Source organism: Zootoca vivipara, chromosome 4 (genome assembly GCF_963506605.1).
Source record: "Zootoca vivipara chromosome 4, rZooViv1.1, whole genome shotgun sequence".
NCBI lineage: Eukaryota > Metazoa > Chordata > Lepidosauria > Squamata > Lacertidae > Zootoca > Zootoca vivipara.
The window spans coordinates 91631635-91775284 of record NC_083279.1 but is presented as its reverse complement, the minus strand read 5'-3'; the positions used below and the strand labels follow the sequence as shown (position 1 = coordinate 91775284).

At 45.2% G+C, this 143650-nt stretch overlaps 4 protein-coding genes across 7 annotated transcripts; 1 reads left to right on the top strand and 3 right to left on the bottom strand.

The window, feature by feature from the left end:
* Window positions 1–3674: 3674 nt before the first annotated feature.
* Window positions 3675–5245, bottom strand: FAM181B (family with sequence similarity 181 member B). The gene has a single exon (XM_035115392.2). It carries the CDS (start codon window positions 4896–4898, stop codon window positions 3726–3728), a length of 1173 nt encoding a protein of 390 aa, XP_034971283.1. The 5' UTR covers window positions 4899–5245; the 3' UTR covers window positions 3675–3725.
* Window positions 5246–39160: 33915 nt separating this feature from the next.
* PRCP (prolylcarboxypeptidase) lies at window positions 39161–70965 on the bottom strand. Its single transcript, XM_035116077.2, has 9 exons — window positions 70692–70965; window positions 52271–52411; window positions 50130–50231; window positions 49276–49457; window positions 48373–48530; window positions 46993–47165; window positions 43583–43747; window positions 40177–40364; window positions 39161–39511 (listed from the first exon to the last, which is right to left on the bottom strand). The coding sequence occupies exons 1-9, from the start codon at window positions 70848–70850 to the stop codon at window positions 39301–39303; spliced, it is 1479 nt and encodes a 492-aa protein (XP_034971968.1). The 5' UTR covers window positions 70851–70965; the 3' UTR covers window positions 39161–39300.
* Window positions 70966–71368: 403 nt separating this feature from the next.
* Window positions 71369–88572, top strand: DDIAS (DNA damage induced apoptosis suppressor). 2 transcript variants are annotated; one of them, XM_035116528.2, is made up of 5 exons: window positions 71369–71417; window positions 78801–78926; window positions 80620–80781; window positions 82477–82594; window positions 85287–88572. In XM_035116528.2, the coding sequence occupies exons 2-5, from the start codon at window positions 78817–78819 to the stop codon at window positions 87771–87773; spliced, it is 2877 nt and encodes a 958-aa protein (XP_034972419.2). In that variant the 5' UTR covers window positions 71369–71417; window positions 78801–78816; the 3' UTR covers window positions 87774–88572. The 2 variants fall into 2 exon arrangements, with proteins under 2 accessions (XP_034972419.2, XP_034972421.2); XM_035116530.2 differs by lacking the exon at window positions 71369–71417 and adding an exon at window positions 73117–73403.
* Window positions 88573–90281: 1709 nt separating this feature from the next.
* RAB30 (RAB30, member RAS oncogene family) lies at window positions 90282–129824 on the bottom strand. Of its 3 annotated transcripts, XM_060273908.1 has the most exons (6): window positions 129615–129824; window positions 127962–127984; window positions 100154–100254; window positions 97951–98034; window positions 95467–95650; window positions 90282–93401 (listed from the first exon to the last, which is right to left on the bottom strand). In XM_060273908.1, exons 3-6 carry the CDS (start codon window positions 100244–100246, stop codon window positions 93151–93153), a joined length of 612 nt encoding a protein of 203 aa, XP_060129891.1. In that variant the 5' UTR covers window positions 100247–100254; window positions 127962–127984; window positions 129615–129824; the 3' UTR covers window positions 90282–93150. The 3 variants fall into 3 exon arrangements, with proteins under 3 accessions (XP_060129891.1, XP_034971223.1, XP_034971224.1); XM_035115332.2 differs by lacking the exon at window positions 127962–127984 and having other exon boundaries at window positions 129615–129822; XM_035115333.2 differs by lacking the exons at window positions 127962–127984; window positions 129615–129824 and adding an exon at window positions 106254–111117.
* Window positions 129825–143650: the final 13826 nt, after the last annotated feature.

Below are 143650 nucleotides of genomic sequence, written 5' to 3'. Positions count from 1 at the left end.
CAGACATGAACCGTTTTCTTACAGGCTAGAGGAGGAAAGCTTATCGTGCACATTCCACCTGCATGAAAAACGGCCTGGTGCACACACCTTACAACAGCAATAACAACCAATCTACACTTCAAAGGACAGAATAAGGTAGTAAAATCCTGGAATGTACCACTTCAGCTGGCCCTGGGGGGGGGGTGAGTGGGAGGCGGGAACCTTCGCTTTTTAAAACACACCATTGTGGGGGAAAGGAGAACAGCACCCAAATGAAATAAAAACCAGCACATCAGGGTAAGGAAGAATCTAAACCTCGCTCTTAGGTATTGGTCTGCTCTACGCAGAGAGTGCTTATTGTGGTTTTGTTTCACATGGGAAACTTTCAAAAGTACTTAAGACTTTTCACACACCTGCAGCCAGGCACTCTGAATTGGTCCAGTCCAGAATTCTACAGCTTTGTTCTAGGTCAGGCATCCTCAAACTTCAGCCCTCCAGATGTTTTGGACTACAATTCCCATCTTCCCCGATCAATGGTCTTGTTAGCGAGGGATCATGGGAGTTGTAGTCCAAAACATCTGGAGGGCCGCAGTTTGGGGGTGCCTGTTCTAGGTCCTGTGCAGCCTGAATCTAAGGTGTAAAAGATAAGAGATGAGAGGGGCTTCGGTTTTGTGGGAAGAGTTTACAATTCTTTCCCCTGCGTCATTCCCCCAAAACCTAAAATCAACTCACACAGACCCAGTTAGTGTTGGCCCCATGGAAAAGGAAATCCAGGAGCAGTTAGGTTAAACCAGGGATGGGTAATGGTCCGTCTCCATGCGTTGCTGAACTACAGTTCCCAACAGCCCCTGCCAGAACAGCCAAGAGTCATGGGACTTGTAGCTCAGTAACATGTAGAATTAACCCCCCCCCCCAGCTTGAAAGGAAAATCAAATATCTCAGGAGATTCAGAAACAGGTCTCCCACATGCTTACTTTCCCATCCAATCACTCATACCTACATTAGTCGCAACCGTAAACAGGAAAGAAGCAACTTTCGTAACCTGGTCGCCTGAAGGGAATCCTCAACTGACCACAGGCGACCAGAGGAGTGGCATTTTATAGCCCTCCTTCACACGGCAAATGGGTTTCCCCGTGAGTACGCCATGTTGTCTCCCAATGAACCAGTTGAGTGTGGAGAGACATGCATCTGTAAACACACCGGGCCATCATAGCTGCCAAGTCTCCCGTTTTCCCCGGGAAATCCCCGTTTTTCCTAGCTGAAAAAACAGATTTTTTTTCCGGTTTATTCTGGCGCGGCGGCCACTTTGGAACTGGGCAAAGCAGCATCAAAAGTCACTTCTGAGCATGCTCCGCCCAGTTCCAAAATGGCGGCAGCGCTACTTCCGGTCTGCTATTTCCGGCCGGTCCCTTATTTCTCTGACAGCAACTTGGCAGGTATGCGGGCCATGCACCAGGGATCTGCAGCTGGTCAAAGCTTCCAGCAAAGCGTCCTCCACACGTCTACAGACCTGCATCTCCCCTTACCATTTATAGCACCCATCCAGGGAAGACACTACAAATGTGTGTGCCACATGGAAGTGCTGGCCAGGCCCTACAGTGGGCTTCCAAACTGCACTGGAAATATGCAGCAAAAGTGGCGCATCACTTCGACACAGGTGCGCACCTTTCTCATGCAGACCCATGTGGCAGGTGTGCCTGTGTGAAGCAACCTGGGTTTCCCCACCACCACCCTCGCTCCAAATATTCAGAGGAAGTAAGTAGAAATCAAGTCAGCTCAGGAGGGGAGGTATTCTGCATATTCCTGAATAGCACCGGGAGCCTAAGAATGTTGTAAATCAGGTGTGCTGGACACCAGAGGCTGCTTTATACAGAGTCAGACCATTGGTCCGTCTAGCTCCATATTGTCTACACTGACTGGCAGCATTTGAGACAGGGGTCTCTCCCTGTGGTGCCTGGAGATGCTGCGGATTGAACCTGGGACATTGTGCATGCAAAGCAGGTGTTCTGCCACTGAGCTCCGGCACCACCCCAATCCTACATAGGTTTATGCAGAAGTAAGTCCCAGAGTTCATCAAGGCTTACTCCCAGGTAAGCGAGCAGAGAACCACAGCTTTAAACTCTTGAGCAGGTTTTCAAGTGAGTTGCAGGTTCTGTTTTAGCCTTTGGCCAGCAGGCCTTCCTCTCTGCTTGCAGGGAGCTTTTAAAACATGCAGGACGCTGGGAATCAGGATTTCACACGAGCTAAAACCAAGAGGCATAAACAGGGGAAGCAAGAACCATTGGCATTTTCATTTCAGAATCTCACCCCATAAAACAACCCAAAACCCTTTTTTATGTGCAGGATGACCAAAGACAATCAGGAGATAGTTAAGAACTGATCCCATTTGGCAACAAGCAGGATATGTATGTTAACACACCAAACAACCTCTAACATTATTCAATGCTGGCATGCACCTGCCTCTATCGACAACCCACGAACCAGATGCGCTTGTGTCAAAAAATAACCACCGTATGAGAAGGAGAGCCCTGTTGGATCAGACCAAGGCCCTATCATCCAGTCCAGCAACCTGCTCTCAGAGTGGCCAACCAGATGCCCAAAAGGAAGGCACTCTACCCCATTTGTGATCCCCAAAACTACCGTATATACAGCAGCACCCTGCCTCCAAGAGGCAGCAAACAGCCACCAGGGCTAAACAGTGCTAAGCAGTTTGGCTCAGCGGCATTTGGAAGTGTGAGAGGCCGTTTAGAGTTATGGCAAGACGGGCTTCTGTGCTCAATGAACATCCATGGTTTCTAGGGTGAAGATCAGGACACAAAAGTTTTTGAGCCTTTTTTTTGGGGGGGGGGCAAAGTTGTTGAACTTTTCCGCCCATACACTAGCGTATTCTGACTATGTCTGGGGAGTTCCAGACATATGGCAACCCTAATGGCGTCCCGCCCAAAGGATCCTGGGAACTGTAGTTTCAAATCCTTGCTAGGATCCCTCGCCAGAAGTCCGCTCTCACAGGGGCTCCTTGGACAAAGAAATTGGTTGCTATGCCAATTTAACGAGAGCCAAACTTAACATTGCTAAAAGGCATGTCAGGGATTTGTTTTATTTAATCATAGGGGCACGGGGGAGGTTCATTGGACCCACAACATGCAAGGCGGTGTGGGGGGGGAGAGAGTTTAACCCTTCCCATCCTGTTTTTCTGATTTAAAAAATCCTGCCCACCCCAATTAGCCTTAGGGGGGATTTTTTTTCCTCCCCCACTCCAAGTCTTATAGCATAGAATCATATCATGGTAATGTTGGAAGGGACCCCCAAGGGGCATCTAGCCCAACCCCGTGCAATGCAGGAACCACAGTGAAAGAATCCCTGGCAGTGATGGTTTTCATCACAATAGTGGAAGGGAAAGGAAGGGTTAAAGATATATGGTGTTCCAAAATGCCAGCTGCACTTAGTTGTGGTATCTGGGTAGCATCTACAAAATGTTGGACTGGATGGGCTCCCCTGGCCTGATCCTGCTACAGCGCTCTCCTGATGTCCTTTACTGCTAGGGTGTAGATCTGCCCAGGGGCTATTAAGAAGTTATCCAGAGCCATTCCTGCCCCTAATAGACGCCTCTTATTCGAGGCATTTTCTATGGGATCCATTAAACTCCCCCCCCCCAAAAAAAGCGCCAGTGCCTCCGAAATTTTGGGGATCTGCCAATCCCCACAACCTTCCAACCCCCTTCTCTTTCACAGCTCAACCTCCCTCCTCTAAAGGCTGGAATAAGCAGGCACCCCCCTGCTATACCCCGGGGCGAAATCGTAGGGCATGGCCGGTGGCGCAGGAGGGAGCGCGCACTCAGGGAAGAAGGGAGCAAAGGCCGCGGCCGAGACGTGCGCCCCGGCCGCGGCACCGCTGCTCTCGGGCGCCGCTGCCGGGTCCGAAGGGGCGGCGTAGAGGGCGGCGAGAGGCCGCAGGGGGGCGTCGGAGAAGAGCAAGTGGGGCAGCGGGTGCAGGGGCTCGTAGAGAGGCGCCTCCAAGCCCAGATCCGGCGGCTGCAGGCGGCTGCTAGGGAAGACCGGCTGCTCCGGCTCGGCGGGAGGGAGCAGGGCGCCGTAGTCGGGGACGGCCAGCAGGTCGAAGAGCTCCTCCGACGGGACGGGGCCCGCTGTGTCTTTCGGGACGGAGCTAGCCGCGGCCGGCTCGGTGAAGAAGGAAAGGGGCAGGTTGCGGTTCCGGAGAGGCACTTTCTTCCCGCCGATGGAGGCAGAGGGACCCGGGACGCCTTCCTTCTCTCCCGACGGCGCGCCGCCGCCCGCAGCAGCCCCGACGGCGCGATCGAAGCCCGATGGGCGCACGGAGCCGAAGAGCGCCGCCAGGCTCTTGCTCTGCAGCGCGCTGGCTTCGCGCTTCTGGGGCGCTTTGCAGTGCGCCACGGCGCCGCCGGGGGGCGAGGCGGACGCCGACGCCGCTCCATGCGCCGTCCCAGCCGGAGTCCTCTTGTTAGCAGGATGTGGCTGCTGCTGGGAGCTCAAATTATTACTGTTGTTATTGTTGTTGTTGTTATTATTAGACGCCTCCTGGCTCCCAGGCGTTGCAGCAGCCGTCTGGGCTCCCCCTATCATGCCGGTGCAGCGCTTGATCTGCTTCTGCAAATATTTCCGGTGGTTGACTTTGCGCTTGGATTTCACCGGCTTGTCCAAGGCTAGTTTGATGTTGCTGCAAGCCGAGTCGATGAAGCTCAAGAGGTCGCGGGTGGCTTCTTTGAAATCCCCGGGGTCGCCCCCTCCTGCTACTCCTGCTCCTCCGCCTCCTAGCAAGAGGGTCCCCCCGTCCTCGTAGCTCTTTTCCAGGTCGACGAAATCCCCCAGCCCCGCGGCGCCGGGAAAGCAAAACGGGATGAAATGGTGGTGCGGGTGAACCGCCGCCGCTTGCACCGCCATCGCCGTCGAGTGCTTAGCTCCTTAAAGAGGGCAAAAAACTTTTTCTTCCCAAAATAAAAAAACGCAGGAGTTGAAAAGCAAACACTGCTTGTCCGGCAGCCCCTCGTGGCTACTTTCTGTACCCGGGAGGAGGAAACGGCCGTCGAGACCAGCAGCCGGCGCAGCGCGGTGGCATTTTCTCGCTCCCTCTCGGTCCTCTCCCGAGCCTTTTTGTCCAGCCGCAACCGCGCGCAAAGCAGCCTCCTTGGCTCGATCTCGTTGCCTGGGTCACCGATGCAAACTGGGAAGAGGCTGGACATCAGCTCTTGGCCTCGCTCCGACGGCTCTCCGACGGCATCCTCCCTCCTCCCCGCCCCATCGCGCTTTTACATTTGGCTCCCAGAGGAGGAGGAGGAGGAAGAGGCTGGTGATGCGTCGTGGGGAGGAGGGACCACCACCCTTTTCAGATGGGGGGTTTAACCCTTTATTGGGCCTGCCTTTGAAATAAATAAACCCTCGTTTCGCAAGAAGAACCAGGCTGCTTAATCAGGCTGGTTGGACGTCTAAGTTCAGCAGAATTCCGACTGTTGGAAACCGCAGGACGGGAGAGGCAAATTGTGCTGAAATGCTGCTGGCTGGTTTGCCACAGGCTGCATCTGTCCTGTTGACCACTTTGAGAACACGATGCCAGACTACATGGGCCATGATTGGCCTGATCCCAGCAGTTTGGTCTTAGCATCCTGCTCTCACCGTGTGCAGCCAGATAAAACCCAATGTGAAGCAGAACTAGCAGGAACCGAGTGCAAATTTCTCCCCGCTTGTGATTCCCAGCAACTGCAATTCCAAGATGGTGGTGGAGGTAGAACACAGTCTTCATGGCTTGTAGCCATTGATTGCCTTCTCCTTCTTGGACCTGGGATGGCTCAGTTGGTGGGCAAAAGATCCCACTCTGGGCGACTCCCAACAGAATATTAAAAACACGATAAAACATCCAACTTTAAAACCTTCCCTAAACAGGACTGCCTTCAGATGTCTTCTAAAAGTAACCTCGCTTCTCGCAGGGAGGGAACCGCCAGAAGGCCCTAGACCAGGGGTCCCCAGAGTTACCCAGCTTTGGGCCGGAGGACAGGGGAGTGCGCACCCGTGCGCATGCGCACACACACTTACTGGCGCGGTGGCACGCTTCCAGGTCGAAAAAATCGCAGAAAACAGTTTGTGTGCATGCGTATGCCCCCCGACCCGGAAGTGCACCGGAAATGACCTCTTCTGGGTCGGGAGAGGCCCATACGCATGCGCACAAACGATTTTCGGCGCTTTTTTCCGATTTGGAAGTGCGCCGCCGCGCTGTGCGCCGTAAGAGCAGACGGCGGCAGGGGTCGTCGCGGGCCGGATTGGGAGGCCAATTGGGCCGCATCTGGCCCGCGGGCCGTAATCTGGGGACACCTGCCCTAGACGCTGGACCTCAGTGTCCGGGATGAATGATAGGGGTGGGTGGAGATGCTCCTTGAGGTATACTGGGCCGAGGCCATTTAGGGCTTTAAAGGTCAGCACCAACACTTTGAATTGTGCTCAGAAACATATTGGGAGCCAATGTAAGTCTCTCAGGACCCGTGTTACATGGTCTCGGCATCCGCACCAGTCTAGCTGCTGCATTCTGGATTAGTTGTAGTTCCAGTTGTAGTTTCTAGGTGACCTTCAAAGATAGCCCCACATAGAGCACATTGCAGTAGTCCAAGCGAGAGATAACCAGAGCATGCACCACTCTGGTGAGACAGTCTGCAGGCAGGTAGAGCCTCAACCTGTGTACCAGATGGAGCTGGTAGACAGCTGCCCTGGACACAGAATTAACCTGTGCCTTCAACAACAGCTGTGAGTCCAAAATAACTCCCAGGCTGCACACCTGGTTCTTCAAGGGCACAGTTGTCCTATTCCGGACTAGGGAGTCCTCCACACCTGCCCACCCACTGTCCCCCCAAAACAGTGCCTTCATAATTCTATGATTCTATGAAGCCATCCAAGTTGGTAGCCATTGCTAATGGATCCCAAATGGATCTTCTTAGTTATGGATCTTCTCAATGTTGTGAGCCCTCATCTCAGCACCCATACCAACCTAAATCCCTTGGTGGTGAGAGCATGGGCGTCGTCAGGATTTATGTTAGGGGTCAGAACCAAGCTATCTGTGACATGATCGGTCCGTAAATTAAGTATTTTATTTATTAACTTGGCTACACCCATGGGTGGGAGCGAATTGCATAAGTCCGCTAGGCGCTGTATGAGGCAGTACTTCTTTAGTCCTGAATCATACAACATTCAGCTTTATTGGGTGGTCTGGAATTTTATCAACTTTCTCTATACCATATATAATTTTCTAAGACTCCATCATGTCTTTTCTTACTTGACTTTTCCAGCATGTGGGCAGAGCAACGAATCTGACCTTGAACAATAGGCTACATTCCAGCCACACAAAAGTCAAAGGTTTGCACATGCAAACCCCTCCATCCGCCATCCTGGAAAGCAAAAGACATTACCAGATTTCAAGGGTGCTTTCCAGCCAGGCAGAAGAAGCACGCAAGGAATACGAGGAGCAGGGCAGGTAAGGGTTGTGGTCGCCTGGGGAGACACCCGAGGGCCAGACAGATAGGATCAAAGTGCTTCATTCAGCCCCAAGTCTGAAAACCCACAAGCCTGTGTTACATTGTACACCATTGCTTTGCAGTACGTGCAGGAAAAGGGGTCTGTAAATAATTTTCTCTCCATAGGATGTTTTGGGCTTCAAACTCCCAGGAGAGCATTGTTCAGAAAGGTGCTCTATATAAACTTTGCAACACCAGCACTTTTGTTGTTGTTGTTTAGTCGTGTCCGACTCTTCGTGACCCCATGGACCATAGAACGCCAGGCACTCCTGTCTTGCACTGCCTCCCACAGTTTGGTCAAACTCATGTTCGAAGCTTCGAGAACACTGTCTAACCATCTTGTCCTCTGTCGTCCCCTTCTCCTAGTGCCCTCAATCTTTCCCAACATCAGGGTCTTTTCCAAGGATTCTTCTCTTCTCATGAGGTGGCCAAAGTATGGGAGCCTCAGCTTCACGATCTGTCCTTCCAGTGAGCACTCAGGGCTGATTTCCTTAAGAATGGATAGGTTTGATCTTCTTGCAGTCCATGGGACTCTCAAGAGTCTCCTCCAGCACCATAATTCAAAAGCATCAATTCTTCGGCAATCAGCCTTCTTTATGGTCCAGCTCTCACTTCCATACATCACTACTGGGAAAACCATAGCTTTAACTTTACCAGCACTACTACAACCTAAATAAATGCATTAATTAGTTTTATTATTATTATTATTATTATTAATTATCCACCCTTCATCCTAAGGTCCCAGGGTGGGTTGCAATGATCGAAACACATCTTTTAAAACGGTTTATTCAAACCATCACAGAAATATGGTGGGTCCTTATATACCGCTTCATATTTCAACGGCAACCTCTAATAACAATTTTATTATCATTTAATAATATACCAATAATTTCAAAACCTCTCCCATGGTGTGTCGCATTATATCATTATATGGTTGCATATTAATAATCTGTATTATTAATTTTGTAAAACAAAACAAAACAAAACAAACCCTCTCCCTCTGAAAAAAAAGCGCTTCGCTGTGGACTGGATCATCCATATCTTTTTTGCTATCGGTGAACCACCCTGGCTTTCTGGTTTGCTGTGGTTATCAGGGTGGAAGGAAAGGGACCTTGCCATGCAGCAAGGAAAAGGCAAATAGATTGGAGTTTGGGCTTTTTTAGAAAATAATAATGAAAGTGACGTGGGTTTTCTCCCCCTCCCCCCCTCCAGCGATGGGAAAATGAGAGAGGCCAAACAGGTGTTCCAAACACACATTCTCATTTCCTGCTTGCGTCTTAATCTGCTCGTCAATCCGGCAAGTCGACTCCTGGCGCATTCTTCCAGCAGTGGGAATTTCTGCCCTTCCCTGACAAGTATTATGGGGAGGCTTTGACATACAGCCTTGCAGGACCTAAATAGGCCGGTCTATTCTTCGCCTTCCCTGAAAGAGAGCTTTGTGCCAAAGCTTCATTAAACTGCACCACACAGGCCTCCAGAAACCCTCCGAGGGGAGGAGGGAGGGGGGGGCTCTCAATAATGAACAGTTGATTTAACTGGAAAAGCTGCGAGAGCTGTTAAATTAAAAGGAAATAAACTGTGCTTTGCGCTCGGTGACCTAAAAGGGGAGGGAGGGTCTGTGCGGGCTTTGCAAAAACCGGACAGGAAGTCTGGACTTTGCAAGAACTTGCCATGCTCGCAACCCAGCTTGCGGGAGGCCCCTTCGAAGAAGCTGGCAAAACACAATGCTTTGGAGAGTCTGTGGTGTTGTGGTGTCTCACATCGCAGACCAGGCAAATGGGCAGTGCGGTGCAGCAGTTAAAGGCTGTTGGGGAGTGGTGAGATCCAGTGTTCAAATCTCCAGTTGGAGGGGAACGACAGTCAAAGAAGCAGCGTTTTTTAAAAAGGTACTGCTGTCGGATTTAAAGTTGGACTGAAGGACCAAGGGTCATCTAGTCCAACCCTCTGCAATGTAGGAATCGCAGCTAAAGAATCCCTAACAGAGGACCATCCAACTTCTGCTTAAGAACCTCCCGTCCAGATGTGCAGAACGATATGAAAAAAACGGGGGTGGGGGGAGAACAGCGGGAGGGAAAGTAATAGTCTTCCAAGTTGGGCAAAACATCATTGCCCCAGCCCTAATTTTGTGCTTTGCAAAGTGTGGTGCACATTAACAGAGCTATAGAATCACAGAAGTGTTGAGTCGGAAGGGACACCAGGAGTCCAAACCCCTAATACAACCATCATCCATCTATTAATACCAATCTCAGGTGCATTTATGTAGGCAAAACCACAGAAAGAAAGAAAAAAGCTAAATAAAAAGTTTTAGTGTGTAATCACTAGCAGAAGGTGGTGCGTTTAAGATCCCCCACCCCTGCCCCTTTACATATACGTAACTGTGCACATGATCCATGGGCAACTTGGAGATTTTCTGAAATAATTAATAATAATTATATGCACTTTTATATGCCTGTTGTCTTTGTCCATGGAGTTTTCTTGGATCACGTTTAGTCAAAATTCTCCACTATGACCTGTCCATCTTGGGTGGCCCTGCACGGCATAGCTCATAGCTTCTCTGAGTTATTGAAGCCCCTTCGCCATGACAAGGCATTGATCCATGAAGGGGACGACAGAGGACGAGATGGTTGGACACTGTTCTCGAAGCCATGAACATGAGTTTGACCAAACTGCGGGAGGCAGTGGAAGACAGGAGTGCCTGGCGTGCTATAGTCCATAGGGTCACGAAGAGTCGGACACGACTAAACGACTAAACAACAACAACAACAATTATATGCACACTTCATTACAATATTACATTTTGTACTTAGGCTCTTTCCCATCATCTGAGGAAATGCTTTGATAAATGTATCTGCATATGTCCTTGATTGATATAATACTGTTTTATTTTATTATTTATACCCCGCCCAACTGGCTGGGGTTCCCCAGCCATTCTATATATGAAATAAACTCTTTGTTGTTGTTGTTGTTTAGTCGTTTAGTCGTGTCCGACTCTTCGTGACCCCATGGACCATAGCACGCCAGGCACTCCTGTCTTGCACTGCCTCCCGCAATTTGGTCAAACTCATGTTCGTAGCTTCGAGAACACTGTCCAACCATCTTGTCCTCTGTCGTCCCCTTCTCCTAGTGCCCTCAATCTTTCCCAACATCAGGGTCTTTTCCAAGGATTCTTCTCTTCTCATGAGGTGGAAATAAACTCTACGCTCCATAAAAAATAAAATATTTTAGCTTTGCCTTTAGTGAATTTAAGTTGCTAAGTCCATTTGTCTGACATGGCTGTTTGAAGCAGCTTGCCAAACAAAAAAGATCAATGTCAAAAGTCCTGCAGTTTTCCAGTCTTTATTTAATTACCCAGCAAGCAGCTGTCAGCACAAAAGGTTAAAGTTCCTTAGATATTGCATTGTTATTTTGTTCCTCCAGAATTATTGAAAGAGAGTCCTGGTGCAGCATATACGGTACAGTTTGATGCTTGGCTTTTCTGCAAATACCATGTTCTAAAACTGTGATACAGCAGGGCATGACCACCACATAGGTATATATGTACCTTAAAGGTAAAGGTAAAGGGCCCCCTGACCATCAGGTCCAGTCGTGTCCGACTCTGGGGTTGCGGCGCTCATCTCGCTCTATAGGCCGAGGGAGCCGGCGTTTGTCCGCAGACAGCTTCCGGGTCATGTGGCCAGCATGACAAAGCTGCTTATGGCGAACCAGAGCAGTGCACGGAAATGCCGTTTACCTTCCCGCCGGAGTGGTCCCTATTTATCTACTTGCACTTTGATGTGCTTTCGAACTGCTAGGTGGGCAGGAGCTGGGACCGAGCAACGGGAGCTCACCCCGTTGCAGGGATTCAAACTGCCGACTTCTGATCAGCAAGCCCTAGACTCTGTGGTGTAACCCACAGCGCCACCTGGGTCCCCTGCAGATTGCAATTTCTCCAACTCTGAAAGGAGCATGGATGGGTCTGAGAGTGGGGTGAGGAGTGAAAGGTGTTAAGAGATGTAAGAAGGCATTGATTTCCATTCTAACCTGCATTCATCACACGCAGAGCTGTTTCTGTTCTGCTGTGGTGCTGCTTCCAAAAACCTACATTATTTATCTGACTGTCCACTGCAGAGGAACTTTACAGACTTAATTAAGTTATTGTTATGTCATTCTACACGATACAAAATATGTTATTCAATACAAAGTAAACACAATGCGGATTGTGGGTTGGGAGGGGATAGAATATCATCCATTACATCTAACAAACTGATGTGGAAACGGAGAAAACTTAAATTTAAAGACTGGAAAAACGAGGAACTGGAATTGACCGATTTGCTCATCCCAAGCTCCCCATCAGCAGCCAAGCACTTTTGTTGAGTGAAACTGTCAAGCCACATGTGATTTGTGATAAAGAAACTCTGGATGAGCTTTCAGACAGTTCTCTCTCCCCCCCCCCCAACCAGTTTCTGCAAGAGCTGGCCTATGGACTGCAGAAGTCTTGTGAATCAGAAAAGCTAGAGATCGCCATTAGGGGTTTTGGTGGAAAACCATTAGTGAGACTGAAACAGAGAGCTCCAAACTTTTCTTCCCTCCTTTCTTTCCCCTCCCTGAACTGAGAGCAAGAAAAATGCTCATAAAATGACCCTTTGTGCATGGGAAGAATTTGTGAGTTAGGTGTGTGTGTGTGTTTGTGTGTACGTTTTATACTGTTGCTATGTTCCTTTTTGTTTGTCTGTGTTTTGTGGTTGGAGGGCAGCCTTTATTATTGGCTATTTGGGTCTGCAGATAATTAGATCACGGCTATCATTTTCACTATTCTCCCCCCCCCCACCCCCAACAACCGTCCCAGTCGGGCTTTATTTGCATCAGAATGTGCCCTGCCTCCTTTCCTGACCCATTTTGCTCCTAAAGAGCTGCAATGCGAACAGGAAATAATACAGTGAAGGGGATCCTATATAATGCATATGGCTTCCACTTTCCAAACAGGGGGTGGTGGATCACATGTGATAGTCACATGTTCCTCCACCCCCTGCTTGAAAGTTCTTCCAAGGTGGTGGAGGAGGGGGCAATATCTGCAACTTCCCCTTCTCACAATAAAATAGGAAGCAGGAATACAAGTCTTGTATACCTGAAGGAGCGTCTCCACCCCCATCATTCAGCCCGGACACTGAGATCCAGCACCGAGGGCCTTCTGGCGGTTCCCTCCTTGCGAGAGGTGAGGTTGCAGGGAACCAGACAGAGGGCCTTCTCGGTAATGGCACCCGCCCTGTGGAACGCCCTACCAGCAGATGTCAAGACAATAAGCAATTATTTTACTTTTAGAAGACAACTGAAGGCGGCCCTGTTTAGGGAAGTTTTTAATGTTTGATGTTGTACTATTTTTAATATCGGTTGGAAGCCATCCAGAGTGGCTGGGGAAACCCAGCCAGATGGGCGGGGTATAAATAAATTATTATTATTATTATTATTATTATTATTATTATTATTATTATATAAGCAAGTGCAGGAAAATGGGAGGTTGCGACTGCTCATGTGCTCTTCACTGGTTTGCAGAAGTTCTCCAGCCACCGTCTGCAGAAGTTGGTTCACTCTAGGAATATTAGCAATACAAGGTCTTTGCTATATTCTGAAGCAGGCAATATGTCAGGGACTCCCAAAAAAACATGTTGGCAGTCCAGCATGAGGGAGTCCAATATCAAATTAGATTTATTTATTTTTTAAGAGACCCCAACTCTATGAAAGACAGTTCATGGATATTCCAGAATGGCCGAACCACCCGACTGTGCCAAGACATTTTGCTGCCTCAAGGTGGAGCAGCAAATTCTTGTCCTCTGAATCAAGGTACAGTGTTGCCTTGGTTCTCAAACTTAATCTGTTCTGGAAGTCCGTTCCAAAACCAAGGCGCACTTTCCCATAGAAAGTAATGCAAAATGGATTAATCCGTTCCAGACTTATAAAAACAACCCCTAAAACAGCAATTTAACATGAATTTTACTATCTAACGAGACCATTGATCCATAAAATGAAAGCAATAAACAATGTACTGCAGACACACAATCAATCAGTAGCTGAACTGGGTTCCACGCAGTCACAAAAACAAAACAAAAAAAGAGCCACACAAACACAAAATGAATAGCAAAAAAAAAAACAGACAGACCTCAGCGTAACACTCAAAACGGAATGTGGCACTCAAAACGGAGCACGTTCAGCTTTCGAAAAATAGTTCGCAAACCGGAACACTTACGGTACTTCCGGGTTTGCAGTGTTTGAGTTCCAAGTTGTTTGAGTACCAAGGTGTTTGAGTACCAAGGTGTTTGAGGACCAAGGTGCCACTGTACATGTTACTGGTCAAAATATTTTGCAAATCCAAGTGCAATACTTTGAAGTTGTGGTCCTGTGCCCATTGACAGAGGATCGTATCATCCAACATGTTTTTCTAAACAAAATTTCTAAACAAAATGCCAAAATATGGAGGAGAGCGCAAAATATCATCTGAAGCTCAACATCAAAAAAACCAAGATCATGGCCACTGGTCCCATCACCTCCTGGCAAATAGAAGGGGAAGAAATGGAGGCAGCGAGAGATTTTACTTTCCTGGGCTCCTTGATCACTGCAGACGGTGACAGCAGTCATGAAATTAAAAGACACCTGCTTCTTGGGAGAAAAGCAATGACAAACCTAGACAGCATCTTAAAAAGCAGAGACATCACCTTGCCGACAAAGGTCCGTATAGTTAAAGCTATGGTTTTCCCAGTAGTGATGTATGGAAGTGAGAGCTGGACCATAAAGAAGGCTGATTGCCGAAGAATTGATGCTTTTGAATTATGGTGCTGGAGGAGACTCTTGAGAGTCCCATGGACTGCAAGAAGATCAAACCTATCCATTCTGAAGGAAATCAGCCCTGAGTGCTCACTGGAAGGACAGATCGTGAAGCTGAGGCTCCAATACTTTGGCCACCTCATGAGAAGAGAAGAATCCTTGGAAAAGACCCTGATGTTGGGAAAGATTGAGGGCGCTAGGAGAAGGGGGTGACAGAGGATGAGATGGTTGGACAGTGTTCTCGAAGCTACCAACATGAGTTTGACCAAACTGCGGGAGGCAGTGGAAGACAGGAGTGCCTGGCGTGGTATGGTCTATGGGGTCACAAAGAGTCGGACACGACTAAACGACTAAGCAACAACAACACCATGCCATTGATGGTCTCCACAGCTGGATACAGCAATGCTTCTGAATCCCAGTTGCTGGAAACCACAGGAGGATAGAGTGCTCTTATGCTTGAATCCTGCTTGTGGGTTTCCCACAGGCATCTGGTTGGCCACTGTGAAAACGGGATGCTGGATTATACGGGGCATGGGCCTGATCCAGCAGACCCGTCTTACGTTCCTGCACTTAAATTCAAAACTGGTCTACGAGAAGGAAGGTTGGATGACCCACCCTGCCCCTCCTTGCATTGAAAGAACGCATAAGGTGACCGAGGGATGGATCAGAAATTCAATTCAGTTTGTGTTTCAAGATAAACCTGCAGTGAGGCAGGATGGCACTACCAGTTTTATGCCACACCGGCTACGAGGGCACGCTCTCAGCCAATGCCCTCTCAGCCTGCAAGGCATACCCCCAGGAGAGGCCACTGATTGGCCAATTTGGGATGCAGCAGCTGGTGGGAAATTGAGCCAGCTACCCAAGCGGCCTGGGGAAATTGCCCTATGACGGAAAAGTTTGTTTTTGCTGGGCAGGTCGGGTCAACAAGTGTTTTCTTTTTCTTTTTTCCTGCCAGCAAATGATTAACAAATGGCAGCTTATGACTGGCTGGAGTTCCGAGAGGGGGAGTTGAAAAGGAGAGGTTTTGGGGAGACAGTTTTGGAGGTTGGGAGATAGGGAGTGAGAGGAGAGAGAGTTAGTTCTGGGTAGAAACATCCACTTTGCAAATATATCACAAGCTAGAGAAAGGAGTCTCTGAGCTTAGTGTGAAGGACAGTGTGTAGTGTCCTGTAAGAGTAATAGGCCAGGAATTAACTAGGAGGCTGAGGCTTAGCCAGGAGAGGTAGAAGCTGTGAGGATACGGTCTACTTAGGTCTCATTCCAGCCAGGAGGGGAGAGATTCTTCTACAAAAAGAGAAGACTCTGAAACCAGGTAAGAAGGGTGTGGAGTGAGGAAATTATAAAATTATTGAAAATATCAATTAAAAAGAGAGCAGAGATGTATTTATTAGGTATCCTAAATAACAGAATACCGAACGAAAAAATAAGTATTTTTATGTACGCCTCAACAGCTGCAAGGATCTTAATAGCGAGCAATTGGAAAAGCACAAACATCCCATCCAAAGGAGAGTGGGTCAACAAATTATGTGAATATTTAAAATTGGCTAAATTGACAGATATAATACATCAAAAACCCAAAAATAAAATTAGGAAACAATGGGAGTGCCTAAATGAGTATTTAGGGAAACAAGACCTGGGAGCAAAAATCCGTCTGTGTTTAGAATGACCTTGTTGGAAAATGGGAAATAGAATTGATCTGACTGTATATTGATGAGCTACAGCAACAATGATATTTATGAAAAGACAGGACTATATATGTTATATAACAACTGTATGAAGAAGCGGTGGAAGTCATGACTTACCTTAGGGGACATAGATAATGTCCTCATTTTATTTCTTCCTTTTCCTTTCTTTCTTCTTTCTTCTTTTGCTTTTCTTTTCTTTCTTAATTTCCATGATTGTTTAATTATTGAGTTACAATGATTCTGTATTTCTTCTTTTTTCTTTTATGTAACAGTGTTTTGTATAGATTGTTTAAATATATTATTTGTTTTCTTTATAATGTTTTTAACTTGAATATACCAATAAAGGATTTTAAAAAATTTTTAAAAAAGAAGGGTGTGGAGATCCCTTGGGTCTGTTACTTGGAGTACCTCAGGAGTAGGGTTGTCTAAGGGGTGTGTAACTGACAGGAAGTACCACCTTGTTTAAGAACCAAAGTATTAAGTGGCAACAACGGAGAAAGAACTGAAGTGAAATAACATTATAATCTGAAGCATCCTATGTTTTACCCACTTTGTGTCATAAACTTCCTTTGTTTAATAAAATATTTCTTGCTTATTTGATCAAATCCTGCCTGAGACTCCAAATCATTAATTTTCCCTCACACAAGTCTCCCACTAGATAATCTGAGGGTAATTTATAGAAATTCGTGTCATTGGTGTTCTGTGAGGTTGGGGCACTGTATTCAGGTGAAGGCAGGCCGAACGGTGCCAGGGGGGAAAGTGCTGTTGCGCTGTCACACCCTAATGGCCATGTGCACTCCGTTCTCACTGCCCGGGAATGGCGGCTGAGCGCAAGGTGTCACTACAGGCACCCACTCAGAAAGGGGTAAGCGTCGACTGCACCCGCACTTTCCAAGTCAATACACAAACCGAAACACATCCATCTTTCAAAATTTGTACATCTCTGAATTTTGTACTGCAGTTCTTCAGCCCCCCCCCCAAAAAAAAGCTCAGTGCGGGGGAGGTGTCTTTTGAAATACACATATTGCTGAAAAACAATGTACAAAAAATTATTATACAGTGGTACCTCTACTTACGAATTTAATGTGTTCCGAACGCACATTTGTAAGTCGAAAGAATTTGTAAGTCGAATCCCATAGGAATGCATTGGGAGAAAAGCATTGGGAGAAAAGCAACCCTATCTAAAAATTCGTAAGTAGAAGCAACCCTATCTAAAAATTCGTAAGTAGAAAAAATCCTATCTAAACCACATCCAAGATGGCAGATGGAACTCCATTCGTAAGTAGAAACATTCGTAAGCAGAGTTATTCGAAAGTAGAGGTACCACAGTGGTACCTCAGTTTACGAACAGTCCTGTTTACAAACTACAGTGGTGCCTCGCAAGACGAAATCAATTTGTTCTGTGAGTCGCTTCACCTTGCGATAATTTTCTCTTGCGAAGCGCGGTTTGCCGCAGCAAAAAAACCGCTTTCATCTTGCAAGTTTTTTGTTGCGTGAGGCATTCGTCTTGCGGGGTACCACTGTATTCGGTTTACGAACTCCACAAAACCGGAAGTAGTGTTTGTGAACTTTACCCAGGTCTACGAACGGTGGAAGGGCACTGGCGGTGGGAGGCCTCATTATGGAAAGCATGCCTCAGTTTAAGAACGGACTTCAGGAACGGATCAAGTTCATAAACCGAGGTACCACTGTATTAGGAAGCAACGCTCTTCAAAAATGTGTATATGAAGCAAGATTGCATACGACTGTGTGTATGGTATGAGAAATTCACACTCAAATGCTGATGAATTTTCACTATAACTCCCCCCGCCCCAAACAAATCACAGAATGACGTGGATATGTGAAGTACTGAGTTTAAGATTGGGGAAATCAGAGAAAATGATAAAAACGGAAGCAGACTCCATACTCAAGTGACGTTGAAGCAGTGCAAGCCCTGCCAACATGGTAATGGTCAGAATTCTGACAGGCCCAAGCTCCCCCTCCCCACGCGTATACATTGATATAGGTACCAAGAACCTGTCTCATGTGCATCAAAACACGCGGATGACAGTGGGTATGATCACCAGGCATATGGCCCAGTTCTCAATGAGACAACAAACCTATGTCTGGACTGTACCATTTCAGAGTGCAGGGGGAGGGGGCACTTATCCATGCAAGTTGGGAGTGAAATCTTTATGGCAGCATTTGAGATATGCAGTGCTTTAGAACTGTGGGCACGTCTAGGATTTTGGCAGGCATTCAATAGGACATGTCTCCAAAATTCTCAAATGCCAAGGTCAGCTGCCCTATACAGCCTAAAGTTAAATACTATTAGATGTTGTCTATCAGGCGCTGTCAACTGTTGGGGGAAAAAATCCTCACCAGGTGCAAATGCAGATTATCAAAAATGCTCAGTGAATGCTTGCAAATACTTGACTATTCGGAGAATATCTGATAAGCATTTGGCGTCAAAATTTACAGAGGGGGATCTTAGGGAAGCAACGCTCCTTTTAGGTGCAGAGATCACTGTGCCGTTACTGAGGTTTTGTGCTTAATTTAATTCAAAACCTTAAGATTTCCTGTGCCCTTAAAATTCGCTGCCAGACCCTCCGCGGTGAAACTCCCTGATGTTGCTGAATCCATGCTAAAATAGAAACAGTGCCAACTTCATCCATTGACTCTCTACAACTCATTCCAGCTCCTTCCCCATGCAAGAGACACTGTTGAATAATCCTCGCCTCTCCACTGTGTGGTCTTATTTTGGGTTCTGTCATGCAGACAGTAGCAAGGTCAGACAGGTCATCAGAATGCTAATAAGAAATCTGATTGATGATCATGTGCCAAAGAAGTGAATGGGATATTTAATTTGACGACTCTGTGCCAAAGAAATGAATAGGATATTTAATTAATGTCTCCTGCTCTTTGGGAAAGCGAGTTCCCCTTAATTCCTGTTCTTTCCCCGCTGCTCTGTTTTTTACCCACCCACCCACCCAAAAAACCCCACCCATCCCAAAGTTTTCCAAACAACACAGAGAGAACTTCAAAGACAGACATGGCTGGTTAAAAAAAAAAAAACTTTAGGTTGGTTTGTTGGTTCTCTCTTTGTTTAGAAGAGCAGTCAGGCCCACATCCAAAGCCAAAAAATAAAAGGACATCTTGTTCAATGAGAACTGGGATAGTTTTAAAAAAAATCCTCTCCACAGTGGGGCAATTAACTACTTAAGTTCTGGATTTATAGAGGATGCATGCAGCAAAAAGCTTACTGTTCCCCCCTCTGAAGTGAGGTGCTTTAGCAGCCAGTGCCTTTGGAAGGCAGAGAACGAAAGGCGGGAATCGGGAGCAATTGAATTTACATATTTTCCACTTTCGTGGGGGAGAGGAGGAGCTTGGACTTTCACTATCCATTCAAAGTGGCTCGCCAGAGAGCAGTTGGCAACTAAAGATTTTAGACGACGTGGTGCCTTCCAGACGTTGCGGGACTACAACTCCCATCATCCCAGCATCGTGGCCAAGATGGGACTTGTAGTCCCAGCAACAGCTGGAGGGCACCATATTGACTTTCTGTGTGCCACTTCATAAATGGGGCTCCCTGATAAATAAATATTATGTTTGGGTATTTATTACATTTTTCTTCCAGGAACTCAAGGTGTCTTGCACAGTTTGTTAAGTATAGTGATTTAATTTACTGAATTTGGGGGTGCTTAAATGCATTGCTGTGTATTTAATTCTGGGATGTTCCCCAGTAACTCTTGTGTGATTGGTTAACTTTGGCCACATGGGAAGTATCTTATTACATTCTCCATTTTGTTTTGTGCGCAAGTGACTTGACTGTAATGGCTGCATCTCCATGAACACTGAAGAAGCGATCATGTTAGATAACTCTCCCTCTCTCTCTCTCTCTAAACATAATAGAGGAGAGGATTGCTAATGTTCCTGTGTCAACGTATGTGACAGAAAGAAGTACAGAAGTTGATGTTCTTCTAAAGAAGCATGAAGGAGAAGTCTACTGGAAGGAGAAAGTGGAAACTTCTCAGAAGCAGCTGCATGGCCTTGCTCATGTGCAAAAGGCTGAATGCAAATCATAGCTGCCAAGTCTCCCGTATTCCCCGGGAAACCCCCGTTTTCCAGCCATTTCCCGCTGGTAGCCCAGATTTTTTAAAAAACCGTAAATCCCCCAGATTTTTACCGGCCCGGGGAGGCTCCTTCTGCGCATGTCTGGAGTCTCTGGACATGCGCAGAAGCAATTTCTGGCACTGCGGCCATTCTGGAAATGGGCAGAGCATGTGTAGAAGCGACTTCCGGTGCCACTCTGCCCAGTTCCAAAATGGCCGCAGCGCGACTTCCGGTGTCGCGCCGCGCCAATCCTGGATATTTCAATCTGGGAGTTGGCACCTATGATGCAAATACGGGAAAGAGTGAAAGGCACAGTTTGCTTGAACGTTTAAGGAAGAGGCTGTAATCTTCAACTAAGAAAAAAAACAAGCCCATGCTTGGATAAGGAATGTGAATGCAAATACTTTGCATATATACTTCTTTAGCTTTCAAATATTTTAATAAGTGTTTGGACATTGTTTTAACTTCAAGGAAAGTATTGCACATGTTTTGACTTCCTAACTGCAGTTTTGCTACTCGGCCAACATGGTTCTTCCACCTCCTCATTCAATCCCCACAAGCACCATGTGAGGTAGGTTAGGCTCAGAGGTAGTGAATGGCCCAAGATCACACCCCGTGAGCTTCATGGCCAAGTAGGGATTCGAACCCTGGTCTCCCCCGGGTCCGAGCCCAACACTCTAACCACTGCAGCACACAGGCTCTCCTGTGGTCTCTTTTAAGAAACAAAAGCATATTGATGGGGTTCTTTCATTGCAGAAGGAGGCTCTTTTCGGCTTGTCAGCTTGTATTTTGTTGATTGGGCTGTGCGCTCAATCACTATTTGTTGAATGTCTCTTTCTTTTTCTTTTAAAAGAACCTGATTTGGTCGCCACTGTCGTCAATAACTGTGGTCTCTTCCCCCCCCCCCAAGCTCCCACCATACTGAAGGCACGGGAGACCTTTGGAAGGGTTAATAAACAAACAACTTTAAACAAATGCATTGACCAAAAAAAGGGAGGGGAGGGGGAGAACGAGGAACGAAAGTATGGGAACCGAGAAAGAGCGAAGGAGAAAATCTCACATCAAACATAGAGCGCTTAAAGGAAACGGGGAGGGGGGGGGAGACGACTGAGAAAAGACCAGCTAGTTAATGCAGGACAGCTAATAAAGGGGGGCAGAACGTTAACAACACATTTGCATGTCTATTGGGCACTTGGGAAATGCTGATAAAACTGGCTTTATTTTTCAGCAGAATTCAGGAAATCTCACCCACAGCATCTGTGCCTAGACACAAAAGGGAACATCGGTGTTGTTGCAGCGTTTCAGCTCTGAGACCATCGCACGAGTAACAGTGTCAGAATCATGTGTGCGTGTAGTTCTGTGCAGCTCTTATCTCTCGATCCTGCCAACAGTGAAAATGGGGGCATGGCGGTTGCTCCTATTCCCTTTCCTGGAAGGCTGGAGGGCCAAAACACATTGCCAACGAATTATTTCTAAGCCACAGAGCTGGGAACGCGCCTGAAGCTTCGCTCTCCCACACTTCCCCTCGTCCGAAATGGCCACCTTTATTTTGGTAAATACTTCCAATGGCTGAAACGGCCACCTTAATTTTAATAATCGATGGATATCTATATAAAGATAACTACAAAGCAAAGCAGGGAATCAGAGAATTGTAGAGTTGGAAGGGACTCCCAGGGTCACCTTGTCCAACTCTCTGCCATGTAGGAATCACAGCTATAGAACCCCCCCGGACACATAACCATCCAACATCTGCTTAAAGACCTCCAAGGAAGGAGAGTCCACCACCTTCTGAGGGAGTCCGTTCCACTGTTGAACAGCTCTTACCATCAGAAAGTTTTCCCTGATGTTTACGGTAGTTGGAATCTCCTTTCCTGTACTGTAACTTGAATCCATTCATTCGGGTCCTGCCCTCCAGAGCAGGAGAAAACAAGCTTGCTCCACCTTCCACGTGGTAGCCCTTCAGATATTTGAAGGTGGCTTTCATAACTGGGAAAAAATCAGGGAGTACATGACAGGACAATGCCCCATGGTAAAGTCTTGGGTTTATTTCTGATCCTTCGTATCGAGCCACAATGAATTAAGATATATGACGACAACGGAAAATGGTGATTTATAATATTATTTTAGGATATTTTATTTTGTAATATGGATAGCATATGAGTTTTACCTCATCGGGTAACTATTGGAGATGTATAATTAATTGTATAGAACTGGGAATGCAGTATGAGAGAACAATATCTAAAGAAATCTGAGGGAGAAATAAGTGGAAGTCTTTGGTGGAAGGAATATAGTTATAGGACTGGGATTACTGATTAATTAATAAGATATTGATATTGGATTTCTTATGAATGATGGTATGAATGTATATTCTCTATGCTTTTCTTTTTTTTCCTTTCTTTTTTCTATCCTCTTTTTTTTCTTTTCTTCTTTTTTCCTTTTTGTATTGTTTATGCATTTTTTGAAAATAATTGTGGTTTTGCTTAGAATTACTTACAGAAGACTATTTATATGATCAGCTTATTTTTTATTATTTTGTTATATGATTTTGTATATTATTATTTGAATGTTAGTGTTTGTTTGGTATGCTTGTGTTTTCTTAAGTGTGTGACGAATGTATTTTAATCCAAATTTAAATAAAGTTTATTTTAAAATCGAAGAAGAAGAAGAAGAAGAAGAAGAAGAAGAAGAAGAAGAAGAAGAAGAAGAAGAAGAAGAAGAAGAAGAAGAAGGTGGCTTTCATATCACCTCTCAAATCTTCTCCAGGCAAAACATACCCAATTCCCTCAGCCTTGTTTTCTAGACCCTTGGTCATCTTGAAGGACCATGACAGAGCGGTTATTATTCAAGAATTCTGTACAATATAATGATTTCCTGTCCAATAATTTAAGTATAAGTCTTTCCATCTTTGTGCTTATGAAAGCCTTGCTATTATATAGTCTTGTATTAGAAACTCAATAATCTCATTGTTTATTGTTTGTTCAAACAGACACCTCCAGGATGCCACACTGAAGCTTTGTTCATATCATACATCTGTCTTACAAAGCACAATTCAATTACAGTATTATTTTATAATGTAGCAAACAGTCTGTGCCATTTACCATATACCTAAAGGAGCGTCTCCACCCCCATTGTTCTGCCCGGACACTGAGGTCCAGTACCGAGGGCCTTCTGACGGTTCCCTTGTTGCGAGAAGCCAAGTTGCAGGGAACCAGGCAGAGGGCCTTCTTGGTGGTGGCGCCTGTCCCGTGGAACGCCCTCCCATCAGATGTCAAAGAGAAAAACAGCTACCAGATTTTTAGAAGACATCTGAAGGCAGCCCTGTTTAGGGAGGCTTTTAATGTTTAATTGTTTTATTTCATTTTTCTGTTGTAAGCCGCCCAGAATGGCTGGGGAAACCCAGCCAGATGGGCAGGGTACAAATAATAAATTATTATTATTATTATTATTATTATTATTATTATTATTATTATTATTATTATTATTCCTGCAGTTATTTCACCTATGTATGTATCTAAGCATTTTAACTGTTGCTGTAACTTCTACTTGAGAACAAAGAGGGAAGACAGTTAGACATTCAGTCCCCAGATAAAAAGGAAGGAGTACAAGCTAGGCTCACAGGACCAGATAAGAAGGGAGAAGGGAGTTTGGCAGTTTGGATTTCTGGAATGTATGTGCTTTTTGTAGTTAAGTTTCGAATTCCTATGTAAGCTATAAGTTTCGTTTTCCTGGAAATCATGTGTTTTCGGGGAAATCAGGTGTTGCCTGTTTGTGACTGTATAAAAGGATTGTGCATCCATCAGTGGGTGTGCAGATTGCGAGCTAATTGCACTGCACCTTTGCTTGGCATATGCTAAACAAATAAACCATGTTGTATCCTGCCTGGCGTTTTGCCTCTTTGTGTTGGCTCCATTGCTCCCCATTCCCAGGTGGGACTTTAGGTCCTACATTTCTGGGGGCTCGTCCAGGATCCTACAGGACATTTGGACCCTCACAAAGGCAGGTCCGACCTCCCTGGTCCGGTTGGGGGTCGCGGAGCCGCTGCTTGACGTTTCAGCGCACACCAGCCGCTTTTGGCTGGGAAACCGAAAGCAAGTCGCCGCGATCACAGCCGCACCGCGGACGAGCGGAATGACAAGGAACGGAGCCGGCTCAAGGAAGGAGACTGTCTCGGACCCGTGGGACGGGTGAGTAGAGGAAGCCCACAACAGAGTCAGGGCAGGAAAACCTGATCAGTTTTCCGGGAGTGGTCTAATAGGCACGCAGTAGATGTGGTTGCCCTCCTCTGCCCCATTCCGTTTTGTCAGCATCATTCTATAGTTTTCTTTTTTTTAAAAAAAAGACTTGGTCCCACTGAGGTGGTATACCTACCTATTTGGACTATATCACTTGATGCGACAGTCCAGGGGTGGCCAACTTCCAAGAGACAGCGATCTACTCACAGAGTTAAAAATTGGCAGTGATCTTTTTGGGGTTCAGGTCAAAGTTGTTGAGCTTTTTTTTTTAAGAAGGAAAGCCCTGTTTTGGGGGGTTCACATAAAAGTTGTTGAGCTTCTTTAGGGAAGAAAGCGATGTTGAGCTTTTTGTTTTAGGAAGGAAAGCCCTGTTTTTTGTGGTCCAGGTCATTTTAGGGGTGCAGGGCAAAGATGTTGAGCTTTTTTTAGGGCAGCCAAAGTTTTTTAGCTTCTTTGGGGGGAGCCACTAATCTACCGGTGATCTACCACAGATGTCCAGTGATCTACCGGTAGATCACGATCTACCTGTTGGACATGCCTGTCAATTGTATAATCAATGGCTGCTAGCCATGTCTATGTTCTACCTTCCCTGCTGGAGTCATTATGTCTCTAAATGCCAGTTGCTGGAAGCCACAGTGTTCTTGCACGTGGGCTTCCCAAGGGCATCTGTCTGGCCACTATGAGAAGAGGATGCTAGACGAGATGAGCCTTTGGTCTGATCCAGTAGGGATCTTGTGTTCTTCCGGTGACTGTGGGTTCACCTGATGGAATGTGCCTCCATACACAGGGCCGGATTTAGGTTTGATGCGGCCCTAAGCAACTGAAGGTAATGGGGCCCTTTACATGTCCAGCTGCCCTTTGTCAACAACAAACTGTCGCTGTTTATTGTGTTGAATATATGCTATATGGTCATTTATGGACCTAATAGGTATCTCAAGCCATTTGCCATGCAACCACTCCATGCAGAATGTAGGCACCCTATATACAGAAATGAGCAAACCAGTGATATTTTAGGGAGCAGCCTAGCAGGCGGGGCCCATTACCTACATCATAGGAGCCTACACAACACAAAACACTGTTGCTGTATGTAGGCTTTATTGTATTTTTTAAAATCTTATATTTTGGAAATGTATGTCCGAGTTTTTTATTCCTTTAATTTTTTTTGTGGCCCCCCCAACAGAGTGGGGCCCTAAGCTATAGCTTGTTTAGCTTATACGTAAATCCAGCACTCTCCATACAAAAGAATCTCCCATGCATATAAGAAGAAAGCATCTCAGGGAAAAGGCTAAGCCAGAAAGCCTTTCCTTTTGACATGCTTATTCTCTACATGCAGGGAATGCATTTATTTTTGCAAGAAACAACCCTAACCGCTCTGGTGTAGAAGGGTCCAGAATCAGGGTTTCGATTATCTCAGCGAGATCCAGGCCAAAATCTTGGGTTATGATGATGAAAATTTGTTTTTTTACTAAGTAAGCAGCCATATTTAATTGAACTTGATTATGGTTTGCATGACATGACATTATTCTGATTGGATGGTTTTGCTGAGTGTCTGGAAATGATAATTACCCAAATAAAATTAAATCTGTATTTCTGCTAACAGCATTTTAAATGTATCCTCACAATGGATTTGATGATACTGCAGAATAGGATTCATTACAGGATATGGTCTTTATTTATCTCTTTACCCTACCCAACCCCTCCCCCCCAGTTGTCTTTAAGTTTGGCACAAATGCGCCATAAAATGAAAACTAACTCCTTAAAAAAATCTCTTTAATATCTAGCAGTTAGGCACCAATTTGATTTTGGATTATCTTATTATCTGCAAGATGATCAAACTGAGAAAAATACTGTCTGTGGATGGCTTGTGGGGAAGGCCAAGTTGTGCTGTCATGATTGCACAATGAGTGCTCTAAGATACAAAATTGTGGGGTGTACAGTGTATCTAAATACGTGCCTACTCAGGAACAAGTACTACTGCATTCAGTGCGGCTTAGTCCCTAGTAGGGCTGGGTGGGGTGAGAAATTAAATTCTGTCCACATTGAAAGGTAAACCTACGCGAGCTATAGTTTACAAAACAATGTGCAAACCTAAAACACAGCCTTTCTTAGAAATTTTCACATTTCCAAATACAGTAGTACCTCGGGTTACTAACTCGATCCGTTCCGGGTCGCAGTTCGTAACCCGAAAAGGTCGCAAACCGAGCGCCGCTTCTGCGCAAAGCGCGAGACGCGTGTGCACCGAAAACACTTCCGGGGTTGCAGAGTTCGTAACCCGAACTGTTTGCAACCCGAGCGGTTCATAAACCGAGGTACGACTGTATTGCAATGTAGTTCTTCAACCAAGTAACGTGCTCAAAAATGCACATTCTAGGATAAAGCATGCAGAGAAACGCATATGTTTGTAAAATTAACATACAAAATTCATTACAGGGAGATTGCTTCCCCCCCCCCCAAAAAAAAACCCAACCTGTATATATTGGGCAAAATCACATACCAAAATTACAAGAAATTTGCACTAAGAATTTCAGTGAGGATAACAACCACCACAACCACAATCACAACCACAATCACAACAACAACTTGATGTGGGAATGTAGAGAACTGAGCATGAGATAGGAAAAATGAGAAACTGCCCATTCGTACTCCCAGGTAAGTGTGTGCATGCAGTCTGCTTACTTAGAAGTAAGCCCAACCGAAATCAGCAGGACTTGCTTTTGACTAAACATGCTTTTTGGATCAGGTGACTGTCAGCAGCAGGATTTAAGCCTTGCCCCTATTTTGAAGAAGGCAAGGGAAAATTAAAGCAGAACAAGAGGCAGGCATGGCAACGGAGAGCTTTTTCTTTCTTCCAAGCCAATTTGCCAGCTTTCTGCTGTGATCACTGCAAAAAGGAGAAGCGGAGATAGGGGCTGGAAGGATACACAACAAAAGCGCCGGTTTCTGGGGAAACGTGGCTCTAGAAGATAACTCGGGCCACAGTTAAAGCACTGGTTGTGGAGTGCGGGGAGCAGTAGGAGAAGTGTCAAAACATTTAGATGACTGGGACATTTATCCTGGTGATGGGGGAGAGGAGCCCAGAAGCATTTGCCAAGTCCCAGTTGCTCCATTGCTGCCGATCTGGCTGGGAGCTGAAGGCAAAGGGAAAAGATAAGCTCCCAGTTATCCTTTCATTTCTTTTGTGCTGGGGGGGGGGAGAGAGAGAGAGAGACACCAGATGCAGCATTGTTAATATTTGTTTTAATCCTGCCTTTCCCCAGGGGCGCCAATAGGCTTTTTGGGGCCCAGTGAATAGCGCCCTCCAACCCACTGGCAAAAGAGGATGCATAAAATTTGCATGTGCTTCTTGTCACATGCAAATCTGTGTCCTCTTTTGCAAGCAGAGAGCCCCCCAAAATAAAGCGATAGTCCCTTATCACACTTGATATAATGCCTGGCAGACAGTCAACAGGCGAAGCGTTTCCTGTAATGGTATTTCTGTAAGAATAAAGGCTTGACCTGCTGGATTTCTGCTTGCAACCCAGCTGCTAATGGCACAAGAGCCCTGGCTTTTCTCTAATGCCAACCCTAAAAGCAAAGTCTAAACTGCAGTCCGAGTCTGCAGCAAAGAGACTGACTTCTGAGCGGACATGTATACCAGCGTTTCTCAACCACTGTTCCGTGGCACACTAGTGTGCCGCGAGACGCTGGCTGGTGTGCCGCGACATGCGGCGACGAGAAGGGCGATTTGCATTGTCACGTGCCTGGCGGCCGCCAATAAGCAACACTTACCCACCAGAAAGCAATATTTGGCAAGTGAGAACAGTCATAATTATAATATAGGGCGGCACAGAGTTAAATTTTTTAACTTTTTTAATGGTGGTGTGCCTCGTGATTTTTTTCACGGAACAAGTGTGCCGTGGCCCAAAAAAGGTTGAGAAACACTGATGTATACTATTATACCATAACTTTACAGAGTGAGTTTTTAATTAATGCTAGGTCTTTAGCTCTTGCACAGTTGGTGGCATATCCAAAGTTTTCATATTTTGCATTTGCCATTTGGGAGTGGGGATTCTTCAATACTTGTCATGTGCAGTAGCATTTGCAGAAAATAACTACAAGGAAGTACCAGATCTCAGCAGGGCCCACCACAAGAAAGAAGTGTCCTGGTAGTTGGGGAAAGAGAGGTAAAACTACAGAAATTCCAAGGATTAGAAAATGGCACAAAAGCAGAAAAAGTGCAAGGAAGGAGGGGACATCAGAGAAAGAAACAGAGAAGAGATTGGCTTGTTTTGTTTTTGTTTTTAAAAAGACCATCTCATCCAAGAGGGACTTGGTTTCACCTTTCTATTTCAAGTGACCCGGTTACATTGCCATGACGGCTTATTCCCATGCTGTGTGTGGTAAGTGTAAAAAAAAAAAAAAGCAGAAAAGGTTTACATTTCTTGCTGGTTATTAATTTAAAATGATTCTGGGGTGCCAGGAAACTCTTTGCTCCCACCTCATCTCAACTCCACAGGTGGGTATTGAGGAGATCGCTGAGATGATACATGGACAAGACCAGGGCCAATGAGAAGAGGGGGCCTATTTTGGCCTTCAGCTCAAAAGGGGCCATCAGATTTAGACACTGGCTCATTTTTTTGCAGGGGAGGGGAGAGATTTCATTAGTTTCACAACTTCTTTCCTGCATGCACCAGGCCAAAATGTGACACCCCTCTGCAAATCTAAGCCAAGTGACCTGAGACTTTTTGGAATGCTAAGAGACCAGTCTGGAGCACATGGGCGGGGGCAGGATGGACAGTCAACCCCCACTAAGAACAAGAAGCTTGCCCCCCCATTTGCTGGACTCCCCTCATTAATGTTTACTGTTATTTTTCTTTCAGAGATCTTCACATGTGAGAAGCAACTCACCCACCTAGAAATGTACTTTGCCCCTTCTGCGCCCCTGCCTATAATCCCCCCACTGCTGAGCACCTGTTCCTCCATAGTCAGCCCCCCACCCTGCAAGCAAGCAAGCAAGCAAGCAAGCAAACAAACAAACATTGATGCAGCTCACACAAAAAAGCCCTATTGGAGAAAATGTTAGAAAAACCTCTATTTTCCCATCACGCCCTTATTAAACCCTAATTCAAGACTCCCACTGAATCCGGACCACTGGTGATCCTTTAGCTCAGTTGCCTGAGTCGAGTTTCTTTTCTCTGCAGTATAAACGCCCTGCTGTTTGTTGATAGTATTAATAATATGAGCAGCAGGAGTCCGTAGACGTTTGGGGCCTAGGCTTTGGGAATTGTTCTCAGATGACATCGGGCCGCCTCTGTAAATTACTCCGCGACCTGGGATTTCGGCAGGTTACCACTATAACTCAAGGGCCTGCGGTTATTGCGTTTCCCTCCTGCTGCCTTCCCGCTTATTGGCCTCTTCTCGACATGAAGAGGTGGCAGGTCCTGTCACTTTGGGAAGAGACCTTGGAAACAGTGTCTCACAAAGGTCTTGTGCCATTGTTGCTACAAAAGCCTCAAGCATGGAGCTCAGGAAATTAAAGGGAGGGCATGAGACCGAGAGCTGCCGCTTCTCGTGAAAATGGTTTTGCCCGACTCAAAGGCGAAGGAGTCCAGTCATGCCCGTTCATTTTTGGAAGAGGTGTGTCTGCATTAGAACGCAAGAGAAGCCATCTAGGCCAGTATCCCATTCTCACGGCGGCCGACCAGGTGCCTGTGGGAAGCAAGAAAGCAGGATTCAAGCACAAGGGGGCTTTCCCCTTCTGTGGCTTCCAGCAATTGATGAGCACCCGAACCCAAAGGGTGCTCATCAATGGCTCCTTCTCATCCTGGAGAGTAGTGACTAGTGGGGTGCCACAGGGTACTGTCTTGGGCGCAGTATTATTCAACATCTTTATCATTGACTTGGATGATGGGCTTGTGGGCATCCTGAGCAAGTTTGCAGACGACACCAAATTGGGAGGGGTGGCTAATACCCCAGAGGACAGGATCACACTTCAAAATGGCCTTAACAGATTAGACAACTGGGCCAAAGCAAACAAGATGAATTTTAACAGGGAGAAATGTAAAGTACTACACTTGGGCAAAAAAAAAAATTGAAAGGCACAAATACAGGATGGGTGACACCTGGCTTGAGAGCAGTACATGTGAAAAGGATCTAGGAGTCTTGGTAGACCACAAACTTGACATGAGTCAACAGTGTGATGCAGCAGCTAAAAAAGCCAATGCAATTCTGGGCTGCATCAATAGGAGTATAACATCTAGATCTAGGGAAGTAATAGTACCACTGTATTCTGCTCTGGTCAGACCTCACCTGGAGTACTGTGTCCAGTTCTGGGCACCACAGTTCAAGAAGGATACTGACAAGCTGGAACGTGTCCAGAAGAGGGCAACCAAAATGGTCAAAGGAGGTCATATGGGCAGATGTCATATGGAGGAAGGAGAAGGATTGTTTTCTGCTGCTCCAGAGAAGCGGGCACGGAGCAATGGATTCAAACTTCAAGAAAGAAGATTCCACCTAAACATTAGGAAGAACTTCCTGACAGTAAGAGCTGTTTGGCAGTGGAATTTGCTACCAAGGAGTGTGGTGGAGTCTCCTTCTTTGGAGGTCTTTAAGCAGAGGCTTGACAGCCATATGTCAAGAATGCTTTGATGGTGTTTTCTGCTTGGCAGGGGGTTGGACTGGATGGCCCTCGTGGTCTCTTCCAACTCTATGATTCTATTCTATGAAAGGCCTGGAAGTGATTCCTTATGAGGAACTGCTTAGGGAGCTGGGTATGTTTAGCCTGGAGAAGAGAAGGTTAAGGGGTGATATGATAGCCATGTTCAAATATATGAAAGGATGTCATATGGAGGAGGGAGAAAGATTGTTTTCTGCTGCTCCAGAGAAGTGGACACGGAGCAATGGATTCAAACTACAAGAAAGAAGATTCCACCTAAACATTAGGAAGAACTTCCTGACAGTAAGAGCTGTTTGGCAGTGGAATTTGCTACCAAGGAGTGTGGTGGAGTCTCCTTCTTTGGAGGTCTTTAAGCGGAGGCTTGACAGCCATCTGTCAAGAATGCTTTGATGGTGTTTCCTGCTTGGCAGGGGGTTGGACTGGATGGCCCTTGTGGTCTCTTCCAACTCTGATTCTCTGATTCTATTAATTGGCATTCAGAAGCATTGCTGCCTGCAACTGTGGTGGCAGAACAAAGCTATTATGGCTAGTAGCCCTCGATAGCTGCAGAGCTGGGAATTCTGGGTATCTTCAGAATTGGACCATTGTGCTGGCCCAAGAACTTTTGCTGCCTGAGGTGACATAGCATGTTGCTTACCTGACCTCACCACTGCGCCGGACAGGGAGAAGCATACTTTCTGGAACCCCTTCCCCGCCTGACAACATGGCTTTGCAGTGGCTCCTCCCTTCAGGAAAAGCTGGAGCAAAGCCTTGCCACACTGCCAGGGTGGGGAATCTCCCTGCCCCCTGCCCAGCAGCAAAGTTGGGGGGTGGAAGACCTCCCCTCATGCCAACTTGGTGGAAGGGGAGGCGTTCCGCAGAGCTTTGCTGCCAGTTCCTCTCTGCCCCAGAGGCTGGGGAGACCAGTGGCAAAGTTGGGCAGCAGAACGCAGGCGATGCCCCTTAGAGAGTGCCACCTAAGGCAGCCACCTCATTCTGCCTCATGGGCAGGCCGGCTCCACCTGGCTGTAATGCATCCTTGCATTGTGAATATTCATCTTACTTTCTTGGGTGGCAGATTGAGAGATGTGTGTGAATGCAGAAGAGTCCTGTCAGGACATTTGGCCGAGGGAATGGCCCTCATTCCAGAAAAGGTTGCCCAACGACTGGGCTGCAGCTATTGGCTAAAATGTTCCAGGCTTGTGTTCCAGTCTTGCCGCAGACAGGAAATCACTGGGAGTCCTTGAGACAAGGCCGTCTCCTACCACTTAAGAGCCCTCTCTCTGCAATAGGGAGTAAATTCTGAATACTCTGCTCAAACTGCCATGTACCCGCAATTGCAGAGCTGCAGGGAGGAAGAGTCTAGGATATCTAGAATGAGAACTGCAGCCCCTGCTTCCCATGGACAGGGGCCAGCCAACCAATATGGCACCATCCATCTGTAGATGAAGACTCACTTTCCTTTCCCTTTCCTGTTTGATTTTCCTTTTGTGTCATGCCTGAGAATCTGAACATGCAGGCAGGGATTTCTCCTTTAATAAATGTGGCTGCTGGTTGTGGAGGAAGAATATAAAGTTTACTGCGTGTAATGCTTTAAGAGAAAATATGATAAAAATGATGTATAGATGGTACCTTACACCGGTAAAATTAGCAAAGATCTATCATAAGAATGATAACAAATGTTGGAAATAGTTACAGGTAGGTAGCCGTGTTGGTCTGAGTCGAAGCAAAATAAAAAAAAAATCCTTCAGTAGCACCTTAAAGACCAACTAAGTTTTTATTTTGGTATGAGCTTTCGTGTGCATGCACACTTCTTCAGATACACTTGAAACAGAAGAGTCAGACCCTTACGTATATACAGAAGGTGTGGGGGGATGGGGGGATGGGCTCATGGGAGTGGTAAACCTGTAGATGGCTGTTAACGACTGCTGATGACTGCAATTGGTCCTGCGGGGGGGGGGAGCAAGGGCTGAGGCACTAAAGAAAGCTTGATCATGCATGAGATAAGAATCCAATGTCTTTGTTCATCCCAGGTTGCTCCATGGTTTTAAGCTTGGTAATGAGTTCCAATTCAGCAAATGTTGGAAATGTAAGAGTGTAGAAGGAACCTTTTACCATATGTGGTGGACTTGCCCCCAAGTTAAGAGCTTCTGGGAAAAGATTTATAATGAAATGAGTGTTGACAAACACCTTTATCAAGAAACCAGAAGCTTTTTTACTTGGGATAGTTAGACAGGAACTACCAAAAAAAAGATTCGTTTTTTCTGTATGCCACAACAGCAGCAAGGATTTTATTAGCTAAGAATTAGAAGAGTGAAGATCTACCTACCATACAGTGGATGAATGGCAGATGAAGATGATTGAATTTATGGAACTGGCCGAACTGACCGGGAGACTCCGTGACCAGAGGGAAGAGTCAGTAGAAGAAGATTGGAATAAATTTAAAGTTTATTTAAGAAATAATTGTAATATTGGAAAGGTTTAAGATAAGATTTGGAAGTACAGGGAGGTTGTAGAGGAGGGTTTGTAGAGGTATTGTAGTATATTAAGATTTAGATATAAGGGTAAGATAAGAATTTGATGTTGTTAAAGAATTAATATGAGGTGAATTTTTGTTAGTTAAGGTAAAAATAAGATTGAAATATGATATAGAAATTACTAAGGATGATATACAATGAAAAGCAGAAAGGAGGGACTTGAGGAAGTCAACAATGTTAGGATACATGAATGATAAATATGGTTGTTGTTCTTTTTGTATTTTGTGTTTTATGTGATTTTTTGTATTTTATATGTTTTTTCCCCTCAGTTTTATAAAATCAATAAATATATTTGAACAAAAATAAAATAAATGTGGCTGCTGTTGGCATCCGTCTGCCTCGAGAGACAATGGAGTGTGCCTCTGGGGGTGACATCAAACCAAAATGACCTCCCCAGGACACAAGCTTGGGCACAAGCCTCACTGAGGGGGGTCCAACAGAAAGCAGAGCAAGACATTTGGCACCAGCTTGGCTGCAGTTGTTGCTGGAAGGAGGCGTACAAGACAAAATCTAACCATTTTAGGGACATCACTCTGGATTTGTGTAGGGTTTACTCCCTGGCCTTTTCTTCTCTAGAAGATATCCCACAAGGCAACAGAGGTTTGGGACCAGTGTTTTCCTTCTAGATGGGCTACCTTCCCAGGTTCACAAGCCCCATCTGCCCCTCACTTCTCTCTACAGCAGGTGCAGAAACTGCCTTGACCAATGAACCCACCCTTGGTCGCGTCTGCCCAATACACCGGAGCCTGTCTTCACATGCAGGGAAGTTCCTAACTCACAGAGGGTTTGAGACCCATTGGCTGCCCTCACCACACTGACAACGGAGAAACACTGGCCTGCGAGCGCTCCAGTTGGAGAACAGCCTTTACCAAAGGTGTCATGGACTTTGAAGACGCTCGAACACAGGATGCAAGGGAGAAACGTGCTAAGAGGAAGGCACGCTTGGCAAATCCACACCGTGATCAACTCCCACCCGGAAACCAATGTCCCCACTGTGGAAGGACGTGTGGATCCAGAATTGGCCTCCACAGTCACTTACGGACCCATTGTTAAAACCGTGTTTATGGAAGACAATCTTACTTGGATATGAGTGATCGCCAAAGAATGATGATGGCATAAATCGGTGGATCCTGAAGTGGGTGGTACTGCCCCCTGGGGGTGGGTGGGATTACCTTGGGGTGCTTAGAGGGAAATGCAGCAAGCAGGGGACACTGGGGGCACAAATGGCTTTGAAAAACTGGTACCACTGGATCAAGTTCAGCAGTTTTGTCGCATTAATTCAGCTAAATGGTTTTAACTGGATTTTGAGTAAACATGCAACTAATTGTTCCCACTTTGGATGTTATTGTGTTATTATCTCCCTTAGTGGGTCTTGCAGACAACTACTCCGAATACTGCTTTTGGCAGGGGGCACAGCAGATGAATTTATGGAACTATGGGGAAAATGGCCCTAAAACATCTGGGCTTTGATATATGCAGGTATGTACAGCACTCAGAATATTTTAGGTAATTTGCTGCTGCCATACATGACACGTTCTTGAAGACAAACCCTCTTGCCCATTCAGTATTATGCATTGAATTGGCTGGTAAGGATGTTTCTACGACGAAAGAAAATTCAGCAATGCTTAGTTTGTTTTCGGTCGTTAGTTTGCTAATGTTGCTAATATTGCTTTGTGGGTTATGAGAGCTGTAATGCTTTGTGAATTTTGCAATATGACTTTTCTCGTATTTGTGCTGTTTAGCCTATTTTTAAAGTTGTTTTGTTACTGGTGTTTTGAAGATGGCTGTTTTACTGATGATTTGTTAATGTTATGTTGTGGTGTTCTACTATGTTATTATTTATGGTATGTAAGCTGCCTTGTGACTCGCGTGAGTGAAAAGCGGAAATATAATAATGATGAATTTTATCTAGTTCCAAAACATTTTGGGCAGCTGCAGGCAAAACAAATCCTCATCTTGCTCCAAGTTCCACTATTTAGCTTTTGTGAGGTTTTTTTTAATGCTTTTAACAGTGCTCCTTAGCTACTTTCAGCAGCTTTGGTGGTTGTGTTTTTCTTTCTTTTTCTTTTAAAAAAAGAGAGGCATTAGAAAAAGTATTTTAAAAAGCTGCCAGCTACTCATAACCTCTCCAGACTAAGCATTTGCTCCTGTATAGAAAGAGCGACCGCCTCCCAATAGCATTGTCCAGCACATTAGAGAAAAGGATTAAGCCGATACATTCAGCTATTCTAACAGATTTCCTTTACGCCTTCAATACCCCACTCTCACATTCACTTAGATAATCACATTAGTTTTGTCGTTAAGAAAGGAGGGCACATCAACTCCCCTTCTATGGCAAATACCTAAACTGCTTACCCACCACCCAAAGGGGTTGCATAGATTAGGGAAACAAGACAAACGGAAGGGATTTGCCATCCTGCAGCTCAATGTTTCAGGACAGCCCTTTATTTTTTTTTCACAGCCAGGAGATGGAACTAAAATATTTTTCCCCCTTTGCAAATGGAAACTGGGGGCTGCTGGGGTGGCAGAGAGGAAGCAACAGAAACCAGAGGGAGACGGTTATGCAGAAGATGGGATGGCATCTGAAAAACAATGGCACCCTCTTCAGTTAACACCTCGAATAACAAGTTTCTAGGGGGTCACATTTCTGGATCTGCACAAACTAGCGCTGTTGGCAAGAGCTTCCTCCATTCATTCATTTATTTACAATACCCTTCTAATGATAAAATAAATGGGAAGAGCCTGGTGTATCAGGCCCATCTTGTCCAGGTCTCGCAGCAGCCACCCAAACTTGGTTCGATCCCTTCTGCAGCTGCCAAGATGGAAAAAGCTCACCACTGGAAACATAATTTCACATTACCTCTGGGAGGATGGTGCAGTGAAGTCTGGAATTTGGTGTAACCAGAGACTCACTCAATGAAGGAGGCTTGGCAGAAAAGTGATAATATCCAACAAATATGAATTATGTGTTGGCCCTTTTTTATTTATCCTATGCAACCAGAATGTATGCATAGGATAAATGCATGTTTATCTCAAACCTACTGTTTATCTCAAACCTAAGCTGCTGTACCTCCTTCTGTTGTGTGGGCCAATATATTTTCTTTTCTCATTGTACCTAGATTCCCTATATCCTTTTTAATGTTTTGTGCATATGCATGTGTTTAGAACCCTCTCTGTGTATAGGTAACAACTTCTCTTTATTATTTATTCCATAATTATTTTTTCCTTATTTTTTTATTGTTACTTGCTACACTGAAAACCAATACAAAAATTGATGGTTTTTTATTTTAAGGAATAAGTAGTAGATTTGCCCCCCCCCATGCCACCACATTCAGGTCTCCACTGAAGAATGTTGCAGGTGTGCTTGTCCATAGTGGGAGCATCAGAATGGGCGTTATGCTTCTAATAACAAATCTACCCATGGCAAATTGGTGAGAATGGTGAATGGAACGCAATTCAAAGAAAAACATCAGTGTTGCAAGCACTCTAGACCCCAGAATATCCATTAATTTAAAACATCTGCCAGTTTAAGATCAGGGATAAGGCTTTGTCATATTGGCTCAAGCCGGCAGGTTCACATTAGCATACAAAAAGCCTCTCTCATACGGTACCTACTCTTTTAAACAGTTTGGCATTGTTTCTTTTGGTCTAAATGGCATATACCGGTAAAGAAATAGGAGAGTAGTTGTGTTAGTCTTCAAAGTGCCACAGACTGGGTTTTTCACCCCTGATACCATGGACTAACTGCAATTATTTTGGTTACAGGTATGTAGCCGTGTTGGTCTGGGTCGAAGTAAAATGAAAAAATTCCTTCAGTAGCACCTTAAAGACCAACTAAGTTTTTATTTTGGTATGAGCTTTCGTGTGCATGCACACTTCTTCAGATACAGTGAAATAGGAGTCCCCAGGCACTTATGTAGAGAAGGGGTGGGGAGGGGGTGGGGAGCTCAAAACCATGGAGGGACCTGGTTTGAACAGAGATATCGGATTCTTATCTCATTATACATGATAAGCGATCTTCAGCCATCTCAACCCTTGCTTTTTCATGCAAAACCATTTGCAGTCATCAACAGCTATCAGTCAGTCAATCACCCACTTCCACCACCATTCTGAGTGATCCCCCCTCCCCTCCCCATCCCCACCCCTTCTCTACTTAAGTGCCTGGGGACTCCTATTTCACTGTATCTGAAGAAGTGTGCATGCACACGAAAGCTCATACCAAAATAAAAACTTAGTTGGTCTTTAAGGTGCTACTGAAGGAATTTTTTCATGCAATTATTTTAAAAGGGCATAAGCTTTCATAGGCCAGCACCTACTTCCTCATATGGATAGATAGATGGGTGGATAGACAGTCGACTCAACTTCTTACCTATCCAATTACAGGGTCATTAAGCTCAGGAACACAAGATCTTAACTTCAAAACAACCTCAAGATGGCATATGACTCCCGTTAGACTAAAATAAGTAACCATGATTGTTTTTAGTTTTGTTTGTTGTAAAATTTGCTATGATTTAAAACTCAGTAACACACACACACGCACACCCAAACAAGCTTTAGCCTATAAAAACTGATACCATAATAAAAACAGTCATTCACATCCCACAGACTCTTTCCTGTTGTTTTTCATGGTGACTAAGACACACACTCACGCTCAACTGCAACAGAACAGTTATTGTCCCCGTAAAATATGTTGAAGGTTTTATTTTTGTTTAATATTATGGACGCTCTTAGCTTATCTGGCCTTTTTTTTTTCTTAACAGCTTTGCAATCTGTTGGGCCCAACTGAGGCCTTGCAGTTCATGCTCCAATGAAAAGGTGAAGCCAGTCTAAGCCACCCTGTTTAAGGCAGGGTATAAATTCTTAGCAAACAAACACACAAACAAAATTACTGGCAAATAGGAACAAAGCCCCAAAGAATCATGGCAATTGATTGTAACTGAGTCTATCAGGTGAGCCATTCAATATGCCTGGCACTATCTGCTGGGGGAATTTGGGGCGGGGGGAGGACCTTGAGCCCAACAGCGCCCCCCGAAAAAATTTACACCTATGTCATAAACTGTGTAGCTTAACACAAGTGCATTGCTGCATCAGGCCAAGGATCCATCTAGTTCAGCATCCTGTTTTCTAACCACGGCCAGTGAGCTGCTGTCATGCCCTGCTTGTGGGCTTCATGGAAGCAACAACCTTCTGCCATTCTTGTGATTCCCAGCAACAGGAATTCAGATAGAAATTCCATGATCAAGAAGTTTGAGCCACAATGCCTTATAGCCACTGATTTGTCATCTGTGAATTTACACAATACAGCTTTAAACCCAGTGGATATTATAAGTTACTTAAGTGCCAGCTTCCCCCACATGAGGGATGCTTGTGGAGCAAAGAAAGGAAAGCCTTTTCCCCCAACCCCCCCACAAAGATACCCTACACTCCCAAATTCGGGTTCCAATGCTCAACCAGGAGCAGTGGGAAATTCCTCTAAGCAGCTTTCTTCCATAAGACATGGTGGAGTGGGCAGGGCCCTAAACGCCGGCAATGCCATTTGAACTGTGGCAAAATTGTGAAGTGCCAGAAGAACATCAAGGAAGAGCCACTAGTCTGGAGCCACACACTGCAAGGTTTAGGTTTGCCACCTCAAAAGATCCTTTGTACAGCCAGATATCTGCTATACAAATAAGATGCTTTGGTTAGGAGAGAAAGAGGAAAGTAGGCATGAAACAACGAGGGGGAAAACACTTGTGTGAAGTCAGCCATCAAGCCAGCAGGTCCTCCCTCGGCGTTGACAGGAGAAAGTGGAAACCACAAAAACCAGCTCTTTCAGTTACTTCGAACCATTACGACGATAGTTCTGCAACCAGAGTCTCATGTAGTGAACTTCCAAAAGACGGGCTTGCAGCACGGATTCCGGATCATAAGGGCTGTTGGAGCGCAGGTCCAAGTGATGAGCACCTTCTGGGATCACTATGGCAACTAGAGTGTCTGTGATATTCCGTGTTACTCCGCCCCCAGACCAGGGGTCGAGCCCACCATTGCTGGAAGGGAAAAAGGGGAGGGGGAGAAATGAACACCTGCATGTTAGGAACATCCCAATTAACAAAAGGTTTGCATCCCATCCCAGCAATCTCTGCAGGTCAATGGAAAGGCTCGTTTTGTATTATCACCCTGGAAACTGGATCAGAGTGTCAACTGTAAAGCAATTGTCAGGGGCCCTGAAGGTCATGTGTGTGACTCTCTTTTGTGGAAAGTAATCTTGGCTGAAAAGTGGACCATGAATGTAAGATTCCAGCAAAAATTCAAGCTGACTCCTGCTATTTACTTCTGTGCATGCACGTCTAAGACACCTGTTCCCACAAAAGTCATTCCTACGTTTAGCAAGCTATGCAAAGTGAGTGCAAGGCTGACCACATAAATCTCTTACTCATGCAATTCCAATATGCAATTATGTTATCATCCCCTCTGCTGGCGTGGCATCAGTTTTCCATCATTTGCTGACTATTCAAGTACTACTACCTTGCATAAAATGGAAAATGTAGACAAGAGAAGCAACACTCTCTGTTGACGGACAGAGAGTCACAATACAGTCACAGGAGGAATTCTATGCTGCTCCAGAACAGCACCAAATGCCATCAGCTAGTGACAAAACTCACATTCCAGCCATGTCCAACACTTATGATTGACAGACGAACCAACACCTCACCTGAAGATGATATTGCTGTGAGCACTGATGTTCTTCCCCCCATAGAGAGTGGGGATCCAGTCAGGACGAGGTCTCACCCCCCAGGTTTTGAAGCAGTCATCCGAGTAGGTTTTCAAGTCCCACTTTTCGGGCTCAAACATGTCGTTGACGCCATCTGAACACATGGGCATCACCATTTCAGTGCAAGCCTAGAGCAGAAGGGTGAAGAGAAAAACAATTAGTTTAGAGAAGTAGACCACCTTTTTAAGGGGTGGGGGGACCAACTTATGATCCTCTGTAAAGCAACAGGCAGGTACATCAAGATTGCTGTATAAATAAGGCAGCACTTCTAAAACAATCGAGTTTTCTACGGTACAAGTTCACCATAGCATGAGGACAATATAAAAGTGTGACTGTTCAGCTTTTATTGCTTCATTGTTCTAAACTCCTGAGGCTCAGAGTATATCTGGAACGGGCACTCTCACCCACCCCTGCCCCCAGGGTGGTATTTTAAACTTTTTTCTTCCAAGTTGCCCAACTTCACTGTTGTCTTCCCTGGACATCACAAGGCTACAGAAGGTCCAGTTCAACCAGTTTGACCTCAACGTCTAGACATTCTGTTGCAACTTGGCGGCTTTTCACTAAGCCTCAGTTGTGTATAACTAAAACAACTTCCATATTGTGTCTCTTGTTTTACCCCTGCTTCCTCCAGTAGCTCAGATGGCACACTCTTCAGAGCAGGGACCTGCCTGGCCTCCTGTGCTCTGTTAAGCACTAGGCAGACTGAGAGCATCACATCATGGTTGAAAAACCCCTTTCCACCCAAAAGCTGCATTTCTCCATGGAGAATCTTCTGGGAAATGCATGCCAGAGATGGGTGGGGGCAAAGCAAAAATGTGCTTAGTCCCCCCCCAGACCTGCCGCCTGCCCCTGAAGTAAGAGCCCCTTCTTTATCCTAATTGCCACGCTTGGGTAGGGAAGGCCACAGGCTAGGACCAAAGGCTGTGCTAGTTTCCCAACCATGTTCTGTACTTTATTGGCACTGTAAATATATCCACCACCCAAAAAGCTACCAGATTAGGATTTGTTTTTCACTAGACTACTTGGGCTGGCAGAGGAGGGGTGGAAAACATTGCCCCTCCCATTTCTACGCTAGATATAGAGAAAAGATGGATTGCACCTTCTCTCCTTCATCAATTCTGTCACTCATCTGCATGTAACTCCTTATTGTTCATGACGGCACAAGGCTGTAAAATTACCACCATGCAATCAAGTTTTACTGGTCATAGCTGCGTTTTTAAAAGCTGTGCATACATTGTTGGCTTTATTCGGTCTAGTTAAATTTTGTTATATTATATTATTATTTATATTATTTAGGGACATAGGAAGAAGCTACCTTATACCACATCAAGGACATAGTACAATATGCAGTCATGGTCTCTATGTATAATAATAATATAATAATAATTTATTATTTGTACCCCACCCCACCCATCCAGCTGAGTCTCCCCAGCCACACTGGGCGGCTTCCAATCGAATACTAAAACAAAACAGCATTAAATATTAAAAACTTCCCTAAATAGGGCTGCCTTCAGATGTCTTTTAAAAATGGGATAGCTGCTTATTTCCTTGACATCTGTTGGAAGGGCGTTCCACAGGGCAGGTGCCACTACTGAGAAGGCCCTCTGTCTGGTTCCCTGTAACCTCGCTTCTCGCAATGAGGGAACCGCCAGAAGGCCCTCGGCGCTGGATCTCAGTTTCTGGGCTGAATGATGGAGGTGGAGACGCTCCTTCAGGTATACATGTATGTATGAAACGCAATCAGCAAAAAGACCCAGAAATATGAAAATATACTTTTAATGTACTAAAAAAAAACCTATGGAAAAGGACAATGAACAATATTATTTTTGTGGAACAACTGGTTATAGATCCATTTTGACCATTAGGTCTTTTTCAAAAATGTCCCAATCAGTCCTGAGCCTTAGGAAAGGTTTTTTTAAACAATCTTGTTTGGGGATTGTGTCCAAATAATTCCTCTCGTGCATGTCCAGCTGATAAGAATTTTTTAGATGAGAAATTTTCATTAAGGTAGTGCTCCTTATTCAAAAGTACTACAACTCCACCATCATCATCAGGTTTTAAAGCAATAGCATTACCCAATTGTTCAACTGCTAATCTTTCAAAGTGCAATAACAAAACCCTTTTCAGAAGTCTCTTAACTCTATCTTTTTTATATAAAAAAGTGTGACTATTAGAACGTTGAGTAACTGGAATATATTGTAATTTAATTTTAAGACTAGCCATCCCCACTTTTGAGTCTTAATGGAAGTGTCTTTTAATTTCCTAAGGCAGAACAATGCATAAATATCAATCATGGTGTGTGAAAAATTTGTGTTTAGGAGTGGGCACAAATGGCAAACCTTTATTCAGAACAGAGTTCTCATCAATGTTCAGTTCAAAAGATATTTTGCCTACTAGACCAGTCTCCTTCAGGAATACTGGGGAGTATGTTGAACCACCTCAACTGTCTTAATTTGGGGCGATGACTCAAAAAGCATTCTCGATCTGTTATATTCCTCCCCATTTGAGGTCTCCCAGTAACTATTGCTACTCTAAGGATCTGAATGGAAACTACATGGTTCTTTTAAAAGGAACTCAACCAAAGGTTTACTTTCTCATTTCTGTAATCCTGTAATCATGTTGATATTTCTTAATTTTAACAGCTTTTAAATCCTTTAAGAAACATCCAAAATGTTTTGCATTTCCTCTAACCATTGTGCTTTATCTTGTGATATACTATCGAATTCCAGCTTGGTTTCAGAATCCTGAGTAGTTTTCATCCGTCTTCCTTTTCCACATTTGAACATTCAGTTAGGAAGAACATTAAATCCGTAGAACGTATGTTCAGACTAGGTGCCCATTTGTATAGAAGCACAATGGTTAATTGAACTCTCAAATGTGAAAATGGAGACGATAGCTAAGGATACTCGGGACAGTGAAACCGAGCTGGAATTTAATCACATATGACAAGATAAAGCAGAATGGTTAGAGGAAATGCAAAAAGAATTGATGTTTACTTAAAAGATATTACAATTTAGACATTTAAATGGGATGAATTATATCACAAATGAGTAGAAAAACCTTCCCCAATGACTCAGGATTAAATGGAACCTATTGTAAAAGGACTTAAACGTTGAGATGGATCTATAACTGGGTCTTTATTGTGTTTCATACCAGGTTAGACCAGTTGTGCCTGTAACCTTATCTCACAGTCTTTCCTATTACCTGTGACCTCCTGATCCTTTTTATTTTTTATTGTAGCTGTCGGAAATCAAACATAGGACATTCTGCATTCACATATGGGTCTCCAGTAAAGAGCCCCACTTTGTGCCACAGTTTCACAGAGCAAATGATGCTGCATACATACCTGATAATACCAGCCCTTAATCCCAAGGCTTTTTGTGGCAGTCTGAGTTAAATTAAGGCATGAAGCACGTCCTGTGTAGTTATAGTAGACGTCTACTGCCTGCAAGATGTTTTGCAGCAGCAATTTGTCTGGTAGTTTGGGATTCCTCAAGTAGCTACAAACTGCCTAAAGACAGAAAAGAAGAAGAGCTTTTTAAAGAGAGAGAGAGAGCACAAATAAATCAGCAATAGACTAAACCTGCAGACAGGAGATGCTGCGTTTTCTGTAGACTCAGTTTGTCGGCTCTGGTTAGTGACAGCAGATAAGCAACCTCTAAACTTTGAATCTTGGCATAGCCAAAACATTTGTTATTCTACCAATAAACAAAATCATCACCACAGATCTGCAGCAAGAGGATTTCCTTCATTATCCTTTAATAAAAACAGGGGTGAGGAACCTGTGGTCCTCAAAATGTTGCTGGACTTCATTTCCCATTATCCCTTGGGCCAGGGCTGATGGGAGTTGAAAGTCCAGCAACATCTGGAGTGTCACAGGTTAGCCACCCTTGCTTTAAAGAACTTTTGAGAGTTTAAGCTTACTAACCCCCAAATGATTTTCACAGAGGGAAATCATCTACTGTTGAAGGCAGTACCTTACTGAATACAGGTTACTGGGAATTCTAAATGGGGAGAGAACAGTTATGCTCAGATCCTGCTTGCAAGCTTCCCATAGGTGTGTGGTTAGCCACTTTGAGGGCAGGGTCCCAGACCAGATCAAGCAGCCTCTTATGTTCTTAGGTGCAGCTCCTGCTGAGCTGTTTGGTCTCTCCAAGAAGATTCATTTGCGGTTCGAGGACCTGCCCCCCGCGATAAATAAAGACACAGTGACACATGGTATTAGAGTTAATGGGTAGAATAAGGACACAACTTTATTGGTTAAAGCAAGTGAGAGGTATTGGCTTAGGCATTGGACTCGCTTGCAAGCGTGACTCCACCCCGCTCGGCGGGGGGGTCATATCAGGTTAACACCCCAAGGGAGGAGCCTGTTGATGCAAATACAACTGAAAGCTCCCCCTAGTGCCACTGGGGGTCGTGCCATGGCCCTAGCCACCAGCAGGGCGTAGGACGGGATCCACGACCGCCGGATCCCTTAAGGGGATACCCCTATAAGAGGAGGGTTGGATGGTGGCCACAACCAGTCCTCGAACACACCAGACAACTCCATATTCCAATGCCTACCGCCAAATACCGAAGAAGTTGTGACGAATTGCTACGAGGTAGGCGAAAAAACCAAGAGGCCGGTGCCAATTAGCCAATTGGATAAAAAACTCCTACTAGGCCCCTTGGGCAACCAAGGCGACCAACCATAGCAAGGTCAAAGCGAACACCCTAAGGGGAAACCTAAAGGGGGGTGGGCGGGAGATCCGATGAGGTGCAGGAGCGAAAAGGGGCGATCTGGAGTCTGCCGCGCTCTTTTAAAAACCGGTAGCCCCGCCCTCAGCTGGCCCTATTGGCCAGCCCTGAGCGCGGCAGGTAAAGGTGGAGCAGGGAGCCGGACACGCCACGCCCTCCTGCTCGCAGCGTAGAGCGGGTCCCACCCGCAAATTCCCCCCTCTCTGAAGAGGAGGGATCTTTAGTTTAAGATGGCTCCTTTGCAGTGCAATTGTGGATGCTACTGCAAACAGGCTGAGGATGAGGTAACAATCTGTTTTACATTACTTTGAGACATTGATGATCTGGTGCCTTAGTAAGGTGCGGGTGGGGGAGGGGGAGGGGAGAGTTCCAACAGCTTCGGTATTCAGTTCTTGGCAGGAGCTGGTTCACTGAGCGAAGAGTGAAGGGGGGTGGGGAGTTAATCACTTATTAAGACGCCTTGTAGCCTTTTCCAGCCTACTGAGCAGCTTCTCGGCTGGAAGACCAAGGATTCCTGAAAACTCCTTTACTAGCACAGATGTGCCATACGGAAGTTAAAGAGCAGCTTTAAGAGGCGGCAACCTTTTATGAAGGGCAGCGGTGAAAGGGGGTAGGATTGGGGGAAAGAGGGAAAGCCTGCACTTCCCCAGGGGACCATGGGCCCCATTACAGAGGAGGATTAAGCAGATATATTCAACTGTTCGAATGGATTCTTTCCCATAAGCTCTCAATACACCTCTAAATCTCACTCAGGATAATCACATTAGTTTTGTCACTGAAGTCCACCGTTTGAAAAGAAAGGAAGGGAGGAAACTGGAACAGCTTATGCCACCCAGAGAGGCTGCATACATTTTTCTCTTTTAAAAAAATGTTTTGCAACAAAAGAGAAGGAAATCTCTTGGTTTTAGGTGTTGGGGAACTGAAGTGCCTTGTCAAAAGGCTCTCAAGGAAAGCCACCCCCTCCCTAAATGGTTTCTAGCCATTAAAAAAAACCCTCTAAAGCAAGCAGTAATGAACAAAACAAATTTGGTTTCAAAGTTTTACCAAACCTGGATTTCCACGTACTGGTATCTTCCCTCACCTCTCTCTCCTCCCCCCCCCCCCACAAAAGGCCGTTAAACAGTCCCAAAGTCCTAGACTGGTCTTGAAGAATCTCTGGGCTGTGAGCAATGCAGCATCTTCCCACCAATCTGTGTCCTCCCTGGACTTTTAGGTACAGTACCTGAAGAGTCACCTCTTCCCATAAAAATGTGTTCATGCACTTGGATCTTTAGGGGAGGTTATTGTGTCACTGCTCCACTGGAGGTAGACTTGGCAGGTACAAAGGGCAGGGCCTTCTCGGTAGTGGTACCTAAACTATGACTGTAGGTCCTTCTGGAAGCCTTTTGCCTCTATGTGCCATATCCTAGCATAGGAAACACAGCTCACTTAAGAATACACGTCCCCTACAATAAAGCTACTACTTTCAACTACTAGCTTGTAGCTCACTCCTTTTGGTCTTCTGCGGTGTGTGTGTGTGTTTGGGCAGGGCTGCTCCCCTCTCCCTGCTTAGGTTACATCACATCTTGGCACTAGAAATTCTGCTAATCCCCTTAATTAAAAAGTATGCATCTCCTCTATCTTCAGGCATCAATTAAAAGCAATTGTTTAGAAACAACTCACAATGCTGAAAGGCACAATTTATGTCTGTGGCTGTGGTGCCTAATGTGCTGGCTGCTTTTGTACACTGATGTTTTTAACTGAAATTATTTGCTACCTTGGGAGCACCACTGTGGAGCCAAGAGGCAGAATAAAAATTTAATTTAATGTTCAGTTATTATTGAACTACAACCTCCTCAAAGGAAAATCATCTGGAGGTTGTGCGATTGACCAAATTATGCTTAGAATTCTCTTATTATGGAATCCTTGGGCATCCTGTGTCATTGCTATTTATTCATGTTCAACCTCCTAGAGTCTTTAAAAAGTGTTGACTAAAAGAGGGGATGGGGAATAAATGAAAAGATGCCTTTGTTCAGTTACCTTAATAGGCCAGGCAGGGAGAGGTTGCAAGAAGTCAGCCTTATATGGGTAGTCAACCATTGCCAAATTAACCCAAGTCTCACTTAGCCATCCTTTGAAAACAGCAGCATCTACCACAGTTTTCAGCGGGCTGCACAGGCGAAATGTAGACGAAAGCCAATGCAAGCCTTCCTCTAGAAAGGAGAAAATACAGAGATTCAAGTTAACACATATTAAGCTGCCTTATGCCAAGTCAGACCATTGCTCTCTCTAGTTCAGTTTTTTCTCCTCTCTGGGCAGTGCCTCTTCTTGGGGTCTTTTCCAAGTCCTCCTATCCAGGAGTCTAAAAAAAAAAAAAAACTGGAGATGTTGACAACTGAACTTCTATACTGAGTGGGAAATCTTTTTTTCGCTCAAGGGGCAAATTTCCTCACTGCCAACTTCCTGGGCGCTGCACTAATATTGGTGGGTACGGCCAGAGACAAAAAGTGGGCAGGGGAACAAATGCAACTCTTTTTCCAGGAGGTTACATTCAAGCCATGCAAAAGTCACACAACACAACCCTCTTCAGGGAAGCAAGAGGCATTACCCAGGTTCAAGGGTACATTTCACCCAGACAGAAGAGCTGAAGGAGGGCATTGAGTAGGGGCTAGTGAGGTGAGCTCTGAGTGCTAGATAGAGCAGCCTCTGAACACCTAGATATGTCAGTACAAAGAGTGCAGAAAGGAGGCTCTTAACATCTCAGGAGAGCCTTGAGAGAGATCCTATGGCCACTTCCAACAGGGATTACACAGGCAAAAAATATGTGTGTGAAATGTATTTGGGCAGCATCATGAGCATCTACTACTGGATACTGCCTGTGCCCCAATAGGCTACGGATGACAACTCCCACCACCCCCAGCATTTGTGCTTCTTAAAGCCAAGCTGGGGAGAAAGTACCTGGTCATTATAATGTGTGAGGTATGTGCGAAGGAAGGGAATAAAGGAAAGTGCAATCTCTGGAGAGTGAATGAAGTGGTAGCCTGGATGTTGTTTATTAAATCTGTATACCACCCCACACCCATAGGTCTCAGGGTGGTTCCCAACCTGAAGTTGCAATATTAAAAAAAACCACAAAATACATAAAACATAAAACAGTACTAATTTCTCCAAACTAATAAAAAACACACTTAATGATTAAAATCCCTTAAAACCATTAATCTTACAACCAGGAGGCTGGTCCATCCCCTCATTCCACCACCAAAGCGCTGTCTCCAAAGGGATGACCCCCTTTGTTGTTGCCCCACCGGGGCAGCCCCACCCCCAAGGCAGGCAGGCTTTATAGAACTGCTAGGAGCACATCACAGCAGAGATCGGAGGCCTAGAGAAGCCTCTAGGCGAGTCTTTTTATGAGCTGCCTACCTGTGGAAGCAAGACGGTCAATGGCTGCCCAGGAGTTCCTGATACTTTCTGAGCAACAGTTCCCACTCTTTTTGAAATCTTCGGTTACGATACGATAAAAGTTGCCACAGGGAACCAGGTTATCGAACTGCCAGATGGGGGCTGAAGCTGCAAGAGCTCTGTGAGCCAAGGAAAAAAAAGAGAGAAGATCAATGAATATGGAGATCTAACTGAGCACTTGTGGCAACAAGAGCTTTTGCCACGGATACAAACCTAGCAGTGAGCCAACTGGAATCATCCCCCAAAGCCATTAGTCCTGGCCTGTTTTTCCGTAAGCTTTCCCCCTCCAATTAATAGCCTTCCTCGCAGAGCTGTTGCTTTGCAGTTCTTTAGCATGGGGGTTGCAACCCAAGACTTGCTTGTGCCAATCTTAAAAGTGAGGAATTGACAGTGACAACAGCACTGTTTTTAAAATAGGAGAAAGGGTAGTGAAGAAAGGTCACGAGACAAAATTAAAATGTGTCTTAAGTTGCAGGATAGAGTTAAAAATAAAGATATTAGATAAATGTGTGGTGAATTTCCAGGTGGGAAAAAGGCGGGAGGTTGCAGCTTTTGTTAATTCAGTTTTGCCCTGCCTTCTCAAAAGCAGCCACGGTGCCTTATAAGTGATGAGGAGTCCAGCGGCGAAGCATACACACACACACACACACACACACACACACACACACCCTTACCTATGAGATGAACACATCTACAGACACACACACACACAAATCTGCTCTCTCTCTCTGTGTGCGCGCTGTGTGTGTGTGTATTTGAATATTGGATATTTAAATCCAATTAGTGATAGCTGGTTCTCTGAAATATGCAGAATTTCCTATCAGACAAGATCATTTTCTGATACTCTTTTGGTACTGCACTCACCCAATTACTATATGAGGATATTTCATTCGAAACCATGCAGCAAGCATCCCTCCGTAAGATCCCCCTATGGCAATGACAGGAGTGTCCTGGGTCCCAGGGATAGTATGCTTCAGGTGTTGAATGAGCACTGCAAAATCAGCCAGAGCTTGCTCTGAAGACAGGTAATTCAGATGCTTGGCATCCTGAAACAAGATTCCATTACATTTGCATTTACGTAACAACAGAAAATTGACTCTTAGTCTTTGCTACCCCAATGGGAGGTGAAAATGCTATTCATTTCTCACATGGCTCAATGGAAAGAGCACCGGAAACAATGATGTGGGAGTTCAGCAAAAAGGTACAGAAGAATCCACACACTTGACCACTCGCTGCACAGCAGCTCACATGGTTTCTACTGCAAAGGAACAGGACTGTGTCTGGGATGTTCCCAACCACTTTGGGCAGCACAAGCTCCACCTATATAACCATGTGATACAACTGCACCCTGAAATCGTGTGTTGTGGGAGGGATTATGCCATAGTTGGGTAAAGCTATGACAGTGGGTGAAACCCTGTCTACTTTTACCAAAGGAACCCTTGTAAATGCCACATGGCAAGACTGTGTCACCTCCAATGTAGCAGGACTATGAGGGAAGACACCGAGTTTTAGCTGTATTTAAATGGCTACCCTTGCTGAAACAACTCATCCCTATACCTCAAATTTCCATTTTGCAATTGCTCCATAGCTTTCTATTTGCATATAAATTGCTTATGTTTTTTCTATTACTGCACCCGTATCTCCCATTCTAGTTGTCCTCTAAAATTCTAAAGTCTCTGTTGAACCAATGACTAACCTGAATGCAAGGGGCTACTTACACTGAATGATTTGTTTCCAAAGGGCAGAGACTCTCCATAGTATCGGTGTTCTGCAAATACCAATATGGCATCAAGCTCTTCCGCTATGTTCCACATAAGACCCTGGAAGGAAGTAAAGAGAAAAACCAAGGACATTCAATGTTGTCGATTTACAAACTGCCAACCACTAAACCATTTAACTATAACTTTAAGTTAGAGAACATCCTATGCATATATAATTAATATAAAGCAAAAGAGTTGTAAGGTTGTATATTCTGAAATTTATCACTCCAATTCATCTACTATATATTTTGTAAAGTTGTTTGTTCACTATGCATTTGGAAATCTCTTAAGATATGATACCCAAATTTTATCCATTTGGGTATCATATCTGTCAGGGATTATTGCGACTACAGTACTCTTGAGTAACGACCTTCCACATACTTGTCTTTCAAAAGTCTTTATTAGTGCACATTATTTACAGTGTAGTGAGCTGTCGGTTTCATGTCTTCTCATTCCGTATCAGAATCAGGCACTGCCCCTTTACGCGATTCAGACCAGCATAAAAGCCTCGGGACAGCGAATCTCCTCCCCTTTCTCCTCCTCCTCAATTCCAGAGTCGGGGGGAAGGGTCTATGTTCTGCCTGCGTCCTCTCCTCTCTTTCCCTCTCCCTCTCTTCCTGCCTGTGGAGCAGGAGCTCCTGGATGTTGCCAGAGGTCTGCCACTTCCTTTCCGTCTCCTGACTTTCCTCATCCGTCCCTTCGCTTTCCTGACTGCTTGGAGATGGGCTGCTTCTGATGAGAGGGGGCTGTTCTCTATAAGCCCTTCCCCTTACAATATCTTAAGAGATTTCCAAATGCATAGTGAACAAACAACTTTCAAATACATTTTGTGGATACACTTAGATGCCTTTTTGAATCAACATGAAAACTGAGTCTTTGAAAAACTGTCCTGAATTTAAGCACTGGGTTTTTTTTGGGGGGGGGCATGTTCTTAGAATTCATGAGAAATACCAGGTAGTAGGTTGTTAGTCTCAAATAAAGTTCATATTAATGATTACTTTTCTGTAATATGTTAATTTGTAGGACACGGGTGGTGCTGTGAGTTAAACCACTGAGCCCAGGGCTTGCCGATCAGAAGGTCGGTGGTTCGAATCCCCGCGACGGGGTGAGCTCCTGTTGCTCGGTCCCAGCTCCTGCCAACCTAGCAGTTCAAAAGCACCTCAAAGTGCAAGTAGATAAATACTTACAGCGGGAAGGTAAACAGTGTTTCTGTGTGCTGCTCTGGTTCGCCAGAAGCGGCTTTGTCATGCTGGCCACATGACCTGGAAGCTGTACGCCGGCTCCCTTGGCCAATAATGCGAGATGAGCGCCACAACCCCAGAGTCGGTCACGACTGGACCTAATGGTCAGGGGTCCCTTTACCTTTACCTTAATATGTTAATTTAGGGAGCAAAGAAAACTCAAGAGCAATCAGGACAAGCAAGTTTGGATCTGGTGGATTTCTGGCTCAATTAGTTAACTCCCAGCACACCAAGACTATGCCGGCAAAAGTACCACATCCCAGCTCAGCTGGAAATATACCAGCCTAGCTCCCTTGTCCCAGATCAGCCAGTGTTAGCTCTGCCTGAGCTAAGAACAGTGGATATTATGTTGGCATAAGCCCTGAAAAAAAATGGACATTCCAGGGGGGTGAGCAGAACTGGGCAGGGTGCCTTTAATTGGAAACTAACTCTATTCAGATCAGTCACATGACCTGGCAACCAGTGTGAGCATATGCTTGCAAAAAGGGTGATATAAGCAAAATTTACCCTGGCATATTTCAAGCAACTTGGTCAGCTTCCTATAGTTAGGATTGTTCTGTTAGACATATTCTGTTCCACCATTCTGAAACTGATGGAGCAGTATTCTTCTTCCAGTTTTTTGCTTTATACGTTTTTGCAGCAGCAAGATTTGTCACCACTTCCAAGTCATCTAGAACAAAGTTCTTTAAATGATACAAATGTGATATTTTTGGCTCCTGGGATTATCCAGTCATTTCCATTATTACACTCCAATCCCAAAATATATGTAGGAAATCAGAACGCCAATGGTCTTCTAAGAGCTGTACAGATAATAAATGGCAAGAGAGTTCCTACCTAGAGTCCCAGAATCTCCCTTACCGTATTATTGGCAAACCAGGTGATATCGCCTTCATTGCCAGTATAGAAGAGCATCGACCCAATATTTCTCTTCCAGTGCTGGTCTGCAATGAGGTAGCGTTGCTTGAATGTGCCATCTTCGGAAAAACCAAAGTGGTCAATCTGCAGCAACAGACAGAAGGGAGCTCATGATATGGAAAGCAGGTAAAACTCATCAATAGGGAATTTCCTAATTTTAGACCATTCTATCTGCAACTCTTCGAGTAATGAGATTCACAAGCAATTTATTTATTACATTTCATATCCCACCTTTCCCCCACAAGGAGCTCAAGGTGGCATACATAGCTCTCATTCTCATTTTATCCCAAAAATAACCCTGTGAGGTAGGTTAGGCAGAGTGTGACTGGCCCCTAGGTTACCCAGTGAACTTCATGGCTGAGTTTGGATTTGAATCCTGGCCTCCCTGGTCCTAGTCTGACACTGTAACCACTACACCAACTGGCTCATGTGCTATTCAGACATGCAGAACCTATCACAGTAGAAACAGACTCAAGTAAACATACTCAGCAAAGAAGACTGGGATGGGAGAAAGACAGTAGGTGGAGCTGTTGCATAAACTAAAACCTTCTTCCAGTTAAAGCAAAAGACCCGATCTGAAGCTTTGTGCATTTGGACTACTCAGGTGGGAGCCCATCTATGTTTCAAGAAAGGCTACGAACAGTAACAGTGCTGAAGAAGTGGCTCACCTTTGAGCATCCTACTGTTTTTAGTTCTAGGCTATGTTCACATGAGCAAAACTAAACTGTACTAGATACTCAGAGAAGTTATTCAATACAGTAAGCCGGCCCCTTAACGCAGTGGTTACACCTAAAGCCAAAATCCTGTATAGTTAAAACACATTGGGTTCAATGGCAGTCTTTTTTCGTGGATGCCCACCCCCTTTCCGCCTATTTATTTATTTGCCAGGCATGTAAAGCTGAATACACACAAGTTAACTGTGTGTAATTGCGGGCTTACTGTGCAGAATAGCAGTGGTGCTGCAATGGCAGGACTTCTGAGGCAGGAGTCCAGAGCCCTGCTCAACAGAGTGGCCACAGTTTTCTCCCTGTCAACAAACACGTTCATTGTGTGAATGGAATCTATTTGCACTATAGAATCATAGAATTGTAGGGCTGGAAGGGACCCCAAGGGTCATCTAGTCCAACCCCTGCAATGCAGTAATCTCAGCTAAAGCATCCATGATAGATGGCCATCCAACCTCTGCTTACCGTATAAACCTCCAAGGAAGGAGAGGCCTTCACAATATGATATCTGCAGGCTGTCTTCCCCTGCAGATTGCGGTGATAGGTTGGGTATGCTGGAGATAAGACAGTCTTTAAGGAATCCCAACACTCCATTTTGTTCATCTATTAATTTCATTCCCTTGGTGGCCATGTTATCCCCCTGTGGAGCAAAGCTAATGTTGGAACTTTCATCCCTTGCTTTTTTCAAAAGCCAGAGCAAAATAGGATATTACTCTCACACTCTGCAATTTAAGTGCTGGTGCTGGATCCGAGCATAAAGGAATATCACTCTATGGATAAAATGTAACTATTGTACTGTAGTAAAGTTTTCTGACCATGGAGAAAGGCTTTAAGAATTCACACTAGTCCCAAATAAGACATGGTAGTAGAGCGCAACAGGGCACATCCTGTCTATATTAGTGTCCTTGTAAAAAGATTCAGGGAAGTCACAGGATATCCTCCTGCAGCTTACAAGCCCGTCAACAAGCCAAGCCTTCTTAAATCTCAGTTTTAAACGAAGTATTACAGTATTTTTTTAAAATATGTAATCAAAGTTTTGCAACATCAAGAAGGGCAGGAGTAGGTACAGTGGCAAGGCTAAACATAGCAATCCTAGGCATATTAATTCAGAAGTCCCACTGTGTTTACTAGGTCTACTCCCTAGGAAGCACGTTTAGAGTTGATTCAGCATTTTTACACTGCTGAATCAAATGTCTGTCAGCTCATCTTAATTCTCAAAGCACTGATCGAACCCTAGCTCCCAGGAACCTAGAGGGGGTCAGGGCACCCACAAACCCCTAACAATACTTTGGGGGAAAACATACGTGAGCGAGAGTTACAGGGCAAGTCGGTCAAGACGTACTATTACAAAGGTCCAAAGGTCCTAATACACAAGACTCGTCAAATGTGGATCTACCAAGAAAGCTTGTTCACTGTCTTTCACTCATTGGTCCTAAGCTAAGTTACCTACATAAAATGCAATACATATAGATGCAACTTTATCTGTTAATGAAAGGCCTACAGATGAAATTGTGAAAACACATACAAAAAAGGAAGCCAGCCTGGAAGCAGTTTCACAAAGCATCTTTAGTTCCTGGCCCAGATACTTAAGAAAGATCAACACCTTTGTCACTGTAGTCACATTAAAGTAAAAAAGCAGGAAGTTTCAAAAAGCAGAAGTGGGGGGCAGGAAGGAAGGATGGAAGAGACAAAGATGACGACTAATTGAATGGAGGACTTATTCCATTCTGGTGGTTGTTCCAAAAGTTTTTATTCGGAATCTTATTTTGTACAGGCATTCCCCTCGCCCCAGGAGAACTTCTGCTTTATTGGTGATGTACTGGGCATCACGAGGAGGAACATGAAACTCATGCAGAGGATTATCCAAGCTACTACTCCAAATCTTAGCTCACACACCCAGGTGAGGACAGTGGTTTACTTAAAGAACTGCAGGAACTCCCCAGCCCAGGCATGCAATGAAGAGGGTGCTCAACACATGGGCCAGACTTGCTTCCTATCCCTGAAGGAAGGGAAAAGATCAGTGTTCAGGTATCTACATAAACTACAAACACATACAACCACCCCTCTCTACTATAGAAGAACCACCTACAGACAGGAAAGCCCCTACCTCCCCTAAATAAGATAAGGAACAACTTACTACCCCTCCCTAGCAGTGCAATAAAGAAGGAACTTGGAGTCAGTCCACCCTTGTTTCAGTGACTAAGGAATGCAGAATAACCACGTGGCAGAACCAACCTTCATAGTTAAAGCTGACAGAGAAAGGAGTCAGCAAGAGGCTTCAAAGCACAATGTAAAAAGAATCTATAATGTTGTGGGGAATCAGTGTTTCCAAAGATTTAATTGTTAATTGTTTTAATTCAAGGTATGCATGTATTATGTCATGCCCCTCAGCAGTTGTTTTGTGACTGGCACCCACAGCAATATACCAAAATGCCAAGTGTGCCCACTGGCCATAAAAAATGTTGCCAGGCCCTGATGCAAAGTCAATCACCATGTTTTATTGCGATAAACGGAGATGCTTCATGATGGCACCACATATTCTCAGCTGTCTGAGAGATGCCATTTCAACTGCGTCTCTGACACCCAGTGCTGGATGAAGATATGGCAACAGCTCCCTACAATCCATAATTTGAAAGGTGGAAGCAAGCCTTGAGACTGTGTGCCCTCCATCCTCCAAAGGGATTTTCTACTCCAATCCTGGCTTAAACCATATTTGTCATATTTTAGGACAAAACCTGGTTTGCCAACCCATCAATTTCAGATTTATGTGAAGTCACAGCTACTGGGGTAAGGGGGGGGGGGGAAATCTGGTCCGAAGGATAGGTAGCATGGGGTGAGGAATATAGATTCTTCAGGGCCCTTCCCATTTTGTAAACCATGATTTGTCAAGCCTCTGCCTCAATCAGCCCCCTCAGGATTAGATGACCCTCAGGGTCCCTTCCAACTCTACAATTCTATGATTCAATCTTCTGATAATCCTTGTCTAAAACTGGTAAGCCTTTGGTAAGCCTCTTCACCTTTGGAAATCTTGCTCTACTTCTGCTTTTCAAAAGATTATCTTCAATTTATGTTTTTTTTAAAGGAGATATTGCATCATGCTGTTTATATTGCATTCAAAATGCAAAATGACTCTTGCTTCCCTCTGCATCTTCCTAATCATAACTTCCCTTTAATACACACTGCACGCTTAACATTTGCTTGAAACTTATTCCCAGAATATATATAACCTTAAAACTGGCCATAAAATGTGAGCACTTTTATAGAGATAGCTGAGTAATTAGATTTTATGGCTTGATTTATTTTCATCAGCAAGCGTGTGCTCCAGACACTCAACACAAGAATTGAATGTATCCGGTAGCAAGGGATGAGAAAACCTTTGCCCCAAATCCTGGACAGCTACCGCCACTCAGAGTATGTTACTCAGCTCATTTAAGGGAGTGAATCTGTGTGCATGACTAAAGTGATCATGCCAGAAACTGTGGAACAGAAGCAGACTTTGGTCATTAAGACTCTGGCTCATGGTTTAAGCAGGCTTGGATGCTATAAGCCAGGCATAGGCAAACTCATCCCTCCACAATTCCCATCACCCCTGACCACTGGTCCTGTTAGCTAAGGATCATGGGAGTTGTAGTCCCAAAACATCTGGAGGGCTGAGTTTGCCTATGCCTGCTATAAGCTTCAAGGGCAGAAAATTCCATGTCTGTGACCCCTTGCTGAATGATGAACAAAAGGCTTGGCAAGGCTTCAGCTGAACTGAGATCTTGTGCCAGGTGAAGAAGATGCAAGACTCGTTAACAGCTGAGTGACCTTCACGAAACTCTTTGTGCCCTGATAAGGCTTGAGAATATGTCACTTCCCCAAAATAATTAAGCAAAACTGAAACAGCTTTCTTTTTCTTTTATAGGAGTCTGCCACTGATGTCACTTCCCTACATAATTTAATTTTAGTGAGAAAAGGTGATGCGAGAGAAAAGAGTGAATTAGAAGACAGGAAAATTACTTTTGCTAGTTTTATGGTATAATTTTGCTGCTTTGTCAGTCCCAATGCTTTGATGAAGTCATGCAGAGCTCTTGGCACACAATCCACTGATAAAGATACCCAGATGGCAGTGGGAAGAGGGAAGTCCAATAGGAACTTCTTCGACCCTACAGGACAATAATAAAGACTCCTATTGTCAAAGAAATCCCCCAGTGATTTGTTCACAATACATGACTATTTTTAAACAACTCTTATGATATACCAACTCTTTCCATCCTAAAATTTTGATTAACGAAGGATGTTTTTCAATGAGAGTTTGATACTGTTTTCCGTTTGCTTGGGATCACTTGTATTTTAATTACAAGTGCAGACATCCCTACACATCCGTACCCTTGCCTGGTTTTTTCTACTACAGTGGAACCTCGGTTGTCAAACGTAATCCGTTCCAGAAGACCGTTTGACTTCCAAAATGTTCAACGACCAAAGCGCAATTGCCGATAGACAAATTCCTTTTTAAAAATGGAGAAATGTGCCTTGGAAGCTGTTTGGCTTCCGAGGTGTGTTCAAAAATGGAAGCATTCACTTCCGGGTTGTCAGCATTTGGGTTCCGAATTGTTTGGCTTCTGAAGTGTTCCAACAACTGAGGTTCCACTGTATATGGTCCAATATTTCATGAAGCACATCACTTGATACTTCAAAGGTCAATTATTGCACAGTCCTGGTACATATTGCTTGTAGCACTGGCATCAAGATCTTGACTTTAAAGGCTATTATAACCTAAGACCAGATACAAAGACCTATATTAGGTTGCTGTAAACATGTTCACCCCTTCATGGATCAATGCCTTGTCGTGGCGAAGGGGCTTGAATAACTCAGAGAAGCTATGAGCTATGCCATGCAGGGCCACCCAAGATGGACAGGTCATAGTGGAGAGTTTTGACTAAACGTGATCCACCTGGAGAAGGAACTGGCAAGCCACTCCAGTATCCCTGCCAAGAAAACTCCATGGACAAAGACAACAGGCATATAAAAGTTATGACGCTGGAAGATGAGCCCCTCAGGTCGGAAGGCGTCCAACATGCTACTGAGGAAGAGCGGAGGACAAGTACAAGTAGATTCAGAGCTGATGAAGCGGCTGGGCCAAAGCCGAAAGGACGCTCAGTTGCGGATATGCCTGGAAGCGAAAGGAAAGTCCGATGCTGTAAAGAAAAATATTGCATAGGAACCTGGAATGTAAGAACCATGAGTGGAGGTAAGCTGGATGTGGTCAAAAATGAGATGACAAGAATAAATATCGACATCCTGGGCATCAGTGAACTAAAATGGAAGGGAATGGGCGAATTCAGTTCGGGTGACTATCATATCTACTACTGTGGGCAAGAATCCCGTAGTAGAAATGGAGTGGCCCTCATAGTCAACAAAAGAGTGGCAAAAGCTGTAATGGGATGCAATCTCAAAAATGACAGAATGATCTCGATACGAATCCAAGGCAGACCTTTTAACATCACAGTAATCCAAGTTTATGCACCAACTACCGGAGCTGAAGAAAGTGAAATTGACCAATTCCATGAAGACCTACAACACCTTCTAGAAATGACACCAAAGAAGGATGTTCTTCTCATTACAGGGGATTGGAATGCTAAAGTAGGGAATCAAGAGATAAAAGGAACAACTGGCAAGTTTGGCCTTGGAGTTCAAAATGAAGCAGGGCAAAGGCTAATAGAGTTCTGTCAAGAGAACAAGCTGGTCATCACAAACACTCTCTTCCAACAACACAAGAGACGACTCTACACATGGATATCACCAAATGGGCAGCATCGAAATCAGATTGATTATATTCTCTGCAGCCAAAGATGGAGAAGCTCTATACAGTCAGCAAAAACAAGACCTGGAGCTGACTGTAACTCAGATCATCAGCTTCTTATAGCAAAATTCCAGCTTAAACTGAAGAAAGTAGGAAAAACCACTGGGCCAGTAAGATACAATCTGAATCAAATCCCTTATGAATACACAGTGGAAGTGAGGAACAGGTTTAAGGATTTAGATTTGGTGGACAGAGTGCCTGAAGAACTATGGATGGAGGCTCGTAACATTATACAGGAGGCAGCAACGAAAACCATCCCAAGGAAAAGGAAATGCAAGAAAGCAAAATGGCTGTCCAACGAGGCCTTACAAATAGCGGAGGAGAGGAGGCAAGCAAAATGCAAGGGAGATAGGGAAAGATACAGGAAACTGAATGCAGATTTCCAAAAAACAGCAAGGAGAGACAAGAGGGTCTTCTTAAATGAGCAATGCAAAGAAATAGAGGAAAACAATAGAATGGGGAAAACCAGAGATCTGTTCAAGAAAATTGGAGACATGAAAGGAACATTTCGTACAAAGATTACCATAATCAAGGACAAAAGTGGTAAGGACCTAACAGAAGCAGAAGACATCAAGAAGAGGTGGCAAGAATACACAGAGGAATTATACCAGAAAGATATGGAGGTCTCGTACACCCCAGATAGTGTGGTTGCTGACCTTGAGCCAGACATCTTGGAGAGTGAAGTCAAATGGGCCTTAGAAAGCACTGCTAATAACAAGGCCAGTGGAAGTGATGATATTCCAGCTGAACTATTTAAAATTTTAAAAGATGATACTGTTAAGGTGCTACACCCAATATGCCAGCAAGTTTGGAAAACTCAGCAATGGCCAGAGGATTGGAGAAGATCAGTCTACATCCCAATTCCAAAGAAGGGCAGTGCCAAAGAATGCTCCAACTACCGCACAATTGCGCTCATTTCACACGCTAGCAAGGTTATGCTTAAAATTCTACAAGGCAGGCTTAAGCAGTATGTGGACCGAGAACTCCCAGAAGTGCAAGCTGGATTTCGAAAAGGCAGAGGAACCAGAGACCAAATAGCAAACATGCGCTGGATTATGGAGAAAGCTAGAGAGTTCCAGAAAAACGTCTACTTCTGCTTCATTGACTATGCAAAAGCCTTTGACTGTGTCGACCACAGCAAACTATGGCAAGTTCTTAAAGAAATGGGAGTGCCTGATCACCTCATCTGTCTCCTGAGAAATCTCTATGTGGGACAAGAAGCTACAGTCAGAACTGGATATGGAACAACTGAGTGGTTCAAAATTGGGAAAGGAGTACGACAAGGTTGTATATTGTCTCCCTGCTTATTTAACTTATATGCAGAATTCATCATGCGAAAGGCTGGACTAGATGAATCCCAAGCCGGAATTAAGATTGCCGGAAGAAATATAAACAACCTCAGATATGCAGATGACACAACCTTGATGGCAGAAAGCGAGGAGGAATTAAAGAACCTTTTAATGAGGGTGAAAGAGGAGAGCGCAAAATATGGTCTGAAGCTCAACATCAAAAAAACCAAGATCATGGCCACTGGTCCCATCACCTCCTGGCAAATAGAAGGGGAAGAAATGGAGGCAGTGAGAGATTTCACCTTCTTGGGCTCCTTGATCACTGCAGATGGTGACAGCAGTCACGAAATTAAAAGACGCCTGCTTCTTGGGAGAAAAGCAATGACAAACCTAGACAGCATCTTAAAAAGCAGAGACATCACCTTGCCGACAAAGGTCCGTATAGTTAAAGCTATGGTTTTCCCAGTAGTGATGTATGGAAGTGAGAGCTGGACCATAAAGAAGGCTGATCGCCGAAGAATTGATGCTTTTGAATTATGGTGCTGGAGGAGACTCTTGAGAGTCCCATGGACTGCAAGAAGATCAAACCTATCCATTCTTCAGGAAATCAGCCCTGAGTGCTCCCTGGAAGGACAGATCGTGAAGCTGAGGCTCCAATACTTTGGCCACCTCATGAGAAGAGAAGAATCCTTGGAAAAGACCCTGATGTTGGGAAAGATTGAGGGCACTAGGAGAAGGGGACGACAGAGGACGAGATGGTTGGACAGTGTTCTCGAAGCTACGAACATGAATCTGACCAAACTGCGGGAGGCAGTGCAAGACAGGAGTGCCTGGCGTGCTATGGTCCATGGGGTCACGAAGAGTCGGACACGACTAAACGACTAAACAACACAAAACATGTTCAAGCCTGCCTGAGTCTATAGAGGCACTCATTTCATCCAAAGTGGGAGGCCCCCCCCCCCAAACCTAACGCAAGCATAATTTTTCATAGAAAAATACAGGGGTGCATTCAAAGATAAACAATAGGCCAGGAGCTTGCTAGTAAATACATACTGTTGTTCTGAACAAGAAGTCCAAGTAGATATTCTCACAGAGGAACACAATGTACACTTCCATACCAATCACACCGATGTTCTACAAACAACAAGCTTTCACTTTATTCAGGTTACAGCTTCTTTACACAGCAGTGTCAAAAGATGCGACCCCACGTCATTAATTTCTTCAGAGACGATATGTTTGCCTTCCTCTCCTCAAAATGGGTGCCTGAACTCCTACACCGCTTCCTGTGACAGACTGGTACACACAATCCGCGTTCAAAAATCCCATTGTTCTAGGCGTATTTTGCAACAGGGAATTTCACTAATGTGAGCTGTTTCTGAGCTCTGCTCACGCTAATGAAATTCCGTCACAAAATGTGCCTGGGACAATGGGAGTTTCAAACACTGGCTAAATTTTGCTTTTGTGCAGTTTGGTTTCAACATTTGATAATGTACATTCAAAAAGTTTACTATCCTTTAATGTTGTTTTTAGCTCTGCCATCCAAGGAAGCTATTATCTAGTAGGATATATCTACAAGGGCAGCTCTTCTAGAGTCAGATTCATAGGGCAGTTCCAACCAAACTGAAAATGGGTGTCTTCGGGAGTTCCATGCTTGGGTGTGGTGGAATGCCATCATACCATACAAAACTACCAGTCACACCTTTCCATTCTAATGAGTTTTAGGGCTCCACACATTTAAGCAACCATGATACTTGTTAAGAAGGTATTGCTTAGTCAATGTGATATGACAGCCTTCTCTTGGAATGTCAGGTGCTAAATAAGGATAGGATAATAAGGATAGATAATCCTACATTATATAAGCCAGACAGAAACAATCCTAATTTGGTATATGGATATGAAAGCTGACTGAAGTGATTCCAGTAAGGAATTCAGCTCATGTTGAATTAGAGCCCTAATCATGTCTACTTTGACCCTAATTCAACATGAGATGAACTCCTTACTGGAATCACTTCAGTCAGCTTTCATATCCATATACCAAATTAGGATTGTTTCTGTCTGGCTTATATAATGTAGGATTATCTATCCTTATTATCCTATCCTTATTTAGCACCTGACATTCCAAGAGAAGGCTGTCATATCACATTGACTAAGCAATACCTTCTTAACAATGCACCCCTGTATTGGCACCAATGGGTGGCAGGATTTCCTCCCCATTCCAGCTTCAGAGGAGGGCCTCCCTCGGAACTACAGTAGAGGAAAGAACAGTAAAGCTCTCCCTCCATTGCTGCTCTTACCATATTAATTATCCTAAAATGCTACTTGCTGTTTTGGCCCTTTACTTACTAAAATAGTATATCTGAAGAAGTGTGCATGCACACGAAAGCTCATACCAAAATTAAAACTTAGTTGGTCTTTAAGGTGCTACTGAAGGATTTTTTTTATTTTACTAAAATAGTATTGCTTAAGAGTGGAATGAGCCCAGGTGAGAGCTGGGAGGGCACACCTTCCTCTGTAGATGAAAGTTAAGATACAATGATGAGGGAGGATCTTGTAGTTTCTTTATCTGTTCCTTCTTTCTTTTGTTTCTTTTCTATATTTCCTGTAGATTAGTTTGTTTCTTTTATTGTATTGTGAAAACTTCAATAAACTTTTTTTCCCAAAAAATTAAAAAGAATAAAAATAAAATACCACTGGTTAACTTGCCCATATTGTGACTTCTTCACTATTGGGGGGGGGGGCATTCCACAAGTTATAAAATAACCAGCATGGGCTTGCTTCCAAGCATACATTCAGCAGGAAGTTCCAGTCAACCTTTGCTCTTTTAAGAGATGCACTTAAAGGACATGTGTTTTCAAAGCACTAGCTTGTCAGTCACATTAGTGACACACTTATGTGTTGAGTGCCCAGAAACATGCTTTTGCCCTACAGAGTTTACAGTCGAGTTTACCTCGATTGTCAAACTTAATCCATTCTGGGAGTCCGTTCGACTGCCGAAACAGTTCGAAAACCAAGGCATGACTTCCAATTGGCTGCAGGAGCTTCTTGTACTCAATCAGAAGCTGCCGGCTTTGCGGCTTCGGGAGCCAAAACGTCCAAGTACCAAAGCATTCGATAACCAAGGTACGACTGTATTTCACAATCTTGATCCCTCAAAAGTTTGCATGGCTCCTCAAAAGTTAACAGATTCTAGCCCTTGTGGCTTTTGGAAAAGCAATTATGACCGAACCTCAACTAGAAAGCAACGTAGAGTGATTGCCCAAGACTTGTAATCTTACACAGTATAGCTTGCTTGAAGCTACAGTTATTTTAAATGAAGGCTTGCATTCTTTGCCCTGTGAGGCACTTATACTAAGATTATGAAGGCTATGTAGGTAAAACCCAGGGGTAAGAAGACAGCTCCTTTCTCCACAGGTCTATCCTAGGCAAGCCAAAATGGGACACCATGAAATGCTTGAAAGAAAAGCAATCGAAGAGGACTCACAGGGCAGTTACAAATTCACAAGTCAGCTGAGTAGATCAAGCCACAGGGAAATACCAGGGAAAATATGTTTTTGCAAGGGGGGGTGTCAACCTCCCACTAGAAATATATTGTTATCATCTTGCTTGCCAGTGATGCTGAGGATCATTAGAAGTAATGAAAATTTGGTTATAATAAAAAAAAATTATGATCCTGCAATTGTCTGCTGATGCACCAGCTTCATGGGTTCTTAACTAGGGAATACATTATCTTCAGCTGCAGGATTCTACTTGTCTACTCAGATGGGAGGGAAATGAAAAGAGCACAGTTTGCTCTATCTCACCACTAGCAGAAGTGCAGCTGATGGATATGCAGGAAAGGCACCTGGATCTGAGAACGCCCTAACGCAATTGAACTTTCTTTGATAGTGCTTCATCAACCAATAGACAAATTTATTTATCTGGGCCTCTAGCTTAGATAATTAAATGGTTTGCTACGTAGTCATGTGTAATTTTGGATGTTTACTGTATTGCTTTATTGATGCTGTTGTTGTTGTTTAGTCGTTTAGTCGTGTCTGACTCTTCGTGACCCCATGGACCATAGCACGCCAGGCACTCCTGTCTTGCACTGCCTCCCGCAGTTTGGTCAAACTCATGTTTGTAGCTTCGAGAACACTGTCCAACCATCTTGTCCTCTGTCGTCCCCTTCTCCTAGTGCCCTCAATCTTTCCCAACATCAGGGTCTTTTCCAAGGATTCTTCTCTTCTCATGAGGTGGCCAAAGTATTGGAGCCTCAGCTTCACGATCTGTCCTTCCAGGGAGCACTCAGGGCTGATTTCCTTCAGAATGGATAGGTTTGATCTTCTAGCAGTCCATGGGACTCTCAAGAGTCTCCTCCAGCACCATAATTCAAAAGCATCAATTCTTCGGCGATCAGCCTTCTTTATGGTCCAGCTCTCACTTCCATACATCACTACTGGGAAAACCATAGCTTTAACTATATGGACCTTTGTCGGCAATATACGGACCTTTGTCGGCAATATCTTTGTTTGACAATGTCTTTGTCAAACTCCATGGACAAAGACAACAGGCATATTGATGCTGTAACCACCTTCAAAGTGCTTTGGAATGGAAAAGGAAAGAGAACACCATTCTAATAAAAATAAGATATTGGACATGGAAGAATGGGGAGTTTGAACGCATGTCCATCCATGTAGCTCATTGGGTATGCTTGTGTATGTCACTTACTCAGCTGCAAGAATAAAGTTGGGGTGATCTTATGTTAACCAATTGTTTAGAGCACACTTCCTCAACTTCGGCCTTCCAGATGTTTTGAGACTACAATTCCCATCATCCCTGTGACCACTGGCCCTGCTAGCTAGGGAGCATGGGAGTTGTAGGCCAAAAAACATCTGGAGGGCCGAGGTTGAAGAAGCCTGGTTTAGAGGGAGAAAAGTGAGGTGCAAGTATCATAGTACAGTTGACAACTAGCAAGAACTCAGAAACGTCTGACAAAGAGAAAGATGATGGGAAAGCTGTGACCTTCCAGATGTTTCGGACTACAACGCCCATCAGTCCCAGTCAGCATGGCCAATGGTCAAGGATCACCTACATCTGAGGAGCCACAGGTTTTCCTCCACTGGGTATAAGGGATCCTGCCATGCCAAGCTTTTTGTGTGAGCATTGGGGGGGGGGGTTGATGAAGTGGGGGAGTGCACATATCTAAGCCTTTGTTACTGCATTAAGCACTGCAGTAAAGGAAAAAGCTGGAAATTATGAAAAGGAAACTCTTCATTTACAGACATCCTTAAAGAGTCATGTCTGCAGTCTGACCTATAGATTAAGTGCATAAAAATAAAGTTTCACTGAGAAAACACAAGAAACTACTTCCACTATTTCCGAGGACTATTGTTCAAAGGCCTATTGTTTCACTCACAGTTTCTTTTACCCCTCACTGCATCCTCACTATGTAAACATCTGCCAAAAAGGACTCAAATGAGCAATGCTGGCTAGCAACCTCTAAGAGACAATCACTTATTTTAAGAACAAGATAGAGAGAATCGGACACCTCTTTCAACTGGTGTATGATGGAGGCATTGACTCTGAAAAGTAAGAGGAGAGTTGTGAAATACAATACAGAAATTTTAAAAAGTAATACTCCAGGATCTACTCCATTCAGACCTAGCCATTTATGCATGCCCTAGAACAGTATTCTTCAAGCTTGGCTAAGGTAGCAGGGGATTTTGGGAGTTGTGGTCCAATAACATCCAAGGACTCAAGGATTAAGAGCAGTACCTTAGAAACTTTTGCAGCCAAACATTGCAAGGGAAAGCTGGCAACACTCTAATGCGGCAGCATGCTTGCCATTACTGTACTGTACTATTCTTCTTTTGAAAAATCCACAATGAAATTTCAAGGTTCTTCATGGTTCATGGGTGTGGTTTTTAAGACATTGCACTGAACAGTTGAGTCTACAACATTCTGATGAATGTGATCTGCGCCATGTTTTAACTGCCTGGGAGAATGGAAGACTGCATTTGCACCTGTGCATAATTACTTTCATGTATGAAACCAGGAAAAACACTAATTACACATCTATCAAAACAAATTGATAGCAAGCGAAACTGCATGTGCTTCCCTCCCTTCTGCAGGCAGTCCAAGACACCTATTAAATCAATAAGCAGTTTGGCTTGCAACATCTTTCCTTCCGCCCTAGAGTTATTTTTACTGAGCCACCCAGGGACAAGGCATTACTACACCTACAGAAACGCAAAGATCCATGCTTCTACTTGAAAGGCTTTCTTAGTTTGTTGGGCTATATTACAAGAAGGGTTAGGGTTTTATTATGTTTTTATATCTGTTGGAAGCCACCCAGAGTGGCTGGGGCACCCAGTCAAATCGGCAGAGTACAAATAATAAATTTATTATTATAAGGCTAATTCCACATGATCCAAACAGTTGTCCCTTCTACGTAAAACCTGTAACTTGCTTTTAGCCTTATTAAAATAGTAAAGCTTTCTCCTAAGCAACCGGACACAAAGGAGGGCATGTTACTGGACCTCTAGGGGAGAAAATGTTGGCCAAGTGCAAATTGTCAGGCAAGGATAATCTGAACTGTTAAAATGCAAAATCCATCCCCCACCCCCACCCCAGAACACCCCTTAAAAAACAAAGGAAAAAATGTTTGCAGGTCGCAATCTACTAATAAATAGCAGCTCTAAAAGGTAGACCAACCCAGGATCACTGTCTGCTTCAGATGTTGTTAATGGAAGAGCCACACCAACTTCCTGCACTTTTGAAGTAAGGAGCAACTGTCTCAAGACAGCAAACTCGTCTATCCCACCCACTGCACACAAGCTGGTCACATTCTCTTAGTGCATAACAGGCAGCCACCATAAGTTCCAGCTACAATGCAAGCCCTTCTCGGAGCTATGAGGAAGAGGAATTGCACACAAATGGATTTTGGAGTTAGGAGTCTACACATACCTTCAGTGTTCATTTGCAAGGCCAATATAGTTATGTCATAATACAATCAGAGGTTCCCAATACTGTATATGCATACACCATCTGAGTGTGTCTGTTCCAAGCCTACATGTGCAGCCTTATTTATTTATTTGTTACATTTCTATACCACCTTTTCTGCCAAGGAGCTCAAAGTGGTGTACATGGTTCCCCTCCTCTCCATTTAATATTCACAACAACCCTGTGAGGTAGGTTAGGCTGAGAGATGGTGACTAGCCCAAGATCACTGGTCTCCCAGGTCAAAGTCCAACACTCTAAGCATTATGCCACACTGGCTCTCAACCTTGGCATATCTATATGTGATTTACACATTAACTCTCTTCAGTCAGGTGATCATCTGGTATTCTGCCATGCAACTGCCTCCCCTGTGGCACAGCTACAATAGCTTGGGCCTTTGTGCTGCTTCATTCTAAGACAAAAGTACAAGTTGTAACTCAAGCTTTGTCCTGACCCTCTGATCAGTTTGATCACTCCAATCTCAGCACCTCAGACTAGTTAACCTCAGACTTCCATACTGACAAGAAACACACCTTAATTATCAGTCATGGGAAGAAGAGAAGGAGTTTGGATTTGATATCCCACTTTATCACTACCCGAAGGAGTCTCAAAGCGGCTAACATTTTCCTTTCCCTTCCTCCCCCACAACAACCACTCTGTTAAGTGAGTGGAGCTAAGAGACTTCAAAGAAGTGTGACTAGCCCAAGGTCACCCAGCAGCTGCATGTGGAGGAGCGGAGACGCGAACCCGGTTCCCCAGATTACGAGTCTGCCGCTCTTAACCACTACACCACACTGGGAGAGGTCACTACACTGATTTCCTCGAGGCAAGCAGAATGCATTTAAATACCAAGTTTCAAGTTATGTGCTGTCCTCATGACTTCTCCAAATCACGTCCTCATTTTCCAGTGGCATGTGATTTTCATGAATATAAACATGAAACAGATTCTCCATGATCTCCCGACATAAATTATTGAGTTTTAGCCAGGGGAAGGGAACCTCTGCCCCACAGGCCAAATGTGGCCCACCAGCCCTCCTCATTCAGCTCATGAGAACATTTTCCCCAAGCCACACCCACCTGCCCAAGACCAGACACATGGGGAAGAGAGAAAAAGTGACACCCCCCCAAAAAAAAACAATGTTGAAGTGATGCACAGGGAGCTCAATCTTTCTGGGGCAGCATCTCATCCCATTCTACAGGAAATTTTTGACAAATGAGCAGGTTAACCCACCTGTCATTCCCTTCAACTTCATTTTTTCCATGAACTTACTAGTTTTGTTTTACAAAATGCATCTGAAAGTGACTTACAAAAAATAGCATGCACATTAAAACCACGACCACAGAACTAAAAGAGAGTACAAGCTAAAAACACATTCCTATTTCTAAAAAGGCACTTCTCACCCACAGATAATTAAATACCAAAGACCTGGCAGAAAAGAACAGCTTTTACCTGGCACCCAAAGTTCACTTAATAGTCACAGCCAATAGCCAGGTTTTATGTTCAAAAGTACTTCACATACATTATAATCTCATCAATCTTTACAAGGCTACTATTGATGAAGCTCATGAAATTTTAGTGGTTTTGGCACTGAATTTTTAATCTCCCCCTCCTATGAATCAACTAACAGTTTACAGCACAATTCTCTGGGACTTTCTTCTATGTAAGCATGCAACATGTTCAACTGGGCTTACTCTCAGGCAAGTGTATATAAGAGCTAAACCAGAGGGTATTAGTTAATAGGAAAAGCCCAAGAAACCTGCAAACTAATATTGACAGGATAGATTAAAATTAGACGAACTTATACCAAAAAGTTTTAAAAGGCACAATGGTTCTGTCTCTAAACACCAGTTGCTGGGAAAATCAAGGAGAGTGAGTGCTATTGTGCTTACAATACGCCATGTGTATCAAGCTGAACACAGTGAAAACAGAATGCCGGATCAGGTAAGCCTGTGGTGTGATCCAGCAGAGCTCCTTCTTATATACTTACAAAGACAACTGACTAAGTAGAAGGGAGAGACCAGAGTTTGTACAAGAGCAGAAGGGCATAAGGTTCCATTAGCAGAGGGTGGCAATTGTGTCAAGGAAGATTAGCTGGGCTAACTGAAGACACCTCCTAGCTTAAATAGAAACACCATACAGTAGTTAGTTGAAACCCAGTTGCTGGCTTTTGCTTTCGTGCCCTAGTTGTCTAGTCACTGCTGAAAAACAGAATAACAATGAGTTCATCTAAGTTTAATGTACGAAAGGAGCAGCCTGGGGCTACATAGCTGTGAAAAAGCACACACTGTCATTCAAACAGGGACCAAGCACCACTGGGAGATTACACCACCTGCTTTCCTGGAAGAACATTATGGACAAGGGTGAAGCCGACGTGGATCCATTGGCCACCCAAAGAAAACCAGCTGCAAGAAGCTTGTTTCACTCCCTGCCAGAAATGACATTTATTAAGCACCTTCCAACTGAAACACTAATGTGAAGAAGTATGTATGCATTTTTCCTCCTCCCTCCAAATCTCTTTTTCCTCTTACACATCTCTCTTTTTTTAGGACTGTGAGCTTGAGAGTCACTCTGGGAGTCTTCTTACCGGTAAAAAGGCAAGTACTTTTTAAGTATGTAAGAATACTTAAGTTGACACTGGGCCCCTCCAGTCACACTCATCCTGACCTCCTTGCACAAAAATTGTTGCAGAGGTTAGATTATATCCCATTTTTACTGAGTCTTCCATATTTGCTGAGCATATATTCCAATTTGTTTATGGGGCAGTTAGACAATACTGAGTATTCAACCCACCTCCATCCTGATTTATGTTTTTCCATGGCTCACTTATTTGCCCCACACTTTTCAATGCCTGTCACTTTTCAAACTGATTTTTTTTAAAAGGCTTATTTTTAAATGTGGCTCCGTTACACTAGGGCAGGCATCCCCAAACTGTGGCCCTCCAGATGTTTTGGCCTACAACTCCCATGATACCTAGCTAACAGGACCAGTGGTCAGGGCTGATGGGAATTGTGGTCCAAAACATCTGGAGGACCGAAGTTTGGGGATGCCTGCACTAGGGAGACAGGGAACACCGACCCACCTGAACTGCAGTTATATTGTAAATTCCTATTAATACTAATAAATTATCAATAATAAATTTAATAGTTTAATAATAAATTTAATACTATTGATTTATTGATTAAAATAAAAATATTGAAATTTATTAATTTATTCAGAAACTATTGTCATTGATTTAATAATATTGATTCATTTATTACGAATGGCAAACTATCAATGTTATTAATTATTATTAATGAATATCAATAAGAAAATTATTACAGTACTAGTATTATTGTTGCTTTTAAATATATGCATGTAAACTTTTGTCCTGATTTCCTGTCACTGTCCAAATTGGGGGGAAACTTTTTATTCTTTTGAAACGTGGCTCCGTTGCACTGCGGGATAGGGATCTTTGCCCCACCTGAAGCGAGAATACCTTTGCCAATGACTACTTTTAGATATATGCCTATCAGCTTCTTATTCCCCGCCTTACCTTCTGGGTGACATAGCAGGTGCGGTAAGTGCGGGAGTCATAGCGGAGGCCGGAGTCGGGGCGGGACGCCGTGTGGAGAGAAGTTGGTCCGGAGACGACGACGACGACGCCCCCCGAGAAGAGGCACACAGCCACAAACAACAACAGTGGAAGCCTCATGATAAGACTACCTCAGCCGCAAACGCACACCTCCCTTTTTATAGCTGAGCATCGTGAGGGCGGGGCCGGGGAAAGGGAGGGAGCCGGGCGCGAGGGTGCTCCTGGCTCCACCCATAGCCGGGAGGGGAACCAAAACCAAATCCGTTGAGCGGTGAGGGAGGGAGGGGCGGGAGGCCGGTCCCAGCTCGCTCTAAACCCCGCCCTTCCCCAAGGCGATTGGCTGGCGGAGGGGCCCCCCCTCATTGAAGGGCGGGAGGTCGGCTGCCGAGGCTTTCCGCGATTGGCTAGCTCGAGCGCGCAGGCCTGACCGTTGGAAGCAGAGAAAGCGCGTCGATTGGTCGGTGGGAGCGGTCGGGAAGGGAGGCCGGGCGGGGCTTGAGCGGAGATTGGCTGCCTTCGGCCGAGGCGGGAAAAACAGACCTTCTTGGCATTGCCGGCGGTGGCTCGGGTCTGGCGCTGGGCTCTCTCCCCCCCCCTCTGATTGGTGCGCGACTCTGGTGTCGTCACTTCCTCTGGAGCGTGAGTAGGATGTGTGGTAGGGGGCGTGAGGGAGCTTGGAAGTCTGTGGTGAGTGCGGCGCTTCCTCTTCGTTTCTCGTCCCATATTTCTAACCAATGTATCTTTTCCCCCTCTTTGTAATCTTTCTTGGTCCCGTCCCCCCCGGCTCCTTAGTACTCCGTTCGAAATTTTTGGTGAAACACGGGTGGGTCTCGTGGGTCTCCCTCCCCCCCCAACACCCACCCCCGAAAAATATTATTAAATTTCTATGCCGCCCTTAATCTGAGGTTCACAGGGCGGTTTACAATATAAAAACCTAGACATATATACCGTAATAACAGACAAAAACAGTTTAAAAATCCATACAGTAGTTTGCTTAATCCAGTTTCCCAAAATTGGGTCTCTTCCTGTTTGGGGACTACACTTCCCATCATCCCCGACCTCTGATCCTGCTAGCTAGGGATGGTGGGAGTTGTAGTCCAAAAAAACAGCTGGAGACCCAAGTTTGGGAAACCCTGGTTTAATCAGCCAAATGCCTGAGAGAAGAGGAATGTTTCCTCCTAAATATACGAAGCCGCCAGGTGAACCTCTCTGGGGAGAGCATTTCCCAAATAGGGAGCCACTGCAGAAAAGACCCTGTTCTCATGATGCCTCCCTCCGGACCTCAGGTGGAGGAGGCATGCAAAGAAGGGCCCCACAGGATGATTTTAGGCTCCAGGTCAGTTCATATGGAGAGAGGCGATCCTTGAGGTACAGTATTGTGGTCCTGAGCTGTTTAAGGCTTTAGAGATCAAAACCAGTGCCAGTGGTTGGACTGCTACTGCCATTATTACTATAGTACTATTAATTCAATTTATATACCACCCTTTATCAAAAGACCCCAGGGTGGTATACAACATTATTTTTTTTTGCAGAACATCAATGATAAAAACATAAAAAGCATAGACAGATAATAAAATAGTCATCATAATAACAGTCCTCTCCCCTACACTTTCACAAGCCATAGATTATTTAATAGCTATAGGCATGGGTAAAGAGGAATGCTTTTGCCTGGTACCTAAAGACATTTAATGAAGGCGCTGGGCAAGTGTCTGTGGAGAGCATTCCACAATGGGGGAGCCACCACTCTTGTTGCCACCCACCCTTGTCACTAGGCAGCTCCCAACCCCCCGCTTTACCATTTTATTCTATTTATTTCTTTTTAAAAGTTTTTATTTCATTTTGCAACATGAAGGAAAGGAGGACTGTTGCAAAAATCTTGACTGCCATTGCATTATTCACCCATAAGAGCTTTCAGATTATTGTGAATGAAGAGGAAAATACATTATCACACCACACAAATGGCATACAAAGAAAGAGTATATACTCTACTCAAGGAGAACTCTCCAATGGTCCACCAAGAGGCTGGGAATGGCAGGAGTCCTTGTTTGCTCTTCCTGGCTCATGTAAGATACAAATGGTCACCGTACCATGTAAAAAAAGAAAAGGGGCTTTGCTCTTCCTTTAGCCATATGGTTTCATTTTGTTTCTTTAATGTATTTGTATTCTGTCATTCTCCCATGATGGCATTCATTATTATTATTTTTCAAAATATGTAAAATGTAAAGTAACAAAACCAGTAGCTAAATACAGTAAGCCTGCAATATATGTGAGGTTACATTCCAGGCATCATGGCCGTTGGGATTTTTTCCTGGGTGCCTGCCCTTTTTTCACCCCTAAAAATTTTTTTTAATTGTCAAGCAGGCAAAGCAGAATGTACACAAGTTAAATGTGTGTAGGCTGTGGGCTTACTGTGCATCAAAACAATTTTACAATCACCGGTACTTGCTTGCTATTTAAAAGGGCAAAGATTAAGTTGTACTAGTTAAAAACGTATAAAGCACAGAACTTTCCCCTTTCTTTAATGTGTTGTCCTCCAGGCACCCTTTTCCAGATTGACTCCTCTGGCAAAAGACATTCTAATGTGCACATTCTGCTATGGATCCCCTGGCTCATTGCAAAGGATTCTGTGACATGTTTTAAGGCATGCCTTAAAGTCCTTCCAACCAAACCCAGGTACAAAATAATGGCTTGGCATTGAGCTAGTTTCCTCCCTCATGGGTTTTATACACTAGGAAATTTGCAGTACAGTATAACTACAATTGGCACCTGCATTACTACAGACCAAGGATTCCAATAGCTTAAGGCAGATCCTCCAAGTGTCTGTATTTTCCAGGGACAGTTCCAGATTTACAGAAACCATCCCAGTTTCTGATTTGATCCCAGAATGTCCCTCTATTCCTTAGAATGTCCCTATTTTTAATCAGAGAAGTGTTGGCGGGTACGGTAGGACATCTCGATTTTTGTCAGAGAAATGTTGGAGGGTATGATAAAGTGGGGATGGCAACATTTTTGTTGCTGCTGCTGTGAAATAACTGCAAATTTGAAACCATTGTACCTCAGCTGAAAATCATGTAGCAATCCACCAGTGCATCCAAATCTGCCTGTTGGACCTCACTACATGCTCACTATTCCCTCTGCCTGTTGGACTTCACTACATGCTCATTAAAGCATACACAACACCATCTTGTGGTTGTACACTGCAGGGGAAGTGTACAAGCTTTCTTTCAGGGAACCTCTGACAAACTAAGGTTTATTGGAATGTATACAACAATCAACATATTACTGTATTTTTATTTTGAAATGGATTTTGTAGCTTAGGGGCCAAAATGTCTGTTTAGTATGAATGCTTTTTTATCCCACACTGACTTGATGGTTGTTGCAAAGCTTATTTTTATATTTATATCGCACCTTCCTTCCAAGGAGCTCAGAATGACTGGCATACATCATCTCTTCCCCCTTCCCATAAGTTGAGGGATAGCAACTTGTCAAAAAATGCCCAGAGAGCTTTATGACTGAATAAGGATTCCAAGTTGTGCACTATTCTGTCCACTCCACCATAAAAAAGGTAAAGGGACCCCTGACCATTAGGTCCAGTCGTGACCGACTCTGGGGTTGCACGCTCATCTCGCATTATTGGCCGAGGGAGCCGGCGTATAGCTTCCAGGTCATGTGGCCAGCATGACAAAGCTGCTTCTGGCAAACCAGAGCAGCACATGGAAACGCCGTTTACCTTCCCGCTGTAGCGGTTCCTATTTATCTACTTGCATTTTGACATGCTTTTGAACCTCTAGGTTGGCAGGAGCTGGGACCAAGCAACGGGAGCTCACCCCGTCACAGGGATTCGAACCGCCGACCTTCTGATCAGCAAGCCCTAGGCTCAGTGGTTTAACTACAGCGCCACCTGGGTCCCCCCACTCCACCATACTGTCTCTTTAAAACACATAGTATTGAGTGGTTTATAAAAACGTAGAAGCCATGTCAGGAAAAAAAGAAAAGTGTAATTTCTTACCTAACATTTTGCTTCTCTGCTGTTCTTGTGTGCACTTCCCTCATAACATCTCCCAATCCACATATTTCTTACAAGTCACCCTACCAGTTTATTGAGTGTTAATTAATCCAGAATTACTCAAACACAGCTGGTTGTGCAGTCACAAGCAATAAGGTGTATTAATACCCTGAGGTAAATTAGGCAGAAATATGATTGCTCCAGAAGTACTAGATTTAAGTTGCTGCACCTGCAAGCTACATCTTAGCAGCTGCTTGTGCCCATGACTCTCATTAGCTTTATTCTTGCAACATTAAAATCAAGTTTAATTTTGCTCTTTACCCGAGCTAAAGTGGTATTAGTCCTTTGTTAATCTTTGCTGCTGTGCAGTCCAGGGTTTAAGTGCTTGAGTTGCAATCCTCATTTTTATTGTGTTTCCTCTAGTATTGATATGTTGCCTTTCATAACAAACCAGGTGCTAGAATGCTAGTACTGTATAATCCCCAGGGCGCCAGTTAGAAATAGGGTTGGGGGGAAAAAGAAAAAGCTTCCAGCCAGCCTGCCGAGACAAATAATTTAGCCATATATATTAGTTCGGTCTATCTGCAAATCCTTGATAATTGTTTTATATAATTTTGTATACTTAGGTGGTTTATTATTATTATTAAGCAGTCTGTACATTTTTCTAAATAAAATAAATGAATACATTTAAGGAGAATAAGGCTACTAGCCACGATGGCAGCACAATATATCTTTGAAGACCAGTTTCTGGGGAACAGAAGTGGGAAGAATGTTGCGCTGATGTCCTGCTTGTGGACCAGTTTCACCACTGTGAGAACAGGATGCTGGGCTTGATGGAAATTTGGCCTGGTAAGAACATAAAAAGAACCTCCTGAATCAGCCTAAAGGCCCATGCAGTGCAGTATCCAGATTTCTAAACGCAACGGCACTCTTTACCTCTGTGGTTTCCAGCAACTGGTATTCAGAAGCTTACAGTCTCTGACAGTGAAGGGAGAACACTGCCATTGATCCACTTGCAGGGTTCTTCTCATGTCCATATGTTGTTATTTTTATTATTTTATTATTTATTCAACCTATACACCACCCTATAACCGGAGGTCTCAGGGCGGTTCACAACAAGACCACAACATATAAAATCAAACCAAAAGCAGTAACCCAATAACAAAAGCCACATTCTTAAAGGGTGTTGGATGTCAATAAGCTCAACCAAAGCCTGGTTAAAAAGGAATGTTTTTGCCCTGTGTCTAAAGGTATATAATGAAGGTGCCAGGTGAACTTCCTTAGGGAGAGCATTCCATAGACAGGGAGCCACTACAGAGAAGGCCCGTTCTCATGTTACCACCCTCCGGACCTCTCGAGGAGGACCGGGTAGGTTCATATGGGAAGAGGTGGTCCTTGAGGTATTGTGGTCCTGAGCCGTTTAAGACTTTATAGGTCAAAGCCAGCACTTTGAATTGGGCTAGGAAACTAATTGGTAGCCAATACAGTTGGACCAGGATCGGTATAATATGCTCAAACAGTCTCGCTCCGGTGAGTAACCTGGCCGCTGAATTCTGCAAAAGCTGGAGTTCTATACGTACTTCCGTGGAATGTTTTGAGGAGGAAATCCTTGTGATGTAAGTCTGCTTCAAAACTAGAGGGCTGAAATCTGTCTACAGCTCCAGCAGCTGAAAACTTCATACTTCACCAAGATTTGTTTTGGGAACATGTAAATGCAGAAACCAACATGACAAAACCAAGGAAGATTCTTGTACCATTGTAAGAACTAACACTTTTATCATAGCATTAAATCTCTGGTCCTAAACCTCCTCCTCCTCCTCTGATCCTAAACCTGCCTTTTGGGATATCTTCAGAAGAAAAAGCCAAGGAGTAAACTCTACACAAATCCAGAGTGGAGTCCCTAAGATGGATGGCATCTTGTACGTCTCCTTCCAGCAATTCCTGCAGCCAAGCTGATGCCAAATGTATTGCTCTACTTTCCTTTGGACCATATCAGCAAGGCCAAGAGGGGGGGGTCTTGTCTGGGCAGCTGTGACGACCCGTGTCCCACTCTCTCCTACTATCACTGCGACACAGGAATCCAGAGGGGAAAACACCCACCCTCTGCTCCTGCCGCCTCAAAGATAAACCCCTTTTACTGATGGGTTTCTTAGTAAGGAGAGCCTTCCAGCTTGCGTGACCTGGTACCTTAAGAAACTCTAGGCTGTCCCACGGAATAACCCCTTTGCCTCCAGTAAAGGGTCTCCCTCAGTTGGATTCCCCCACTGTAGAAGTTTGCCCTAGGCACTCTGGCAACTTCTTGGCACCTCAGGTTACCCTTCTAAGCCTCCTCCGTGTAACTTCAGGACACAAACCACCACCTCCCTGCCTGAGGTGAGTTTGGCCCTCTCTTGAGTCACCACGGCTGTGAGTCCTGGTACCTCGCTGGAAAAATACAGACGGACCTCTTGTTGGCAAAAACAGAGATGAAGTTTTATTGTGTTAAAAACATAAGTGATTCTTTAACGTGTCATTTATTAATTAGCTTTGTTCCAGTTGTACAAAATAAACTCAGTCAAACATTTAACTTTAAGTTTTCCTAGCCTCTTAACTGTCTTCATACAAGCCACCACATAACATCACACCACACCTTCCTCCCTCTCCCTCCTAACTCACCAAACCGACACTCCCTCCTTTCAAACCGGGCACAGTCCCGCCCCCATCAGAGTTCTATGTCAGTCAGGCTGGAGGTGGGTTAACTCTTTGCCAGCCGGGCAGGAATAAACATTTTAAAAGTGCTTCAATTTGTCACAGCAGCCCAGGACCTGCATACACACTGGCCAGGCTTGTGCCTGGAGAGGTCACTTCAGTGCTGCTAACACAACGGTTTGACTTCACCCCCAGAAGCACATTCCATTGTCCCTCGATACAGAAGGATGCCAACAATGTCCATCAGGATGCATGAAGTAGTGACTTAAGACTTTTAAAAAAAACAGGAAAAAGGAAAAGAAGGCAGGGAATACAAAATATATAGAAGCAAGAGTGAGGAAGAGAGATGAGATTAACAAAACAGAGTGGGGAAAACTTTCCTGGTAAATGTAAATGTACAGCACAATTGCTGAAAATTTAGGTTACCCTGAAGAGCAATGAAAGTAGTCAGAAAGTAGATATTAAGGCTAACTGTTACATCTTCCTTAGGTTATTGCTGTACAGAGGCCCTTTCTAACCAAAACTGCTTTTCTTTTGCATTTCTGCACTGCAGGTGCTGATCTTGCATTCTACTCTAGCAAATGAGTCACTACTAAGGCATTAGCCAGTCCTGTAGACGAGTAAATCCATGTTATTGGTGAATGAGCTGCCACAGTTCACTAGAGAGCTTCGATGGCTCTAGTGTAGCCAGTCCCATCCATGTTTGCTGTCAGTGTTGATCAGCCGGCCATTGATGTCAGCAAGCTCTTGTTTGCAAAGGAACAATATAGAGCTTACTTTGATTACCCCTTTGTAGCCATGTCCTTACCTGTTTCGCACCTCACCTCACATCTTATGTCAGGTGAGGGGCCAAATTTGAACCAGTGCTGGACCTAATTAGGCCTATGAGCTGGAAGTTGCCAACCCCTGGCTTTGGCAGTGGAGCTAATTACCTGTTGCACTCCATGGGCCACACTATAGGATGATTTGTATATGTAACTACAAATCTACAACCTGAATTACTACATATCAAGGACTCTTAACAGTCTAAGTAGTTTTTATTTTTTATTTTATTTCCTACCAGCCTTCCACCGTGAGATCCTAGGGTGGATTACAACAATAAAAATAATACAATATTAAAATCAATTTGAAATAAATTATATTCAAGAGAATTGGGTCCTAATATATGTACATATATGTGTGTATCAAGTGTCAAAGGCCAGGGTAAAGTGCAAACAATAAAGTTTTTTGTCAGTTAAAATAACAGAGTCAGAATTGGTGGCTGCTATACTACAAATCACATTGAGTGGTGCATGTTTAGGTTTAGAAACATTCACACTGTAGGAATGTGAGCAGACTTGGTATGACTAACAATAAACTATGTTGTCTCTTGGTAGCTAACCCTGGGAGCACATGAATGGCAGACATCTCCTGGCTGCTTCTGTAATTTCTGTCCAGAACTCCAACTTTGTGTATCCTTCATGTCAAAACTGCTTTTCCAGGCTACTCCTAGATTTGAAGAGGTAAGTCCACTCCAGAGCACTGATAAATTTGAACTACCGTCTAGCACAGCTGTGGCCCTCCGAATGTTGGGCTTCAACTCCCATAAAATCCAGCCAGCATAGCTAGTGATCACAGATTATGGGAGTTGTAGTCTAATAACACCTGGGGAGTCACAGTTCAAAAAGTGTGCAATGAATTCTCTAGGCCTGGGGTCAGTGTGAAACGACATTGCTTCCCCACTTACATAACATTTGGAGCTATGTGGCAATGGGTAATTTGCATACAAAATTCACATGAACTTTTATTATTGATTGATTGAATTTACTCCTATACCCGGAGGTCTCAGTCTGCTTGTCATGCGACTGAGGCTTGCTTTGCTATAGTGGAGACTAGGCCATGGCACTATAGAAGTACGTACAAGACTTTCATCAGCCATTATGCGCTATGAGGCTAACACCATGTAGTGATAGTTAATCATTTTGAGACACTGATTTAACTGAGATAAACTTATCTGGCCATATAAAGTAAATGGCAGTTTGTGGGCATTCTCTAAAGGTGGATGGGCATTCTCAGCCGGGGGGCTACAATCTCTTGCTGGGCAAGCTTCCAAATGCAGCATACCAGTGGAGGCAAAAGTGGCTGGAGCAATGGGATGGGATTTAGACCTTTGTACGGTAGGCTACATTCCAGCCATACAAAAGCCAGAGATTTTCCTTTAAATGGCCACACGCACAACCTTCAAGCAGGCAAGTAAGAGGACTTGTCACAGTTCAAGGACACCTTCCAGACAGGCATAGCATCCAAGGTCATGGAGCAGGGTCAGTGGAGGAGTGTGGCCTTGAGACAGTAGACTAGAGAAAGTCCTAAAGGCCAGATAGCGGGGCTTCATTCGATCCTCAGACTTGGAAGTTTGTCACATGGGGCAGCAGAAGGCAAATGCCAGGTGAAAAACTGAGTATTTGGAACTGCAGTTGATCGATTTGCCACACGGGGGAGCTGCATGGTTCAGCGGTATGTGATAAGTGAAGCCTAGTCCAGAAAAGCTTCTGCTTTTAATAAATCTGTTAACATTTACACTCTAAAGTATGCCAACGTCGTTTCCAGTAATCTGTAATTCTTCTAACACAAAATAGATTAATTCTCATCTTCAATTGTTCACCGAGTAGCCCACCTTTCATTGTGGTGCATTGCCAGGTTTAATTCCCCCTTTAGGGCTTGATCTGAAGCAGGGCATAGCTCTGGCTTCTAAAGGGTCAGCTCTCGTTTTTTAGAACATACCAAATGACAAAGAGTGCACACAGAGTATATAACTGCAACTCACAGAGTGAGTCTCCCATACAGGATTGTTTCCCACCGCTTCTCACTTATGAAATTAATTTGTCTGTTGCAGATGGGGACTGCCTTTTCCTAACCACTTCTGTGAGTTCGAATTTGAGCTGAGGTTTGAATCCAGGTTTCCTCCGCTCAGAACCTGTGAAAGCAGGTCGCTTTTGCCATTTTTATTATTATTTTTCCTAAGGCAACAATCCCAAGTACACTTACTAGGGAGTAAATCTAATGGAACTCAGTGGAACTTGCTTCCAAGCAAATATGCAAAGGATTGTGCTGTTAGATTATTAAGATGACAGGTGATTAAAGACTTAGGTTGGGAAGCTGGTATGCACCTGCAATATTTGTCAGCTTCCAGTTGCTTTTCATCTTGTCTTTTAACAGGTACAGTTGCCTGAAGTGTGGCTGCTCAGGTGACCCTAGGGAAGCGAACTACAGGTATCGACTCTCACTAGAGGTAGCTGACACTCGTGATGTATTTGAGGTGACAGTATTTGGAAGCTGTTTGGATACTTTTTTTGGAGTGACAGCAAAAGGACTGCAGAGGTAAGGAATGCAACATCATTTCTCTGCTGAAAATGAGTGTGTCCCACTCCCCCCCCCCAGTACGTCCCAGACTGCATGTGATGTAATTATGTCTCTAAAAACAGTTGCAGTGCATTTTGCTGCTTGGATACCAAGCTGGTATTTATTAATAGGGGCAATTAAATCTATGCAGCTATGAAATTTGTGGACATTCAGCAAACCTAGCATATTCTAGTGGGGTGGATCCCTGGACAAATCTGGAGTCAAATCCCCTCTCAGCTTTCCTAAAAACATTTTTAAAATTGATGTTTGTGTATATAAACATCCATCTGTAAGATGAAAGAAGAGCAAACAATGACTACATCTTGCCACCTAACCCTGATTTCAGTTTCTAAGAAAAAGGGAGCATGCCCTGCATTTTAAAAAATGGCAATAATCAGTCTTTGTCCAGAGAATTCAAGCTCTGCAGTGCATGTGTACCAGTGTGTTACACCGAGGTAAGTTGGAGCGAAGCAGGTACAGCATAATGTAGCATACTTGAGTTAAACTGTCTTGCAGGATTTGCAGAAGGAGATGAGCCACTAATGGACAAAAATGAAAGGCTCTGATAACAGTCAGAGGCCATGAGAAAATGCTTTTGTGTTCTCAAACTTTTATGCTTTATAAGAGAATGCTGATTTGGACCAAGGTTTGAAACAGTGGTGGGGCCAAAAACTGTATTTTTTTAAAAAAGAAGCAAAGTAAAGATTCTCAGGAGCCCTGATTGCTGCTAACTAGGCCCAGATAGCAGTCTCATCATATGACTGACTTCTACAGTATTTCTGATACTAAGCCAGCCTTTTTAGCTACCTGGGAGCCATTTAAAGCTCCTCTGAGCTCTTTTGGGGAAGAGCAGGGTGCAAGTGAAATAAATGATAACCAAAGAATTATCTGAGTTGACTGAGTTGCTCAAATTCCTATGTGGACTTTGGTACTCATCTGCCCCAGCTGCAACAAAACACATCTCTCCCACATTGGTCTCTACAGCACAGCAGGCGCTGCAACCTTCCAAAAGCTTGAGTTCATCCCCCAGAGGCACAATCCTCCATCGTCTCCCGAGACAGACGGATGCCAACAACAACAGCTCCCTAATTCATAATTTTCAAGCCTTTTTCAGGTTTCAGTGTATTCAGGCTTTTGGTTCATCTTGTCCAGTATTTACAAGTATCTGCTGTAACTGAGAACAGCTCTCAAAGGCCCCAGGTAAAGATCTTTGATAAACCTGGGAGACTGTCCCATTGTCCCAAGAAACCTGATTCATACAAAGGAGATGGAAGAAAGGAGGGAATGGGTTTCCTTTTTCACGGCAGGCCTGAAAAACCTGAGTTCAGCATCTTCTATTGTACAGTGATTGAGGGAGGCATTAAAATTTGAATACAATGGATGCTGTCCTTTTCTGATACACAGGCAGAAATTTCCACGTCACATTTTCAACCTGATAATACATGTGCACAAACAATCCTGGGTGTGTTCATTAAGGCTTACTCCCAGGTAAGGTTGCACCCCATAGTACAGTTAGTGATGTCCTGGCTATTTGAATGGAAGTGCATTTTGCTAAATTCTCCTGTAACGTGTAACACAGCAATATTATTTTGACACTTGGACCTTAAATTCTTTATAGGTCTCAGAAGCCAAGCAGTATCCTGTCAGTAATTTTTTGTAACACTTTTATTCAAGGTACATTGAAGAACTGAAACAAGAAGCAAGAGAACCAGACAGGGATGCAGTTCCGGGTGTGTTATTTCAAGCAGTTGAAACATGCTTCCTTGGGAAGAAATTTGTCTTTGGAGTTAAGGTAATTCACCCCCACCCCGCCAGCATGTTTTGCTCAAAGAATGCACAACTCATTCTTGGGGGAGATGAGAATCATTTGGGGGGTGAAAGCTGCCAAATTTTGTGCATGACTGCCTTATTTCTATAGTTCACCCCCACCCCCCAGATGTCTTGGAACATTTTTAGCATCTGGGGCATTCTAGAGGGTGTGGAATAGCTGCCCCAAGAAGCTGAATTGTTTGAAATGTAGAAAGAGAAATAACTTGCTTCTTCATTATATCAATGGCAAGCCCTACCCCATCCCCTGCCCAGAAAAAATCACTCGTCACCCAAATCCACACACACACCCCAAAAAATGTCTACATGTGAATGGGGTGAAGAATTGGAGAACATTTTTTTTGTTCTGCGCTAGTTACTTCACAATTGGTATTTTAATTAAGGCACCAAACATGAGATTAGTATTTCCTACAGTAAAACATTAACATCTGCACCAGGAAATCAGTATGGCTGTATTTCAAAATTAGAAGAGGAATGGGAATTTGTGTACAGATCACTTTGCCTCCAAGCAGGAACATAGAGGCAGTTACCAAAAATGAGGCTTGAATTTCTCGATCCATAAGGTGCGAACAAATAATATATATGCCTCCAGCGTTCTGACTTTCCCAAGTGATGGCTATGAGACCATCCAGTTCCAACTGCTAAAAGTAAATACGTACTATCAACAGCTCCTTGAAGCGTGTTCAGATATTTTCCCGCTCCCCCTTCAATCAAGGGCACAGCTCCCAGGAGAGGTACAAAATCAAATCACTGCAACAATAATCCTACTTTAGGCTTGCTGATTTTTTTTTATTTTTTCATTTTCAATCTCTCTGTTTAACAACCTAGAGTTGGAAATAGGTAGACTGTTTGTGATCAGAGAGAGAGAGAGAGAGATTACTGTCAATTTGCACAGATATCCTCTGAGTTTGGGCATCTGCCTCCAGATGCCTTACATGTGAGGAATTGTAATGAGCAGTATTGATGAGAATAAAGCTGCTTATGAGGAAGGGTCTCTTCCTCAGAATATCTATTTTGTGACTGTTAGATTCTAGGAAGAGCAAAAACCAAGGCGTCCTTCTCGCCGAAGTAAATCTGTGTCTGGGGTACACCACCTGAGGGTGCAGATGTGTGCTCATGTGACTGGGGTGGGTGGGTCTACATAATTGTTTTCCTAACATGCTAGTTTCCTATATGCAGAGACTTTTTAATATCAGGGATGAGTCATTTTGAACTGAATTTGCCCCTTACACTTGTTGTCGTTGGAAGAGATTTGGTGCTGGGCTTGCTTTAGTGCCCTCATCAGTTTGTGGTTTGGATTGACCCTCCTTGTACTATAGACAGGAGAAAGAGTCCTGCCTTGTAAACTGAAGCATTTGGGTTCAAAACATGGAATCCCCTTACAGCAGGCACACCAAGTCCTAAGGACAGAGGTATCTTCTTCAGCCCCCTCAAAATCTCCTGATGGGGCCAGGCCCCCTCCATGTTAAGGGGCAGCTGAGGCCTAGTGCAGAGTGCTTTCGTGGCTGACTCCTCCTGAGCACAAGAGAGGAAGCCACTCCGCACTGTGCTCCGCAACATTATTGTGCACATGACATCACACACATGATGTCAGACACATGCCACAAGCCAGGTCCCCCTAATATTGGGCACAAGACAGCACGTGAATCCAGCCAGCTAGCCTCTCCTGCTATTTTGTGGTTGAAAAGAACCCTCCACTGGTTGTAGTTAGGTGGAGAAAGTGTTTCTGTATAAACTACCTCTTGGCCCTTGAGTACTTAGCAGATGCTTACTAGGTAACTTAAAGTATGGAGTTGAAGGAACTTGAAATTTCAATCTTGTGTATCTGGAGTTTTGGAGCAAGGGATTGTTTCCCATGGCCCCATGGGTGCAACAATCTGGGCAAAATTTGTGATAGAAATTGAAGTTAATGAGAACCTTGTCTGTCATAAGAAGCAAAGGTCCAATATCAAAGAGTAGCTGTAGGTTCTCAAGGGAGAACAGCAGTGTCTTTCTGCACAGATTGTGGTCTTGTCTCAGTTTAGACACCCCTTCTGCTGTTCCTGACAGTTTCCTCAACTCTGCTTGCTAATATGCAAGAGTAGCTTTCGGGCCTTCCTCTTTGTCCTCCTTACCTGAAATCCTAATAGGTTTCACCTCTTCTTGACTGTGATTGCAACCCCACAGATCTAGCCCAAATCCTTATTCAGTCACAGTCCTGCAACTCAGTTTCCAGTGCAGTCTGTCTAAAACAATAAATATCCTCCTTATTGACGTGTGGATACCAAATAAAACTATAATGTTGTTTCCCAATAACATAACTTTAAAGAAAACCCAGGTGTACCTTGCTGATAGACATGCATATGCAGAACCCAGGTGTACAACTGCCATAGGTGATGATGAAATTGGGAATGTTTGCTTCAGAACTGAAGCATTTTGTCTTGGTGCATTTCTGCTGGACTACAACCCTCATCATCCTTGGCTATTGGAAATATTGGCTGGGGCTGATGGGAGTTGTAATCCAACAACATCTAGAGGCCCATAGGTTCCTGATCTAAAGTAATCAGCTTCATGAAAGTGATTGGTCCAGGTAAACCTCTTAAGGTTTTGAGCTATGAAATAGAAGCACCTTCTTGTAAAGTATGCTAGCTGATAGAGCACCTTCTATTATCTTGCAGGATTCTGGTAAGCAGGATGGCACCGGCTCCATGCAAAATGCCTGCCGAATTGACAAGAACTCCAGAGCTCTCACTGCCTGTCAGATGGTTGTACCAAACTCTGGTCTTGTGGGCTGCACTGTTATACAGTACCTCAAGGAGCTGCAATGTTCTTACTCCAAGCATAGCCATGGGGGCTTCTGGCCTCTTGACCGCTTTGCAGCAGTTGATCAACCAAGCAGAGAACTCAGTGGCCTGCATGGCTCTGACACCTTGGGTGCAGTTCCATCAAGTTGCATAAATATTCTTTCAAGTCTCTGGCCTCAATCATTTGGACTGACTTCCTCCTGTGTTTCTTCAGGAACAAGCGCTGATCTTGTAGCTCTAAGTACAAGCAAGGCTGCACAGGATGAGCCAAACTTGGATGATAGTTCAGTTTCTTTGCATAGCCTGTCAGTTTTCAAGCCCCAGGACCGTAACCTGACTGTGAATACGAAAAAAGAACGGAAAGATAAGAAATGTCATTTGCACGATGTCACTGAAAAGAGTGAAGCAGAAGGCTATTCCTCATTAAGAAGAAAAGACTGCAGATCATTGCTGAGCCCATTAGAATTAGAGGAGAGAGACTCTCCTCTGAGAAAAATTAGCACCCAGTGGAGCAATGGACATGAAACATCATGGACCTCATTCCCACCCCAGGCATACGATGGATCTCTTTCCCCCCTTGCTCCATCTTCCAGTTGCGTTAGAGCAGGTGGAAACTCTCAAGAAGCCACATGGCTTTGGGATGAGCTGCCATCATCTGAAAGTTTCAATGAATTCATTGCCAAAATTGAAAACGACAAAGCCGTGGTGTTGCCAACAAAAGCTGATGTTTTGGAGCATTTCCCCAGTCAGGGTGCTGATGAATTCCATGGACCCTTTAAGCAGTCGTCTCCCAAACCGGGCATTTGCAGTGCCAATTTCATTACCGAAGAGTCAGGTGAGAAACTGAAGAAGCTAGCTGGGAAGATGGAAATGAGCAAAAAAGATAATTTCCCTTGCCACCAGCTGAATCTTCCATGCTTCAGAAGCAACAGATATGACAAAGAAGCCTCTTATACCTCTTCACCCACTGAAGAAAAGGAAAATTTGGGGTGTTGGTCCAACCAGCACCCAGATATTTCACCTTGGTCCACCCTAACTGGAATTAAACGTTCTCATTCAAAGGGAAGCTGCCTGTCATCCAAGGAAGGAGTTGGCCAAGATGTCAGTAGTTGTAAGAGTCTCAATTCCTGCTCATCTACCAGCAACTGTCTCAAAAGCCCTTGTTTACAAACCAGGAAGACTACCCACTTAAACTGTAAAGGTGATGGTAATTTAGACAAATGGGAAAATAAAGGAAGTGTTGGCGATCAGCTAAACCAAATGGCTGATCTCACAAACACCCAGGAACAGGGTTTCACCCCGGCAACTTGTGAAAAAACAGACAAAGTTTGTGAAAAAGAGAGAGAGTTGCCCTTAGAAGTGCAAAATTATCATTTTAGAGAGGCTGAGGTTAGCGGTTCCGATTGCCCTGAGGGTAGTTACAATGCTTCAGCTGATCTCTTTGATGCTAGTGCCAGACAGGCAGAAGCCACTGTACGAATGTTCAACTTGTCACAGGCTTTCTCTCCGCAGGAGGGCACACTGAACAAGAAGTGTATAAGATCTGAAGCCATGCTGAGTGAGCAAGATGCTAGCTGGAATACTTCTTGGCATGGACTGTCCTTACATAAAATGTTCACTACGCCTCCTCGGAAAACAAGCACCCCAGTTGCTGGTTCCATATCTGAGTTTGAGCACAGCCTTGCAGGTACTCCAGGCTTTGTACCTGATTCCCAGTCGACTCCCCTTTCCAGACCTTGTCGACAAGTAAGCCTCCCTAGAGGGAGAGAATCCATTCTTGCCAAATTGCCACGGAATAAATTGTCTTGGATCAATGCCAGATGCAAAAGACCCAGGCCTTCCTTGAAAAATTATGTAGCGAAACAGCTTGTCAGCAAGTTCCCACAATCTAGAAGGTCGAGCGATGCAAATTCTGTTAGCATCAATGCATCTGGTCCTCAGCAGCTATCTATCAAAGGAAGTCCAGCCCAGGGGCTGTCTGAAAACGATGATGAGGAATGGATTCCTCCGTCAGATAAAAAATGGATGCATCCACTTGCTTTCCAGAATGAAAAAACTTTGAGGAGCGATGCCAGTTGCCAAGTTGCAGAGGAGTCTCCTCTTTCTGAAAACAAAGTAAGGTTTGTGATTTCAAAGTCTAATGTTAGCTTAAGGAAGGTGGAATTCATTCATAAAAGGCAACAGGCGACAGAGACTAGATTTGAGGATGGACCTGTTCCTGAAGATGGTGTTCATCTCAGACAGCTCATGAATGAATCCCCCAGCTCCTCTGCTTCTGCAGACGTCAACGAGCCAGGCCCTTCTTCCACGCCTGGTAGCGTGCATAACACTGCAGATTGGTCTTCTGAACTGTTCATGTAATAAAACTGCCAGCTCTCCTGCTTGGAGGCCACTTTGTCAAATTCATCTGCTTGTACGTAAGTTTCCTTCCAAAACATCCTTTTTGGTCAGCGTTGTGCCTTTTGACATGTTCTCAATTGTAAGTAGTTTTCTGAAGTGATTGTGCAATGGGAAAGGGCTATTTTGAAGGGGGAAAACACTGTTATGAATCATTGTTTAAAAGTGCCAAGAGGAATGTCTATTGGACTGAGCATTAAGTGACTATTTGCTAGAAGACAAAATAAAATGTCTCTGGGTATTTTTTTATCAATAGCTTTGAACTGGTGACTGTTCTACTGATGTGTAATATAGAGGGCAGCATAAGGGTACAGAGCCATAAGGCCCATGTGGCACACGAGAGGTGATTTGGGTAGCCCCTCCAGTGCTTACAGGCAAGCTTATGCTAAGCTGTGTTCACTCTGGGGCCCACCTTCAGTGGCTATTCCACCAGAACCTTTATTTATACCCCCATGATAGAATCATAGAATTGTAGGGCTGGAAGGGTCCATAGGGTCATCTAGTCCAACCCCAATCTTTTGCCCAATGTGAGGCTCGAACCCACGATCACGAGATTAAGAATCTCATGCTCTAAATGCTGTTTGCAGCGAATATGGCAGAAGATAGGCTTTGCCCTGTTTGGAAGTGTATCTGTTCTAGAGGACTGGTGAATAAGGCTGCCCTTCTGCACCCACTTACATGGAAATAGGTCCTGTGCCATTGAACTCAGATGTACATCTGAACAGACACGTGAAATCAATTCCACGTTTTTTCTCTATGCAGCCTGATCGTGTAAATGAGTGGTAGGGAACCTGTGCCACTTCCTGATGTTCTCGGGATACATTCTCCATCTCTGGCTATGCTTTTGGGGGCTGATGGGAGTTGATAGTCCAACAAGACCTGGAGGCCCAGATTTTTCAACCTGGTTTGAGAGAAGGCAGAGGCATTCCCTTCATTTCTGTCCAAAGGAAGAGGGTTCGCAAAATCCTTGTGAACTGAGCTGTATCTCTCATCAGCACTGCTTCCTATGTGCATTAGGAGGAAAAGCACTGCTGGGTTTTGTGTACCTACAGTCATGAATATACAGATTGTTTATTGGTGATGAAATCTAGGATGCCCATTTATAGTATACAATGGTTTCAGGATGACCATTTACAGTATGCACAGGTTTCTGTAGCACGCCACTAACTTGTACAGGATTTTCAGTACAAAATTGGGGGAGGGGGGAGAGAAAAGCTGCTTTGAACAATCGAGGGGAAACTACTAAAATGGAAATAATTGCGGCTGCTCTGCTCTACCAGAAAGGAGTTTTTTGGGCCTTGGTGTGCAGCTGTGGGAAATGAAAGCAACATCTGGAATGCAACTCTTACAAAAACCCAGGAATATGGAACAATACACCGCTGATTGATCCATCCAATGCATATGGTTAAAAATGGATGCCTTGACACAATGCGCTACTTGCTTCCAGTTTGCCTTGTGGCGTTCCAAAAGCACATCTTTTGGGTATCCAAATGTGTCCAGAAAGCTTTTTTAGTATTCCTGCAACTACTCTGACCATTTGCAAATACTTTTTACCAGGAGTTCTGCATGTGTACAGCTCAAGAGGGGCAGTAGAGGAAGAATTAACGGTGTGTCCTAGCAGTGTGTCGTGACACATTAGTGTGTAGGTCTGTTGTACGAGCAATCTCCACGATCCTCCCAGGGCTGGAAAGGGGTTAGTTTAACCTCATGGTAGTAAAACTGAATTACTGCGACATGAAATAATGCATGTCTAAAAAGTGTCTCGGGACGCAGGTGGCGCTGTGGTCTAAACCATAGAGCCTAGGGTTTGCTGATCAGAAGGTCAGCCGTTTGAATCCCCGCGACGGGGTGAGCTCCCGTTGTTTGGTCCCTGCACCTGCCAACCTAGCAATTTGAAAGCATGTCAAAGTGCAAGTAGATAAATAGGTACTGCTCCAGCAGGAAGGTAAACGGTGTTTCCATGCGCTGCTCTGGTTCACCAGAAGCGGCTGTCATGCTGGTCACATGACCCGGAAGCTGTCTGCGGACAAACGTTGGCTCCCTCAGCCTATAGAGCGAGATGAGCGCCACAACCCCAGAGTCGTTTGCGACTGGACCTAATGGTCAGGGATACATTTACTTTTAAAAAGTGCGTCACAGACATGAAAAGTTTAGAAAGCTGAGTTAAGGGCCAAACTAAAGTTTTACCCAGTCCAGTTTAACTTGGTCATGTTCTAGTTACAGGTAGGTAGCCGTGTTGGTCTGAGTCGAAGCAAAATAAAAAAAATCCTTCAGTAGCACCTTAAAGACCAACTAAGTTTATATTTTGGTATGAGCTTTCGTGCGCATGCACACTTCTTCAGATACACTAGAAACAGAAGTGTCAGACCCTATATATATATACAGAGGGTGGTGGGGGTGGGTGGGAATGGGTGATGGGAGTGGTAAACCTGTAGATGGCTGTTAATGGCTGCTGATGGCTGCAATTAGTCCTGGGGGGGGGAGCAAGGGCTGAGGTGCTAAAGAAAGCTTGATCATGCATAATGAGATAAGAATCCGATGTCTCTATTCATCCCAGGTGCTTCCATGGTTTTAAGCTTGGTAATGATTTCCAATTCAGCAACTTGTCTTTCCAGTCTGGTCATGTTCGTTAATATAAATAGGTCTACTCTGAGTTGAATACCACCCTATGCATTCTTCATTTCATGGCAACTCCCTTTGTCTGTATTATGCAACTCTCCACATAAAAATAAAAAACCCCTAGGGATATATTTGATCTTGCCACATGTAGTTTGACCCTGTAACATTCATTTAAAATCTCATCTCTTGTGTGTTTCTGCTGTAGTGATAAAGGAAAATAGGAAATTGCCTTACACCAAGTCAGACTCCATCTAGTTTCTGGCTGGCAGCAGCCATCCAGGATCTCAACACAGGTCTTTTCCATCACTTGCTACCTGCTCTTTTTCACAGGAGATACCACAGAATGAACCTTTTACCAGTGATTTATCAGTAAACTGCAGTCCACTCCATTTATTTTGATAAAACCTTGTAGGGGGCAGAGGAAAGACACACACTTTTTTAAAATGTCGACTTTATTCTCAAAAAAAGGCTAAAACTTTAGCAGCTTCTTTTTCAATGCAGAAGAGATCGCCTTGTTGGTGATCGGGCACAGCCTCCTAGAAGCACCTCGAGTAAAAGCAAGCCCTCTTTAAACAAAGGGTTAATACGCAAAGCGCATCATGTATCCATGCCTTTCACATGTTCCCCTTTCACCAGGGGATATGCACCTGTCCAGTCCCCAGCAAACAGCGGCCATTCTTCTTCTGCACATAATTGAACTAATTAATACTAAATACAGAATAACCAGCGAATTAATACTAAAATTACAATCCATTGCAGGTCCATCATGAACCAGACAGTTCGCCCTTCCTTGCAGGGTAAGCGAGTCAACACCAAGATCTGAGGGGGGAAAGCTGGCCATCTCTGCCCCTGTGATTCTTCTTCCAGCATCCAATTTGCAGAATCTGGTGCGTTCTTTGAGCATGGCACAAGAGGTGCAGTAACAATGGAGACGAGGGCAGGACACATTTCACACTGCTTCCAACTTTCGTGGTTTGGGACTGAGGGGAAATGCCCAAGCCAACGGTTTCACATACAGATACACACGCACACATACAGTTGAGCCCAGGAGAGTGCAGCGGACAAATTAGATGAACTACAATCGTGAGCCTGCAAGCGACTACATTATAAAGGAAGTCTTTTTCACATTGCAATTTGAATTCGCTTCTCGGGAGCTACAGCTTTGCAAGATGGTCGCAGCCTCGGTAAAGATCAGAACATGCGCTGCCACTTTTTTATTCCTAAAGCATATAAAAACCCTATGAAATTGTGCGCTCACTTCCCGATGAGAAATACATTTCCACAAATGGATTTGAGTCCAGTACCGTGGTGGCGGCGGCTGCTTCTGCTTTAATTAAAAGCACGCTCAGTATCGATCCTTTTGCAGACTGTACTGCTGTTTTGGATAGCTATTATTAGGACTGATCCTGGGGTTTTACTCCTTTGGTAAGGTCTTCCTCACTCTTTTTTACATTTAGCAGTGCACACCACATGTGGCATCTGTGCTTAAAGTGGACACATGGATACATTTGGCCAGCCCCCCCCCCCCGGCAAAAAAATCTCAGAATCCTTAAGTGTTGTAATATGCCTTTAAACAGACAACTCTATATTGCTGTCCAATTTCCCAAGTTACCCAGCATCCCAATGAGCCATTCCTGGAGCTATTTCTGCTAACTCCTGAAATAATTGACTATATTCAAAACGCCTTTATCGGCTCACTTCCGTAAGAGGGAAAGTGGGAACAGAAAGCTCCACTATATGCCAGGATGGTGCAAGAACGCTGATTTTAATTGCAAACTTCAGAACACTTATTTGTTAAGGTCAAGTTCGCAGAGGATTTTCAATACTCCTCTTTAATAAGCTAAAACAAACTCTTTCAACCCACAGAAACGGCATCCAGGCAAAATGAGGCCCATGGTATATTTGTTTCTACCAGCAAAAATGTTTTTTCCCCAATTGGTGCTTCCTAGTGAACAGTTCCTGGCTTCTGTAAAAAACGGAGCGTGCAGTAATGGGATCACATCTAAAATTTCGCCTGGGGGGAAAGTTAGCAAAACTATTAGTACCCAAAGAAGTGAGAGAGCCAATCTCCACTCTTGTTGGTTTCAAAATATTGGCATTTCTATTTTTAACTTCCATGTCGATGAAAGTGTATGGACATGAGAGGCATTAACACTTATTTCCCACCCCCCCAAAAAAGAAACATGTTTTCAAGAGCTGTGCCCTAAAAACCAAATGATTTGGGCCATAATCTATAATCTATATACACAGGTCATTGCTTAGCTGGCAGGTCATGACAGCTGCATGATGGCTAATGTGCATTACACTTATTAAAAGGTCCGGGGGGGGGGGGGGAATGGTGCAAGAGAGATCTTGCATTACTCGGCAATTCCAAGGAAGTTTTCCTAGTTGCTTCCTGGAAGTGAAATGAAGACCTGGCTTCCGCTTGCCATCGGATACCTAGAGCACCCTTGTGAATCCTCACCACCTCCAGATTACAGGGGAATTCACATTTATATATATATTTATGTGTTTGTGTGTGTATATATCTTTAAAAAATTAAACCAGGTTATATTTCTGCTACGCTGACCCCGCAGGCGAAGTGGCCAGCCTGCCATGCTTCAAGGTTGTGAACCTGATGACATCCGCCAGTCAGATTGAGTTGAGGTGGCAGGAGCGGCCTTTGTCAAGACAGGCCTTCGCGAGAAGGAAGAGTCATAACCCTCGGAGGCTCGACTGGTTATCAGTTGAAATTGCAGCAAGTCAAATAGCTGATACTTTTCCCTTCCCCGGGCAATGGGGATTCCACATTGTTCACAAGCGTGTTTTGCCGCGCTTCGCCGATCAGCCGGCAAGCCAAGTCGAGAAAGAGTTTTTCCACGTTATCCGATTCTTTAGCCGAAGTCTCCAGATAGTACATGTCTTGGGCTTCGGAAAATTCCTCTGCTCTTTGTTGGGAGACTTCTCTTTTATCCGCTAAATCAATCTTGTTCCCTGCGTAAACAAAGCAAACGGAGGAGATTAGCTTGGCTGCAGGTAGCAGAAACCAATGAAAACTAAAAACAAAACCCCACCCTACAGAGCAGTGGAGTTTGGTCCATTAGGATGAATGGGCCACTGACCCACCAACCCTCAGCTTCTCCCCACCTTGCCTGCCTTATAAACCAGCCCGGGCTGCTGGCTTCCTCCTTAGTCTCAGCCATGGGTGGGCAAACTAAGTCCTGGGGGCCGGATCTGGCCCAATCACCTTCTAAATCCGGCCCGCAGATGGTCTGGGAAGAAACATGCCTTTACATGAGTAGAATGTGCTTTTATTTAAAATGCATCTCTGGGTTATTTGTGGGGCATAGGAATGCGTTCATTTCCCCCCCCCCCAAAAAAATATAGTTCGGCCCCCCACAAGGTCTGAGGGATAGTGGACCGGACCCCCTGCTGAAAAAGTTTGCTGACCCCTCTCAGCGTTGCCTTTGTAAAACTCAGCAGGGAGGAGGGGCACAAAACCAGAATTAAATATCTCCCACTTCCAGATTTGTCATCCACACCCCACCTTCCCAGGTATGGGCACTACCGCAACCTAAAGGGGGTGGGCAGCAGCTCTGCACGCCTCCCATTTTCTCTCCCTGTCCCTTGTCCGTATTCAAGGGGTAAATGTGTTTCATACTGTTAGGCTGCAGGCACAAAGCCAATGAGAAGCAGCCATTGCAGCTGGCCAGCTGCCCTAACTAAACCTCCCAAAAAGTTGATAACTAGCTCATCTTGGAATGGTGGAACTGTAGAGTTGGAAGGGACCCTGAGGGTCAGTTAGCCCAATCCCCTGCAATGCAGGAATCTCAACTAAAGCATCTGCCTTCTGTCATCAAGTCCAATTATTTCAAACAGGAAAGAAAGCCTGTTGTAGTTTTATATATATATTTAAAAAGTGGTCAATATATTTATATACAATCCCTGATGCCTATTTTGTACCCCTGTCCCAACACCCTTAAACGACTGGAAGAGGTTCCTTTTCAAATGGAGAAGATGCGGCCGAGGATGGGGAATTGTCAAGCCAGTGAGCCCTCCTGGGAATGGTGTGTGTGAGAGAGAGAACCACATTACTTTTCTGGGTGATCAGAATAACATTTCAGTGCCGAAAGAGCAGGTAGATGCAACCAGGGGTTTCTGAGCTACAAATGGAGGCTGCAACAAAATATTGCTGTGCAGGATACTCCAGTTCTGAAGACTCCATTTGATTCTCCCTCCCCATTTGCTCCCCCAGTCCTCACAAAGAAAAGCATTCCATGGCCACTGAGCTAATACATTTCTCATTCAGCTATGTTTTTGGGGAAGCTGTTTCTCCCTTCCCCTTTTGCACTGTTTCCCTAAAGGATGGTGTGGTTTTTTTTGGGGGGGGGGTGGTACGGGCAAATCTTGGGGTTTCCCCGAGCCTGCAGATGCTTCCTTCCTGTGCACAGATACTGGTGTTTTGCCTGCGTAAGCAACGTCAGTCACCTCTGAACACTGGAGACGGAAGGCGTGGTCTCGTGCGGTATTTCCAATTGATTGATAAAAGATGAAATGCAGCTCAGCTGCAATCCTGAGACTGGGGAGGGAGTCCCCTTAAATGAGGGACTTGCGTCCAAAAAAATGGGCATGGGGAGCAGGCTGTTTGGTTAAGAAAACGCTGCAATTTGTGGGCTTGCCAACAAGACATACAAAACTCGTAAGAGAGGTGAAGCCTGGAAGCCTAGACTCTCTTTCTCCTTCCCTTCCCTGCTCTCCTTGGAAGTGACCAGCTCTGTCTGCATACAGCCTCTTTACTACTACAATAATATCTGCCAAAGGCAATCAACAGCTCTATAAAATTGCTCCGGGAGCCGTTTGAGACCTTGGGCCTCCATATCCTTGCTAAAAATCGCTGGCATTAAACATAGCGCAGTGCATAGCTGTGTTCAAAGGCGGCAGGCCACACATACCTCCCTTCTGCAAATGCTTCCAATGGCCCTGTGCTCCGACTCCCCCCCCCCAACTCTGCCACCCATGGATTTGCTATTAAGGCTCCCTTTGCATCAATGCCTCTTACCCACTAGGACGGTGATGACCTTATTGCTGGCGTACTGCTCTATCTCCCGCAGCCACTCTGGGAGGCATCGGAAGGACTCTTCACAGGTGATGTCATAGGTCAGTATTAATGCATTGGCACTGCGATAGTAACTTTGAGTAATGGACCGAAATCGCTCTTGTCCTGCCGTGTCCCAGATCTGCAGCTTTTTTTTTTCCAGGACAGGAGAGGAAAAATGATTGAGGTGGGTGGGTGGGAAAGAGAAAGTGACTGCATTAGTACAAAATCCTCATTTATAATGTCTCAATGACCCTAATTACCTTCCTGAGAATGTCTCAGCGTAGGCAATATTTCTTCCGTATGCCACCCAATAAACTCAACCCTGTTTTAAGAATGTCGAAAAGTGCCTTGCTGGATCTGTTTAAAACAAGGTTGTATTACATGTCAAGAGGCCCACGGCTTCACCCCGAATATTATTAGGAGAAACGGAAGGGATGGATCGCTCTCTCTTAGCTCCTTCCATGATTCGTGCTGATATAAACTTCTATCGTGCCTGGTCTACTTTATGACACAGAACAGAGACAACCCTTTCTACATTTTGAGATTTACAAGAGGAGGCATGAAGCTGAGATGACTCTTGGGCTTGGGTATTTTGGGGGGTCAGGAGGGTTGTTGAGAGGGGAGCTGTTGCTGTTAATAATAATTTTTGTATCTTTATTTTAGATCTTCTGAATTTTATGTGAAAATTTTGGTTGTGTGTTTTTGATACTTTATTTATTGTTTATTACTACTTTTGTTATGTTTGTAATTCTTTTAAAGCCACCTTCAGCATGGTTTCAACTATGGAAAAGCAACATACAAATAAAATTATGTATGTATGCATGGCATCCCCGGTGATTCTCCTTGGAAACAGCCTCATGTGGATATATGCATACAAAGTGATGGGGGAAGGTGACTGGGCAGGTGGGCAGCCCTTCCGGGGGTGGGATAAGGAATGGGCTGCCCACCATAAAAGGTTCCCTACCCTTGCCCTACAACAACTTGGGGTCCCTCCAGACTGGTGCCCCCCCCGTGTATTCTGCAACATGGCATTGAATCAAATATTGCATTAGTCCTGGATTTATACTGCACAGTCCACACACCACTCTGCTTTATTAGTTGCTCTACAATGCTTCCCCAGAAAATTTTCTATACATCTATGGAAATCGGGAAAATCTTAGACGTATGGCAGCCCATTAAGCAATTTTGCCCAAAAAGCTCAACGACTTTTCTGTCCATAGTTACACTGTTTTAAATATGGCAACCCTAGAATATAAGATATTTCAGCAGGAAGTTAAGGGACATGCACCAATCTGAAGCAAAGCAGGATGTCCTTCCGGAAAACCTCTGCAGGTGCAAATAATGTTGAAAGCGGGAGCATGTATAACCAACCTAATAGCATAATAGGCACAAATAATCGTGAATGCATAATAGAAAGGGTGTCTGCGGGGCCCTTAGGCAATCTGCACTTGCCATGCTATAGCAACCATTCGCAATACCCCTTCCAAAGCAGCCAGTATACTTATAGGTGAAGTGAAGTGAGAGCTGGACCATAAAGAAGGCTGATCGCCGAAGAATTGATGCTTTTGAATTATGGTGCTGGAGGAGACTCTTGAGAGTCCCATGGACTGCAAGAAGATCAAACCTATCAATTCTTCAGGAAATCAGCCCCGAGTGCTCACTGGAAGGACAGATCCTGAAGCTGAGGCTCCAATACTTTGGCCACCTCATGAGAAGAGAAGACTCCCTGGAAAAGACCCTGATGTTGGGAAAGATTGAGGGCACTAGGAGAAGGGGAAGTCAGAGGACAAGATGGTTGGACAGTGTTCTCGAAGCTACGAACATGAGTTTGACCAAACTGCGGGAGGCAGTGCAAGACAGGAGTGCCTGGCGTGCTATGGTCCATGGGGTCACGAAGAGTCGGACACGACTAAACGACTAAACAACAACAACATACTTATCGGTTGCCAGCTAAGCCCAGTAGTAGAGGCCATTTGTTAGACTCTGGGTCGCCAATGTTCACCTCCAACATGCAAAGCAAGCGCCAGGAGGGGTTTTCAGAAGAGAGAAGCCACAGGTGGGAGAGTGAGGTGCTTAACCCCTAGCCTCCCAGCCACTTTCCTCTACAATCTCTTTCTTAGTTGCTTTCTCCCAATTGATTGGGAAACCTGATCTTTGGTTCATATGGGGGGGTAGGGGGGCAGAGGCAGAGTGAAAGACCGGGGAAATGAGATACTTCTATGGGGATCCCCACTGCTGCCACGATGAAGTCACATATGAAGGGGCAACTCATAGGATGCAGAGTTTTCATACATCACACAACATGGCGCCAATATGAGAGTTCCGATCCCAGGTATTTCCCTGAGTGGTCATATAGTTTAACAGAGAAAAGTGTTTTCCTTATGTCATCTAACACACAAATCAACTCAAGGTGGAGTCAGGAAAAAAAATCAAACAAACCCTTACCTTTATTTTTTCACCATTTATCTCCACTGTCTTAATCATAAAGTCAACGCCGATTGTGGCTCCTTGCCCTGGTGGAAAAAGACCCTTGAGAAGGGAAAACAAACATTGTTCATAAAACATTTTCAGCATAAGGAATGTTGGACATTTCACACTGCCACTGTCCACGTGGAAGAATCTTGTGAACACCGATCAATGTTCTGACTTGAGGCTCTGTGTCATTACATGCCTCTTCTGACTCTCTTCTTTACAGAAGGCTGGAGGGAAATTTTCAGATTTCCTGCATCAGTAGGATTTTGCTCAAGGCAACAGGCCTGCAGCATAATGGCAATCAATGAGCAAATTCCAGGCACCACCAACAGGTCCAATTCTAGTTTTTTGCAGGCAAGGAGGCAACATTCAGTAGCTGGGGAATGTGGCCAAGGAGTTGACATCTGCAGCTCTGTGCACAGATGGTCTCCAGAGTCCCTCGGGGACATTGTCCTCCCTTCGTAAAGCGCTTGGACGATACTCTCCTGAGCTGCACACTTTAATTTGGATTTCTCATACACTGTTCTCCCTCGACCAGCTCGGAGAAACCACTTCACGAACCCCCACCACAAGCTACTGTTCTGCAGCCGGTTTTTCAGAAGATGGAGGCCCAAGTTGTGCAAATCCCATTTGACATGGAGGACCAGCCCACCGGAGTAAAAAAAAAAAAATTGTCTGGAGGCTATCAGAGGTAGCTGAAAAAGCCCAAGTTTTTCTCATTAAGTTAAATATGTGCAGGTTCTCTCTCACCCCCCCCCAACTTTTTATACAGAAGAGATGTTTGGGTGGTTTTGTCCCCGTCCTCCCCTGTGCACAGCAAGCGAGATTTATGTTCCTTGCAAAGGAACACAAATCACCTGGAGATGTCTCCCAGAAACCACCGGATCACAGCGGGTTCGGTCAGTCTGCAGTGCTCCCAGCAGAATTTTAAGTCGCCGCTGTTGGAACAGAGCAAGCAAGCGAGCGAGCAAGCACCAGCTGCCTCTTTTGTTAGCTCTGCGCCACAACTTGTTCCTCTTGTTTTGTTGGACACATCCATCCCTCAGAACACCTACAGGGATGGGCTGTGGAGTGGATAAGCTGGTGTTTTGATTCCACCCCCCCCCCACTTCCCCGGGGGTGGGGGTCAACTTTGCTCCAGCCCCCATGGCAGGCTGCCCATAGAAAAGAGAATATTTCCAGGCACATTCTTTGAAAGGTCTCCACGGGGAAGAAGTGCTGACTGCTTAAGATGCAGAACTGCCAAGAAACATTCTGTGCGTTACGCAATCACTCGGCAACAACTTCCTTTCTACCAGGCAAATGCAACGTCGCCGTTGACCCTTTCAATGTCTGTTTAGGGAAGCTTTTAATGTTTGACACACTATTGTATTTTAATATTTTGTTGGAAGCCGTCCAGAGTGGCTGGGGAAACCCAGCCAGATGGGTGGGGTATATATAATAAGTTGTTGTTGTTGCACAGAAAGGGAAGGGGGAAGCCCATTTTCCACCAAAGTGGGCATCACCTACTCATAGAAATATAACAAGAGCCCATCTAGGTCTGTATCCAGGGGCTGACCAGGTGCCTATGGGAAGTCTGCAGTACAACAGCACGCTCCCCTGCACCTGGGTCATCCAGTCCAACCCCCCAGTGATGCAGGAACCACAGCTAAAGAATCTCCAGTGGATCCTCTGTTTAAAAACCTCCAAGTTCCTGTTTGATGCTGCAATCCTCAAATGATGTGCATGGTCCAACAGGATTTCCCTGGCCTGTCTTCACCCACGAGGTTCACCCTGCCCCAAAACCTAGCAGCAGCAGAGCCTGCCGTTCAAAGATGGAGAGCCTGCGGCCCTTCAAATGCTGTTGGACTCCAACTCCCATCATCCCTGACCAGAGGCCAGGGATGATGGGAGTTGGAGTCCAAAAACATATGGAGATCGCCATACTGGCCACCCTGATACAAGAATATGGGAACACCTGGAAGGTCACAGGCAAGCCACTCCTGCTTCGGCTGGTGCCCTCCCTTACTATATAATGGTACAGTCCTGCCTCGTACCAGGAGAAGATGGCCGAGGCTCCCCTGGGTCCTAGCTCCTTCCACCTGCGCACTAACACATATATGAATGTGCTGCGTACACATCTGCCCTGTCCTTCTCGAATGCCCGAAGCATCAACATCACTGAAATGCCACCTTACCTGAGTAAACCGCCGCACTAAGCAGGTCTTCCCCACGCCAGCGTTCCCAATTAAAACTATTTTGAAGAGAAAGTCATAATCTTCCATACTCATTTACACAGCTGCAAGGGAAAGGAAAACAAAGAATTAAAAAAAAAAAGAAATCCCCAAAGGGCTTCCGTTGCAGTCGGTCTTCTCCAAAGGGCTTTAACTCCCGCTGGTTAAAGGAGCACCAGGTTTCCAGTTAAGCTCCCTGGAATCCACCGGCGATACAGAATCAGAAGCAAAATACATAAAGGAGAGACGTTAGAAGACCCAGTGACTTATTTCATGATTGACGGACTTTGATCCTCCAGGTATTCAAGGCAAAGGTCACTGCAGTATTGGCAGTTTCTCGCCAGCACACAGAAGTCATGGCAGCACATGAACCCAGGAACTACTGTTGTCCCTCCTCTAGGTTAGATTACTGCAACGTCTTGTACGTAGGACTGCACCTGAATTTGGCAACCAAAAGGGTTTGAGCATATCACACCAATCTTGGCCCGACTGCACTGGCTGCCAGTTAGCTTCCGGGCCCAATTCAAAGTGCTGGTTTTGACCTATAAAGCCTTAAAGGGCTCAGGACTGCAATACCTCAAGGATTGCCTCTCCCCATATAAACAGACGCAGACTCTGTTATCATCTTCGGAGACCCTTATTTGTGTGTTTCCTCCACATGAGGGCCAGAGGGTGGCAACACGAGGACGGGGCCTTTTCTGTGGTGGCTCCCCAGGGAGGTTTGTCTGCGGCCTTCATTATACACCTTTAGGCTCCAGGTGAAAACATTCCTCTTCAACCAGGCCTTGACTAAATGACATTCAATGCCCTTTTAAATGTGTTGTGGGAACAGGGATTGTTGGTTTGTTGTTGTTCTAATTTTATATTTTGAATTGCCCTGAGATCTGTGGATGAAGGATAGTACGCAAATTTAATAAATAATAATATAGTTCCCTTATGCAGCATTCAGACTGACTGATCAGTCTACATCCCAATTCCAAAGAAGGGCAGTGCCAAAGAATGCTCCAACTACCGCACAATTGCACTCATTTCACACGCTAGCAAGGTTATGCTTAAAATTCTACAAGGCAGGCTTAGGCAGTATGTGGACCGAGAAATCCCAGAAGTGCAAGCTGGATTTCGAAGGGGCAGAGGAACCAGAGACCAAATAGCAAACATGCGCTGGATTATGGAGAAAGCTAGAGAGTTCCAGAAAAACGTCTACTTCTGCTTCATTGACTATGCAAAAGCCTTTGACTGTGTCGACCACAGCAAACTATGGCAGGTTCTTAAAGAAATGGGAGTGCCTGATCACCTCATCTGTCTCCTGAGAAATCTCTATGTGGGACAAGAAGCTACAGTTAGAACTGGATATGGAACAACTGATTGGTTCAAAATTGGGAAAGGAGTACGACAAGGTTGTATATTGTCTCCCTGCTTATTTAACTTATATGCAGAATTCATCATGCGAAAGGCTGGACTAGATGAATCCCAAACTGGAATTAAGATTGCCGGAAGAAATATCAACAACCTCAGATATGCAGATGACACAACCTTGATGGCAGAAAGCGAGGAGGAATTAAAGAACCTTTTAATGAGGGTGAAAGAGGAGAACGCAAAATATGGTCTGAAGCTCAACATCAAAAAAACCAAGATCATGGCCACTGGTCCCATCACCTCCTGGCACATAGAAGGGGAAGAAATGGAGGCAGTGAGAGATTTTACTTTCTTGGGCTCCTTGATCACTGCAGATGGTGACAGCAGTCACGAAATTAAAAGACGCCTGCTTCTTGGGAGAAAAGGAATTACAAACCTAGACAGCATCTTAAAAAGCAGAGACATCACCTTGCCTACAAAGGTCCATATAGTTAAAGCTATGGTTTTCCCAGTAGTGATGTATGGAAGTGAGAGCTGGACCATAAAGAAGGCTGATCGCCAAAGAATTGATGCTTTTGAATTATGGTGCTGGAGGAGACTCTTGAGAGTCCCATGGACTGCAAGAAGATCAAACCTATCCATTCTGAAGGAAATCAGCCCTGAGTGCTCACTGGAAGGACAGATCGTGAAGCTGAGGCTCCAATACTTTGGCCATCTCATGAGAAGAGAAAAATCCTTGGAAAAGACCCTGATGTTGGGAAAGATGGAGGGCACTAGGAGAAGGGGACGACAGAGGACAAGATGGTTGGACAGTGTTCTCGAAGCTACGAACATGAGTTTGACCAAACTGCGGGAGGCAGTGCAAGACAGAAGTGCCTGGCGTGCTATGGTCCATGGGGTCACGAAGATTCGGACACGACTAAACAACAACAACATACAGCATTCAGAGCAACAGTTCCCAAACTCCTTTGGGCCACCAACCCTTTAGTTTCATAAACTTCTCCCCAGTTCCCCCTAGCCTACAAAAAGCATTATTCAGAATAGCAGTCTGAAGAACCCGCTAAGGAAGATAATAACACAATTTTTAAAAATCAAAACAGTAACAAGTGATCGCACATTTATTCACATACTAATACGCAATTCACATAAGTGACACATTGTTAATATCACATTTTTTACAGAAATTGTTAATACTGTACTTGTTTAATGTGTTTACAACAAAAAAATATTGGTACCATGCTTCAGTTTTCAAAACACTCTTCTCTCTATTGTTAAACTCCTTAACCTACACTTTGAGGCTTTAAAGCACATACGTTTCAGTAATCCTTGAGTGTCAGCCTGGCGCAAAAAATGGCACCCAGACTTTTTGAGGTGCTCGCAAATGGAGAATCTTTGGGTGTGAAATGCACCTGGCGCCCTGCTAATTTCGAACCCTGGGGTGGATGTGGAAAGCACGTGGTTTGGAGCCAACTTTGTCATCTCAACCTCGTCATACGAACATGACTGCAACTGGACTTTGGCTTCAGCCAACTCGCTTCTCGCCTGTTGCTGTTTCTATCCTTCATTACAGATGCAGCCTTGCGTCACCCTCAGTGCTCAGTGACCCTTGGGCAGCTCGAGGTATAAAACCTCAGACGGCAGCTCCTGGATGCCGTTCAACTTTTTGTCCATAATTGCACCGAAGCCACGGGGTGGTTTTGGAAGAAGGCCTTCGGTTTCCCTCTGCTAAACACAGGAAGTTAATTCAGTGTTTAAAGCGGTAAGAAGAGCCCTGGTGGCTCAGACTGAAGGTCTATCTAGTCTGCTTCCCACCGCAGCCTCCAACCAGATGCTTCCAGGAAGGTGGTGCAAGGAAGTGGCGCAAGAGCCCCCTCTCACAATTCTTCTCCAGCATCTGGTACTCAGAGGCATGGTGCCTCCGATTCTGGAAGTAGTATACTGCACAGAGTCAGCACGGTATCATAGTTAGAGTGTTTGGCTATGACCTGGGAGATCAGGGTTCGAATCCCTACTCAACCATGAAGCTCCCTGGGTGACCTTGGGGCATCCACTGTCTCTCAGCCTAAACTACCTTGCAGGGTTGTTGTGAGAACCACATACACCACCTAGAGCTCCTTGGAGCTAACCTTATCCTCCACAAATATGTCTTAAATCCCTGTTCAAAGCAGCCCAGAGATGTTCATGCATACCTTGTGGTAGCAAATTCCATATGGGCTGCGTGAAGATCACCTCCTCGTTTGTCTATCCCGAACTCCCGCCAATGTTCAGCGGCACTGAATGACCCTGGGCTCTAATATTGTAAAAGAAATCTCTCTGTTCACTTCATATAAGAGAACATCTTCTTCTGCTCCAGAGAGTCAAAAAATTGGCAAACGACCTGAATCAGTTTTATAGCAGGTTCGAAAGTCAAGCATTATCAACTATCAACTAGTGCCATTCAGTCGGCGCCAGAGGCACCAACAACCACCTCAACCTGTTCTGAAATCACTCCGCTGGTGATCTTGAAATAGTGCTCTGCACACTTTGTATAAAGTACTTTTATATTGCAATTGTAGCCGAAACAAAATTCCAAGTACTGTGTATTAGTACTGGGCCAATAAATTATTATTCTATTCTATTCTATTCTATTCTATCCTATCCTATCCTATCCTATCCTATCCACTCTGCCCATTATCTTGAATGTTCTGTTTTATTATGTCTACTTGCTTGATTTTATTGGTATTGCACTCATAACGGCCTCAACCAGAAGCCAACATAATTTGGGGCTATCCACAAACCAAAAAGACCTCACTGCTCTTTCCTGACTCCACTTCCAGTCCGCTTTAACAAATAAAAACAATAGGGTCTTGCGCACTTGGGAAATTACCAGTACTGTATCTAATTTAGCGTGGTCTGGGATTTCAAAAAATAAACACAGGTAACATTCGTGAGTCCATCAACTATAGGTGAAGAAGATTCAATCACATGCGAGGAAAAGCTTATAGAAGCATACTGCTAGCAGCAGCGCTATGCGTGAGTTAATCAACTGCAGTAAACAAGATTAAATTAGCAAGGGTGGAGAAGTCCTTGGGGTACAGCAAAATCCCAACCCTTTGAAGCCTAAAGCTGGATTTGCAAGGCATCACATTAGAGATCATTGTAGCTTGCTGAAGCCTTAAGAAGGTAAAAGGAGCCTGCTGGATCAGGCCAATGGCCCACCCACTTCAGCATCCTGTTCTCATGGTGGCCAACCAGATACCCTCTCCTCTCCTGTGGTTTCCAGCAACTGGCATTCAGAAGCAACCGCACGGGCAGAGCACAGCCATCCATGCCTTATCCTCTGTGAATCTGCCTTGCACTTAAGCACTAGCCTGGTAGCCAAAGGTGAACAGGAATTGCATGCAGGCAACACTTTACATCAGCTGCCCCTGTGAGCCTCTCTGCGCTTTTCCCCACCCTTGCCCTTGAATGTGCGTGACTGACTTCTCTTCAGCAATCGCATGTGTCAGGGCCACACAGATAAGGTTGATCCTTTGTCCCTGTCTGTGCAGACACAGGGGGAAAGGACACCCAGAGGAAAAATACTAGGGGGGGTGGGGAGGACTAAGCTGGTTTTATTGGAAGCAGAAGGCAAAGAGAAGCCAAAACACATTCTGAAAGGGAAGGGGAGAGTAAGATGGAAACACCCATCTGCAAAGTCTAAATATTTCTTGGAAATCTTTCTGGCTGCTGCAGATGCATTTCTGGCCTCTGGAATGTGGTGTCAGGGTTGTTACAAACGCTCACAGCTGGCCAGAACAATCAGCTCCCTTGGAGAAGATTGCCAAAGGTCCAGGGCAAACAGAAAACCAACAGACCCTTTGACCCAGGTGCACAATTGCTACAAAGCATACTGATGAAAAGACTGGCTTTTGGGAATACTATAAAAACAGACAAAGGACTGCTTCAGAAAAGGGGGGTGGGAGTGCAAGAAAGACCAAGGCTCCGCCAGGTTTAGATTTCTTCTCCCCCACAAAGCAACGTCTGAGTAAGTTCAGGGACTAGATGAATTCAAGCTGTATAAATATAAACCCTACCACCAGGCCATAAAATTCTGCAATAAGAGCCAAATTATGTGTGGTTCCAGAAATCCATTATTCTGCCATTGCTACCTGTTTGGCCATGCAGAGCACTAGAATCCCACCTGTTGATTGTTGTGGTTCAGATTCAGCATTCGATTTTCATTAGTAGTTTGTTTTCAGTCGTAAGGACCAGGAACTTGTGCCCGCTCTCTCTCTCTCTCTGTCAAATTCTGTGCTTGCAGAAAAGTGTAAGCATCACTCTATATTTGTGATTGCGTACGTTTTCTTGCATTTGCAACCCGTGTTTTCTCCCAGCAAAGAACCCAAGGGCAACATACATGTTTCTCCCATGCAGTCCCCCATCCAGGCACTGACCCAACCCGGACCTTCTTAGCATCTGCAAGGTGTTCGGCTCCTCTCCCTTTAGACCACACCCTGGGATCTTATGCTGCAGAGATCTCTGCAGTGACTAACCCCATCTCTTCTAGCGTTCACCTGGAATGCTACTGCTGTCAGGAGGCCGGACACTTGGCTATGAACAGCTGCTAACGGGACACAACAGAGCAGTCCTGCTCCATGCCTCTTCCAAACCACCACCGCAGCTCCAAGGCTCAAGGGTGTCAGAAAAAGCACGTCTCAAAACATTTCCCCGGTTTGGGCAGACTTACTCCAGGATGTTGTCTAGACAAAGGAACTGAATGCCTCCCCTCTCTCTCTTTGCACCCCAGGCGTGTACAGGGAAGGAAGGAACCTGGGCTCAGTCCCCTCACCAGGCTACATGCCGGCGTGCAGAATATCTGCCCAGGAACAGGAACGCAAAGAGGAGGAGTCAGAGGGAGCAGCCAGCCTGTCGGTCAGCCAGAGCATGCATGCTGCTTGTGGAGAAAAGCCAGCATCAGAGTGTTCCCCATTATGCGCTCTGAGGTGGCTGGCTGCAGAAAAGGGAGAAGAGGGGGAAGTGTAGAAAATAAAGTTCTCAGATGTAATAGAGCCCGCAATGCTAACTCACTATGTGTGTGAGAGAGAGAGGGAAGGGAGCTGGCAGCACTATGGGCATGTGGCTCTTTTTGTTGAGGGAGCATGTCTCTTGCAGAATTGTGTTGTTGTTGTTTTTATGGCTGCACACTAGCCAGGCTTTAACATTTATTACATCTCTCCCTACACTTACTCCAAAGAGCTCAGCTCAGCACACAGGGTTCTCCCCAACACACACATGATTTTTTGATACCCCCCCCCTTTCTGGGCTCTTTTAGGGCTGTTTCTACCATTTTTAAATTCACATCTGGGTTCGACGTGATGCACTCACGCATGGGTTGTGCGTCAATTGGATGCACATAAATGGGGAGTTGCCTGTGAAGCAAGCTTGGGGAGAAATGTTCCGGGTTTTGCAGACAGGTTCTGCGTGTGGTTTTCTTCAGCACCTGAATTTCCAAGCGTCCCAAGCGCTTTGGAGGTCTCCGTTTCAGTTCAAAGCTCTGTGGAGAGACGGTGCTTTGCCCTGGACAAGCGCTGAATCTGCGTCCAAAGATTGTCTGCTTCCGTTCTTTATTTGGGACCCCTCCAAATCTTCTCCACACCTCTAGGATGAAGCACTGTGAATGCTCTGAAACACCCCAAGTTATGCTAATAAAGTATTGTTTTGCTGATGCGAAGACTGAATGACAGATAACATCTGGACTGCAAAATGATGCTGCAAGTCTCAAGGATTCCTGATTCTCACCTGCATCTTCACAAGCATCACTTGCAAAGTTGCTACTCACTTCTTGAAAGGAGAGAAGTGTTGCCAGACCCCCTCCTCTGGGTGGCTTGAGACAACCCACAGACGCCTCAGGGGAGCCATTTCCTGAAGCAGCAGAAAACCACAGGAGGAAACATCTTTTAAATCCCAGAAGGACAATTTAAGCCTCAGCACAGAGGGGAAGAGAGAGCCAGGTGAAGGCTAAAACCATCTTGCCCTTTTCACACAGAAAGAGAAGCCAAGAGTGTACTGATTTCTTAAAGTAAAATAAAAAATACTGTGACATGAGGCACTTCCACGGTCTGAACAGCCAGAAAAATGAAAACTGCAAGCCTCAAACTTGGCTTCTGAGCATCATCAGCTCAGGCCTGGTTCCAACACAAGGCTAAAGGCCAACTACACATGTCCGGGAAAGGAGGGGGGGGAGTACACGGTCACCACTGACCCACATCTCCTCCCATACGGTAGTGATTATTTACAGAGCCAACACAGTGCAGTGGTTAGAGTTGGGCATGGGCCAAGGAGAGGCCACATGTCCAACTTTAGAGAGGACTGTCGTCTGTTGGAAGGGATGGCCGGGCTGAGTTTGTATCGGGAGAAGCCTAAGAATGAGAAACTTCAACTGGTCCAAAATGGAGCAGCCAGATTCCTGGCTGGGGTTCTGTTTAGAATTCGCATAACCCCGGTTTTGAAACAGCAGCGGCGAAACCCAGCTTGTTCCCGAGTCCAATTCAGTATGTTCACATTAGTGTTTAAAGCCTTAAGCAACTAAGACCCCCCAAGTATCTGAAAAAAGCATCTCCTTCCCTATGGACCCTCTTAGATGTTAACATTGGCAGATGCTTGCGGGCATGTCGCCCAAGAGAGGGCATTCTCTGTGGTAGCCCCAAAGTTGTGGAATTCTGGTTTCTTCACTATGCGGCTTTCAGCTGAATACACTTTATCTTTATTGTGGCCTTTGAGATTTATATTACTGCATGCCACCCCAATCTTCAAGCGGTGCAAAGTTCCAGGGGTTCCAGGTGCTTTTACCCAGGGTTCGGATTTCCTTCAGAATAAGGGACAGCAGAGACTGCGGTGTCTTTACGATAAATGGTTTATTTACACATATATACAACCTGAGCTTACAATGGAGAGGTTCACAGCATTAGCACCCCAAGAGGGTCTTGCTTCACCCATAGCCACAGCCTTGGAGATATATATAAACCATCTGTGCAAACTATGGAGACAGTAGGAAAAAATACAAAAATGCAATAAAGCATTGTTATATAAAAAGACAGGGCACAGCTTAATTATCAGGGAAACCCATGGAGAAGCTGCATCTTCAAAGATGTCTAAAGTAACTGGTGGCGTTTTCCAACAGGCAGGGGAAGGAGCGTTCAAAGTTATGCAGAATAAATCATGTAAACTAGTTAAAAATTAAAGCATAATTTATGCAAAAATAAGAGAAATGATGCAAAGTTGCCCAGTTTGCATGATTTATACCCAAGAGTTTATGTCCTTTCCATCTGCCCCACCCCCTGCCATTTTATCCTCACAGCAATCCTGGGAGGTAAGACTGGGACAGTCCAAAGTCACCTTGTGAGCTTCACTGTCAGGCTTTGAGTTTGGGCACCTCCCTCCCAACATAACGCCCCCAACATACAAGTCCCAGCCAGCTTGCACAGCCAACCATCCTAGCATTTGCAGATTCCAAACCTGCAAGGACTCTGTGGCTCTTCTCTCTTACTATTTGTTCATCATCTAGCTGTCCTCCCCCCTCACCTCCTCAAAGAGCAATATAGTCCCTTTCTCAAAATGTAGATGCTGTTCTACCTGAGCTCAGGAGCCTTGCCAGAGGCAAGAAGGCAGCCAAGCAGATACAGATGCTGCCTAGATGTGTTCTCTCAAAGCCAAGGACATCAGAGATGAGATGTCTGCAACCACCCATTACAAGGTCTAGCCATTAACTTAAAACATTTAGATAGCTTCTCTCTCTATAGTCGCCATATCTCCTGACTTGGATCCTAAATGTAGTCTGGCTCTGCGGCTGTCTTTAGCTCTCAAAGGAGAGAGAGATGAAAGACTTACTGAAAAGTAAACCAAAGATTGCACTGTAAAAGACGGAGGAATGCAGGAATAGCCATCTTCAACCTTTTCAGGCAAAGACCTCATCTTTACCCCTAACGTTCAAAAAGGGACCCATTTAAAATTTTAAGCTGTATGTTTGTCTTTCTCCCATCTCTTCCAATCCACTCCCAGACCTTTTTAACTCATCCTCTGCGTCCCTTTCCTTCTGCTACCACCCTCCTCCTTGGAACAATTTGAAGAAAGCGAGAATGAAAATGGTCCTGGCGCTAGTGGCCTGACCCACCTTGGGTTGGGGGCTGCTGGACCCTGTTATGGGTCACCACCCACCAGCCAAAAAACCATGATCAAGCCTGCAGTGCTATACCTGGAAGGAAGACGCAATGATCTCAATGGACTTGCTTCCACATAAGCACACAAAGAGATGTCACAAGTGGTAACCAATTACATTATTTTCCGAAGACACCTCCTCCTCTGCAATCCTGATTTTGGAAATCCAAAGCAGGCAGGAAAAACAGCCTCTGGGTCACCATTTGTGGGTGGTGGCCTTGTCTCGCTTGGTGGGCCACAAGCTGTGCAGATGTTCCTTGTTAGCGAGCAAGGCCAAAGCAGGAAAACATCTGCATCTTTGTGGACAAGAACTACTGACATACAAATCTCACTCGCAGTCAATGTGCAAAGCATTCTGGGTTGTTGGCAAAGTTTTGCGTGCATACAAAAAGCTGTCTGCCCTCAAGGAGTTTACAATCAGCACTTAGGGGAAAACAACAAAGAGCAGAGAGGAACGGGAGAGGCAAGAGTAGCTATGGAAGCGTGCGAGCAAATGCAGTCATGTTTCAACTTAAATGCCGAATCCATGTTCTCCAGCATCGGCTTCAAGATAACAGGTGGTACTGTGGCAAGGCTCTGCTCAGGAACAGAGCTATGGTGGTATGCCAAATCATGTGTTGTAGGACCCCACACATCAGCTCTACCCCACATGTCCCCACACACATGCCAGCCTGCCCCCTGCACTACCAACCTCCCCAGATTGAGCAGAAAAGTCTGGACGTTCCCCACCATCGGGAACCCAGCATGACAGGGGTGCTCGGGTACGGAGAGGCTTATAAGTGCATCCAGCCCAAAGTGCTTAGAATTTCCCTCCAGGCATTCTTGCTCAACAGGACCTCCCAGCCAAGAGCTGGAAAGGAGGCTTAATTGGGAGCAGATATGCAGAAAAGCAAAGCCCTCTACATGCACATACATGCTCAAAATGAATGTGTGAAGACAGCAGTGGAGTCAGGCACACATTACTCTCACAGAAGATATCGGCATATGGAATCACGAAGGTCAGAAAGGGGCTTCTAAGTGCACTCAGATGAACATTCTTAGAAGACCCTTTCGGGCCAAGAAGGTTGGGAGTTTGCATGCAGGGCAGGGATGTTAGAAGTGATGATTGCATGTGTGCCCCCCACGCCCCCTAGATAACCCCACTACCTACTTTTTAACGCGCCCATCAATCTTTCACAACAGCCCTGCGAGGAAGGTCAGTTTTATCCCCAGACAGCAGACAAATGAGAAGGGAGTGAGGCTTGCCTGGGGTGAATGAGTGAAGGAAGGGATTTGTGGTCACTTCCTTTGAATTGAAATAAATGGCTGTACAGTATTTTCATTTTAAAGCCGAACTTCCTTCATGCAGACTTGCAATGTAAACAGATACAAAAACGAGGAAGAAAGAATGAGAACATTGATGACAAAACCCAGCACATTACCAATCCTGTAGGTGAGAGTTGCATTTTATAGGCAGCAATTGGGGGGGTGGGGGTGGCAGGTGTTAGCAGGGTGTCCTTGGTCTGATAATGTCGCTGGCTTCAAAAGGAGCCGACTTGGGCCCTTTAATTAGGATGCATGGCGGAGCTTAATTTATGCCTCTGCCCAGCGCAGAGCAAGCAAGCCTTCTCAAGCAGGACAACCCCCGTGGGGAATTTTTCTCCGCAGAGCTCTATTAAAGGCACAGGTGTTGATGCAACTGCATTCTGGCACACAGGGAACGTGCAGTATTTCATGGCTCACACGCTGCTCTAGGAAGCGGAAATCAAGGCTGGCATCAACGTCTATTCCCAGTTCTGCTACAGACCATAAGTTTTAAGGGACTTGGAAGCAGTCCTTCTGATAAAAAGAAAGAAAAAAAAACAGGCACCGCCTTGGAGATACATACCACAATCTCTCTTCGGTTATGGGGGAAAAAATGGTTTTGTGGGTTTAAGGATCTGGGTGAGAGAGCCTGCTTTGCTGGTTCAGATACACAGTCCACCTAAACCAGCATTTTGTTTTCAGCCAAGCTGCTGGTCACTGTTCCCGACAGCTGTAGTGACAAGTAGGGCCTACAACAAAATGTTGCAGCGCTCCTGTGCAGCACTCCAGCCAACCAGCTGTGCTTGATATCAGTCCCTTGCACCCTCCTGCAACCTGTAGGGTGCACTGGCACCGATGCCTGCCTTCAGCTTAACCGATGGCAGCAGCAGCAGCACACGGCCATTTTGATTTCCCACAATGCCACGGGCATAGCGTTGCTCTGGGGCATTGTGGGAATTTGAATCCTGCCTGCTGGCCAGATGCTTACCTTCCCCCTCCTCACGCCCATCACCTCAGCTGGCAAAATCTGAGAGGCAGGCAGGGCTGCCAACCAACCTGTCAATGGCCTGACTTCACAACGGCACACGGTTTGAAATCAGCTGAGCTTAGGGCACAATGGGAAATTTAAACAGAGGCCTGCTGCTGCCAGGTGAGGCAAAGGTCAAGCAGCCCACTAGCGGACACTTTAGCAAGGGGGTTCTGCAAACCTGGAGCTAGACCTCAAGAGACCCAGGAGCACTGCCCTGAGAGGAGGCAGAGAGGGACTCTTGGTATCTGTCTCAAGAGACAACAGAGTATGCCTGGGGGTGAATGCTGTACTGTATTAGCAGCATCGAAGTGACCTCCGTGCTGCACAAGCCTGGGCAGTGTGTATGGTGCAAGTCTAGGCAGGTCCTGGGCTGCCCAGACGACAAGACCTCCCTCTCGACCTTGGTCCAAAGGAAAGCAGAGCAAGACGTTTGCCACCAGCTTGGCTGCAGGAGTTGCTGGAAGGAGGCGTACAAGACACCATCCAACCATCTTAGGGACTGCACCGCATTTGTGTAGGGTTTACTCTTTGGCCTTTACTTCTACCCCTTTGGCCTTTACTTCTACCCCACAAATGCGGTGCAAGGCAGCGGAGGTCAGAGTTTCCCTTCTCTTAGATGGGCTCCCTTGCCAGGTGGACGAGCTGCATCTGCCCCCCCCCCACTTCCTTCTACAGCATGTGCAGAAACTGTCTTATTGACCAACTGGACCCACTACTGATCTCATCTGCTCAATCCACCGGAGCCTGTCTTCACAAGCAAGGGAAGCCCCTAACTCACTGAGGCTTTGAGACCCTTCGGCTACCCACACCTGGTTTAGCTGTGGTCTAAACCGTTGAGCCTAGGGCTTGCCAATCAGAAGGTCGGCGGTTCGAATCCCCGCGACAGGGTGAGCTCCCGTTGCTTGGTCCCAGCTCCTGCCAACCTAGCAGTTTGAAAGCACGTCAAAGTGCAAGTAGATAAACAGGTACCACTCCGGCAGGAAGGTAAACGGCATTTCCGTGCGCTGCTCTGGTTTCACCAGAAGTGGCTTAGACATGCTGGCCACATGACCCGGAAAAACTGTGGACAAACGTCGGCTCCCTCGGCCAGTAAAGCAAGATGAGCGGCGCAACCCCAGAGTCGTTCGCGACTGGACCTTACGCTCAGGGGTCCTTTACCTTTTTTAGAAGCTGTTCCTGGGGTACGGCCGCTGTCACATGCTGACAGCTTCCAGGAGCCACAAGAGAGAGCTGTGTGCAGAGCGGGCACCTAGCAAACTACCGCAGAAGGAGCACGATGTGTCCCTAATAATAATAATAATAATTTATTATTTATACCCCACCCATCTGGCCGGGTTTCCCCAGCCACTCTGGGCGGCTTCCAACAGAAACATTAAAATACACTAATTTCTTAAACATTAAAAGCCTCCCTAAACAGGGCTGCCTTCAGATGTCTTCTAAAAATCTGGTAGCTGTTTTTCTCTTTGACATCTGATGGGAGGGCGTTCCACAGGGCAGGCGCCACCACCGAGAAGGCCCTCTGCCTAGTTCCCTGCAACTTGGCTTCTCGCAATGAGGGAACCGCCAGAAGGCCCTCGGTGCTGGACCTCAGTGTCCGGGCAGAACGATGGGGGTGGAGACGCTCCTTTAGGTATACTGGACCGAGGCCGTTTAGGGCTTTAAAGGTCAGCACCAACACTTTGAACTGTGCTCGGAAACGTACTGGGAGCCAATGTACTGCCCCTCCACTAACACCCCATAAATGCCTGGCAGAGAGGGATAAGACATCAATAAACGAATAAAATCTGGCTTCATGCTGAAGGGTGATCCTCAAGGCTCTAAAACCTTTCCTTCCTAAATAGTCACTCACACACACACACACACTTCTCTTCTTCCTCCTGGATCAGTTTGACTTCATGCAGGACTGCTTGAAATTCAATAGCTACAGCCTGTCCTGGAAAGAAAAGGCGTTGGAGGGGGGGGGCACCTTCCCCAGATGCAGAGAAACATGTAATAAACTGTCTTGTGCTTTCATGGCATGTGAAAACCCCGAGGCTGAAAAGATTGTGCTGAAATGAGGTTTCAAAGCCGTAATGGGACAATATTGCTGAATAATCAGAAGAGGCTGACAAGAAACCCACAGTGCTGGAAGCATGTGAATGGAAAACCAATTTTTCTTTTTTTTAAAAAAAAAGATAAAATAAAAATAAACCCCCACACCAGGCTGCAAGATCCTATCCCTTCTACTAGAAACCAGAGTTACGCTTCCCAAGGTACGCAGCACATGAGGGAGAATATTTCTTTTTAGAATTTGTTGGCCTCCCCTTCGGAGGTACCGCTCACAATAAAGTGACCTAAAGTGACTTTGCAAACACAACTGTCAACACTAATGCCAACTGCAATAAAGACAAAAAATAAAACCTAAGAACCTATATCTATACAAATAAAAGACACGTCCCACAGAACCTGCCCCGCCCCAGCTAAAGCCCCCTCCGTCTGGGGAAAAAGCAGGATATAAATATACTAGTAACAATCTTGACAGTAGAAAATCAGGGGGCAAACGTTTCCCAACCTCTTGCCAAAAGTGCTTATTATGTGTTGCACATTGTTACAAACTGTATTTATGAAAAGTGTTTTAAACGTTTGGGTTGTATTTGAGCTATGGAGAGCGGTCTCCAACGTCAGCTCCACTCACAGGATAGCTGTCGAAATGAATCCGCAGGACTAACTCACATCCTTTTATTTCAGCGGGTCTACTTTTGAGTTGAATTTACGTTTAACGCAACCCTATGAACGCGTGCAGTGTTTATCATTCCCATTATTAACTGAATTTATATCCTGCCTCTCCTCCCAAAGCAGCTCATGTTTTACTAGATCACCATGCTGCAAACTGCCTTTTGCGGCCTCTTGAACAATGAGTAGCATATAAATTTCTTAAATAAATACAGCCCGCCACCCCCACCCCACAAAACAAAGCCCTGGAGCTGGGTGCAGCTTGCTGTTAGTTAGCTTTTCTCCCACGTCCTCTCTGCTCCTCGGCCCATTTCTTGATTTCCCTCTTTGTGCTGCAAACACAATTACTCTCCGCTCCCCATCTTTCGCCTGCCGCTCAAGGGGCAGGAGACCGGCCCACCGATACATTCCACGGAGCTGGGACCACGTGACGGCTCCTGCAGCAGCTAAATTGCAACCCCGGAGAACAGAGAATCAAAGATCCGGCCGGAGAGCTGCTTCTCCGGCCCCCGCCAGAACCAGGCAGCCCTGCGCACGCCCGGCCTTTCCCAGATGGCTGCTTCGCGCATCAAAACTGAGAGCTGTCAATTTCCATTGGCAGGATGGATTTAGGGGGAGAGAAGAAATAATAATAATGATAATAATTTATTATTTGTACCCCACCCATCTGGCTGAGTCTCCCCAGCAGGATGAGACACATGTGGAATCCCAATTATTTCTGACACACACACACACACACACACACACACACACACACACACACACACACACACACCGGTTGCCTGGCGAAACTACCTACTGTACTTAACTTACTCACTGTATTTTATATCCCACCTTCCCTCCCAAAAAGGGGTCCAGGAAGGCAAACACACAAACGCTGCCCTGGACTCCTCTGGGGGGAAGGGCACGGTATAAATTCAATTATTAAAGACCGTTTAAATAAAACTTCCAAAAACAATTCCAAGGCAGCTGCAGACTGGGATAGATCTCGGCCAAAAAGGCTTGTGGTAAAGAGGAAGGCAACAGAGACGGCACCTGGCTAATATTCAAGGGGAGCAGAATTTCAAAGGGAGGGTATCACAACACTAAAGGTCCTCTTGGTAAGATGGCATACCTGAAGGAAGCCCTCACCTGCAGGGTGCAGTGATCAATGGGATGTACAAGATGGTTTTTCAGGTATCCTGGTCCCAAACATAGGGCTTTATATGCCAAAACCAGCACCCTAAACTTAGCCTGCCAGCTAATTGTAGCCAGACGTCTTCGGATTTTGAGAATACAAAGCTGTCTCAAACCGCTGGTCCATCTAGCTCTATACTGGCTCTGCATTGATTGTAGCTGTACACGCTCTATAGAAGTGACTAGATTTTTTTTATATTAAAAATCTTTATATCATCATGCACTTATTTAAACCTGGATCATGGTGGACAACATCTTCTTAGGCTAACCGATTTCTGACTCTGCCCTCAGGCATTACTAACTGGGGTTTAAGCATTTACCGGTATATCAGCGCAATACTGTTGTTTGGCTAATTAAAAGGTCACTAAATCATGCACAAGCTTTTGAGTTCTCCAGAACTCTTCAACAAGAAAAGAGGGGAGAGGATAGATATCTATTGCGCCATGCAAATATGATACAGTACATACCAGCTAGTCTGGCAGGTAGTCACTTGTGCCATCGCGTAAATATGATAGGCATACAAGCACTAACAAACTTCTCTTCCCTTGCCTTTCCCCTTTTGTTTACTGCCTAGCCCAGGGGTTCCCAACAAAATTTTCTCGAGGACCCCTCATCGAGCCGCTATTGTGACAAGGACCCCCATTAATTCCTAATCCTAAAATTAAAAAGTGAGAGCCAAATTAAGAGTCTTTTTATTTTTTATATGCATACGTTTTTTACAGTTACAACAGAGTACTCCATCAGTATACAGTTACTTTTAATTTTCAGTTCTTAATGAGATGAACCACTTTTTAACCAACGGTCCATTTTTAACTACGCGAACTGTAGCTTCTGCGAAAAACAACGCTTTGTTTACAAACACTACTGTTTTGCAAAGAGGCAGCACGCGCCATGGAGGAGGGAGGGGAATGGAGAAGACAGGGTACCTGCGCAGTAGCGCACAAATGAAGCCGACGCGCGCAAAGCATCTTGGGGAGGTGAGCGTTAGTAGAATGCGCGCGCTGCCTCTTTGCAAAACAGTAGTGTTTGTAAAGCGCCACCTAACGGCATACAGCAGAACTACTGCCTGTATCTAATTCTAGTTTTGCGCTAGACTCTGCTCATGCAGGAAGCGGCCAAAACAAAAAATCTGTTATCATACGAAATATATTTAATATATATATTATTCTAATAGCATCTTGCGGACCCCTCTGGCATAGCTTGCGGACCCCTGGGGGTCCCTGGACCACCTGTTGGGAACCACTGGCCTAGCCTGACGAAGAGTTCTGGAGAACTCAAAAGCTTGCACATAATTTTGTGACAATTCAGCTGATCAAAGAAAAGTATTGCAATAATATGGGTGGGTGGGTGTCATTTTTCTTTTGGGTCAATCTGGCTTCCTTTGCTTCTTAACTGGGGTTTCCACATCACCAGCTGATCTGGACCCAGCCAATGGGGATGGTAAGAGTTGTTAATGATTCAAGGCAAATGGTTCCATCAGGAGAGGGAAGTTTCTTAATGACATCCATTTAGATGGACACTTATCAGATGGCTGGTTCATTAGGAAATGGATTGGGTCTGATGGGTGCGAGACGGCTCCCTGGGGGCATGTCTGCTATTTCCTGGCCTGTAAGTAATAGGCAAGCTCATGTACCATAACTTGGAGCCAGTTTTCACTGACAGATAGTGGATGTGCCAAAAACAAAAAGTAAACAAAAGCAGGTCTTCCACTTGATAAAAGTGCCCAGCTGCAGCTCTGCTGTATGTAACAGAGGTGCAGTTAGGCCGACCACATAAGCCTCCTGGTTCTGCTGTCAAAAAAAAAAGGTTTCACAGGGCACTCAAGCAATTCATGACAAGGAACCACAACTGTTAAAAGTGTGACCTCCCTCACCTGTTCTGTTTGAAAAAGCACAGCGGGGGTAACCATGTATAAACGGCACAGCCTTACTCAACAGATTTGCTCTGCTGAAGCATGGTCGCAATTGCTGACTGCAAGCAGCACAAAAAGTTTGGGTTCTTTTAAAAGATTATTTAAAAAGAAGAAGCAGCAGGGAGGCCACAGGAACAGCATGGCGGAAGGAGAGGAAAAAGGATTCAATCTCAAATGCCATCAGGAGGACCCAATACATGCATTTCCTTGTTGCAGACTTAACTGCAGTGATGGACCGACTGTAATTACCAATTAAAAACAGTTACAGGTAGGTAGCCGTGTTGGTCTGAGTCGAAGCAAAATAGAAAAAAATTCCTTCAGTAGCACCTTAAAGACCAACTAAGTTTTTTTATTTTGGTATGAGCTTTTGTGTGCATGCACATTTCTGAACTGTGCATGCACACGAAAGCTCATACCAAAATAAAAACTTAGTTGGTCTTTAAGGTGCTACTGAAGGAATTTTTTTCTATTTTGCTTCAATTAAAAACAGTTGGCTAGTTCAGATGACAACCATGAGCCAGGTTAAGAACTTAGGGAACTTTAAAAAGAAATGGCACTTGATACAGGGACAGTCCACATATATATTGGCCTATTCCAGCCTCTTTTTCTTAATGGTGACCGCTCCTGCTCAGAATGTACAGAAAAAGCTTTCTGGTTCCTGAAATTCATTCCGATTGTGCAGGTAAAATATAACTGATAGAATTCTACAGGATGTGGTGTTAGTCTGTGAAACCAGTCAAGATCCAGTGATCCCCAGGCATGCATCTCCAGATGGTGGAGATGTCAGGCACCACCCTGGTGCCCGGGCATCTTCACTTGGCTGCAAGTGGGCGATAGCCAGGGTGCAAAATGCACCTGGCGCATGGCTAATTTCAAACACTGGCTAATTTCAAACACTGGCGTCAGTGAGCCCTAGGACACCAAACAGCACGCCACAGGCCATTTCACAAACTACAGTTCCTGAGACACTCTGGGTACTGTGTCTAGTTCTAGGTGCCACATTTTAAGAAGGAGATTGACAAACTGGAGTGTGTTCAAAGGAGGGATACCAGAATGGTAAGGGATCTGCCAACCAAGACCTACAAAACACAGCTGAAATAGTGTATTTAGCATGGAGAAGAGAAGATTAAGGAGATGCGAGATCGCTACCTCCAAATACCTAAAATGATTCCGCATAGACGATGAGGCATTTTTGCATTGTTGCTCCATGGGTTGCTCCATTATTGCCCATGGGTTGCAGGTTCCCTACCCCTAACCCACAGGATGGGAGAACTACCAGAAAGACTCTTCCTGTTTTGAATGACCAGGGATAGCTCAGTTGGTTAATAACCCCAAGCTTGTTAGGGAGAAATTATGTCTAAAGAAAGTGTTAAGGCAAAAAGATCAGCTATTAGAACTGGAAGCGTTGCTACAAATAAAACTAAAGTGTTCAGTTCGTGTCAACGCAGTTGCGCCACTAACTGAACAGCTTATTTACTTCAGGATGAAATTTCATGAACAGTTGAGAAGGATGAGAGGGGGAAAATGAACTCAGGCCACCCTTTCCTAAGCTAATGCAAAAAATATGGCGATCTGCAAGTATTTTGTCCTTTGTTCTCTGCTTCAGATGATATCCTAAAGCACTGAACACAACTAATCATAAAAGTGCATCATATTTAAAGGCCCCTTGAAAGAAGCAGTGGTTAACCACTGCACCAAGATTTTACACGCATGCCCCACACTAAGGGCTCCGCTCGCTGGCCCCACCTACGCCTTTGCCCAACCAATACCCCACCATACACATCACCCACTTCCTCACACACACACACCATTTCTCTCCCATCTGAGGCAAATTCCATCAGTGACTCACAAACTTGCTACATCCAATTATGGTGCTTCACTTGGAAGTGCCTTTAAACACAGTTCACCAAGTGCAATCAGCTCAAACGGTGTCTGCCGCGTAGAAGCAATCTTCAGATTGCCATCTTCAGAAACAAACTGGCAGCCAAAGCTGGTGCTGACCTCTAAAGCCCCAGGTCCTTTTAGGACATGTGTGGGGAAGCTTTGGTCCTCCAGATGTTGCTGGACTCCCATCATCCCAAGCCATCGGCCATGCTCGACAACCTCTGGAGGGTGAAATGTTTAGGCGGGTATATCAAGGACAGATTGCACACACTTTAAACTACTCGAGCCTGGAGATCAATACGACCCTTACAACTAGCAATAGGATTTGAAACAGGTTGTGTATAGACTGCATTTTGGCATTCCTTACAGCAAGTTCTTGAAGACTACTTATCTCCTCTTGAAAACAGGACTGTGCTCGGACTTCCCTGATCCCCTGGATTCTGTACCTCTGCATTTCCAATTTTTCGGAAAATTGGCCAATATTCTCCTGGCGTTTTTAATGATTTTATGCTATTTCTACAGTTTATATGTACACTGGTAACCTTAATTCATTCTGGAGGTCCGTTCTTAACCTGAAACTGTTCTTAACCTGAGATACCACCTTAGCTAATGGGGCCTCCCACTGCTGCATGATTTCTGTTCTCATCCTGAAGCAAAGTTCTTAACCCAAGGTACTATTTCTGGGTTAGTGGAGTCTGTAACCTGAAGGGTCTGTAACTTGAGGCGTCTGTAACCCGAGGTACCACTGTACACTGCTTAGAATCATAGAATCATAGAATCGTAGAGTTGGAAGAGACCACAAGGGCCATCCAGTCCAACCCCCTGCCAAGCAGGAAACACCATCAAAGCATTCTTGACATATGCCTGTCAAGCCTCTGCTTAAAGACCTCCAAAGAAGGAGACTCCACCACACTCCTTGGTAGCAAATTCCACTGCCGAACAGCTCTTACTGTCAGGAAGTTCTTTCTAATGTTTAGGTGGAATCTTCTTTCTTGCAGTTTGAATCCATTGCTCTGTGTCCGCTTCTCTGGAGCAGCAGAAAACAACCTTTCTCCCTCCTCTATATGACATCCTTTGATATATTTGAACATGGCTATCATATCACCCCTTAACCTTCTCTTCTCCAGGCTAAACATACCCAGCTCCCTAAGCCGTTCCTCATAAGGCATCGTTTCCAGGCCTTTGACCATTTTGGTTGCCCTCTTCTGGACACGTTCCAGCTTGTCAGTATCCTTCTTGAACTGTGGTGCCCAGAACTGGACACAGTACTCCAGGTGAGGTCTGACCAGAGCAGAATACAGTGGTACTATTACTTCCCTTGATCTAGATGCTATACTCCTATTGATGCAGCCCAGAATTGCATTGGCTTTTTTAGCTGCTGCATCACACTGCTGACTCATGTCAAGTTTGTGGTCTACCAAGACTCCTAGATCCTTTTCACATGTACTGCTCTCAAGCCAGGTGTCACCCATCCTGTATTTGTGCCTTTCATTTTTTTTGCCCAAGTGTAGTACCTTACATTTCTCCTTGTTAAAATTCATCTTGTTTGCTTTGGCCCAGTTGTCTAATCTGTTAAGGTCATTTTGAAGTGTGATCCTGTCCTCTGGGGTATTAGCCACCCCTCCCAATTTGGTGTCATCTGCAAACTTGCTCAGGATGCCCTCAAGTCTTTCCCTTCCTCTTATTAAGTGGAACTATCCTGCTCAGGTCCTCACCAGACAGCCTACGGCCTTCCCTAACCTAGCTGAGCCATAAATACTCCCAGGTCACGGCTGCAGGGTTGCCTGCGCCAATGGCCTATTTTAAGCCATGCCTGTCTGGCTGACCATTTCCATGCAGCTGCCTCCTGCTCACTTCAGGACACTGCAGCTTAGACCCCAAACCATGAATGTTCTGCATGAACCTCAGGCCAACAGCTCCTATGCCAGCCCCCCTTACCCCCAAAATCCAGCAGGTGCTCGTGTTAGTTCCTGCTGCTGCAGCCTACAACCCAGTGCTGGCAGTGAGTGACAAAATTAGACCTTACATATAGCTTAACTTTCCCGTTACGCCACTTGAACAAAACAGGCAGTCGGCAACCCGTTTCAGTTAAAATTACATAGGATTGTCAACAAGGTACAGTTACTGCAAAGGGATCGTTTCACCATTTAAATCATTGCACTAAAAGGAGGCAGCACAACAAAGAAGACTCCTTATTCATCAAGAAAAGGCCACCGCCGAATCCTCCAGGGTGCTGCTAATTCCCACATTTATTTCCAAACTGCTTGTCTGTTAATTTGCTTGCAGTGTGAGTAGTTGATGTGTTAGTCAGGTACAGAAACCTACAGGGCTAGAATCTCTGGCTTCACATGCTGGGGGTTATATCAGCCTGAATAGATCAGTTGGTAAGAGCATGATGCTGATAATGCCAAGGTTGCAAGTTCAATCCCTGTATGGGACAACTGCATATTCCTGCATTGCAGGGGGCTGGACTAGATCTGTCCCAACTCTATGATTCTATGATATAGATCAACATACAGCTTCCATCCCACCCAACAATCATCTCAGATTATGAAGCAAGCCTTAGAAACTTTCGAGTCTGCTAACAAGCCAGGGGCGTGGCAGTTAAAGAAAAAAGAGTGTTAAAGGATAATCCAGGCATCCCCAAACTTCGGCCCTCCAGATGTTTTGGACTACAATTCCCATCTTCCCCAACCACTGGTCCTGTTAGTTAGGGATCATGGGAGTTGTAGGCCAAAACATCTGGAGTGCCGCAGTTTGGGGATGCCTGGGATAATCAATAAAATTAAAATTGATGATAAAATAATAAGTAACCCCAAGGAAATCGAAAACAGATTTGCAGAATTTTATAGAGAACTCTACAAAGAGGGAAGAGAAACAACTGAAGAAGTAAAAGAATATTTAGATCAAAATAATTTACTAAAACTCTCTAATGAACAAAGAGAAATCTTGAATGCACCCATTACAGCTTTTTAAATCCAAAAAGCAATTAAAGAAGCTAAGCCAGAAAAGACACCAGGACCGGACGGCCTCCCGGCTATCTATATATAAAAATGTAAACTGGGTAGGTTCCTTCATCTCCAATGTTTAACAAAACCGCTTGGCCGATTGAGGTGAAATTTTGACACAACATCATATGCGAATGTCCGAAGGCTATAGAAAAGTTTACTAAGACTTGTGCCAGGTAAAAACCCCAAAACCCTGTGTTTCAAAACACACCACTCAGACGAAAATGCATGCTGGGAAAAGAACCAGGTTGCAAAACAGTGCCCTCTAGTGGCGGATACACTGGTACTGCACCTATAAAACCTTCCCTCTCAACAGCACTCAACAGGAGGGGACGGGATAGGTCAGGACACAGTGGGACCAGTCACAGGGATGAGCCGGGGGGGTGGCGGGAAGAGGGGGCTTGATACGTCATGGGTCGGGACAAGGTGGGGGGAATCACTGGGATAAGCCGGTGGGTGGGGGGGGAAGAGGGGGCGGGATACATCATGGATCGGCACAGGGTGGGGGGAATCACACGGATGAGCCATAGCAACGCGTGGCAGGGCCAGCTAGTTTACTATAAAAAATTAGAGGATGTCCTGTCCAAACCTCTTAAAAATATTATGAATAATATTTTCAAAGAAGGTGTAATGCCTGAGTCATGGAAAGAAAGCTTTATTACGCTGATCCCAAAACAAGAAATAGACCAGAAAGCAGTAACTAATTTTAGGCCTATATCGCTCTTGAACAATGATTATAAATTATACGTGTATATTTTAGCCGAAAGAACAAAAAAAAAAAAATCCTCCAGAAGATTATCCACAGTGATCAAGCAGGCTTTCTCCCCGGCAGACAGATTCAGAGTAACATTAGAAACATTACAAATCTGCTGGAATATTTGGATTTAAGAATAGATAACCCGGCTGTTTGTAGACAATACTAATCTAGATGGACCAATCTAGATGGACTAATGGTCTGATCGCTACCTATGTTTCACCAATCCAGCAGGCAGCTGTATGGAAAAGGGCCTCCCCGGTCTAGACCTGGCTGGCCAAACAGCTTCTATGTCACAAACATTCTAGTTTCACTGAAAGTGAATTCAGTCCTGGATCTCCTGGCTGCTTTTTAATCAGGGCTAGCCATCTTATTTTGCACATAAGATGGTAAGAACAGATTTTTTTAAAACAACAACAACAACAACAACAACACACTTTTATTCCCCAGTCTTAAGACCAAAAATCAATATGCTAGTGCTGTGCAGGGAAGAAGAAAAATAACAAGTTTAGATGCCTAGGCAACTCAGTGTCTGGGATATCTTTTAAACGCAAACTATAAACATACAGTACTTCCTCTAAGATTTGCATGTATTTTTTGCTGGCTATAGTTACACACCCTCCAACATTTCTTTGATGAACATAGGGCCATCCTGTTTCATAATAATAATAATATTCATACCCCGTCCATCTGACTGGGTTGCCCCAGCCAATCTGGGCAGTTTCCAGCACGTATAAAAACAAAATAAAGCACTAAACATTAAAAAAAAACTTTCCTACTGTATATAGATGTCTTCTAAAGGTTGTATGTACAATTACTTATCTCCTTAGCTTAGTCTAACACCATACTCTCCAACATTTCTTTGATGAAAATAGGAACGTTCTAAGGAAAAGCGGGACCTTTTGGAATCAAACCAGAAACTGAGACAGCTTCTGTAAATCCGGGACTGTCGGGAAAATAGGGACACTTGGAGGGTCTGTAGTTATAGCTCTCTCTAGCTTTAGGAAATGCAAAGGCTCTCTCCCTCACACACACACACACACACACACACACACACACACACGGTCCTTCATAACATATTTTGCATTTTGCTCAAATGCTTTAAAGGCTCTCCAAAAAGAAGAATTACTGTCATGCTAATTATTTAGTGGTAGGAAATAAAAGACTAATAGGCCGATCCACAAATAACTGAATCAGACTATCTGAGTCTGGTCCGTGAGATGTCAGGGTGGGCATGCTAGTTTGAATCCCAGTGGGTCAGCTCAACTGACTTCTGAAGCAGCTTGGAAAGGGTCCCATTCTGCAAATCTGCTGTCCAGTTGAAATCACTGAGATGGCCCTAAGATAAAGGAGCTCACCAGCAATCCCATGTCTCTGACCAAGCGCTATGAGCTTGCAATAAACAGCAGGCCCAGATGGAGAAGCACATCTACACTCCAAAGTGCCATTCAATGGGGCCCAAATGAGCATCCAGAAGTATCTCCACGGCAGCTGCACTTGCAAAAGCTTATTTCTGCACAGGCTCTTCTTTTCTACAGAATCTAAGTGGGTGGATTTTCCACTTGGAATAAAGCACTACCTACAGCAACACAGCACTTTCCTTAACTTTGCAGTCCAGTCCGATGGCTGTTTGGAACAAACAGGCATTGGACTAGACTGCAAAGCTTAGGAAAGTGCCACAGTGGGTGGGTGACCACGCCATTATTAAAATTAAGTTTGCATGCTTATACTTGGGGTAAATCACATTGAACTTGGTGGGGCCAAAAGTGATTTGCCCCAATTAAGTGTGCACAGAACTGAAACTATAAAGAGTTGTTGTTGTTTTATAATTTTTATTTTGGATAATGGCATTGTTACCCACCCATCCCAAACCTTAGGAACAATGGTTAGTAAGGCATTTAAAAAATAATAAAAACAGCAACAACAATGAACAAGCCCACAGTAACACAAATGACTTTAACAACTATATGAACAACATATGCTCCAAAAGTGCTATGTTTGGATTGGAGACTCCAACACGCCCTTTTTCCTAAAGTCCTTGCATAGTTTTCTCATAGCTCACATATCACTAGTTCACCAAGGAAGCCCCCCAAGACAAACTTATCAGGCTGAACTTTCAAAGCTCGTCCTTCTGGGCCAAGGCTCCTAGAAAAACCTCTGCTTTTATAGCCAGCGCAGGAAACTGCATATTTCTTTACCCCCAACTTGCCAAGAAAAAGGGGTGGGGGAGGGTAAAATAAAAGAAGCAATTCCAGGCACAAAAGAAATAAAGAAATCTATGGCAAGCAGAAGGGACCTGGGCTGTCGCTGCATTGTTGCTCTCCTTTGACAACAATAAGAAAGGAAGGAAAAGAGATCAGATAAAATATAAATGCAAGGCGGTTGAGCTGAGGAATGTCGATCCCTCGGGAAGGGAATTGCACTCGCAAGATTAAAGAAAATGATATCAAATAGGATGTGCTGCAATATCGGCTTTTGTGGCCATTGTGCCAGTGTTTACAAACGCGTTGATCTCAAGGAACAGGGGGGTTCATTGTTCATCCCGAACTCATGTCACGCAGGGCAATGCGATTCCAATGAAAGTTTGCCAGAGGACAAAACAGTGTCAGTTACACAAGGGAAGCGCAGGAACAAATCTATGCAGTAGCGGCGGAGGAGAGGCAGCTAGGCGGCCATATGGATTCAATTCGAGCCGTTCCCTTCCAGGGAAAGAACTCTATACAGGAACCAACACAATGACGCCAGGCCAATAATCCACAAACCACTTAAGACAGATCTCTCTCTCTCTCACACACACACACACACACACACACACACACCAGTTTTTCTCCTCTGTATGCTTTTACTTGGACAAGCTGCTGAAACCAGTGGAATTTAACTTGGGATCCCACTGTTCTTCCACATAGTGCTTTCATCAATTGCATTAATTATAGGCGATGGGGGGAGGGGTCTCTTAATAAAAGCTACAAGCCCCACTGCCTGACTCTTTAGCCAAATCCCATAACACCCTCCCCAAAACCATTGTAAACCTAGTAGCTATTGGGGTGGGGCACTGAACAGAAAGTCCTGCTGCTTGTCAACGAGCTTGCTTCCAACCACAGTCCAGAATACCCTTAAACCACAGAACCACAGTACTGCAGAATTGGAAGGGATCCTGGGGGTCATCTAGTCCAACCCCCTGCACTGCAGGAATCTTTCACCCAATGTAAGGCTCAAACCCACAACCCTGATATTAAAAGTCTCATGCTGAGCTCTCCTTATCTGGTAGCAATCCTTTGGTTTATTTGGGATTTTATGCCACCAGAGTATATGTTTGCATAAGAAACATAAACTCTGGCAACATATAATCCCAAATAAGCCAAAGGATTGCTCTCAAATAAGTAGCGAGAGCTCAAGTTAGGATAAGGGCTCCAGAGCCAGTATCAAGATGTGGCATACTGGGCAGCTCCTAGGGCCCCAGCACCCCAGCAGGATGCCTTTGATCCCAGCTGGGCAGCTGGATGTGGGGAGCTGCCGTTTTAATTTCCCACACTGCCCAGGAGTGATGCTGCATCAGGAGCATTGGGGGGAATTCAAAAGTAGCAGCCCAAATTGCCATGGCTGCCCACCCCTGCCAGGGAAGCACTCCAGGTGAGGGAGAACACATGAGGCGTTCCACCAGAGGGCACTATGCCAAGAACTCCCTGGAAACTGGAGCCAGTTCTGCATAAACCCATTGCAGCCAGCACATCTCAAATGCACTGATGGCTCAATCCGAAGCAGTTTATTTGGAAATACTGTAAACCCCTTCGGATTGCACTGGAACAACAGTTGATGGGGCTGATAGAGTTGCTACTCTCCCTGCATGCAGGCTGTAGAAAAGCCCTTCCCTAAGGAACAACACTGTGTGCAGGGAACACAATGTTTTTTAAGCTCCTTCCCAGTGCATGGAGCATTTATCCGCCTGCAACGCAGCATATTTCTGCCAGTGGTAGCACATAATATGCAGTCAGGAGTTCTTGAAAGTTAGAATAATAGACCCTCACAATCCCTATAATGAATTGGGGCTGAGACTAAGACACTGATTTGTCATACGCTAAGCTGCTGGGCTGAGCAGACCTAACTCATTCTCCCTTACCCACACACAACTTCATGTTGGGGGTGGGGGGGAAGGTGACTTGCCTCTTCTAATCTCCTCCCCACACATTGGATTCTCAATCCACAAGAAGAGAAAGAGCTGTCACATTTAGTTTTGCAGATTCTCACACAGTCCGCACAATTAATATTTGGGGGTGGGGGAGAGAGCAATGATGACCCTTCATCTAAAATTCAGCCTTATCAGAAACGCAAGTATTGCAACTGTATGGCTTTTGACAAGACTGCACTTTATTCATCAGGGTGCCCAAGCATCTGAAACACAGCTGCAAGTTATGCAAACTTGCTGAACTCAGTGATGCTTACTTCCAAGTTGACATTCAGAGGCTCAGGCTACAAAGACCCACCTTTGAAAAACTGAGGATGGTTCCTGAAAAAAATGAAGAGGACCAATAAGAATCTTTCAGACTATTTTAAGACGCCAGTCATCCCAGGAGAAAGAGCAGAACAGCCCAAGTCCTTGCTGTGTCAATGTTTGCTTTTCTCCTCGCCAATCAGGCATTTATCCCAACATTCCCAGGGCCTTCCATCTCTCTGAGCATCTTGGCAGCATTAAGAACAGTGAGTGACTGATTCTGGTTGCCAAGAGAATAAAACTGGACCAGTACAGCCGCTTCCCTGACAATTTATGGCTTGCATATGGTCATTTGGAATTTTTCGTTAGTATGTGGCCAAAGTTTTTACAGAGTTGAAAACACACAGAGAGAGAGAGATTCCAAGCCTGTTAGCAACCATCAGAAAGAAAAGGAAAAACAGGAGTGGGGAATGGAGTGGGATTTTTTGGAGGGAGGTGGGAATACTCATTGCAACATACCGTACATTGGCTATGTAGCGGGATAGGATGCAGACTTCCTCAGAAACAAGTCCCACCAAGCTGAATGAAACTTCCTTCCTAGTAAGCACGCTTAGGATCTCAGCCTTACCATACATGCATGCAAAAGCATGTCTTACAGACCAATCTTTTCAAATACGCATGGTGGAAGCAAGTCCCATTTTATTCAACAGGATAAACTTCCAAGTGAGAGTAGGAGTGCACCCTCCCTATAGGAAATTACAGTGTGATCCTATGTACTTTGCTCAGAAGTAAATTCCACTAAGTCCAAGGGTGCTTAGGACTGCAGCCTAAGCCCCACCAAACTCTTTGGAGCTTACTTCTGAGTAAATGTACCCAGGGCGTGAGGTTCCTGGAGGGCTATTAATTTTTATCTCTATTTTAAACACCACTCGCCTACCCCTATGACTACTGTTTATGCCATCTATTTATTTTTTTAAAAAAAGACGAGAGTCATTTCCCATAGTAAACATTTCTGACATTTAACCACACACACACAAACACACATTTATATCCTCTACTGATCTTGCAAAAAAAGGAGGCAGAAAGAGTGGTGGGTAAGGAGCTGACTCAAGTCTTCGAAGCTTGCATTAAATCATCTCTTTCGCACCCAGTAATTGTTCAACGTGCCAAAGACTCTCCACCGCAGCCCCCCAAAACACGAACACACCCGGCTATGTTCAGTCAATGCCACAATTAGGTGCTTCAACTGTCCCAGACACTCACACCCCAACATCTGGAAATTGGAAGAAAGAGGAGAGAGGCAGGCAGAGAAACACAGTCTTATAAGCATTCAGCAAGCAAGCTCGTCTCTGTAGGGATTCTGCACATGTAACCTTTCCTTTCCCAAAAAGAAAAAAAAGACAGGAGGAGGAAGATGGGGAAACACCGGGTTTACAGACAACTCCAAGGCTTTGTTGCTGGGGCTCATCAATAATCTTCAGAGTTAGGAGGCGGCTCATTATCATTATCACTTTGCTTTGGGCGATGTTGCATCCAAACAGCAGGGAGGGGAGAGAACCAGGAGACAAAGCGTGCCCCCCCCCACGCCGCCGCCAATGCATACATCCACAACACGTTTCCGATTTTAGACAGACTAGCAAGCTGATATATATGAAGAAGGGGGAATAATGCTTTAAATAAAATAATAAAGCATCGCGCAACTCACCTGGTTTGGGACTGCTGCTCCCTGCCCTTTACAAAGAACATAAGCCAAGAGGCCAGGTTGGAAACCAAGTCACTTAATTAGACATGAGCGGGGCAAAGCTTGCGAAGCAGTTCCCTTGGGATGCAAACTGTAGAAGGTCGTGTGTGTGCGCCGCTTCCTCCCCAACCAACCAAGCCACCCACTCCCGCCCCCTTTTGCTTGGGATTCAGTCACTGCTGCTGCTGCCCTGGTTGCTGGAAGCAGCAATAGCAGGGGGAGGAGAGGAGGGAGGAGGAGGCTGCACACCGATCTGGGTCTGGCACAATGAATTGCAGCGCAGAAGGACAGCCCCGCCCTTCAGCCGCTTTGCAATTACATCATCCTTCTGTGGCTCGGGAGGGGGCGGAGGCGGGGGGCGGGGAAAAGGGAAGACAGAGCCTTCCCATTGGCCCCTCCGGTCAGGCGTCCCTTGGGTCCCTGGGAAACGTAGTCCCGGGGCGCGGTTCCGCCCCGGGGCACTACAGGCGCGTCTGGTGGTACGCTGCACTACAACTCCCGTGAAGCCCCGCGCGGCGCGGCCTCGGAAAGGAGAAAGGAGCTGAGGGAGGGCCTTAAGGCTTCGGGAGCCGAGCCCGCTCGCTCTCTCAGAGCGGCCATATTGGCGGCGTTGATGACGGCGGTGGCGGCAGTGCGGTTCTCGACGGGCGTCCTGCGGAGAGGAGGAGCGGCCCTAAGGAAGCCGGGTTTAAAGTGGCGGTGCGGTGGGAGAGAAGGGGAGGGTGGGGGAGCGATTGGGAGGGGGGTTAAAGCGAACCGGAACGGTTGAGGAGAGCTTTTCAACCTGAGGGGGGGGGAGAGAGAGAGAGAAGCGACGGTGGGCGCGAGGAGGTCAAAAGTCCTCGGATGCGTTTGGCGATTCTCTTTCCCTCTCCCTTCCCCTCCGTGATAAGTGACGGGCGGGGGCGCGCGCTGGGTGGCCGGGGGCGGCGTGTTGCCGTGGGAACCCCCGACGGAAGCGCGGCTGCGCCTACCCCGCCCCTTCATAGGTGTCCCCAGACCGCAGTGTTCCGCGGGTGGCGCAGAGGTTAGAGCGCTCGTTGCGGGCGTCTCCGGGAACCCCGCGTTCGGTTCCCGGGCGCCTCTCTCGGGCCGGGTTCCCCTAATGGCAGTTTAAACACCGAAACAATCCGTTGCTGCAGCACCAGTGCAGAGCGCAAACCCTGAGCCAGGAAATCCCATTGTGATTAGTGGCGCCTGCTACTTACCTGGGCATGGATAGAAAGGTCCATCTACAGGTGAAACTAGGAAAATTAGAATATCATCGAAAAGTGCATTTGTTTCAGTAATGCAACTTAATTACTTTTTTATTTTTATTTTAGTTTTTCAAATGCTTTCTTTGGGAAATTCCACAGTAATAAAACAAATGGTTACAATACACAAAAAAAAAAATCACTATTACATTTCATTAATTGCATTCCATTTATAATCAACCCACCTAACAACAAATAATTACAATTAGATCAAATAAAGGCTTTGACATATCTTTGCTTTGCATGTCATGCATCTATCTCATATACTGTATTGGTTTCACCTTTTAAGTTGCATTGCTGAAATAAATGCACTTTTCGACGATATTCTAATTTTCCGAGTTTCACCTGTAGCTCAGTATTGTCTGCACTGGCTAGCAGCAGGCTAGGATTGAGCTTGCAGCCCTTGAATTTAATGGGATTTTACTGTTGAGTTGAGTGGCTTTGTTTGGGGTGGGTGCACTAGAGTTTCACTGAGTTTAGGGAATGACCAGGTTTTTTTTCTCTCTCCCTCTCCCCTAATGCAGCCTACAAACCCTCCCGCTTTCAAAACCATCACACTGCCTGGAAATCCTGCTTTTCATGAAACTAGGAGAGCTGGTCCTAGTGGCATGTAGTACTGAGAATCTGTCCAGCTTGCGGCTGTAAATATTACAGCAAAGTAGTAGAGCACTTACTTACATGCAGAGAGTCCCCTGGGGGATGTACTCCCACTCAGTGTAGACCAGGCATCCCCAAACTTCACCCCTCCAGATGTTTTGGACTACAATTCCCATCTTACCCAACCACTGGTCCTGTTAGCTAGGGATCATGGGAGTTGTAGGCCAAAACATCTGGAGGGCCGCAGTTTGGGGATGCCTGGTGTAGACAATACTGAGCTAGAAAGACTAATATTGCAGTTAAAGGTAAGGCAGCTTTCTCTGTTCCTAATCTAGCCAAATTCCCTGATAAAGTTTATGAAAGACAGCAGAGTTATTATAGTTTTAACTTTGGGAACCCCCCCCCCAAAAAAACCAACAACTTCCCAGTGCAGGTGTCCCTTGTTTCCAAGCATTTTGTGGTCTACTCAAGATACACCTTAACAGTGCAACTCTGTACATCTTGACTCCACTAAGTTCTGTGGGGCGTACTTGCAGGTAAGTGGGTATAGGACTGCAGGTTTAAAAACAATGGTCTCCTTCTTGACAAGATCTCTGGGATCTTAATTGAAGGGTGAAGTAGAATCCCTGTAACAAATCATAACTACAATTGATTAGATTGTGTTGGATTTTCAGAGCAATAGCATGCAGCTCCATTGTGCCAGTTTGCAAGTGGTTGTGGTTGCACAGTCCTAAGATAGCGAGGGTTCAACGTTCCCATTTTAATCTGTCACATATACTATTATGCTAGTATCCTGCCTGTTTGTTCTACAACAAACATTCCAGATGGCTAAAAAGTTTATTTACAAAGCATTATAAAAGCCTAGTAAAAACAGATATCACAACACGGCAGTAGCTGAAAGGATAAGGACAAATTAACGATAAGGGTCATCCTCCTTTTGCATTCAGCAGAATTGCATCTTTAACCATCAAGCCCCAAAGATATTCTTGCATTGCAGAAAATAGATGACTCTTGGTCTCCCAAGTCTACGATTCTATGATATGGGTCTGTTCTGTGGGAATTGTTGGCTAAAAATGGAGCATCATTGATGCATGTCAAAGAGCTCAATGTGTGAATGTTAAACTAGTTCCCTTTCGTTTGGTGAATACTTCTTCCAGAGCAGGAATGGGGAACATTTGGCCCTGCAGATCTTGCTCGGATTCAGTTCCCATCATTCCTCACCAATGGCCATGCTACCTGGGGCAGGTGGGTGTTTCTCTAGAAGATAGACCAGAAGGACTGGGCTGTTGAACAGAAGATAAATAAACGGACAGGGGCCTCTTCAGAAGCATTTACCTGATGTGTTCTCTTGCCAGTTTTGGTGTTAAACTCTCTGACAGATGCACAGAACATGGTTGAGTCCAGCAGCTTTCCTATCACTGCTGTGGAACTACAAAAAGCTGCATTTAGGCCACTGCTTTGCTTTGCAGAACTACAATTCCCAGAGTTCCCTGGAAAAAAGGATTGTTAAACTCACCATGTATAGTATTCTGAAATGTGTGTGTGTGTAAAAAAAAATCAGCATTGCCCACACAAGTATAAATTAGGGAGGGGGAAAAACTCACTGCTTGACCACTTTTTAATTCCTTCTATATTCTTTACACCAGGAAATGTCCTTACCCCACCACAGCTTTATAGGGAAATGAAGTGTTCTGCATTATCTTTAGAAAGGGCCTCTATAAAGAGCAGGTGGGGGGGCTATTTTATCTCTGATCTTAGCACTAAGCACCACAGTGCTGAGATAAGAAAGTTTGCATTTTACTTTTCATGAATATAGCCCTCCAAAGTCCTGGGCAGCGGGGAGGGTGCTGGAAATGCTTGTTGTGTGTGCATCAGCACAAGTGTGTGTGTGTGTCCATGCATGTGTACACTGACCACTTTTGCCACTGGCCTTCAGGAAAGTGGTTGGCCATCAGTGTGGCCCTCAGACCAGAAAAGACTAGCTGTTCCTTGTTCACACCAAGCAATCTTACCTGAATGTACACTTGGGGGAATTGAGGTTATATTAATACACATGCTGAGCCAGTAAATGGGAGCAGGAGGAAGGCTTGTGATCTGGTCACATAAACATTTGTTAGGGTCATTCTAAACCCGGGATTGCCTTCCTTTTGGACCAGTGGGCCCATTTCTAATGTTGGGAGGCCACCAGTCACAAAATAGCTGCTATTGCAATTGGGATGGAGGAGGTGATGGTGGAGGATAACCCGAAATGGTTGTCGCAGGGAGTGTGGCCACATGCAAAATTAGAGACACAGCCACCCACCCCAACTTGATGCTTTCCATGGGAAGTCCTACCTGTCCCGATTGTGGAGATACACAGCCGTGGGTGTAGTTGGGGACCTCCCCCCCCCCCCCGGATCAAGTAAAACAAAAGGAATACTTAACTGACCAATCCCATTGGTTCTGCCCTCCTAACAAAAGTTCTCCCCCCCACAAGAATCCTGGCTACGTCCATGCAAACAGCACTGATTTTAAACACACACAGATCCTGCTGCTGAACATTTTGCTCTATAACATTATTTCTAGGAGGCCTGGGGACTTGCTGAAAAAAGAAGAAAGAAAACATGAAGTCTGGGGCATGGGCCCAGATGAAAGCCTTTGCATGGACCCATGGTGCCCGCAGGGGCTATATTGAAAACCCTAGTTCTAAACTTAAAAGCAGAAATGCAGCATAGTCTTATGTGTGTTTGCTCAGAAGCAGTGCTTTTTTCTTTTAAAAAAAAGTTCAGTGGTACTCTCATTTTCCTACTCATATTGAAATTTTTCCCCTCAATGAGGCCAAACTTAATTCACAAAATGTATAGGGGTATGTGTACCCCTGAGCCCCCCCAGAAAAAAGCACTGCTCAGAGGTAATCCCTGCTCTGTCCCAAGAGACGATGCTGAAAGCTCCCTTAGACACAGTGAGGCTTACTTGTGAGTAAACGTGTAGTAGTGACTTGACACTGGGTTGGTGCACTGAGCTTAAACCCACCAAAATTACTAGTCAGCCTATCTAGGAATATTTAGCTGCAACACCTTGGCAGACTCTGTTGGGGGACAGGGTGGCGTGCTTTGACTTGCAAATGTTTCTTTGCAGGTGAGTGGCTTGGGGAGGACATAAAGCGATGATGAGAAACACCTGTGACCTGCCAGGTGTTGCTGGACTCTAGCTCCGATCATCCCCAGCCAGAGTGGACCATAGGGATGATGGGTGGTAGTAGGCCACAGTCTCCCCATCCCTTGTAAAGTAAGCAATAAGAAATGCTTAATGTTCAGTTCTGCGTTTTCTTTCAGGAGCTGCCAGAGCAGAGAACGTGACTTCTACGCCGCCGCCTCTTCATCTCTTAATGGGGTCATACTAGAGATTTCTGTGATCTGGGCTTTATCTGCCGTTTCTGGACAATATCTTGGAAGAATGAGAGTGTGCTGCTTATCCCATGACCCAGCAAGAGTTGAAGCAATGCATTCATTTTATCATGGCTACTGGGGGGGGGGGGGGTTGGAGGTAATTTCTTCAAAGTTCTTCCTTCTGCAAACACTTCACTCAAACCTTGTTCGTTCCTCCTCAATCCCTTTTCCCTTCACAGCAGGTAGATCTGTAGCACCTGAAGAAAATGTTTATTGAGGGCTTTAAAATCTGAGTAGGCTCAGTATGTTCTCTTCTAGGTGTCAGAACATCCTGTTTTTTAAGACTTGTCAAATTGAATCTCCTCCACAGCAACAATCCATTCATAGGTAAAGGCAGTAAGTATTTTGAAAAGCCCTGCCAGGATCTTGTTTCTGTAAAGCAGCATCTGACAAAGGTTTCACTGAACGTTGGCCAAAATGTTATTACAGACAAATTAGGTGGTTTTTGCTGCCTTCTATAATGTAGAGTCAAACCTTGATCTATGTATTGTTTACTCTGGCTGCCAGTTGTTCTGCAGGGTCTCAGGCTAAGAGGTATTCACAAACCCTTCAGTGTGAGATCTTTGAAATGGAGATGCCAGAGATGAACCCAAGACCCTCGGGCATGCAAAGCATGTCCTGTACAACCGAGTTACTTTGTTCCGACATATTTGGGATGGTGCTATTGTTATAAATAGTCCCATCGGTCTGCTGCAGAGTGGTGCACAATACAGGAGACTATGCAAAAAATAACAGCCAGATGCTTACCGCCGAAGAGTTTGCAAAGTAAATTTCAGCTGTGGGTGGGTTTGGAGGAAAGGCAAAAAATCTAAAGAGGGGAAGGATTGTGCTAGGAATCAGCAACTGAATTTGAGCCCACAGTAAGTTGCAGACCACGAGTTCAGGTCTGTCTACACAGAATAGTGGCATCAGCTTTGAGAGATGGCCCTCCAACCTCAATTACTAAAGCTCTGACTTGGGACAGGAACACAGTGGAGTGTGTGAACTGCCGATCCAATTGCACAGCAATTGCCTGTGACCTATAGACGGGACTACTTTTAAAATTTCTTCTACAAGAGGAGACAACAGGAACCAGGTAAAAAGGAGTCTGGTTGCACTTTGGTCTCTCAATACTGTGTAAAGCACCTACGTAGTATGTGGATCAGCAAGGTTATATAAACTCGGAGGGGTTGCCATACAGGAGATTGATTATTTCATTTTTTTTACACACTTCATATTTTCAACTCATTCTCAACTTGGAATCGCTTAAGCCCAGGTGTAGTTAAGAGCTGCAGTCTCACACAGTGATCATAACAAGCTTACGTAGAAGTAAATCCAGTTGGTTGCACAGTGAGACTTGGTTCCTGCTCCTAAAGATAATGCAGGTGTCTGTTTACCAGGTACAAGGAAGTGGCCAGTTGTTATTTTCTTGGGTCTGTTTTGGCTTTTGTGGCCAGATCTTATAAACAGCCTAGTCAAATGCCTTTGATTTCTTAAGCTGCGTTTACACATACCTTTTACTATTTTATCCCTTGGAACCAAATACGTGTTGAATTTAATTTCCAGATGGACCTCCTTTCAGTCTCCCTCAGGTTTCCAAAGCAATACTTTTTGCTTAGCATTATCCATGCCATGGATGCTACTTTTTTTAGAATGGAGCAATTCAGTGCTGCTGCTGCTGACCTATCTGCTTACAAGGGTTTGACACTGCTGGAGAGAGGCTTCATTGCATCCATTATGCACAGCAGGAGTGAAGAGGCTTTGTCCCTGCAGACTTTGGCTACAGTTGCTTCCCTCTGAAGTCTGGGGGGGGGGCAATAGGTTCCCCTTCCTTGACACACAAGATAGATTTTAACCTGGTGGATAATTTAATGCTCAACAATTTCATACTAGAAGGCTTTGATTTTAATGTGCAGAAAACATGGATAACAAGTGATGGTGGTTTCTTTCCGCAGTTTTCCATATGCTGAATGCTCCTTACCACAGTCCTCAAGAAAGCCTGATGCCATCCCTCGTGCCGTAGAAGCAGACACAGTAGTAACCTGTTCTTGAGGAAATCTGGAATGTCCTTCAAAGGCTCCTTGCTGATTTCAGTGCATGGCAGCCTCCCCTAATGTGGTGCCTTCCAACTTGTTTAGAGGTCTTTCATTCCAGTCAGCCTTTGCAAGCATGGACAGTGTTCAGAGGTCGATGGGAGTCTCGGCCTGACAAAATGGGGATGAGCCACAGATAGGCTTTAAAAAGCATGTCATGCTCTGGCAGAGGAGGGAGTCTGGTTTTGGTAAGATGCTCATGCAAGGCCGACCCACCCATGGGGCAAGTTAAAGGCAACCGCCTTGGGCAGCAGGATCCACAGGGTTAGCAGATCTGACCTGCAAGGAAGGCTGGGAATGTGGCATCTACAGTGGCCTTGTTCCTGATGTAGATCTTCACTCACTCCTTCCCCGGTGGGTGGGCATTGGGTGTTTTGCCTCAGGTGGCAAAATGCCTTTGGCTGGCCCTGTGTTTGTAGACCATCAAATCAAGATGTTGATGTTTTCTTCCCAAGCCAAGGCTGGCAGATGTGTTGGAACCACTGAGCCAATGGTAGGCAGAGAGACTGTCATCACTAGTATGAGTGCAAAGTCAAGTAGCTGAACATTGCTACCCCCATTTTTATCCCACCTTTCTTCCAAAGGGCTTAAGGGTTTGCGTGGTTCTTCCCTCATAATCCAAGCTGTCCCAGCGAACTTCCTGGCTTAGCAGGGGGTTTGAACTCTGGTCTCCGAGGTCTTGGTCCAACAATCTAACCACGGCTCCGCATTGCCAATCTTGCAAGAGAATGAAAAAGCCTAGGAGGAGATGGCAGGAACAAGTGACCCATACCATTATATATTGCATAGAAAACCAATACGAATGGGCAGTTTCCAGAACAATAGCCTGTTAGCCTCATGCAGCAAAATAACAGATAATCTTGTGGCACCTTGAAGAATTGACAGCAGGTGTGGCAGTTGCTGCTGCCGCCACCCTATCACACTGCCTCTTACCTGGGCTGCTCAGTGGCAGCAGTTTCCAGTGAAATCTCATTAGATTCATGCTCCATGAAATCTCATGAGATTTTTGCAAGATCTTGCTGGAAACGGCTGTCAGAAGAGGCTAGGTAGGTTCCCTCTTTTGGACTTCCACCACTTGAGATGAGTGCCTCACAGGCTTAGTGAGCCAGCCTTCTCTGCTCCAGCTTGTAGGAATGCTTTTCTTCTCCACCCTCAAAGTTATGTTCTAAATATAAAAATTCCTTCCAGCAGCACCTTAGAGACCAACTAAGTTTGTCATTGGTATGAGCTTTCATGTGCATGCACACTTCTTCAGATACACTGAAGCAGAAGTCACCAGATGCTTATATATAGTGAGAGGGTGGGGTGGGGTATTACTCCCTCCTTGTGGGAGTGGGTGATTGACTGACTGATAGCTGTTGACGACTGTTAACGACTGCAATTGGTCTTACAGGAAAAAGCAATGGGTGAGATGGCTAAAGATAGCTTTATCATGCATAATGAGATAAGAATCCAGTGTCTTTATTCAGACCTGGTCTCTCAATGGTTTTAAGTTTGGTAATAAGTTGCAGTTCAGCAACTTCTCTTTCCAGTCTATTTCTGAAATTCTTTTGTAATAAGACAGCTACAGTGGTGCCTCGCTAAACAAATGCCCTGATTAACGAAATTTCCGCTTAACGAAAGGTTTTTTCTAGCAGAGGTTGCCTTGCTAGACGAATGCGTTTTACGAAAAATTCGTCTAGCGAATCGCGGTTTCCCATAGGAATGCATTGAAATTCAATTAATGCGTTCCTATGGGCAAAAAAAAATCAAAAAAATTCAATGCATTCCTATGGGATTCGCTAGACGAATTTTTCGTTATAAGAAAAGACCCGTGGAACGAATTAAATTCGTCTAGCGAGGCACCACTGTACTTTGAGATCTTTTATAGAATGTCCTGGGAGGTTCTAAATATATTTGTGCGAGAGAAGGTTGCCTACCCCCAAGGCTGCTGTAGGAGGATTATGAGTAGGATCTGGAAAAGGGTTGAGCGTCCCTCTTCCTGCTTCCTGTTTATGGAGTGGAGTGAGGGGGGTTCAGTAATCACAAACAAGTTGAGAACAGCATTTAACTGGAATTGCCTGTAGAGAGCTTGCCTGCCTAAGGATCCTCCCAGCACTCCTCAGATGCAATGGTGACCTGCATTTGCTGGCTTAACAACATTCCAGTGTGAAATATTTCACACCTGCGTGCACCTTAGCAGCAGATCACGTGCTATTTTGTCTGTTAAACTGGAGTCCGCTCTCCTGAGCCTCGGACGAAAGGAAAAAATCTCCGCCAGCCCCTTGATAATTTTTAAGCTGGCAGTGGTCCTGGACCTTTCTCTGTGCGTATCAGATGCTTTTTCACTGAGTTGGGGTCCCTTTTACATTCCAGGTGTATACTGTATAGGTAAATATATCCTGGAGGTGGGGTTAGGTCCTGTTCGCCTGCAGGGTTTTGTGTTTTAAGAGCTGCACACTCATCCATTCAAAAGGAGCGTCATCTTGTTTCAAACAAGCCAAATATTGCCTACCTGTTCCCTTTCTTTAGGGTCATTTGCTGTTGAAAGACAAAACCTTCCGGGGAAACGGGGATGGGTGAAAACTGAATATGGGTGTGTCACGGCATTTTGCGTCAGTTGATGGGAGCAGACAAAGCATTAATCAGGAAAACGTGACCCAATTATCTGTAGAGCTAAGATGCATTTGCTTCTGTGTCAAATTGAAACGGCATTTCTTAATACATTTTTAAGTGACTCACACAGGCATTAACAACTGGTACAGGAAATTAGAAAGCCATGACTCAGCTGGGAAGAAAGCTCTTTTCTCTTACAACAAGCCTGTGTAACCAACTCTTTTCTTTTCTCCATAGGCTGCTAAAACTACACTCATGCTAATCTCTTGTCTTTTCAGCCTAAAAGGCCACAGTCGGTGCTTTGATGGAAGCCCAGGAGCTGCTTCTTACAATGCAAATGGCAAAGCAGGACTGGGAAGTCAAGATAAACCTAAATCGGCTGACTCGCTTTTCAGAGCTGCCACCAGTGCAGGACTGAGGTTGTCACTTTGGAAAGTTCATTAATTGTTCGCTGGATCGTAAGCTGCTTAGCAGAAACCTAGATTGCAATTGTTAATAGGACATGTGCAGAGCTGAGGTTGAGCACCGTTCTTCGTCCAGCAGGGGGAGAAAGATGCATCAGGCACAGTGGATCGAAAATGCACCAGTGGCGGGAAGATCACAAATACGTTTTTCTGCTTAGATGGCAGGAAAGTGGTCACACCCCCAGGCTGCTGTTTTTTGGAGCGAAGGAGCAGGCTGGTAAAGGCTCCAGTCTTCCAAATACATCACCACCCATTCATCAGGCAAACAAATGTTACTTGCGTAATGGGCAAGATATACGATAGGTGCCCTAGCAGTGGATGATGGCACCCCCTCTTTGCAGACCCAACTGTGCATGTTGTGTTACTGCACAGGGGAATGGGAACAACAAAGCACCCTGATAAATCAAGGGGAGGCCCTGTGGCCCTCCAATAAGCAGGGATTGTGGAAGTTGTAGCCCAGCAACATCTGGAGGCCACAGGTCGTGAGAGAAATACTAAATCGCTGGGAGCAAGGATTAAAAGTTGGCGATAAATTGTGGAGGAAGGTTGTGCTTCACTTCTAACAAAAGAGCTAACACGAGTAGCTCAGCTGGTCATACAGTGGCTGTTAACAGCGCCCAGGGAAGCGAAAGCAATGCAGGTGTTTGCCCCCTTTATCCTTCTGTGTGCTTTGGACTACAGCTTCCATAATCCCCGTTCCACCATGGCAAAGCTGGATGGGCCTGATAGGAGTTGTGGTCCAAAACCTGCAGGTTGGCAGAGGATCTTGGGGGGGGGGGTTGGCTCTTTTCTCTGCCTTGCTCCCAGCTTTTCTTGCAGGTAGAAGGAGAGAGGGTTGGGTCCCGCCCCAAGTGCTGTAAACTACATGCAGTGTCTCTGCAGTCCCTTACAACAACACTGTAAAGTAGGCCAGTATTATCACTCGCCTCCTGCAGATGAAGGACTGAAAGAGAGGGGGGTTTTGTGCTCTTGCTAGCTTTGCCTCTGTGGTACCCCAGCTAAATAGCATGAGCTCATTTATCCCAGCCTATGCTATATATGAAAAGTAGTTTCTGTCTATTGTCTTGAGTTCTGCTCTTGATGGCCTCACCTGCTGTGACTCATGCTATCCACTTTGCTGGCTGCTCGGTGGCATCAGATCATCATGTTCCTTCCAGTGCCAATTGGAAACCATCCGGGAGGTGCTGCAAATGAGATTACGTCTCTCCCAGCAGCCACCTGCTATGACATCTTAAGAAGAAAGGTAGCATTTGCCATAACCGGATGTCAGCTCTCTGATCTTATCCTTTGCACATTCTACATACTAGGCACGGTTCCACTTGGCTTGATGCATTTGTGCAAATCCAAAAGCTCAAGCTGTTACATTAGCTGATACCTCTTATCACAGCCCCGCGCCTCCCCACAAAAAAACAAATTGTGTTTGCTGATTACGCCACATACAGCAGGGCTGGGGAAGCATTTGTCCATACAAATGTTGTCAAACAACACATCCCATCAAGTTAAATTATGGCCTGTGCATGTTGAAAAAACACAGAATGGAACTAAGCTTCCTAGGAAACTTTGCTTTCCCTTTCTTAAGCAAGTTGCTGGATCTTATGACCACAAGGACATGCCCAGGGCCGGCCCCACGGCCAGGCTGGGTGGCGCAAGGCACCACGGTGCGGCCCGCCAGGAGGGCGCCACGAGCTCCGCCCGCTGGCTGGCCGGTCCGCCACGCAGCTGCGCCCACAGCAACCGCACTGTGCCTGCACGCCCGCCGCACAGCAGCGCCTGTGGTAGCCGTGCTGTGTCCGCCCACCTGCCCACCGCACTAGGAAACGGGGCGGGGGGGGCAGCGGAGGGATCCGTCGCTCCACAGCACCAGGGGTGCTTAAGACGGCCCTGGACATGCCCAACAGTGAATAATGTCTTGCTGAATTTCCAAAGCCAGAGGTTTTGGTTCATCACTTTCCTGCACCTGAAACCCTGGGCAGCAGGTGCCAGTCAGTGTACACAAGGAGTGAGGAACCCTTGGTCCTCCAGATGTTGTTGACTTAGAGCTGTCACCATTCCTGGCCATTGGCCATGCTTGATGGGACTTGTAGCTCAGCAACTTCTGTAAGGTCAAAGGTTCCCTGCATCTGGTGGAGACAGTATTGAGCTAGATGGGCTACTTTTATGATTCCGTAAGACAGCTTTCTACCGTACATTCCCATTCAGTAGGATCGCCAACCCTTGAAGAGCAGGGAACAAGGAAATCTGCTGCTGGTGGTCTTGTCCCATGTGCCTTTCTTTGCATCCAACCCAATAAGATCAATGAGGAAACAATAATCCTTTTGCCTGGATGTGCATAAGTTAAAGGCATTGGGCTAGCACCTGGAAGATCTGGGTTCAAATCCCCGCTCACTGGGTGAACTTTGGCCAATCGCTTAATCTGTGCTTAACCTACCTAACATGGTTGTTGGGGGCTAAATGAGGTGAACCATGAACATTACATTGAACTTGAAGAAAAAGGTGGGATATAAAATAATAACCTGCAATGAAGGAAAGCCCACCACCTTCCAAGGTAGCCCATTCCACTTGCAAGCAGCTCTTAGTGTTAGAAATTTCTTCCTGATGTTTACTCTGGATCTTATCATTTGAATCCATTGGTTCTGTCCCTACCCTCCGGAGCAGTAGAAAACAAGCTTTTTCTATTTTCCATGTGACATCCCTTTAGATATTTGAAGATGGCTACCATGTCGCCTCTCGATCTTCTGTTATCTAGGCTAAACATACCCAACTCCCTCAACCGTTCCTCAGAAGGCTTGGTTTCCAGGCCTTGATCATCTTGCTTGCCCTCCTCTGCACATATTCCAGCTTGTCAATATCCTCCTTAAACTGGATCAGCCCTGCAAGTAGGAGTGGAACTGCTATATCGCTGTGCATCTGTTCCCAACCCAACAACCTGATCCAGCAAGATACCAGCCCCAATGGCATCACATGTTGCTGAGAGAGCGAGGAAAGCTGGCAGGGACACACTCCCAAATGTCCCTCTCCCAACAGACGTCATGGGCCTCTTCTGTGCCAAAATTGGACTAGCACTGAAATGGAGCAAGTGTCTCCATCAGGGCAGTGGGTAACACCCCTCTGGCAATGATGAATTAATTACCCCCGTGGGCCTAGCCAGTCAGTCCTTTCCAAGTAGATGTTAATAATCACAAAGGGCAAGAGTCAAATATTGACGTGGTGAGTTGGACTCCTCCCAGACCCTTATCGGCATCCTCAGACTTCAATAACTAAAACTGATCCTACATAATCTGACTAGGTGGTGTACTGGACATCTCCATAAGATCCTTGCTGATAGTGGCATTGAGTTCAGAATGAGAGTGAGCGACCTTGCTCCCAAAGTTCCTTGCAAAACTGTCCCAACAGGCCTCTGAGGGCTCCAGCACCTCCACTTGGGGCAGATTTTGGCGATCCTTGCGCCACTCTGAAAAGCTCTATTGGGGATGCAATGGTGGTCCTCTTTGCTGTCATCACAGCCACACAATAATGTTAGCTGTGTCTGGATACCCATCCCTGCTTAAGGACATCCTTTCCCCATGGAATTCATGAATCACGCCTCATTTT

Coding starts and splice junctions, on each gene's coding strand:
- FAM181B (XM_035115392.2), bottom strand. CDS start 4,898: ATGGCGGTGCAAGCGGCGGCGGTTCACCCGCACCACCATTTCATCCCG.
- PRCP (XM_035116077.2), bottom strand. CDS start 70,850: ATGAGGCTTCCACTGTTGTTGTTTGTGGCTGTGTGCCTCTTCTCGGGG. Junction 43,748..46,992: donor TCCCTGCCTGGCCTATTAAG/GTAACTGAACAA, acceptor TTCTGTCTTTAG/GCAGTTTGTAGCTACTTGAG. Junction 39,512..40,176: donor CACAGCAATATCATCTTCAG/GTGAGGTGTTGG, acceptor TTTCCCTTCCAG/CAATGGTGGGCTCGACCCCT.
- DDIAS (XM_035116528.2), top strand. CDS start 78,817: ATGAATGGCAGACATCTCCTGGCTGCTTCTGTAATTTCTGTCCAGAAC. Junction 78,927..80,619: donor CTACTCCTAGATTTGAAGAG/GTAAGTCCACTC, acceptor GTCTTTTAACAG/GTACAGTTGCCTGAAGTGTG. Junction 80,782..82,476: donor ACAGCAAAAGGACTGCAGAG/GTAAGGAATGCA, acceptor CTTTTATTCAAG/GTACATTGAAGAACTGAAAC.
- RAB30 (XM_060273908.1), bottom strand. CDS start 100,246: ATGAGTATGGAAGATTATGACTTTCTCTTCAAAATAGTTTTAATTGGG. Junction 98,035..100,153: donor TAGTGCGGCGGTTTACTCAG/GTAAGGTGGCAT, acceptor TCCCTTCTCAAG/GGTCTTTTTCCACCAGGGCA. Junction 93,402..95,466: donor GGTCATCACCGTCCTAGTGG/GTAAGAGGCATT, acceptor TTGTTTACGCAG/GGAACAAGATTGATTTAGCG.